Source organism: Ascaphus truei, chromosome 2, assembly GCF_040206685.1.
Source record: "Ascaphus truei isolate aAscTru1 chromosome 2, aAscTru1.hap1, whole genome shotgun sequence".
NCBI classification, from domain to species: domain Eukaryota; kingdom Metazoa; phylum Chordata; class Amphibia; order Anura; family Ascaphidae; genus Ascaphus; species Ascaphus truei.
In genome coordinates this window covers 336,650,495-336,794,673 of record NC_134484.1, presented here as the reverse complement: position 1 = coordinate 336,794,673, position 144,179 = coordinate 336,650,495, and the positions used below count along the sequence as shown (strand labels likewise).

General features: G+C 41.4%; 1 protein-coding gene across 3 annotated transcripts; it reads right to left on the bottom strand.

Annotated features, from left to right (window-relative positions):
• Positions 1-54,054: 54,054 nt before the first annotated feature.
• On the bottom strand, positions 54,055-81,472 carry CCK (cholecystokinin). 3 transcript variants are annotated; one of them, XM_075589101.1, is made up of 3 exons: positions 77,185-77,321; positions 68,527-68,784; positions 54,055-54,615 (listed from the first exon to the last, which is right to left on the bottom strand). In XM_075589101.1, the coding sequence occupies exons 2-3, from the start codon at positions 68,780-68,782 to the stop codon at positions 54,482-54,484; spliced, it is 390 nt and encodes a 129-aa protein (XP_075445216.1). In that variant the 5' UTR covers positions 68,783-68,784; positions 77,185-77,321; the 3' UTR covers positions 54,055-54,481. The 3 variants fall into 3 exon arrangements, with proteins under 3 accessions (XP_075445216.1, XP_075445215.1, XP_075445214.1); XM_075589100.1 differs by lacking the exon at positions 77,185-77,321 and adding an exon at positions 81,406-81,472 and having other exon boundaries at positions 54,067-54,618; XM_075589099.1 differs by having other exon boundaries at positions 54,079-54,618.
• Positions 81,473-144,179: the final 62,707 nt, after the last annotated feature.

Below are 144,179 nucleotides of genomic sequence, written 5' to 3'. Positions count from 1 at the left end.
AAAAATACTGGACACCCACGCCCCTAAAATACATTTAAAATATACCCCAACCTCCCCAATGCATTTAAAATATACCCCAAACTCCCCAATACATTTAAAATATCCCCCATCATCATGATCTCATCTCCCCAGGCTGGCCTCCATCACTATCTTATTCCCTCCCCACAATCATCTCACCCTGCCCCCCCATCATCTTCTCACCCTGCCCCCTATCCTCTCATCCTGGCCCCCCATCATCTCATCCTGCCCCCCCATCCTGTCACCATCTCACCCTGCCCCCACATCCTGTCACCATCTCACCCTGCCCCCCCATCCTGTTACCATCCCACCCTGCCCCCCCATCCTGTCACCATCTCACCCTGCCCCCCCCCATCCTGTCACCATCTCACCCTGCCCCCCCCATCCTGTCACCATCTCACCCTGGCCCCCCACATCCTGTCACCATCTCACCCTGCCCCCCCATCCTGTTACCATCTCACCCTGCCCCCCCATCCTGTCACCATCTCACCCTGCCCCCCCCCATCCTGTCACCATCTCACCCTGCCCCCCCCATCCTGTCACCATCTCACCCTGGCCCCCCCATCCTGTCACCATCTCACCCTGCCCCCCCATCCTGTCACCATCTCACCCTGCCCCCCCCATCCTGTCACCATCTCACCCTGCCCCCCCTATCCTGTCACCATCTTACCCTGCCCCCCCCCCATCCTGTCACCATCTCACCCTGGCCCCCCAATCTGTGTCCTTACCTTATTGCCAGGAAGGACAGTCACACAGATGTCTCTAGGCCGCCGGGGTGTGGGCTCCACCCCTGCTGTCCTCTGATTGGCTCTCCGCTCCTCCAATCAGGGACAGGCTGCACACAGAGACACACGAGTGCTCCTGCCCGGCCACCGTCTCAGTACTCTGCACTGCCTGCCCCCAGTCTCAGTACTACTCTCTGCACTGCCTGCCCCCAGTCTCAGTACTACTCTCTGCACTGCCTGCCCCCAGTCTCAGTACTACTCTCTGCACTGCCTGCCCTCAGTCTCAGTACTATTCTCTGCACTGCCTGCCCTCAGTCTCAGTACTACTCTCTGCACTGCCTGCCCCCAGTCTCAGTACTATTCTCTGCACTGCCTGCCCCCAGTCTCAGTACTACTCTCTGCACTGCCTGCCCCCAGTCTCAGTACTACTCTCTGCACTGCCTGTCCCCAGTCTCAGTACTACTCTCTGCACTGCCTGTCCCCAGTCTCAGTACTTCTCTCTGCACTGCCTGCCCTCAGTCTCAGTATTTCTCTCTGCACTGCCTGCCCTCAGTCTCAGTACTACTCTCTGCACTGCCTGCCCTCAGTCTCAGTACTACTCTCTGCACTGCCTGCCCTCAGTCTCAGTACTACTCTCTGCACTGCCTGCCCTCAGTCTCAGTACTACTCTCTGCACTGCCTGCCCTCAGTCTCAGTACTACTCTCTGCACTGCCTGCCCTCAGTCTCAGTACTACTCTCTGCACTGCCTGCCCCCAGTCTCAGTACTACTCTCTGCCCAGCGTGCCCATATGTTAAGACGGCCCTGGGTCCGAACACTACCTGTTATCCCGCTTCCCTGGATTTAAGCTCACTCCCCACTTTTTAAGTGACAGGTTTTTTTCATGCACCTGTAAGGGAATAATACCTTTTAAAAACAGCTTAAAAAAACTGACTGCATAACAAAGTTAAATATCTAAATCATTATTATACCCAATATATGAAGAAAAAAAAACTATACATAGTAGGTCACCGCTGTACCAGTTTTGAACACTATTCTCATAAGGATGGTGGTACAGTAGTTCATGATTGCAAACTGCATCAATCGGGTATCTTTTACAGGGTTAAGGTGTATAGGGTTAAAGTGTACAGGGTTAAGGTGTATAGGGTTAAAGTGTACAGGGTTAAGGTGTATAGGGTTAAAGTGTATAGGGTTAAGGTGTATAGGGTTAAGGTGTATAGGGTTAAGGTGTATAGGGTTAACTTGATCACTGTGTTTAATGGTGGGATCTTAGATACACCCACAAAAACTTGAAGATGTCTCTTTTATGGGCGGTGATTAGTCACGCCCCTTTCACCGGTATCACTTTGGACACAGTTATAAGGAGCATTGTATGCACTCCATTTTATCTTGATTAAGGTCAGTGTGTTTTACCGAAACGTTGATCTGTGTGGATTAAAATGTGTGTGTTTTTTGTTGTTGTATGAAGACCTCTGGAGTGCCGGGACCTTCTTATTTTTAGGAGGATATGTCCTGTATTATAGGTCTCCTCAGCGGGGAATGATTGCTGTGGACCTGAGGCAGTTACATAAATCTAGTGAGTGCACCTAATTCTTTCTTCTTGTCTAATTAGGTGCCATTTACTAAATGTTTATAATATTTTAATAGAAATGTCCATCTTATAATACCTTTTATATTGCTCTATTTTGATAGTTCTTTATAGATGCAGTTCCTACAAAATATTGTATCCATTTACGTATTAATGGGATGCATCAGATTCTGTTTCACTGTGCTTCAATTCCCATATTTTATCCCTGTCAGGCCTGGCTCGGGGCAGCTTGTTAGCCAGGGAGGTTTACACTTTCTTCACCTTTTGCAATGGTGTAATACATCAAAACAAACTTGCATCAAGCCAAACGAATTCAAAAGCGAATTGCCCTTAATTTTGTCATTCATTTAAGCATGGTATTTACAATAGGACCAGTACTAATAGTGTCTGCTTGGGAGAGTTTACAATGTCATTGATGGTATCTGAGGCGCATGGAGATTTATTTATTTATAAAATATTTTACCAGGAAGTAATACATTGAGAGTTACCTCTCGTTTTCAAGTATGTCCTGGGCACAGAGTAAAACAAAATAATACATGGTTACAAATAGTTACATAAATGAACAGGGTATACATTATATACAAGACATTGCGTGCACAGTTAAAGAAAATATATATTAGGGGCGTATGAAACAGTTACAGACCAGATTAAAGTGTGAGACAGCCTTAGATTTGAAAGAACTTAAACTGATGGTGGATGTGAGAGTCTCTGGTAGGTTGTTCCAGTTTTGGGGTGCACGGTAGGAGAAGGAGGAACGTCCGGATACTTTGTTTAGCCTTGGGACCATGAACAGTCTTTTGGAGTCTGATCTCAGATAAGTGCTGCAAGTTGTAGGGGTGAGGAGCTTGTTCAGATAGCTGGGTAGCTTGCCATGAAGAATTTAAAGGCAAGACAGGAAAGGTGAACTTTGCGCCTAGACTCTAGTGATGACCAATCTAGTTCTTTGAGATGAACTGCCTTAACTGAAGTCTCTAAGAAGACAACAGTTCCCAGACTGACTGATCTATTGGTAGACTCCACCTGAATATTATTGGTGTCAATACTACCTAAACCCACCAAATCCCAGACCTCCATATCTCAAAAGTCATGTATTTCACATATTTGGGGTCTTGAACATTGGCAAAAGACATTGCCTTAACCACACAATCACCTCATCTCAGATTAGCCAATCTGGTGGAAAGGCTCCACAAATAAAGTATAATTGAACTCCCCATTTTAATAGCCAGTGTATTGACATGTGAAATATCCCCAGAATAATTGTTAATAGTGGATCCCCATAATTACATTTTCCACTCCACTTCTACAATAAGGATTTGCGTCTATAAATGCGCCAAGAGAAATGATTGTTTTGACAGTTTTTGTTTTTCTTTCCTTGGAAGTGTGACTGAAATAAGGCAATGCAAGCTTCAGTTCATAAGCTAAAGTCTCCCTCACCTAAAAAGGAGTATGCTGCAGTATATAAAATATTGGGCATTAATATTCCCTGACAGCACAATACACATTTACCCTGTGTCTTACCAGGCACATAGACTCAACAGATTTGCCTTCCTGAGTATGGATAGTATCTACTACTTCTGCCAGTTAAGGCACAGTAAGAATGCAGCTTTGTCTAGTATAGTCAAGGATGGCTATGTATCAACTGGGAACACAGTTGTGTACATGTTGTCTCATCTGCAAAGTTTGTGGAATCATTGCTGAGTGTTAACAATTCTGCTGAAATGTATCCTTAGCATAGTTCTGATCTGCCAGGAGAGGGCAGCCAAGCACCTGCAAACCTGAGACAAAAAAATGGTTTCTCAGAAATATTATAACATGTTGAATATTTAATCATCGCCTGCAAATTTCCTCATGTGAGAACTGTAATATACAGTAAAGGCTGTTGTTCCAATCTATCTAAGTGGATATCAATATCAAAATGGTCATATAGCCCATTCAAGGCTGTCTTTCCTTCAAGTACTATTATTCATTAGCCGCCTCTTCCTAAAAACTTTGTTCAGATGCATTTGTTTAAGTTCACTTCTGCTTCTCAAAGTTCTTCTCATCCTTCCTGACAGTAACTATGGTTTTGTGACAGACACTTTTGCCCAGTCCAAAATGAACCAAACCCAGTAGAAATGTATAATTTGATTCCAGTTCTATGGCATGAACTATTTGCATTTCCCGTTGGCTTGAAGTAAAAATATTAGAGCTGTTAAGGTCCATGACCTCTCCCTACATGAGATCAGTCCACTGCTGTGTGAGAACCGTTTTTCAGGGGAGTTTTTGTCCAGGTACATGGCGGTCACTGTTGCTGAAATAGTGGTCAAATACACCCCAGAGTTGGACTGGAACGCAGACTATGGGTCTGTAAGGTGATGAGACTTTATTGGATGATTGCATTGCGATTTTGGCCAGATCTCATATCCTGAGACTAGCTCTGATTGGGATGCTAGTTTATGAGAGACATGGCATTCTGAGCTCCCGAATGAGCAGCATTTTTGGTGGTTGAATGGCTGGCATGCTACTGATTGTATAATCACACAAATACATCCAGCGTAAGAAGAGGAGACCATGCAGTGACAGTGTGACTTCATGGACACATGCATGAGACTTGCGCAACATGCACAAAAGTTGTCTGAAATACTTTACACCCTGCTTGCCAGACACGGGTGCAGAGGGCGGAAGCGCAACCCCCAAGGGGCTTGCCAGTACCCTGCCACCAAAGGTTAGGGACACTGAGGCAGCCAGCGATGCTGGGGCACAAATGTTGGAAACAATAATAAGGGGTGTAAGGCAGGCAGTGGCACCATTGGCGACACTTTTAGCTACAAGTCAGATAGTAAACACGGGAGTTGCAAGCGATACTCAGGGGGTGACAGCATCAGATATAGTCAGGGGGTCCCAGCCAGGACTGGGATATGCGGAGATAGGGATTGCACAGGAGCCCGCACAGCACGAATCGATGCCGGCAGCATTGCCTAGCCAGAGCTTAGTGGGGAACTCGGGTGCATCCACGTTAACCACAACACTGCCTCCATCTTTGTCCAGCCAGGTCTTAGCTGAGACCGCAGGTACATCTACGTCGGCAGCGAGATTACCTTCATCTTTGCCCACCCAAATCATAGTTGAGAAGACAGACGCAGCCACGTCAGCATCAACACCGGAGGTTAGGAGGTTGTCTGATGTTGTATATAACGATACATACACAAACATTGCTAGGGCATTGGGTACACATTTCCTGAAGGAAGTAAAGGATAAGATTTGGGGGGGGGGAGATACATGGAGATTTTAACATTGCTTCCATACTATAGGGAGGCGTTGGCAAGGTCAACCAAAAAAGGGGAGGCCAAGACAGTTGAGAGACGCCTCTTTCCCTGCACACACCAAAACTGGGCAAAAGCCTTCGGAATCTTGGCAGGCATAATGAGGGAAAAGGAACCACATTTGTGTTCAGCACTCTTTAAGTACCAAGACATAATTGGCGATGAATACCGAAAACACGGGGGCATGGGTTGGTGGAAATATGACGAGGAATTCAGACAGGGTATGGAAGCTAACAGGGGAAAGATATCGTGGAACGTTAAAGATGTACTGTACACCTCTATCTAGAGCATAACAAAACAAAATACTGATAAACAGCACTCACAAATCGGTAACTAATATGTATGCAGTGCAGGGTGCCAAGGACCAAAGAGGACCCAATTCCTCTAACAATTATATACACTAATCCAAACTGTCCAGCACTCACTGTCTATAGAAATCAAAGGTCAAAGATGGAATAATTCCAAAAAACGTAATAATTTTACTGTATACACAAGTGAACCAAACCAAAACCACACACCCCACAACTGCTAAAGCGAAAAATCAATATAATAAAAAATAGGTAGTCCAGAGGAGGGATAAAAGGAGGGGGGGAAACAAAGGGGGAGGGGAAGGAAAAGGGGACAAGACAATACAATGGTGGGTACAACGAGGGGCAACAACATGGTGGCAACGTTTCAGGGACACCCCTTCATCAGGCCCGTTCCCCCTCGCCCCAGAGGGACAGAGGGGTACTTCCCTGTCCCCACGACCCACAGAGACAATATCAAGCCCCAAACAAGAATGAACAACCCCCCACACAAATATAAGGAAAAATAAACTTTGCTAAATTGCAATGGCTATATGTGATTCCCAGAGGAAGTCAGTAATAGAGACAAAAGTCAAACCACAGGTAGTCTGTATGCAAGTTCAAAGATCCTGCTCCTCTCAATCTAGAGCATATTTCTAGAGGAGGGGCGACGCCCTTTCGTGGGGCGAGCCGCAGCAGTAGAGGTGTATGGAGATCTAGCACCCAAACACACACATAGGGTGGGGGTCATACGCTCATTAAACAGGCAGGTGTATGTTGGGCATTTAACGTGTCCAAATGTAAATACGACAACTGCCGCTTTCAGCACACCTGCACCATGTGTGGGGCCAACATACGAGGACAAAATGTCTTAGGAAGAACACGCGTGGATTTAAGGGTGCAGGGGGAAAGGTTGACCAAGAGGGCGGCGTCTCCGATAACCATCGTAACAATGGCACCATGGCTTGCAAGGTACTGTACCACAATAAGGAGACAGCCCGGCTACTTATGGCTGGGTTTTAGGAGGGTTTCAGGATTCCGTTTGAATATCAAGCGGGATCAAATTGCGAACGTAATTTGAAATCGGTCAGGTTAAACAGTGTTTCCATCTACTGGGCTGCATGCTCGATGGCAATACTTTGTCGACTTATGCTTTGCTGTTTTTATTTTGAAACCTTTAGCACATTTCTTGAGTGGGTAGTGCGAAAAAGGTTACAGGCGGCAGGGATCATCCACTACTTGGACGACTTCCTGTTCATTGGCCCCGCAGGTTCAGATTTATGTGCAAGGTGGCTGTTCCAATTTTCAACCATGGCACGTGTATTTTGCGTTCCGTTGGCTGACGAAAAGACGGTGCGTCCCACAACCGTCCTTGGTTTTCTAGACATTGAAATTGACTCAGTGAAGATGGCGTATAGCAGGAAAAAGGATCGATATGACTGCCGCTCCAAACGAAAAAATAGTTGAAGCTCACCAGCTATTTAGAAGTTAAAATCCATTTATTTGGCTACATAAAGAATGGACAAAGATAGGACATAACTCCTCCTCCCACGAGTTTCACGCCCACTATGGTGCTTTTCAAGGAGTGGGGTATAGGCTACCACCTGAGAAGCTGTTCGCTTTGGACAAGCTGCTCAGGGAATTCATATCCCTGAGAAAGTCATCTCTGCTGCGTTTTCAATCACTGCTCGACCACTTGGTTTTTGAGCACGAATCATGTCGGTGGAAAGGGTGTTCACTAGGCGCCTCTCAGCTGCCACAGCTGGGGCAAGGTGCCCTAACCATTTCATTTGGGTCACCATGGAAATCTGCAAGGATTTGGTGGTGTGGCTCGAATTTCTGAAAACATACAACGTTAGGGCCTTGTGGTGAGGGTGCCCAGCCCAGAACGCTGACCTGCAACTTTTCACAGACGCCTCGGAATCAGTAGGCTTTGGGATATATTTTAATGGGACATGGTGCGCAGAACAGTGGGCACTCCACTGGAAAGAGACTCGGCTCATTAGGAACCTAACATTCTGAGAGCTATTCCCTTTGCTTGTCGCCGTGCGTCTGTGGGGTCACCTGTTTGCAAACTGGCAAGTTACTTTCTGTTCAGATAACATGGGGGTAGTTCAGGCGGTTTGCGTTCACCGCCAGCACTGGCCCTTTTGCATAAGTTTGTAGTGTTATGCCTTCACCTTAACATTGCGTTCAGGGCATGGCACGTCCCAGGGGTTACAAATAACCGCTGATTCCTTATCCCGGTTACAGATGACGCAGTTTCGGAAGTTGGCACCAGAGGCAGAGATTTATGGCACCCGGTGTCAAGTAGACATGTGGGATTTGGGGACGGTTCAGTGATAGACCTAGTAAGAGCCTCCTTGGCTCTGGGTACATGGCGCGACTACCAAACTTTAACGAGGGAACTGGGATGACAGACGTCAGAAATAGGGGCTTTATTGTCTTACGTACTAAGCTTGAGAACAAAGGATTTATCGTGCGGGTCCATAGGGAAAAAATTGAGGGGGTATACTTTTTCTTAAAATTGAACGGCAGGGAGGATCCGACTAAGGCATTCATAGTTAAAAGGGTATTAACAGGGCTGACGAGGGGGTCACGAAAAAAGACAGCAGAAGGCCGGTGACGCCATCAATCCTGGAAGGGTTAATACACATGACAGAGCTAGTTTGTTCTTCCAGCTTCGATGCAAAGCTCTTTAAACTCACATTTACTTTGGCCTTCTTTGCTGCATTGCGGGCAGGGGAGGGGGAGGGTTTGCAGCTCAGGGACATAATTTTGGGGGAGGGGTCATTGAGACTGCTCATTCAAAGGTCAAAGATGGATCAGCAGGGGAGAGGAGCCTGAATTTTGTTGCTAGGGTTACCAGGGAGTCGAATCTGCACAGTCAAAGCACTAAGGGAATATCTGGGTTCCAGGCAAAGCAGGGGGGGGAGGGGGCATTGCTACTACACGCGAACAGTGGTCCGTTGTCGAAATTTCAGTACCTGCGAGTTTTCCGCATGTGCCTTAAGCATTAGGGATTAGAGGACACTCAATACGGGACACACTCGTTCCGCATTGGGGTGGCAAAAGAAGCATCACGTGCGGGGCTGTCCGTACCAACGATAAAAAGAATAGGACGCTGGAGACCGAATAGATACCGGTCTTACATTAGGCCAGCGTTAGTAGGGAACGACCCCCCCCCCTCCCTTTAATGCCTTCGCAGGTTCCGCAGACACATGGATCATCAGTGATTCACTTGTGCATTGGGCAGAGAAGCGAGCGCCCGTATGGGGGGAATCTGGGGTTGCGCGCAGAGCAGGCGAAGGTATTCTGGTGGTGAAGGAGGGGGATGCGGTGGGGGCAATTGCTCGCATGGCTGATATCCTTGGCCAGAGATAGGAGAGCACATGAATCATTATCATTCACGCCGGGGGAAACGACCTGGCAGCGGTGCGCTCCATCGAGCTGGTCCAGCATATAAAGCAAGACCTGGCTCACATCCTCTCTATTTGGCCATGAATTCAAATGATTTGGTCAGAAATAATTTGCAGGACTGTGTGGAGGGTTGCGCGGGTCCCGGGCGCAGTCGACTGAACACGCATTAAGATAAACAAGATGGTGTGGAACATTATAACACAATGCGGGGGATGGGTTATCAACCACCCAGATTTCAGTTACAAGATAAGCAGCTTGTTTAGATCGGAGAGCGTACACTTGTCAGAAATTGGTTACGATATGTTTAATAATGAGTTGCAGGAGGGTTTGGAGAGGGTCATTGCGAGTCTGGCAGTACGGGCCTAGTTTAAGGGGAGTTAAATAGACCCGTCGGTGGTGGCACTTGGGGGGTAAGTGCTTGTCCTTGCCAGAAGGGGCTCGGGGCTGATAAAGCCCGGGGGTAGAGGCGAGTGGGTGGGGTCGTCTAGACATAACTTCAGGGAGCCCTCTTGCATCGACGGCCGGCTCAAGGGTGCACGGCGATGGTTGACGGGGTCGCGGGTCAAGGCCCATATTACCCTTCACTTAACCTATTAAGCGAGCATTCTGGCAGGGACTAGCAGTTACGCTATTATTATATCATAAACAAAGCCACAGCCTTTTTATACTTCCAGACCGACTCTGTTGTTATTTGTGTAGCCCTTTTTCTGAACCCTACCAAAGGAACTACTAGTCACTGTATAACACCTGCGGCTCCAGGAGATATGAGCCTCCGCTAGCTGGGAGCCTGGGGTAACACTCATACACTTACTTAGCGCAGCGCCTCCACTTACCCAGGATCCCCGTGATGTGAGATTCCCCTGGGCAAGAAATACATACACATATATGTGATGCAACCAACTTTACTGTATATGATAATGCATGGCAACCTTATCACTCTAACATGCAATTAGCAATAACACTTATCATAATAACTGGTACCGTCCTTATAACAGTAGTGGCTTAGCCACCCTCTTACGGAGTACTGTATCAGTCCCGCTACCGCGTGCTCCACACACCGTGTCTATATATTAATGTCATGGTACTATATGGTATAGGCTCAGTCTTGTAACCACTCGCTCAATGTTCCTACAAAGGGTTTAGCCTAAGGCGGGATCAGCGCCTGATGACCGGTGTTGGTGCACTTGATGATATAGTACCTGCCGAACACTCCGGTGCTCGGATCTGCAACTACTTGGTAAAGGATCCGTCGAGTTCCGGCCTGACATCCAGGATCCACCGTCCGGGAAGACCCCAACAAGATGGCCTCTGCAACCGCAACGAAGAGCAGCGCCCAACCTTCTGCACGGGTACGCAGCGTCAATGGAGTCCCTATCTGACTCCTTGAACTAAAGTGACACTCTCTATACTATAGGCCATCCCTACAGCACAGCAACCTTGGATGGCTTTAGGGAACACTCCTAGGGCCTTCGGGGTAGCTTATCCTATGCAGGTGGGCCACTGACCCCCTGCACCCACACTACCTCTCCCGTACCCACCCGGGTCCCCTCTGGCTAACTTCTCCCTAACCTCTGCAGCAAACACACTGCACACACACAGTCAATCGGCAGCAACCCACTGCACTCACTCGGTACCTGCAGCAACCCACTGCACTCACTCGGTACCTGCAGCAACAACACGCTGCACACACTGTGCCTACTTGTCAGCATTCGTGTCACTACCAGCCGTGACACTGACAAGCCTGCACCCTCACACACCTAAGGGCAGAGTCCCTAACCTAGGGCCCTCCCTCAGTACCTGCCCACTACCCTAACAGGGATTGGGGCCTGCCTGGGACTTGGGGATCCTTACCTGGTGCAGGAGCCACTTGCTCCTTACACCCTTCCTTCCCTTTCCTGCTCCCAGCTCCAACTGCCTGCTCAAAGCCCGCGAAAAGTATCTATATGCTCCTCCAGGGAATCCTGGGCCCTCATTGGCCACTATGAGGCACCTGGTGCCTGCCTCGCTATGCTCCATGGGAGTTGTAGTCCTTTAGTCTTTGCATTGGGGCCGCGTGTGCACTTGCCCTGCGCATGCGCGAGTCTCTAAGGGCCGCCGCAACTCCCTGACTCTATCTGCGCATGCGCGATCCCGCGCACGCTGGTGCAACATGTCATGGCGGCCCCTGCTAGCCGGGTGCGCCGCCGGAGCTTCAGGGACGCCGGGCGCTCCCTGCACTGGCCCCCACCCTCGCGAAGTGCCGGCGGGTCCGTCGCTGCTGCCGGCGGCACCCGCGACCGTTCGGCACTCGCGGAGGGGGGACAAGGAAGACAAAATAAGACCGGGGCTACATTTGTATGTGTTTGTGTAAGTATTGGTGAAGGAAGGGGGCTTCGTTGCAGCCTCCCTGGTGAAGGTTGAAATCTGTCAAAGTGGTCTTACCCGCCAACACCGTTGTCTGTCTCTCATTCTCTTCGCTATATCTTAGCTTGTTATATTCGATCTAATGTTAATGTCTCCGGTATCAGATTCATAAAACAAGATTTCAAAATCCTATTTTACGCAGACAATGTGATTCTAACACAAACTAAACTACTAATTTCCCTCCCCAAGTTTTTCCAAGCTCTAGAGGAATTCAGGACTCTCGGGTTACAAAACAAATAATTGTATATCTGTGGCATTAAACATTAATCTTCTTAATTAAACCTTACCAAAGCTCTTCGGAGCAGAGACTCCTTTTCCTATTGTTTTGTCTGAAGCACTTATTCGCATTGTGTTATAATACTATGTTATGTGTATGGTAAAGTGCTATATAAGTAAAGTTATGCATACATACAACCGTAAAGGGAATACAAACAATTTTGGCTTTAAATAGAACCCAATAGAGATTAAATATCTGGGGGTTCAGTGATCTAATAACTATAGCATGTATAACTATGTACAGTAGCTCTGTGATTTATAGGCCTATATTAAAGGAACATTTGGTCTTACCAAATCTTAAAAATACCATATGGTTGCTCAACTAGGCCAACTGGTAGCATGGCATTTGCCTCTGAACCATAAAAGTTGTCTAGAAATGGAAATTTGTAAATCCCACCTGGGGAAACTTTAACATGTCCTCTGGATTAAATATTTATTCATATCCTGTTCACACCTCTGGGCGTAACCAATGTGATTCCCTATAATTAAAATACCACCTGACATCCTCCCTCTCCATTATATCCACTTTTCTCCAATTCTGTTTTGTCATCAGGGTTGTCTTCAAATCTGTCATTTTATTTGCCGTATTTATAAACCTGATTCAAAGTGTAACATAGTCTTTTCTTAAAGCTGCTATGTGTCCCAACATACCGCTAAAAGTGTGATCTCGCTTCTCTATCAACTACTGATTCCTTCACTGGAGAACGTAGCGTGCAGAATGCGACCTGACCGGAAGGGGAACGGAAGAGAATGACCCTTTTGTTCCATCAACAGTGACGCAGCGATCACGTGATCCCTCTTGAGGAGCAGTTACTGTACGTGATCATGAAGTGCTGAAGAGGCACTCAAAGGGTTAATGTGATGTTACACTTTGTGGATATGGACCTAAATGAGCTAATCTGCAAAACAATTATCCTCTGGTCTTTAACCCTTTTAGTGTCAGGGAAACCTTCGCACCACAGTGTCAAGGACCCTTCGGCACTCACGATCATGTGATCGCTCAATCCCAGAGGAGTCTTCTTCCGCTCCTCTTCCTGTAAGATTGCATTCTGCGCTCTGAATGCAATGTCCCCTAGAAAAATTAGCACTAAGATTGACGTAGTTGCTGCACATTGTGCCCCTAATGTGCCAGATCCCATGACGTAGTAGCTATGTCTGTGGACAACCAAAGGAATAAGGGCCATTAACACTAACTAGTGTTAAATCTGTGAAAATAACAAAAATAGGAACGGATGTTATTTTACCTAAATTAACTCTAGATTTACTAATCTACTGTAAATATATGCAGGAATAACTCCTGTAATTCAATTCATTAGCATATAGATAACGGGAAGTATATGGTTAATAGGTATAATTTCTAATTAGCAGTATGTGTGCTTATATGTACTATGTCTATATGCAAAACACTGCCATGTTAACTCAGATCTACAGTATTTCAAAAAGCTATAGGCTTCATAATTGTCCTTCTCTATCTGTCTATTCAGATATAAGGGATATTTATACTTCTTTGTCATTGATTATTTGGAGATCCTGCAACCACAGTGGTATTTTTTTTAATGTGTGATATTTACTGTTTAATGTGTAAATATAGTGTTTCTAAGGGATGGTACTGCATAAATAATTCTATATCCCTGTCTTCAGGATAATTGCTTCAGATGAATTATTAATAAGATTTTACAACTAATCAACATTTCTCCAGGACCAATACAGTACATCTACTGGAACTATACAAATTTGTCGAGAAACCAACCAAAAGTAATAACATAGCCTTACTTCCCAGCATTAACCATTGCATGGCTCAGTGAAACTTAAATGAATATGAATTTGGCCCATGTTCGCTCATTTGCAGCTAATTTTGCACATCGACACCAATCTTTGTACATCTGTAAAACATAAATAATGCTGTGTTATTTTCTTTAGTGAATGTGGTATTATTTAATGCTCATGTTAACCTCGGTCCTAGGTTAAACCACCTAACACGTGCTATCACCTTGGATGAGTCTTCCCCCAAATTAAGATGACAGTCTTGGGAAAATAAAGGGCTTGGGAGGACTAAGGAGCATCTAGTACACATACTAGAAGAGGTAAATATACAGATTAGCAAAAAGTGGGATCAAAATAAACCCTCATCTTCTGGTATGGCGCGAGGGCAGTAACGACGCATTGCACTGTGCTCCGCTGGTCCGCCGGGGAAAAGAAAGTAACCGCGACATAACCGGAGAAAAAAAAAATCTCTAAAAATTTAGACATATACTCCCCCCACCAAGCGGCATCGGTACATGGAAAAGGTCCTCTCCAGGTCTCCAGCTGCAGGACAAGGGTGAGAGAAGCCATACAAAGAGTACTTTTTGACAAAGGGCTCTTGCCTGAAACGCATCAGCGTTTTGCCTGTTTGTTCCCCACGTTGGTACCATGGATTAAAGATTATTTTTAACCTCATTTTTGCTGGTATCTAGCCCCACTTTTTTTTTACAGCTGTGCTCCGCTTTGTTCCTTGTGGATATTTTCTTTACTGAACGTCTAGCGTGATGCACGCAATTGGATGAACTACCTATTGACTGGAAGTACTCTTTTCTTCTTACTCATGCGAATTTGGAGATTGTGACCACTATATGAGGGCTACTCCAGGGTGACCTCTTCCTAGTGGTATATTATACAGGACTGTCATTCTACCAGACGGCTGTCTGATACCCTATCATGGAATGCTACACTTCATGTCCCACATAGGAGATTATATTGCACACTAGGTCTATGAGTCTCACTAGGCTTTATTATAGTTTATCCATCATCTAACTCAGTACATCGTTCAGGACTTTATTGAGATTTATATACCCTCTGTTTACTGAGCGCCGATTTTTGGAACTTGTTCCTGTTTGCCTATAAGACGGAAATTATATATATTAAGGAACCTCACGACACAAAAAAGCCATCTATTTTCCCAGTAAAAATCACAAAAAAAACCCCATAAGATACTTAGGTATAAATGCTGGAAGCAGATCTTTCCAGACTATACAATAATAACTTTAAACCAATAATTAAAAAAAAATAGTGGGAGAATTAAAGAACTGGATGACCCTACCACTGTCACTCTTATGAAGAGCAAATGTGATCAAAATGATATAATTCGCCAGACTTCTATACCCTATGCAAACCCTCCCTTTGCTACTGAAACACGCAGATGTAAACGAAGTACGCAGAGCAATGACAACATTTCTGTGGGGATCTAAGAGAAGCAGAATAGCCTTTAAAAAATACAGCTACTGTACCAAGATAAATAGGAGGTATTCATTTACCAAACATTAGGAACTATAATATTGCCTGCGTAATAAGACATGTAGGGGACTAGATTAAAGACACTAACCATTTTCCACCCTAGAACTAGAAAAAGCTTTCTCACCAGGTTCCTCCCTGAGAGAACTCATTCACAAAGGGTGGAGTGATATCCCATTAATTCAAAGAAACATCATTCTATTCAAAGACATTATAGTAACGTGGAAAACTGTTAGGAAAAAATGTAAACTATCTTTTACAACCTCATGATATATATCAATTCAAGGCAACTCCAGCTTCACACCTGGGTCCACCCAATCTTCATTCCAAGTACGGAAAGAGAAAGGCATTACATGTCTAGATCATCTGATCAACAAAGATAAACAGGAATTCATGAAATTCCAAGAATTTGACGAAAAATGGGACTTCCCTCTAAATCTGATACATGCCCTTTCACATACACTGTTAATTAGTTACTGCAAAAAGTTGGCAAACTACAAAACAACCTTACACTTAAATAACAAATTCGATAACGATTGTAACTTAAATGAACAAAAAAAAAGCACACTATGTGAACTACATAATATTATAAGAGATCAAGTTATGGAAACCACACACGCTAATACACTTAGGGCCTGGAAAAAGGATTTCCCGGAGAAACAAAGTATTTACCAACTGATTAAAGGCAATCAGAGAATACACAAGATCATACCATCAGAGACCTGGAGGGAAATGCAGTTCAAAATAACACACAGGGCATATATCGCATTCACAAGACAGATAAAAACAAGGACAGAAGACACAATAAAATGTCCAACGTGTAATGTACCTAAAGCTGATCTCAAAGATTGCCTCTGGACCTGTGAATACATTTCCAGATACTGGGACCAAGTACTTGGATACATAAAAGCAAAACTAAAGATATCCTGGGTTAAAGACCCAATTCCTATGATCTTCGCTAACATAGAGAACTGGACATATGGCAAACAAATGAGTAAAACAGTGACAAGGCTCACAGAAATTATACTCTTAGCTGCAAGAAAGACCATTATGCTAAACTGGATACTGACACTCCAACCCACGATGGAGAGCCTACACAATGTACTGTACAAACTAATGACAATAGACAGACTGGAGACGTGCTTGGACAGAAACTGAACGCTGGGGGACTTCCACCAAAGATGGGACTGGTTCCTAGAAGGTACAAATACACAGGCGGCACACTTTATTTGAGTACGGCTCATTCCGCAAGCCATGGTATGTCCCGGCTTGCGAGCCGCACTCCCTCAGCGTGCCGCGCATCACCGATGCGCGGTCACGCGTCATCGGGTGCCTGTGCCGCCTGTACGCGTGCCCAGGGCTCCCCGAGGGAGCCCTGGTGTCGCGCGGATGTGAGGACGGCGGCGGGATGTTCCGGGGGACCCGGCGGACCCGGTGAGGAGAGGGGGAAGCCCCGATCGGCGGGCCTCTCCTCCGAGGCTTCGGCGAGCGCCCGGCACCCTCCGGCGCGCGCCAGGTTACTGCTGCGGCCGAGAACGGGCAAATGCTCGAATAAACTCGGCCGCAGCAGTATGTGGACGGAAGATGGTATAGAACTTAAGGTTTAGAAACAATGATAGGGGAAATAACCAGGTAACCTGATACTAGTCAAAAGCCCAGGGATGACATGGAGGGTTTTTTTTAATTTTACAAATTGTATAAAAATGCTTATTAGATATACAACAGTGAAAATCATAGACTTATTCCTGGGAGGAATTCTGAAACGGAGTGCAAGAAGTAGACCAACACGACTAGCTGAGTTTATAGTTAATATAGAGTAGATTAAAAAAGAGTATCACCGCCAGTTTTGTTGAGAGTACCACATTGATACCAGGTTATGTAACTGAGGTATACGAAGGAAGGAAAATTGAGGAAATGGAAAACGACATACTGGGAGGTCACAGCTCCGCTAGGCTATACAATCGGTACATTTAAGGCTCCTGTTTTTACCCAGGAATGGAGAGTAACCAAATTACTACAAATACAGATAAAATACGAGCCCAAACAGGGAAATGGATAAATGGATAATAACCCAACAACCTATTAAAAGTGGAAGGCGGAGCTGCGTCAATCCCACCCACGTACTTGTGTCAGGACAAATGCGAAACAGTGGGTACAGTATGATATATGCGACTAAACAATGTTCTACACTGTATCTGAAAAGTAACTGTAAGCAAGTTGTATGTTACTCCAATAAAGATACTTGTGAAAAAAATAAACCCTCAAGTCTCAAACTCTGTCACTTGACTGCTTCTAGAATAAATAAACATATTAGTAATTTTTCATTAGGAAAATGGATTAAGTGAATCGGTAAATGCAATCGGAAAAGAAGTGGAAGACACTCCAGTTTCATTTGCATCATCAGGTAGCTGGCTGCGTTAACCACACAGTCAAATGGTTGCGATCCAGGAAGTCCAGTTTCGGCTCTGATCTTTAGACATTCGATAATTTTTACATTTTGTTTGCCACATAAATGGACATTAGGTTTAGTCAACCATTTAAAAACAAACGTTCCTTTCTTTTATGTGGTACTAAAATACCATTTGTGGAAGACTGTACCTGCGCTCTGTGTAACAAAGGAGTCCTTTGGTTGCATCTTTTGATCAAAACATGATTCAAGCCTGCCAACCTGGTCAAGGTAGACTCCCTTTAGCAGATCTTACACTGAATATATGCTATTTCTTATTGTCCTGTGGACACAAAAGAATATGCTTAATTTATTAAACACCTTCAGGGCACTTTCACATATTTCACAAAGTTTAGTCCACAGGACAATAAGGAATTACATATATTCAGTGTAGGTACCTGCTAAATGGAGTCTACCTTGACGAGGTTGTCAGGCTTGAATCATGTTTTGATCAAAAGATACAACCAAAGGACTCCTTTGTTACACAGACTTAGGTTACAAATGTAAACATGTCTCTAGTATATTTTAGCCCAATTGGTCGGAGTGCAGGATCTGTTCTTTGTTTACTAAATGACCCTAATCAACATTTTTCTGCAGGGCTGTAGAGAGGGGGAGGGGAATCTGAGCAAATTGCCCGGCCGGCAGAGGCTGGAAGTCAGTCAAACTTTTGTATTTGACCACCGGGGCCTCCATGTGCTATGGCCTAGGGCTCCCTTCGCCTGCGGGGCCCTCCCCTCGTAACGCTGACCACCATCCCCCCAGTTAGGTAAGCTTTAGCACCTCCTTATTCCACCCTCTCTGCTTCCCTTGGTCCAGCTCCAACACTCTGTCCTTGCTGGGCCCAGGAAAAACTGTTGGTGGTGCTGTTCTTCTGCATATACTGTATGTTTATAGACAATTTTGCCTTTGAATTGTGCAGCTTACGTGGACTGTAGAATTCATGTGTGTACGAAAAGTACTAAATCAGCAAATGTCTGACCAATGAATTGAGATATAAACACATGCACACACACGGGCTTATGGAATAACATAATAGTAATTTTCTCTAGTTGTGGGGCCATATTATCTCTTATAAAGATTTTAAAATGCTAAATTTTACAATTCTTGGAAAGTCTAAAAAATTAAATTCCTAGAAAGCACAGCTATTTTTATATATCAACATTTTGCAACAGTATATTTTGTCATGGAGGTATACTCAGAATGTATGTCTCTCTTAGCTGGCACTGATGCCTGTGTTCCCAAATGAAATAAGTGAAGATTCATCAGTAATCATATTCACTAACCAGGCAAAACTGTCATACATAAAGGGAAACTCTCAGTACCTTTGGGCACAATTTTCCTTTTTACAGAACAATTGATCTCAAACGCCTCACTGCCAAAGCTCTATGGACTCCCTAACCTATCTTTGTAATCTTATTTCTTGTTCATGTTCCGACTACTATTTTACTCACAGGTAAATCACCTGGACTGTTATTTAACTGACTATATAGAGAGGACCCATGGGGTCGAGACACATGCCGCTCCTTGACAAAGAGAGCAATATAGAACAAAAGTCCAGAAAAACAGTTCTACAGAAATTCTGAAGTGTGTGTGTGTGTGTGTGTGTGTGTGTATGTATATATATATATATATATATATATATATATATATATATATCTATATCTATATCTATATAGCTATATATAGATGTGTGTGTGTGTGTGTGTGTGTGTGTGTGAAAATATATAAAGTCCCACATGAGTCCAAGAAATTGAATTATATATTCACGTTGTTCATAAAGACCTTTCAATAATATAACACTGCTGATAGGGAACAACCTCTTATGTTGAGTAGTACTCATGGCATATAAATGATTCTTGACTCCTTTTGGCGTGCTTCCAGCAATGAAATAGCAATTTTGTAGTCCCAGGATAGGGTCAGCAGTGCACAACAGAAAGGACAGGAAAAAATGAGCCCAGCACATCAAAAACGTTTAAAATTAATTTATTAACAAAGGTGCACTGCTGACCCTATCTTGGGACTACAAAATCGCTCCTTGACAAAGGCTGCTGTGACAGCAGGCTTAAGACGCTAGCAGGTCCTAACATTCCTTGAGTTAAAATTCTTATTTACCTCTATAATTATGGGAAGCATGATCAGCATTGGATCTGTCGTAACCCATCAAAATGAAACTGACCTGCCAAATGGAAAGTGGGGAGGGGCGAGCTTAAACCTTGGGGGGGGGGGGAGGTATTGCACTGTGTATTTTTACGTCAGATCCAATGCTGATCATTCTTCCCCTAATTATAGAGGTAAATAAGAATTTCAACTCAGGGAGTGTTAGGACCTGCTAACGGTCATGCCTTGAAGTGGCAGCAGGCTTAAGAAGCTTTGACCAAAGGGTTGAACTGAATGACCCTTTTTCAAGAGAATATAAAGGTATTGCACTGTGTATTTTTGTCACATTGGAAGTAACTTTGGGCATTGGTTTGTTTTTTGTTTTAATCAACCAGGGTTCCCATGGTGATGCAATGCTACTTAAATCAGGGAGGAGACTACACGTGCCATTTGACACAGGGTGAAGCTCCATCCTAGGAGTGAAACGTTTGATGACATCACATGCCAGACGCACAAGCTGAGTCAGTAGAGGAGAGAAAGAGTAGAGACTCTAAAATTTGACCCCAAGATAGCTCATACTGTATTTAGTAATATCGTGGCGAAAATATATGTTATGAACAGAAAAGCTAGAAACATTGCTTTTGAGTAACTTGGCAAACAGCTATTTAGCACTAAATATAGGAATAGTGACACACACCACTGTTTAATAAAGTAAATGAAAGATTCCCTCACTGGTGCTCACCCTCCATCGATACCGGCGTCTCAAAGCTGGATCCAGAATAGTATGAAAGTTTTTGCAATGGAAGAAGCACATTGGAGCCTTGAATGTACAGTAAGTAAACTTACTCTGTATTCAAATCATCATGATTTGAATACAGAGTAAGTTTACTTACATTTAAGGCTCCTGTGGGCTATTTAGCACTGGTCCTGCCATCCGTTAGAAGAGTGGGCTAGGCAGGAATATATATGTCTTGTATGTAATGTATACCCTGTTCACTTACAGTATGTAACTATGCATTTGTAACCATGTATTATTTGTCATCATAACTCTGTTCCCAGGACATACTTGAGAACGAGAGGTAACTCTCAATGTATCACTTCCTGGCAAAACATTTTATAAATAAATAAATATCACCAACCACGATTCCAGGCCAAGGCTAATCACTAACAGCAGATTTCTATTCTTAAGCTATTTGTCTACTAGATACTAAGTAATATTGAAAGTATCTTAAGTGTTTGTTCTGTAAATGCCATCTGTTGCTAGCTGATTGCTGAACACAGCTGACTTCACAGTGCTATTTTGCTTTAATTAGTATGTGTATATACTGTACATACTTTATAATTATTAGCAATTGGAGACTTTCCATCTATAGACACTGATCTCTCTTCAGACTGCAGTATGGTATGAGCTACATGGGAACGTACACTTTTGGCCCCACATGGCATACAGCAATAAAGGAGGATTATTTAAATATCTCTCCTCATCTCAATCACCAGGATATATTGCCTTTGGGTTTGAAAAATCATAAAGAATTACAATAATCCTGTGGTTGATGAGAATTTAGTGGGACCATTTCAGCTCTCTCCACTTAACACATTGTAATTAATTCAGTTGATTCTGTGTGAATATCTTAAGTATGTGGGCATATTTTTAACCTGTAAATAATACTAAAAGTTAAGTCTTATTAATTGATTACAGGGGTGTGTTCTCATTTCATGCCTTGTCATTTTTTTGTTCACATTTTCACAGTTTATTCACAGTTCACACAATTCACAGTTTAGCGGCGTTTGCAGGAAAAAGCAAGTCCCAATTAGTACAGTACATGTGGAGAGATACCTTTGAACATACCTGGGAAATAAGATATTTTAAATATGCAAATAGAATTATTTCCCAGGTATCTGAGGTGTGTTCACAGGTATTTCTCCATGTATTCTCTATGAAATATGTATTTCTCTCTCTCTCTCTCTCTCTCTTGCTGTCTCTCTCTGCTCAGGTGTGTGAGGTAATGACATAGATTGGTGTAGACTCTCATCTATTTCCCAGGGTACTGGTGTTCGTGCTGGCTGGTTCTTTAAGCGGTCTAAGAAGGGTGCCCAGGGACTTTGTATGACAGACAGGTTTCTTTTATTAACACAAGAAAATGCTTCATACATACTTTTCCCTGTGTGCCAGGTAGCTTCCAAGGAAGGTACACATGGCTTCCCTTCCCCACAGTTAAGGGCAACTGCGCTGCTATAGCTTCAGTGATCTGAAGTCACTCCCAGGTACTTTCCAAGACTGTGTATAGGGGTGTACTACTGTCCAGGCTCCCATCTACCTATCATCCTTACACTGACCTAGAAGTCTTCACTGTAGCAGCCTGGTGTGCATATGCTAAGAGTTGGCATTAGGGCAACTTTAGCTGGGACAGTTCCCAGGAACCCTGGGGATCCCTTGTCTTGAACTGTCACACATGTCCTCCTTGAAGGATAGATAGCAGTTATGGCATCTTCATAATATATATGGGGCTCTTTCCAGCTTGGGGACACACTTCCCTAACTGGAAAACAACAAAAAGCGAATGGACATTCCTCATCCAAAATTACACATAAAGGACATACTAGTAACACCATACACTTAACACAGTGAGACTCCTCTCCTCTGGTGTCCTCCAGAAGCCTGGGGTCTGGAAGCCTGAGTGATGTCACTATCCTGCCCTTGAAACTGGGCAAGATACAGACATCCTTAACCAATAGGATCTTTAGCAGGTGCTAGTTCCAGCAAGTTGTATTGTATGTCTTTATTTATTTATTTGGAATACCCTTCCCCTCAATACCCGACTAGCACCCACTCTATCCACCTTTAAGACACACCTTAAGACACTCTTGCTTAAACAAGCATATGAATAGCACTGTGGATAATACTGGACACATGATACATAAAGCTTGCCCCCCTGCAGATGCACTTACCAGAACTCCCTCCTACTGTCTCTGTACGTTCTCCCTACCTACCAATTAGACTGTAAGCTCCTCGGAGCAGGGACTCCTCTTCCTTAATGTTACTTTTATGTCTGAAGCACTTAATCCCATGATCTGTTATTTATATTATCTGTTATTTATTTGATTACCACGTGTATTACTACTGTGAAGCGCTATGTACATTAATGGCACTATATAAATAAAGACATACAATACAATTTATATAGCGCCAAAAGTGTATTCAGCGCTTCACAAAGAATACAGTACGGGGAATTATAATAAGTTCAGCAAAATCAGACAATAGGAAAGGAAATCCCTGCCTGAAGAGCTTACAATCTAAAGTTTTGGAACTAAGGAGGTGATGGTCACCTGTCAGGGACTATTCTGCCAAGATAACTGGTCCGGGCACCTCCGACAATGTGCGTCCACACAGCGCCCCCTCCCCCCCGGCAAGGCAGTTAGTGCTCTCCTGGTTCCACAGCTCTCTTCCGTGATTGCAGATCAACAGTATAGTAGGTTCCTAGCACAGCCGATGGCAATAGCCCTACGCGTTTCGTCGTTAGAGTAACGGCGACTTCATCAGGGAATACGGAATGAGAAACCTAATTGTTTAATTTTTAATTCAATCTCTACCCATAATTGGTAGATCGGAGTGACTATGAGTAAATTGGCATTTGAGAAAGAAACAAACACTTACACAATGAAAATATGCATACAAAATGTAATGTATTTACTAATTGTTCTATTGTCCATTATTCATAGCTCTTTACTAACTTATGCCCACATGTTTTGCATTTATATTTTCATGTATTTGTGTCTTGATATGGAATCCCTATCAGTGGTTATTATTATATATTATTATATATTATTTTCCAATATGTTGTTGGGAATTTCAGGATTTGTGTTTCTCTTGGTCAAGTTTATTATTCATTGTATTTTGCAGATATGTTTTATTTTCAGTTTAAATGTTTTCCCCTGCCTTAGTCCATATACATGTTGTGCCATGAAACAGCATGTTTCCTAACTGAAAATAACAAATGGTGGCAGGACACATCTTAATACACTTTATTATACACACACAAACTTATTAACGATCATGTTATGAGAACCGTGAGAGACACCATCAATGGCCTTTTGAGGCATATAAGGGCTCGTCCCTGGAAGGCCAGACCATTTGGGAACGACTTTGCTGTTTGATTGCACTGTGCTGTAGTTCTAAAGTTATAGAAAAATGTTTTTACGCAAAAAAAAAAAGTTAATTATTTTAAATTGTTTCACATTTTTAATGCTTGTATGCCTGTATAATCATTTATTTCTATTTCTGTTTTGCATGTGCATGTCTGGAGGTGGACGGAGATAAAGTGCAGGAAATTCCTCCCTCCCCCCAATACTGGCAGGTAAGACACTGCTCCTTTATACAGTAGTCCAATATAGTGATATACAGCCTTACAGTAAATGCACTTTAATGCGCTAATTTTATATTTTATTTTTAGAGCTGGCTTTTGCACTAAAAACGGAAGGGGGGGGGGCATGTGTAAAAGTATTGTACTGTGTGTATATTGTAGCAGTCCTCCCCCACCCCTCTCTCAATGACAAAAGAACTAAGAACTACAGAATGCAATGCAGCCGTTACGAAGAAGATAAAGATTGTACATTTGTATTATTCATGATTATTTGTATTTTTCATTCTTCCATGATTATCCAGATAAAATAAAAATTGTCTTTAAATTCACGAGAATCATTGAAACACCCCCACCCCCAAAGAAAATATGGTTGACATTATGGTTTCTTTATATCAGTCCTTCAAAAAGGGATGTCTCTTTTTTTACCTTTTTTTTAACTTTAAATTTAAATTCCAATGAGACACACACGCATGCGCCTAAATGTGAGGACACGCATATGCATTTCAATAAGGTTCCAATGAGACATACACGCATGTGCATTAAATACAAACAGTATGAAAACAAGAGAAAGCCTAGCAAAAGTTGAAAGTATTGAATAATACATATAGAATAAAAGATATACATTTTTATTTTGGGGGTTTCTTATAAGAGTTAATTAAACATGCAAGTGAATTGTAATTATACTGCAAAATGCAACATCAAACAGTAGTGATGATTACAGTACAATGTAAAAAAGTATTGGATATGAAAACAGTAGCATACTGTTTAAGATTTTCTATAAAGCTCACAATTATTTTATCCTAATCAATAAAAATTGCACTGTCACTAAATTGTTGCCTACAGTACTTGGATTTTTAAATCAGATTCACAATGCGCAAGCAACGTTTCAAAAAAGCGATATACTGTGGGTCCATCGGAATCCCTTCTTTTGCCTTTTTCCGCTTGATGTCAAAGTTTCTTTTCTGGGGAAAAATAACATGATGCTATTATTTCCGGTATTGCGCATGCGTCAAGGCGAGTCATTGGGAATTAAAGCAGCAGTTCCAACAACTTCTGATAGGCTTGGGCTCTTGAGCCCCGCCCTCTCCCTAGCTGTCCACCACTTGTATCTAGTGTAGTAACTGCTCAGTCAATCATATTGCTGGACTACAATAATTGTGCAAGAATGTAATTAAATTAAATAACCCAGTGCAAAAGTGATTGATTACAGGAGAACGGACCGATCTGCAGCTTACTGTAACTAATCACTTGGCTCTGTGAATAATGTATTGATGCATATACTGCACGTAAAGTACAGTATTTAAAAAAAAGAATATATTTTTTTTAAATACGGCAGCTTGAACTGCAGCTTTAATCTTAATACTGTACTGTATAATGTAATACCAGGTAGTTACTATAGTAAATTATATTTACCTTCATTATAGACTTTGCCAAACGGGTGGTGAGGTGCCACTGTCACTCCTGTAGTCTTCATTATACACGTAGTTGACAGGTGACAGCGGGCCTGCTACACCTGTAGTTGACAGCTGATGAAGCTGTAAATCTTTTTGGTACATGCAAGCTTGCTGGTACCTGTACGTGAAATCGGGCTCAGGCTGAAAGTTTTGCAGGTATTCTGGCGGGGACGGATAGCAAGGATTGCAGTTTACCAGGTTTTCACTGCCGGTCGGACCGTTATTGTAAGCCGGTGTAGGCGCTCTTGCCAGCGCTGTTACATTGCTGGATTGGGGTTGACGAATCTTATATGGATTCAACCCGGACTTTCTCCTTTTGAAGTTTCCATGATCAAACACACTGGAAAAATCTGGTACCACACACCAATACCCTCTTCTATCTCCGGGTGCAGGGTCAATACGAAAAAAACACGGATCGCTACTTAACTTTCTTCTTATCGCACGCTTCCACACACGAGCGTCAGGTGAAAATTTGTAAAAATCATAGTTCGAAATGAAATATTCATAAATTTCGGTAACAGTCGCCATGTTATCTGCTGCAGCATTAATTGCTGAACAAATTAAAAATGCATCAGTACAGTCAGGTCTTTTTTATGTCTGTGGTGTACTCATTGTGTCCAGTCAGCAATTGGGCAGGAGAAAGAATGTAAAAAAAAAAGACACAAAGCATTGATTTTGAGTGAATGTGGCATGAACGCGGGAATGCATACTGCGTGGAATTCAGCAGATCCAATAACAACGGCTCTGTGATTTTTTAGAATAATGGCCGCTACAGCTGTATACCCCCCAGTGTCTTTTTGTCCTTTCCTCAGCCCCTTTTTTCCTCCCTTCCCTCTCTGACCTTGTGTGTTCCCTTTCCTACCCCACCCAAACCCCCTCTGTACTTACAAATTGTCTAAGGTTTTTTGCAATGCACAAGCTGTAAGGCTATTTTTGATATACAATATATATTACTTTATTCTTTGGCATAACTCCGTTGTTGCGTTCCGTTTATTTTGAGTGCTGGGAATCTCTCCCCCCCCTTTTCTAGATTATTGTGTAGGAGGGTTAGGATCCTTCATTAGTCCTGTGCACCACTAGAACATTTTACTAGTCCTTTCTTGCCCCAATTGAGTGCTGCCTATACCCCATACTTCTAGTGTGCTTATTGTACATATTACTAATGGTGTATAACTTGGCATAATTTGTAGTTCATACACAAAGATCCTAGCAGGTCTGAAAAACAGATCTGGTTTACAAGTACCCTGGATGTTTAGAATAGTTGCACCAACAGTTGCTACCTCCGTTGGTCACTAATGTGTCAATTCATTAAATTGATAATGTATCAGATTAGGATCAACCCTGGATGTTGACAAGTGGTTGGATTGGAGCAGCAGTCTTGGGAGGCTATGATCTATATATATATATACCGTGCCTAGCTATATGTGAACAATAACATTTTCAGCAACAGATACGAATATTTAAATAAAACATCGACGAAAAACAGTGTGGTCTAAATCTATGAATTTAATAATTGGTAAGTATTAAGTCAACACTGCAAGATTAAACACATACTTCTATAAACCTAATGTGGGTATGGAGTAATCCACTGTTATTAGCACAGAGACTCTTAAATATGAGGAGCTCTTAAGATACTTTGAAACTGCGGTTTGCTCTCACTGTTCTTGCAATATCTATTGCCAGCCCATAAGCTTATAAGTAACTGGAGAACACATGAACAAAGTATCAAGTTCTGGTGCACTGTTTGGTATAAACGCAGCCAGCTAATCTGCTAGTGGCAGCTGTAGCAGGCGGTATCTCCTAGGCTGCGCTTATAGTGCGGGTACGGCCAGGGTTGATGTCACCCGTCTCCGTAGCCCAAGCGAAAGTTATAATTTGTGTTTTGGAGACCGTCTCTTGCTACAAAGGGAGTGACGTCAGGCAAGGGGGAAGGCAGAGGGGCGGAGACGAGCAAGGGGGAAGGCAGAGGGGCGGAGACGAGCAAGGGGGAAGGCAGAGGGGCGGAGACGAGCAAGGGGGAAGGCAGAGGGGCGGAGACAAGCAAGGGGGAAGGCTGAATTAGAGAGATGTAATTTCTGTTTGTATGCTGAATTTACTTTAAATTTACCTTAAATTATGGGAGAATTTACTATTTTAAAGTTGTTAATATAGTGTGTTTCACTTGACAGACACACACACACACACACACACACACACACACACACACACACACACACACACACACACACACACACACACACACACACACACACACACACACACACACCCTCTCTCCCTGCACTCACACAAACATGCATCCCTCCTCTCGCTACACACACACAGACACAGACACACACACACACACCCTCTCCCTGCACATCCCACACACATCTCCCCTCTCCCTGCACATCACACACATATCTCCTTTCTCCCTGCACTCACACAATCATACACACGCACACACAATCACACACACACACACACACACACACACACACACACACACACACACACACACACACACACACACACACACACACACACACACACACACACACACACACACACTCACACACAATCATCCACACACACACTCACATACACACAATCACACACACATCCCCCCTCTCCCTGCACTCACACATAGACACATTCTCCATCGCCCGGCATCAGAATCTATTTGATTGGTTTACAAGGAAAAATGATAGGACCAGGAAAACAGCCGCTCCTTGTGCACCACTGAGACTCACCAGCAAAAAATTAACTTAAAAAATCCTTTATTAGACTACATAAAACGGATACTGAATCCACATAACAAAGAAAAACCTCCCATGCATTACGAACAAAACTGTTCTTTCTCAAGAAGTACAAGGTCAGTGGGGGGGGGGGGGGAAGGTACTATTTAAGCCTCAGGCTTAAAGGATTTTTTTAAAGTTAATTTCTGCTGGTGAGTCTCAGTGGTGCATGAGGAGCGGCTGTTTTCCTGGTCCTATAATTTTTCCTTGTACCTCCACGTTCAGACAGACGCCATGGAGGGACGCTGACTACCCACCCGAGTGCAACGTGAAGCCAGGAGATGTAAAGGGACGGTAACAATCGTGAGTATAGGAATACTCCATACCGACCGTATTGAGACAGTGTATTCATGCAGCCGCGCCAGTATACTTTGCTATTAGCTTCGTTGTCGACATATTAAGCGGGTCTGCACTCTGTCCACCCTTCCCCCTCTTCTTACTGGGCTTATCTCCGATTTTCTCCACACTGAATATCTTATTGTTATAACGGCTACCTGCTGCAAGATATCCAGCTGTCCTGTGAGCTTACAAACATTTTTTTTGTACTTCTGATTGGTTTACAGCCTGTCACATGGTGAGACCGTCGCTGTAAAAATCAAATTCTACTGACTACAGAGATTTAGGTCGCTCTGTCTACTATAAGTGCATGAGACGGTTTAAATGCATTTGTTTTGGTGCGATGTCGCATCGCCGTCGCCGGCACTATAAGCGAAGCCTTAGGTTGCGTCTATAGTAGATCCGACGGCGTGAGTGACGTTGCTCGCGCCGAATACAAACAAATCGATGCCAAATTTGCGCATAGACTGCGGATTGTGTGTTCATTCATGACCTGGCCTTTTATTGCGTCGGTCGCGGAGTTCACGACAACACTTACCTGTGTGTTTGTCCATTATTATTTTGTTTAATATACCCTATTAAATGCTACGTTTTAAGATTATACTCTTATCATCTCTCATTGGATTTGAGTGCTAGTAATAGGAGCTCTTTCGCTTGCCCTGCAGCCCAGGCAAGCATTTGTTTATTTGTTTTTATTTGTAAATCCTTCCCTCCTAGCATCACTCCAACTCACAGACTGTAGCACGAGCTTTGTTTCCCCCCACTATATATCAATCATTCCCTCAGTGCCTTTCAGTAGCAAAAAGCTACTTAGAATTCTTTTTCAAAGCCATACCTTTTTCTGTCTCATCGTTTACTACGGGGAGAATATTTTTCCTGTAACCTGTGGCATTTGAACCTAAATTATGAAAATGTATAGAACTTTAGCTTTTTCTTAAAAGACAAGTGACCTGAGTATCTAATTAGCAGTGCATGAAACCTTCAACTTTTGAGCTGTTTTATTTGCCCGGGGCATCATTTAATACAGCCACTAACTAATTTCACATTGTCCCTTAGGCAGCAGAAAGCGGAAACCGTGAATTACAATATGCTATCCTTTTGAATGCTAATACTGTACAATGTAGAATTTGTCTTTGAGATTTCAAAGCCTGTGGTTGTCAAGGGATGCAGTAATGCCTAGTATGTGGGATGTTAGTTAAGGGATTTAGCTATGAAAATATGAATAAGAAAGTCCCTGTTTTTATAGCATAAATATTCAGTGCTGTGCTAGGACAGTTCTTTTATGTGTCATGTACAAACTAATGAACCTCCTGAGGGTTATCACAGTATACAGATAAAATTATGTGGAACAAACTAGAGGCCATTAACTCTGAATTGATGAATGAGAAGTGCAAAACTCTTTAAAAAATCACATCATATGTCAATCAGGTGAGTTAAAAGGGTCTTTATTTGCATACAGTATTCATAAAGCCTTCTGTAAATAACCTCATAGCATTGTTATTCTCATTTAGGGAGAAAAGAAAAGAGAGTTGACATTGTTTAGCTATTCCGTCTGAGAAACATATTAATTGTTGTTCTTTGTGTGGTTCTAGTTAAAAAAACAACACTGATCTCCGAGCTATTTAATGTTGGTTAATTTTCATTTGGTCAGAGTCTTGGGTCTAAAAGTCAGATCTGCATGATAATTGTCGGGCTTTCTGTCAAACCAGGTGACACTTTGCTTCCAAACTCTTAGCCAATTCTGTGCAATTGTTTTTGAGCTGCTTGAGCAAAAAGAAAAATATGTATTTTACATTAAAGTTAGGGAAGCAGTAAACAGGCTACAAAAGAAAGCTTTAAAACTATATTCTACTAAAAAAAAAAATCATATCTCAATATATAGTTGTATGTATATATTTATATAGCACCATTAATGTACATAGCGCTTCACAGCAGTAATACACGTGACATAATCATATAAATAAATAATACATAACACATAAGGGGAAGAAGGGATTTAGACATAAAGGTAATATTTAGGAAAAGGAGTACCTGCCCCGAAGAGCTTACAATCTAGTTGGTAAGTTGGAAGAACATACAGAGACAGTAGGAAGGTGCTTTGATAAGTGCACCTGCAAGGGGCCACGGTCAATGTATGAGGTGTATAGTATCAGCCACGGAGCTACTCATATGCTTCATTAAGGATCTGGGTTTTAAGTTGGGTCTAGTCTAAAGGTGGATAAAGAGGGTGCTAGTCGGGTATTCAGGGGACGGGCATTCCAGAGGTGTTGGGCAGTCGGTGAGAAAGGTTTAAGGTGGGAGGGGGCTTTAGACACAAAAGGGGTATAGAGAAGACACCCTTGAGCAGAATTCAAGAGTCAGGATGATGTATAGTGATAATTAGTGATGAGATGAAAGGAGGGGCAGAAGAGTGTAAAGCCTTAAAAGTGAGGAGGATAATTGAGTGCGATACGTGATTTGATAGGAAGCCAGGAGAGGAATTTCAGCAGGGGAGATGCTGAGACAGCTTTAGGAAAGAGTAAAGTGATTCTGGCAGCAGCGTTTAAGATAGATTGTAGTGGAGACAGGTAAGAGGCAGGAAGGCCGGACAGCAGGAAGTTACAGTAATCGACTCAGGAGAAAAAGAGGGCCTGTGTCAGAGTTTTAGCAGTAGAGCAACAGAGGAAAGGGCGTATTTTGTAATATTGCGGAGGAAAAACAATGGGTTTTTGCTACCTTTTCAATGTGAGATGAGAATGTGAGAGAGGAGTTGAGTGTGACCCCTAAGCAGCGTACTTGTGATACTGGCTGTATGATAGTGCTTCCAACAGTAATGTAGAAGGAGGTAATAGGGCCAGGTTTGGGAGGAAGTATGAGGAGCTCTGTTTTTGACATTTTAAGTTGGCGGAGGGCCATCCAGGATGATATAGCGGAGAGAGAGAGTCAGAAACTTTGGTCTGTACATGAGGTGTAAAGTGAGGGGTTAAAAAGTAAATGTGTGTGTAACAGGGGAGTTATCCCTGTTCAGGTAATGTGCCTCTAATCCAGTAGTGTGGTGGTTAACTGCTGGTAGTCAATTAACAAACACCACCTGCCTGATTACATGGCTTAGAAAAGCCTGTCTTTTGAGACAGGAAGTGAGACTCCTTAGCTCACACCTGAGCTGAACTTGGAGACACTTGTCTTGAGCCCTGCCAGAAGAAACTGCATAGCTGCTTTCAAGACACAGGGGAAACTTCTAAACCTGAATGCTGACAAACCCTGAAGAAAAGGTAGCAACCAGGGACAGAGAAGATTTTCCCTCCAAACCACAAAGAACAGATAAGACTTTTATTTACAAGACTTTTTATATCTGTTCATTTCATGCTATATGTTTGGGGCTGGGAGACATGTTTATCTAAGGGAGTTGTGAACTGCATAGTATTTCACTAGAAATACTCCCAAGTGAATAGAAGCTTTGTTTATCCTTGTTTGGATGGTTTCCTGATGTTAAGGAAAAGGCGCAATAAAAGGCTTATTTAATTTCACTATAATCAGTCTCCCTTGCATACCTCTGTGAGCGTCCGCCTACAGTGTGTCATCAGCATAGAGGTGAGAGTGTGTAAAGAGAAAACAGAAACCATCCAAACAAGAGCCATGGGGTACCCCCACAGATAGATCTATAGAGGAGGAGGAGGAGGTGTTAGCAGAAGAGATACTGAATGTACGTTGGGAGAGGTAAGAGTAGTTACAGACACCGTACCAAGAGTATGGAGAATGTGAAGAAGAAGAGGGTGGTTCACAGTATCAAAGGCTGAAGAGAGGTCAAGTAATATGGGCAGAGTTTAGTGACTTTTGTCTTTGACAGTCATTATTTAATTTAGTGAGGGCTGTTTTAGTGGAGTGAGCAGTGAGGAAGCCAGATTGAAAAGGGTCTGGGAGAGAATAGGTGGTGAGAAAATGGAGCAAGTGAGAGAGTACAAGGCATTCCAGAAGTGTAGAGGCAAAAAGCAGAAGGGAGACAGGATGATAGCTGGCTGTTTTTGAGTTATGGTATAACTATTGCATGTTTGAAAGAGGAGGGAAAGGTACCAGTGTAGAAGGAGGAGTTACAAATGTGTGTGAGCATAGAGATTAGAGTAGGAGCAAGAGATTTTAGCAGATGGGAGAGAATGAGGTCACGAGGGCAAGTGGTAGAGGAAGAAGAGTAGCTCAGCAATGATACATCCTCCACTCTGACAGCGGAAAAAGAGTCATATTAAGGCAGGAGGAGAGTTTGGAAGAGGTGTAGGATGGGAGTAGGATACAGAGGGGATGTCTTGCAATATGGATTCCACCTTTTTCTTGAAATAATCAGCAAAGTCCTGAGGTGAGATGGGGGATGGTCTGAGCATGGAGTCAAAGACAGAGAAGAGTCACCATGGGTTAGACTTGTGCATGTTAATTAGTAAATAAAAGTTGGTTTGTTTAGCCTGGGAGAGGGCAGAGTTGAAACAGGATAGCATACATTTATAGTGAAGGAAGTCTGTGAGAGTATGAGATTTCCTCCAGAGGTGTTCGGAGGAACGAGTGTAGGAACGCAGCATGCGCGTGTAGAAATGTTGCCAGGGTCTGGGGTTAGAAGGGCGAGAATGGCAGAGAGAAAGCGGAGCATGTAGATCAAGAGAGGAGGATGGGGCCGAGTTGTAGTTCCTGACCAGGTTGTCAGGGTCTGGAGCAGAGCTGAGAGAGGAGAGGACGGAGCATAAAGTGAAATTCAAAGCTGGTAGGTTAATAGAGCACAGTTCTCTGCAGAAACGAGGGGTAGATGGAGGTGGAGAAAGGGAGAAGTGAGAGAGAGAGAAAATTCGATGTGATTATGGTCAGAGAGAAGAAAGGGGGAAATGGAGAAATCAGAGAGAAAAGTTTTTTTGTGAAAACCAGGTCTAGGTAGTGGCCATCCTTGTGGGTGCCGTCTGCAGTTCACTGTTTTAATATGTACATTGTCTTTTCCCCTTCTTTTAATTTAATACAGTGCAAATTAAGGGTTTGAATGAATCAAATCAAATCAAATAAAAAAATTCTGATCTGTTAGGATAGACTTCTAAGTACTTTTGGGTGCAGATTTGAATGGAGGTATTTTGTCCTCACTGTGATTAATATGAGCAACCTGGTGTCCATAAGGGGCAGCCTGTAGAGGATTAGCAGAACAGCTAATGAGGTCCATCTGATACCGTGACAAAAGGCTTGGGGATTCCAAAGCTGACCGAGGACTCCATGAGATGCTGTGAATGCTGTTTGTCATCTCTCCTGCACACACTGACTCCACATTTGTTTGTGAGCTTATCTAATTGTAAGCTTTCCCTTCCATAAGTAAATGCTACACTATGAAGTTTACGCTGTTGTATTTTGTTCTCAAGTGTCTGTGGAGGATTTGAGATTCATTCTCTTTTCTAAGAGAGCAGCATCTCCAAACAATTGGGACTAATTGACTTGGACTGGGATTATTATGTATGACTTTCTGTTTGAGGTCTTCATTATTTTTGCAGACCACTGTGACTATTATGTTCTTTTGAATGTTATAGTTGTAATCATTCTATTTTATGGATTATCTATCATCTTGGATCTCTTTGGTCTTGGCGTTTGGGGCTTTTTTGTATTCTGCTAAATGCATATATTATTTCATTAATTCCACCCAGATTTTTTTTTTTTTGGGAAGCCATATTACTCTATCCCCCTTTTTTTCCATTAAAACATATTATAATAAATAAAGGATTGCAGAAGGAATTCATTATCTTGAACTGATTTAGCCTTTGTAATTAGATACAATACTACAGACCTTGGAGCCTTGAAAGCATTTGCTTTGTTTAAATGTTTCAATAGGTATTTATTAAATTTATGGAGAATCATCATTTGATGCTTTCATGCGCTTTTTTGTTTGCAATGTTTCTATCGGTGAAAAGAGCAGCCAGGCTTTGGACCTGTTGACCCCTCATAGCTTAACCATAAGAGAAATATTAACTTGAGAGAGGAAAGTTGCCATTATGTGTTTTGAGAGAAAATCTTTGGATATTTGTCGTTTAATAGAATCTTCAGCTACAAATGCAAAAAGCACCAATAGTGAGCAGTCGAATTCCAGCCATTCAAACCAAGTCAATGCAGTTGATGTGGTCTACATAGAGTTTGCAAAGTGAGTGCAGGGACAATTTTTTTGGTGCGGGGCTGACTATCCATATGTAATCAGTAACATACAGTACTGTACATTACCATAATGTAGAAACACAGGGGGTTGGAGAGCTGCAGCACCCCTCACACCTCCAATTCTAGTCCCCTGAGGTTAATGTATAAGATAAAGAAATTATTCAGGGTTATAATAATAACACCTGGATTGAAAACTGATTGCGTAATTTTCAAACTTTTTTTGAAAGTCTGAGTGAAACATACTGTAGGCAAATCAAAATTGGAAACATTTGCACATCTCAAGTGTTGATCTTGGGAAAAATCTGATAGCCACGACTGGAGTCAGGAAGGAATTCATTTTTCCCCTTTCCCCTTTCGAGACATGATTAGCAAATGTTCCACTGGGGTTTTCTGTTGTTGCTTTCCTCTGTATAAATACAAATGTAACTACTATAGAATGAGTATCTCAGCCACTTAAATGCAACAAAGGGCAAACTTTCTGTTTTTTCACTAAGTAGGAATTGATATATAATATTGCACTGCAGGGACTTGCTAGAGGCACACGAGTTACCCAAGTTGTTAGTATCTCTGCGCTATTGAAGGGGTATTCACCCCATGCTTATTCCCTGGTTGGAGTGACTGCAGCGCTCTGCATTCATTGCGGGAGGTCATATCTGGTGAACTGTGAGACACATCTCTAGCTCCCTTTGGCCTCCGATTCCTTGCCATTCCACAGGGAGATGCATGATACATGGGATTTTGACTCCGCAATACATTGCCATACTACAGTCTGTAAGTCCTCTTATCTTACCTCACAGCTGGCTTTACTGCCAGTTCCAAATGCTTCTGTGGGGCCTATGCAGAAAGCTCTGTTAAAAAAATCGCCGCTTTTTTTATTTAACATTTTTGGTCCGTATTGCTATTACGGTATGCAGAAAGGTCTGAATATACCCGTGATAGCAACAGTTGATAAAATGCCGAGTAGCTAGTGGCGTGATTCTCGTCTGCGTGAAAATGTGGAAATGGCGTGGCATGTAATTAAAACCTTTTTTTTTTCATTGTACGAGAATCTCACAAGACATTCAATCACTTGAGCGGCCTATTTAAATGATGTATTTTTTGTAATCTTTCTCTGTGTTGTTGGGAGTGAGTGAGAGACAGAGCTAGTATTTTTGAGGATTTGTGATTGTTATAGTTGGATTGAATTGTGATAGTGTTGTCTTGTTTATTTAAAATGTATTTAACATTTTTTGGTCTTGTGAGGTTGAAAGTGTTTTTTGAGTGTGTCATTTAATTTCTTTATTTGTTATTTGTGAGTAGTATGGAAGTTATGGAAGGGAGGAGTGGGAATAGGAGTGGGAGTGATGGTGGGGTGACTGGTGGTGTGAGTGGTAGTGGGGAGGTGAGTGTTTTGATGAGTAGGTGTAGGAGTGCACGTGGAAGTCAGGGGAGTGATGGTGGTGTGACTGGTGTGGTGGTGGTGGTGCTGTTGTTGGGGAGAGTGCGATTCTCCTGCAGTCTCTTCCATTGGAAGAAGGGGAGGACAGTCAGCAACAGCAAACACCAGTGGTTGCATCTGGGCATGAGAATCCTCTTGGAAAAAAAAGGAATATTAAATTCAATGATGAGGTAAACAGAGTCCTCGTAACATGTATTTTGGAGAATTATGATTGCCTGTATGGTAATTTAGTAGGTAAGAAATGAATTCGCAATGACTGTCCCAATTAATCTTGTCATGTATTATATCACTTTTCTGAATTCACATAGAACTGACATTAACAGGAATATAATTATGTATATGTACAAACATTTTATATTATAGTGTTACAAACCATATTACAAATAGATGCATTCTACAATAGTATGTAAATATTATAGTTACATCTATATTTATTTTAGACGGATGCCTAAAAAAAGTTTCAATATACATGTGCTTAACATATTCTCTGGCAAACATCATCTCAAATAAATAATAGAAGCAATTAACAATAGTCAATTGGAATAAGCCAAAAGTGTATGTGAAAAATTATTTAAGCAGCTATAGATGGAACCCAATAGCAGGGTATGGAGACAACCTCTCCTGTTGAGACAAACAGTCTCAATCAGTCTACATTGGGAAGGTAGATAGGGCAATCTGTTGCCATGACCGCATAAACTGAACAGTTTGTTGTCTCCCGGGTGCTCGGGTTCGGCACATTGCAGATCGGGTAGACAGATTGTTGGGGGGGGGGGGGCTGGGATTGACCCAGCGATCTTGGTACATATTGGCACCAATGACAAAGTTAGAGAAAGATGGAGGGTCCTAAAAAATGATTTCAGGGATCAAGGCAAAAAGCTTAAGGCAAGGACCTCCAAGGTAGTATTTTCTGAAATACTACCAGTGCCATACGGTACCGCAGGGAAACAGTCAGAGATCAGGGAGGTTAATGCATGACTAAAAAAGGGGTGCAGGAAGGAGGATTTGGTTTTTTTAGAGCACTAGGACTCCTTTTCTGAGAGGTGTCATCTATATTCTAGGGACGGATTGCACCTCAATGAAGAGGGATCTTCTGTGCTAGGGGGAGAATGTTAAAAAGGTTGGAAAAGATTTTAAACTTGGATGGAGGGGGGAGGGGAATGAAACAGATAAATTAAATAGAATAGAGGAGGATACAAGGGTTTATGGAGGAAGAATGGGGGCAAGTGCGAGTTTGACAAGTAGTGAGACACCCATAGTAAATACAGATAATACTAGAAAACTTCTAAAGTCTAAACCAAGTGGGCGCAGAAAGGAAGGAGCAGATGAGATAATAGTACAGCTGAAAAAAAACTTAAATGCATGCTTGCAAATGCAAGAAGCCTGACAGATAAAATGGAGGCGCTTGAATTAATAGCTGCAAAGGAGCAGTATGATATCATTACTGAAACATGGTGGGATGAAATTTATGACTGGACAGTTAATTTAGAGGGTTATTCCCTTTTTCGGAAGGATCGAACAAATAGAAGGAGAGGTGGAGTATGTTTATATGTTAAACCGGATCTAAAACCTATTACAGCTCAACCCCGTTATAGCGTTATCCACTACAACGCGAATTTGCTTATAACGCGGTCTGAGCATGGCTCCCGAATTGAAAGCCTCCATTTTGCAACTTACCTGCATCTCAAATCCTCCATTTTGCCGCCTTACGCTCTCCTCTTCCAGCTGTCCTGTCCACGTGCTCATTTTGATACGGTTTCACACAAGAGGTTGGTGTACAAAATAAAGAAAATTGGACTCAGTAATAATATATGCACCTGGATTGAAAACTGGTTAAAGGACAGACAACAGAGGGTTGTCATAAATGGAACTTTTTCAGGTTGGGCTAAAGTTGTGAGTGGAGTTCCTCAGGGATCGGTACTGGGACCCCTGATTTTTAACTTGTTTATTAATGACCTTGAGGTTGAGATCGAGAGCAAAGTCTCCATCTTTGCTGATGATACTAAATTGTATAAGGTCATAGAATCAGAGCAGGATGTAATTTCTCTTCAGAAGGACTTGGAGAGACTGGAAACGTGGGCAGGTAAATGGCAGATGAGGTTTAATACAGATAAATGTAAGGTTATGCATTTGGGATGCAAGAATAAAAAGGCGACTTACAAATTAAATGGAGATATATTGGGGGAATCCTTGATGGAGAAGGATTTATGAGTGCTTGTAGACAGCAGGCTTAGCAACAGTGCCCAAAATCATGCAGTAGCTGCAAAGGCAAACAAGATCTTATCTTGCATCAAATGGGCAATGGATGGAAGGGAAGTAAACATAATTATGCCCCTTTACAAAGCATAAGTAAGACCACACCTTGAATATGGAGTACAATTTTGGGCTCCACTCCTTAGAAAATACATTATGGAACGAGAGAGAGTGCAGAGAAAAGCCACCAAATTAATAAAGGGGATGGACAATCTAATTTACGAGAAGAGGCTAGCTAAATTAGATTTATTTATATTAGAAAAGAGGCGTCTAAGAGGGGATATGATAACTATATAAACATATATTCGGGGACAGTACAAGGAGCTTTCAAAAGAACTATTCATCCCACGGGCAGTACAAAGAACTCTGGCCCATCCCTTAAGGTTGGAGGAAAGGCGATTTCACCAGCAATAAAGGAAAGGGTTCTTTACAGTAAGGGCAGTTACAATGTGCAATTCATTAACCTTGGAGACTGTGATGTCAGATACAATAGATTTGTTCAAAAAATCTGATTGCCAATTCTTGGAGTCAGGAAGGAATTTATGTTTCCCCTTATGAGATGTCATTGGATGATATAACACTGAGGTTTTTTGTTTCCCTTCCTCTGGATCAATAAGTAGGTATAGATATAGGATAAAGTATCTGTTGTCTAAGATTTTGCATAGTTTGAACTTGATGGACATACGTCTTTTTTCAACCTCACCTACTATGTAACTATATATATCACCAACCTACTCGTGTGAATACTGATCCTGCTCACCAGGAGCACTTGGATTCAATTGACAAAGCAGAAGAACGTTTGTTGCAAAGTCAGTTTGTACGTCATGAGCAATTGATGGTTGTTCATGATCAAATGGTTAGTGAAATTCGACACATCAAAGACATTTTGCTGAAGAATAGTGCCGAATTCACCGTACATAATAATTTCATGCAATCCATAGCTTCCAGTTTGGAGAAACAAAATGAACTTCGGGCCTCTGCACTGGCATCATAATTAGCCTTTCGTGCTTCATCATATGTAAGCTTATTACAGGGAGCACTATTTTCTCCTGAGAGATCTACTGCCCAATGTGAACAAACAATAGAAGTGTCTCCACAAACAGGAATGCCACGTTCGCTCCCAACACAAATGGAATCGTGTCCACAACCAGAAATGGAATCGTCTCAGGAACCAGAAATTGAATCGTCGACACACATGCACAATAAAAAAAAAATTTGAGTTTAGGCAAAATAGATTTTCATGTTGTGAAAAAATACAACATTAATGTTTAAACTTGAATAATGTTACAAATAATACATAATGTTTTTTATACTCAAGTACAATCTGTACAACAATGTAAATGTATACATACTACATTATATATAATCATAATAAAATGTTAATTACAAATCATTATGATTGAATTTAAAAAACATGCAGACATTCAACTTAAAATGTGACATTATTCATAAGAATGTAGAAAAAATGTTAGTACATTTATTACAACGTATTATACACGGAAATTATATAATGTTTATTAACATATAATTACATATGAACATTTGACTCACTATTTCAACAATGGCACCTCTGTGTTACATCAAAGATGTTCTTTCAGATGATGTTAATCTTCATATAATGTTTCTTTAAAACATGCAAATATGTCATAGTTTAGTTTAGAAGAACCATTTAAATGAACCTACAAAAACCCATGAATTTTGGTACATGCAACTGACGTGTAGAATCAATGGTTGCGTGTGATGTAGTGCATGCGTGATGAAAAAAGCTAGTTTGCGTATGTGCATGATTGCATGTAAATTTGATGACGACTGCACATCCGCACATGTCGTAGATTCAAATGTAAGCCAGTGCATGCCCCCCCCCCATCCCCACCAAACAACACGGGCACACTACAATTAGGGACTTTTGTTAAGCCATTGTAGTTAAAGTTTTAATGTTTGGTTAATTATAGTGGTCGAAGAATACCAGTAACTGTGTATGGGCGTGTTCATCAGAATATACGAAACAGTTAGTTGCATATCATTTCTGGCCATGACAAACTGCATACAGTTTGATTGCGACAAATCTAATACAGAGTGCTTTTCCTGGTAATGTACAGGTTAATAAGAGCTTCAATCAGACTTAGAACTATGCAACTAATTTTGACAGATTTATTATAAATCATTCTTCTTGGTAATGTACAGGTTATTAAGAATTTATTTTAGTGTTAGGACCCTTGAGATGTGGTCTGCCTTGGAGGGGCTCAAGGGCTTACAACACTTTGACCAAAGGGTTAAACTAAAAGACCATTTTATTCAAAAGATATCTTTATATACATTTATATATAGGCACTGTACCGTGTACCTGTGTTAATGGATGTAGCACTGAGCTCTGTCTGTGTTTCATGTTCTGTCTCTGGTTTTAAATATATATTGCCATGCTCAGTAGCACGCCTCTTTGACACCTATACGCATATATATATATATATTGTGGTTATTTTGGGGGTTCAATATGAGCTTATTGGGGTTCTGTATGCATGACAAATATCTGTATTGATTCAATTGAAGTAACCTAAATGTGAAACATTGAATGTTGTTTTAAATAAATATTTATTATACGTGCATACCCAATATTTATTTTTACATGCCAATAGTGTAACATATTATTTAATACATATACCGTAGTATAGTTGTATTTAAATGACTGTTGTAAACTGAGTTTACATATAAACACATAACTATAATAGTGTTGTCAGAAATATCACATACATTCCATGCTTCAATAACACAATTTTTTTAAAAATATATTCAAACTGCAAACCCTTCACCCCTCATGCACACATTATTCATATGTTTTGAAATGGTTTGAAATAAGGTGTTAGAGCTTAATATACCATAGGCACATGGGCACGTACACGCAAGATGTGTTCAGCCATCACTATCCTAGGATGATAAAATATGTAAAATTTTTATCAAAATAAGTTCGAATGACAGTATATAATAAGCTTCATACATACATTGTTGCTTACCTGAGAAATAGGTGGCAATCACATTCTGCCATTTCTCCACCTCACTGACTGTCTACTCCTGATCCCCTGCATCATGGTCAGGAGGTTCCTCCTCTAAACCCTCCCGTATGTTGCCTGGAAGATTGTGCTGTAGTGCAATATTGTTCAAAATGCAACAACATATCACTATGTCACAAACCTTCTTCGGCATGTACTGTAGGGCACCGCCAGATCTATCAAGACATCTGAACTGACTTTTCAAAAGTCCAAATGTCTGCTCAATAACCGATCGAGTGGATATATGTGCCATTATATTGTTGCTCTGCAGGGGTTGAAGGATTAGCCAGTGGGGTTAGGAGCCATGGTCGGATCCCATATCCTGAGTCACCTACAATACAATACATTTATGTAAAATATTTGTAAAATTTAGTTATTTCAACACATATGTTGTGTGAATGACCTGAAAAATGCAATATGTTTCAAATAAATATGTATTATTAGACGTGAGGTGATTCAACATATATGATTTGATCATCCAACATGTAGATGTGTGGTCAACACATGATTTCACAAATGAATTTAGTCTATGAATTAGTAGACTGTGTTAACTGACATGATATCATGATATATTTAACATTCAAATATGCGCAATATTCTGAATGACACAACACATGTATTTGATTCACAAGGTCTGTGTGTGTGTGTGTCTCTATATTTGTTTAAATCTGTATTCACATGCACAATAGTATGCGAAACAAAGTGTTAAACATAAAATGTATGTTTGACTATTTCTTCATATACTACATTGTAGCTATGTATCAATTATATGAGTAGTATGTATGAAATACATACACAGCAAACAAAGGAGATATTACCGCTTCATTCTATTATATATACTTATCCTCCAGCCAACCATGTGGAAAATAACCTGTTTCAAAAGCATGGTACACTGATAAGCTTCTCAGGATAGAGGAATCGTGGCTGGAATCCGGGAATCTGGCTACCACATTCAGAATTTTCATGTTGGCATCACATACGACCTGCACATTCATGGAGTGAAAGTGTTTCCTATTACGGAACACATGCTCATCTAAAGTCGGTGGGGTCAAAGCAACATGTGTGCAATTGATTGCACCCATCACGCATGGTAGCCCGGCTATGGTGTAAAAACCATTCCTGAGTTCCAGCCACTCTGACTGCTCTCTAGGAAAATATATATAATTCCTAGTGCGTCTACACAGTGCACTTAAAAATTGGCTAAGGGCCCGCGAGAATGATGACTGTGAGACCCCGCCTACTATGCCCACAGTTGTCTGAAAAGACGCAGAAGCAAGAAAATGTAATGAGCTCAGCATTTTAACAAGGCCATGTATTGCACAACCTCTGCCTGTTATGGAATCTAATTCATCTCTTAACTTTGCGTAAAGAGCTAAGATTGCTGCTGAACTCAATCGATATTGGACAATTATTAATTCCTCATTAAGCCCCTCCAAAAAAGTATGTTTCCGGTGTCCAGGGAGCTTGTGCAGGGTTATAATAATACACCAAATATCTCTGGGTTGAAACGAATGCGACTAAGATATGATAAATATAGTTTATACCTTGCAAAAGGTGAACACACAAGATATACAAATAACACACAGAATATGAACACTTACTTATGGTTTGGGGCAATGAAGCAATCAGGATCTGGATTGGCAGTTCATTCAGCAATACGGTGTACAAATGATGACAAAAACGAAGACACTGTGCATAGGGCTTACACTCGTTTCTATGGGGTTTCAGCCCTATCCCTTATCATTGGGTGCAAGGTATTGGTTCCCAATTACCTCCACCCAATTACCCCTTGCCACCTCACGTGGGAAGCAAGGTAATATCTGCCCACAGGTTTGGGCATTATTCTAATCTGGGGCTCATTTCCCTAGCTCCCCTCCCACAAGACTGGCGTCACCTAGTCTGCCTTTTGGGTCCCTTGACAGGAAAACCTTTGTCTCAAGGTGTGAACCACAACACTTTACCCAAGTACCCATATCCTACTCTTCTTTGTCCTAGAACACTCAATCCAGGGCGGCGAGCCTTTCATACATGAATTTTCCTCAGACATTCTGATGCCATGTGGCAACTAACATTCCTTCTGCGCTAGTAACTTTCACGGGCTTAGAAATATCAGGGATGCCGAGTAACATTTTAATATTAAACATATATTAAAATAATCCATTCTGTGGGTCTGAGCGGGCTGAAATTTGCCAGATCCTCATGCACTCTTGCCATAGCCATAGAGGACTCTTGCCATAGCCTTCCACGACCCCCAGAACCGGAGATACCAAAACCAAGTTAAAATCCCCTATTAACTTTAATGCAGGATTCTCCGCTATAGGCTAAAAGAAATCACTGCATTTCATTCTTCCATTGAAATCAATGGGCTCTGCCGCTATAGGCTTTTAATGGAGCAACTCTGCCATTGAAGTCAATGGGAAAACCTCATTTTTCACATTTACCCATACTCCGTCTGGTTGATCGGAGAGGGCTGGAAATTGCCATGCAGTCATGCCGGAGCAGTGACTACATGCTACCCAAATCCCAGCCCTCTGGTACTTATGGAACCGGAGTTAGGGGTTTTCACTTTATGTGTTTTTGGACTTAGCCGTTTCAAAGCCACGCAGCTTTCCTCCATTAGAATCAATATGGCCGGCGCAGCCATAGGATTCAATGGAACCTCCGCTACCATTGAAGTCAATGGGAAACACACACTTTTTCACAGTTAACCCTACTCTGTTTGGTTGAGGGGAGAGGGCTGGAAATTGCGATGCAGTCATACCGGAGCAGTGACTACATCCTGGCCAAATCCCAGCCCTCTGGTCCCCACGGAACCGGAATTATGGGTTTTCAGTTTACACTGTTTTCCACTTAGTGTTTGAAAGCCACACGGCTTTCTACCCATTACGGTCAATGGTAGGACTCTCGTGGCCGGTGCGACCCTTTCTCGTCGCCCTTCATTGTCGGACCTGGTTGGGGTCGAGTGAGGGGGTTCCTAGGGGCTAGGGGCAAAAAGAATTTGATTTCTGGGTGCCCTAGAACAAAAGTTACCACGCCAATTGGACGTGAACTTGAACGAGACTTGATCAAAGTTTTTTTTAAGACATTGTTTCCGCTTTTGCGGTTCTGCGGTCTGACTGGCTGCCAGCCCGTTCCTGGAGGTCGGAGTCGAGGAATCCCCATTGAAATGCATTACTCCATTCACTTTCAATGGGGAATGCCGCTCCTCCTCTCGGGCGCCACCTGCAGGTCTTCTGTGATATCGGGCCCAAATCGCCGGAATCTCCATAGGATTACATGGGGCTCCAATAGCGACCTATGGAGAGAATGCAAAATGGAGACTGCAAAGGCGGGAAAGGGGACAAAGGGCAATAAACATGTAAATGCAATTAACCCTTTCCCTCCCGACCTGATCCCAGTGTATGTGTTTGGTACGTACACTGCAAAGGCACAAACACCAATAATTGTACCCATATACATTTCTATCAAATAGAACACAGTTTGCCCTGAGGCAGGGGAATAAAAATATAGGAATTCCCTCTAAATGTGGGAATAGGATAACCAAGGGGCGTACCTTTTGGTTGTGAAGCAGGGGAACATATGTATTATAAGTAAATTTCGGGTTAACCCCCCACTTCCCAGACGGTGGAAGGTGGTGCCTAATGGGGGTGACCCCTTTATTACTCGCGTGGCACCCCTCCCCGTCACACCTGGTATAAACATTGCCGTGGCACGACCTGTCTCCTCTCTCCTCTCCTATCCTCTCCTCGTCTCTCCACCCTATCCTCTCCTCCCCCTCTCCGTTCTCCTCTGTCTCCTCCAAAGCCAATCTTCTTCTTCTAATCATATGTCACAACTCAAGCTCAAATCCTGCATCCGCCATGTCTACCTCAAAGTAAGTTTGAAATTAGATGAGTTTAAGTACCTATGTCATGAAGACACGTGATTTGAAATAATTAAATATTTTAATTAACATTAGTAGAACACATACCATACATGTGTGTTACAAATCAATTCATATGTGTTCATTAGCATGGCCTATTATTTAAAAAAAAAAGATAGCATATTAAACATTCCTATACTATACCTTGATTTGACTCTTAAAATAAGTTGCGGTGAATGACATGATCTCACACGTAGCCAACAATCATAGATTGTAGCAGCGGCAATTATCGTTTGCGGATAATTGAAACATATTCTATGCATCATGTTCACATTTAAATAAACATAAACACAAATATACTAAATACACATCTACAAAATCATTACTCATGATATTAAGTTATATACGTTTTTGTTGCAAATAATACACATTAATGTTATTGAACATAGGAATACAAACATTGTTCATCAATGACATAATAAAACAGTTATTACATATGTTTGCCACGCTTGAAATTATTTTTTTTGTATGTAACCAGTGACACTGTATGACAACACTGGCAATATACTTATTTACATATGTTAAAGATGAAGATAAATGAGAATTGTAAACAAACATTTATGATTTTAAGAACCTTTCATATGTGCATGAATACAATATGCACAATGACAAGTGATGAGCTACGTTGCATATCGATCAGTTATCCTTTAATTGTTCGCTTGGTCGGGTTATTTAATTATTGTATTGCACAGCATTGTGGGAAACGTAGTCCATCAATATACTATGACTGGCCAGTTAATAGATACAATTGGTGCAGTGGTACAGAGAGGCCGGGGATCAAGTGGAGATCAGCCGCGATAAGCTGATCAGGGCTACTAGAATACCACGAGTTTGAGAAAGTGGCGATAAGTGTTTGGCGTTGCGCGTTTGGCGTTGCACGTTTGGCGTAAAAAAAATCGGCAAAAAAGACGCCCATTTTTGAGCTTATCGCCAACTTCTCGCTGTTTACGGAATCGCTATAGGCTTTTTTGGCAAGAAGCTGGCGAAAAGTTACTTATCGGATCTTTCTACATAGGCCTCTTTATCGGCAATGTGCTCCAGCCACACTACACTTATTCAGCTGTCAGCACCCTCTGAATCATTACCTGTACAACTAGAGATACTTTTCCATTTATTTTGACTGATCCCTTTGGGTTAGGTGCATATTGTCAGCACCTTAACCCAGGGGTGCGGAAAGTGGGGGGCGTGAGATTTTCTGGGTGGGGCGCGGCTGTTACAGAGGCCCTGCGCTTCTCTTTTTAATTACCTTGGTTCCAGCGACGTGTCTCCATGGCAACTGGCATCAAATGATGCTGCGGGGTCATGTTGCCATGGCAACGTGATTTTACGCCAGAACCGTGGAAGGGGGTCGCCAACCGGAGAGGATTGGAGACGGGGGCGCATTAAGGTATGTTTGTGCGCCCCAGCCCTAACCTATACTGTAGTTCCGTGGTACAATTGACAGTCTCCATATTGTGGCACTCCTAGCCACCTCACATCCATGCGCAACTCTAGCACTCCCACTGTCAGTGCATGCATCATTTGAGACACTGTATCATTCAACATAGAACTGGACTATTAAGCTTACCACATGCAGGTATTTTCTCAATGAATGCAATTCTCTTCATTGTACAGTAGATGATACGCCTCTGTACTCAATTTAATTTATGGTGATTTGTTTGTTAATCAGATTTCTATTAAATGCTATATTTTAATGATTGGGGTGTGTATTGAAGTGATTTTCCTTTGGATAAAGATAATCATGGTCTGGTTGTAATTAATGGCATGTATAGCTGTGATGTATCTTTCGTAACGTTATTTCCCTGTGCTAACCTTAACAGAGTTTAGGGGATCTGTGATGTTAGTCTAAAGGTCCATTAGCATCTTATTTGCATATTTATTACTCTGAAGATTGAAGAAATATATTAATATGCTATTTTAGTGGTTAACTGTAGGTTATCATTATGTTACTCTTTATACGGCACAGGCGTTAGTATTAACGTAATGTTAATTTTGGTTAACGTTAAGTTAAATAGGCAAACCGAGCTTTGTGCATTTGGGCCCATGCACCATTGTTGTTTATAACTATAAATGACTATACATTATTCAATTGTTTCAAACTAACACATTCTAATGCAATTAACAGAGCAATCTAATCATTTCAATATTTGGAAGTGCTGCCTTGTGTTTCATTACATGTTTGTCTATGTTTGGGGTTAATATGCTCTCGATGCATCCGCAAATAACCTCAGCGCTGCCTCTTTATCGACACAGATTCCAACTATTCTCACCATATGCATGAAGCCTCCTGGAAGCACCGCAAATTATTACAAAGGCATTATAGATCATTTTCAAGCAAATTATACTGTGCATATGAAACTCACTGAATTTATAAAGGCATGATTTTGTAGATACTTTAGCCATGTCATTATACTGTATTAATATTTAATAACTATAAAAGGTAACTACCGACTAATTATGTTTTATACAATACAATTGGATATGTATTTGGATAAACAAATAGAGAACTTTTTTTAATTACATTGGTTTCTACTAGCCTGGAAAGTAATATGCAATGCTGTTCCTGTAGGCAAATGAGTGACAGAATCCTAAGAAAAGAGAAAAATGCTTTATCTAAAGTAAATGTATTCAGCTTTAAATACAGAAATGTGGTAGGAAATGAATGTATCCCCTCCCAGTTAGTATTTCAGCCACATTGCTAATAATGTAAATATAGCCCTGGTCCCCTTACCAGCGCGGGTTCCCGGCTATGGTGTGCTTCCCCGCGAACCCCCTCGGGTCAGGGTAGGTGCCGCGTGGTCAGCAAGAGCGGTGCGACGAGATAGCCGGCTGCAGGAGGCGCAGGGAGGCTCCGGCGGCTCTCCACTGGTTGGCACCGCCGGATTGTTGGAGTTGACCGCACGTGTGCAAACGCTCGCGCATGCGTGAACAAGTGCGACGGCCATCTTGTATGTGGCGAAATGGCCGCGCAAGCGCAGCAGAGTGCCGGGAGTTGCGGCGGAATCTTAGAGGTGGCAGACAGAGCACAGGGCAATGTAGAAAGGCAGAAAGGCCCCCCAGAGGTTGCGCATGCGCAGGAAAGTCGTGCGGCGGCCATTAGGATAGCGCAGGCACAGATAGGAAAATGTAGGCAGCCATTAGAGAGGCGCCCATGCGGTCTCCATAGGCAGGAGCCTCCTTGGGAACTACAGTTCCCAGGAGGCATAGCTGCAGGCAGTCAGATGTTTTAGCTTGGCCAATAGGGCTGAGGAATCCTCCTGTTAACGGGAGGATCTAGTTAGGGATATTAGCAGCCTTGCAGGAAGGAAGTCACTCAGGGATGGGAGGCAGACAGGGGAGGAGGTAGTTGTGCAGGGCAGGGACCCATGCATTAGGCCAGAGTACCCTCTCCAGGCCCCAGATAGCCCTGAGTCACCAGTGAGTTGCTGCAGCTAGTGACAGACCCAAGGTAGGGCTGCTGCCACCTTAGCTGAGCAGAATAGCTAGCTGAGACAGTGTTGCTTTGCAGTGTAGCCACAGTAGTTAGCTTTGGCTGCTGCAAGAGAGGCCCCTCATTGCGAAGGGGGGTGTTTGCTATAGTATACACAGTGTATGTTATATCACCGGTGCCAGTTGCACGTGGTGAACTGCCAGAGTCTGGGATCAGACAGAATCTACAGTAAGAGATCTTCTGCCTGCAGGGACTAGGTCAAGGAAATCCCCAGGGCCCAGTTAGTCCCTTGGGACACTGTAGAGAATAACTGTATGGTTGTGACAACCGGGGAGTCACGCCGCCCTCGGCGTGCTCCCCACTCACCTGCAGCTCCGCCGGGTCCTCCCGCGGCACGCAGGCAGCCTCCCTCCACGACGCCGATCGCAGCTCCACGTGGGCGCGCGCGCCAGTGCTCCTCTTCTGATGTCGGCCCTGCAGGCATGCCCGGTCACAAGCGCTGGTACACGGAGGCACGGCCACATATAGGCGCATCAGCCTCTTAAAGGCACAGCACCTCAAACCATTGCTGCAATCAAATGCAGCCTAACTACTGGGCTTTATTGCTCCTCCCCTGGGAGTCATTCTGGACCTATCCCTGCCTCAGCCTGGTCCTTCCACACACCCCCACCTTGCTGCCTTGCCATTGGACCCTCTCTCCTACATATACCCTACAGTTTCACTAACACGTCGGCTGAGCATAGAACCAGTTGTTCTCATTACTCTCTGCCTGCCTTGTCTTGTCTTGTTTTGCAGTCTTCCTCGTGTACCGAACTGGCTTCCTCCACGACTCTCCGCACCTCTGGCACCCCGAACTTGGCATACGGCAATACGACTCTCCGCAACTCTGGCACCCCAAACTTGGCATACGGCAATACGACTCTCCGCACCTCTGGCACCCCGAACTTGGCATACGGCAATACGACTCTCCGCACCTCTGGCACCCCGAACTCGGCAAACGGTAAAACGATTACGTCTCTCTCTCTAACCCCGGACTTGGCTAACAGCACCCACTACCATCCGTACCTCTCCTGCCCCGACTCGGACTCCCAGACCATTCTACTCTCAAGACGTGCCCTCATGGCTTGGGTGGCGTTATATCGTTTCCCACCTCAGCACCGCGGGCCTCGTTTGTGGTGAGCTCGACCTGACAATGGTATAGGGAACTGCCTTAAGACAGGGACTCCTTCACTATACTCATAGAGAGAGAGAGAGAGATGCTACAGGACAGTGCCTGACTGTCAGTACAGCATGTAGCTGAAAGAGTATCTGACTCCATAGCAGAGACTTTTCTTAAAGGATCGTCCGGCTGGGGATCCCTCCCCGGAGGAGTCAGAGGGTGTAATCATTCCTGCAAGGAGCAGCGCATCGCGCCGTGGGATCAAGTTGCTGAGTTGCTGATTACTAAGGATTATCCTGATCAGGGAGGTAGTATATTAAGTGCACCACCGGGCCCCAAAACAGGGAAGCGCTATCCCTCACACTCACCTTATTGTTTGTGGACACTCAAGGGATAAGTGCCCAAGCACATTGCTACTCAAAGGACTAAGGGTGATGTAATGATGGACATGTGGGCTAATGGGATGGTATGCATTCAGGGTGATGCAATGTTATCCATATGATGTAATGATGTATTGATGTTATGCAATGAGAGTTTCACTGAAGTTATCGTTCATGCTCAGTAAATACTGTTTATTCCCATTGTGTGTATTTACTGTATGGTTGTTCTGGTGAGGGCACACTCCCACCAAGTTGGGATCACCCATTATGGAGGCGCTGCACCATGTGTAAGTATACCCCAGGCTCTCAGTGGCGGAGGTTCAGGCCTCTTGTTAGCCTCACGGGTGACAGCAGCATCTGTAGTTATAATACCCCAGGGGTACACCCGTGCGGCCGTTTCAGCGCGACTTTTAAAACCGCGGGCAGATGCAGTGTTGATGCGGCATATTCAGGTATATTTAGGCGCCGCGGGCGGTTTCATTGTATTAGCGCTATTAGCACTGTCTCGCCATGATGCGGCATGAACGCGGCAAAGTGCGTGACATTCGGAAAACATCCCCGAAAAAATTTGGGGATGTAGGAGAATAAAAGGGGCCGCAACAGTATGCAGGCCCAGAGCTACCAGGAATAAGCAGCAGGACAGGGCGGATTATCTAATTACCGCATGGAGAACTGGATTTGAACTATTCCAGTTAACCATTATCCACCATTTCTATATCATGGACTAAGTACTCTAATGCGTATAGAATAATATTTGTGTTGTTCGTTGACCATTTGACCTTTTTTTCAGGCTGTACTCAGTCTAAATCCCTGTATTTACCATGAACATATTTTGTGTTTTTTTAAAACACTTTATTTAAAATATTTATTAATATTTACCACTTGATTTTTTCACTTCACATACTTGTGTACACTTAGACCACTTAAAACATTGCTAATAATAGTAGTAATAGTAGTAATAGTAATAATATAATCACTATGTGGAGTTTTATGTTGATCCCTCAAAAAATTGTGATGGAAGTAAAAATTGTGAGCCCCACAAAATTAGTCCTGGTAACATGTAGAAAATTGTAGGCATGTACAGTAAACAGAGAGAAATGAACCACAACAACATGTAGGAGTAGTTGTAGGAGTAGTGAATATTTGTAGCTGAACTCTGCAAAATTTTCACTGGGATTCCCTTAGAGCAGAGGTTCCCAATTCTAGTCCCCGAGGAACACTAACAGCGCAGGTTTTAAGGCTCTCATTAGCACAGGTGGCCCAATCATTTTTGACTGACCAACCTGTGCTCAAGCAGGGGTATATGTTAAACCTCCACTGTTAGTGTTTCTTGAGAACCGGATTTGGGAATCACTGCCCTCGAAAATTCCTGGAGGAGAATTTCAGAAGGGATACGCTGTATTTGGCTTGGGAAGAACAGCATCTACTGGATATGACTCTGGAGGTTGGATTAAATTCTAAAGACCTTGATACTGTATGCTATACATGTTTAACTTTGGAACTATGCAGTTTAAAATGTTTTCATCATATATAATAGTCTAATGGCTTATTCAGCCCCGTTGGTTGGTTCGTAAATCAAATTGGTTTAACTTTTCCAACTAGGTATCTATTTACTGTATACAGCAGTTGTGTGTGCTCTTTGGACAAAAGTGGAGTTTTGGTTTAATTTAAAAGGATTTACTAGAGAGGATATGTAGGCCTGGGTAGTCTGCTTGGGTAAGGCCAAAAGAGAACCCACCTTTAAAGAAAGTTAAATGAATGGTCAGGACTGGAGAGGGTGGTGGCTGCACACAAATGGGCTGTAAACAGAGGGAGATGGACTTATATAGGCAGAGTGTGAGAGGTCTCTGAGCACTCTACAATGCCGGGCTTTAGCTCTGTAAAGATACTCTAACAAGAGTCACCAATGCATTTATCAGCCATACCTAAGAAGCACTTTTGGCTCAGGAGTTGGTTAGACACCGCTCTGCTTGTTCCATCTTTGCAGCTCTTTAGAGTGCTTAATTTTCCTATTTTAAATTTGCTAACACTATTCCTTAAGAAGCTGAGACAGACAGTCATCAATTATGTATACATTTTCCAAAATGCATAGTAATTGCAATCCTTCACATTGATAAAATGCTCCCTTTAAAAGCAAACTCATCCCCATGCAGGAGTACCATACCTACTGTACCATATCCATATTAGCACAAATTGAATGCAATTGTGATTCAAGTTGGTCTAGTTGTTGGATCACACTGGTGTTCAATAGAATTAAACTGTTAGGGTGTTATGTAAGAAGATTTTTGGCAAACTGCTTTTTTCTCCTTACCGCAAAGCTAAAAGCTAAAGCTAAAAAAAAAAACTTTCACATGCAGTTCCGGATAATCATGCAGAGGGGCTCATTATATGATTGGACACTACATTATAATGTTCAAGTCAGAGAAAACATAGTTACTCAGTGGAAAATTGTTTGAGAAAAACAATTTTTTTGTTTTTTCTTATTTCATATACCTGCGCTCCCCAAACATCCCCAAACATCTGGACTATTGCACATTTGGGATTGAGAAAAACAATCCTGAAAGGGTTTGAGCTGCAAATTACGATTATATATTATATATATATTATATATATTTATTCACAGAAAAATCACTAATATCACGGGATATTATTCTTATTATAAGAGTATATTTGGTCAAAGTGCCTATAAGATAACATTTCCTTTCCCCTTGATAATTATTTGTGGCCTGGCTAACCAATCCCCAAACATTTTTACATAGAGATTCACAAAGTGTCGATGCGGGGTATTACAGACGGATCCAGCGTTATCTGCGCCAAGTCACTAATAGTTAATACTCCATCGCATTGCAATATTCTGTATTGACACTTAGTGAATCTTCCCCTAAAGTCCCTCATTTGTCAGGATAAGGTAAAAAAATGATTTTGGTTTAACATGCACGTTGTGATGGACCTGAGAATTAATTTGTATGTTATGCAAGTATCAGGATTTTCATAAACTACAGTATCTCTGTGTGGTGGCTTTTATGTGTACTCAATCACTTTTTTCTCATGTTCATGTATAATTCCCCCAAAATATTTCTATTATTTGGACCAAACACTACATAAAAAGCCACAGATACTGTGCCATCACTGATATTGACACTACGGAAACACCGATGAATTAACTCTATTTGGTCTATGTACACTACAGATGTAGCAAGACTTTAAGTCTTCGGTGGCACGGCCGCTCACCTTTAGTGTTCGCGGCACTGAAGGATTAATGCTGTGGGGGGTCCCCTCCAGAAGCATGGACCCGCTGCAGCGCGATCAAGGCAGACCATGTCCCCAGTACCACGGACGTTTGCTTCGTCTGCGGGGTTTTTACAGGAAGTCTTACTTCAGTACATCTGCACTTACATGTATCTAAGATGCACTGTGCTATGGCATGTACTCTATGGTGTAAAGTCATTATGCGAATGATATATCTTATTTGCAACAAACAAAAGCCACCATAACCAGAGCTTTTGCATGGTTATGTTTTGATAGAGAAGTGAACAAAACTCAAACTTTTGCCTGGAACTAGGATTTGAAGACTGAACTACAACTAACAAGGTATTTTTCATCTTTTATTGGAGAAGCGTTTCCTGACAATGAGTGGAAAACATAGGTAGCATTTATATTTAGTAGAACATGGGCAGTTTTTCATCTACAGTTTATTGTGTAACACCCAGCAACGTGTGTTGACAAGAGGTGATAAATGAAATCATTTTAATGTAGTATATCAACAGTATATGATAAGAACCCCCAACAAAGAGAGAATGTTTTCTGGAAAATTCTGCATATGTATATTGCATTGTGTAGTTTTACAAACAAATTTACAAGTACATAATAAATATATATTTAGAACACTGATTTGTGAAAGACAACAAATTAATTTATTTCATCTGTACAGAAATGGGTGTATATTTTCTCTAGGGTTCAATGTTTTAAGAGGAGTACTCATATTCTTCAGCGCTGCGACGTCCAAAATCCATCCAACCCATGTAGTCTCTGTCATTTATCCGATGGGTAGGGTCAATGACAGGTCGGTTCGGAAGAACAGCATATCTCCCAGAAGGACCTGCTAAAAGAAAAAAGGACGCATATTGAAATGGGAAGTGCACACAGTCACACAACATATGTAGCTAGTATAATTAGTCGTTATATTTTTGGAAGAAAAAAACATTCATGTATTTGAAAAGATTCAAACTAAAAATACTGCAGACAATCAAAATTAGCATACACAAAGAACTCATAAATGGTTAAAAAAACAACAACATCATTATATAGACAAGTAAGCAACCAAAGAAAAAGACAATAACAATTACCACATTCATAGTCCCGTCTTACAGACCAGTTGGGCAATACAGTAACTTTGAACAAACTGGACTCTATGGGGCCTATTCTAGTAGTTCCGAATTGTGACAAATCGCTTCTAAAGTACACTTTAGAAGCAAATGTGTATGTTTTGCTATTCTGTAAGCCCTTTTCGCATGTCCAAACCATGTGAAAAAAGCTTTCCTAGAAGTGTTTTCATTCTGGCTGTGCAAATTAAGACGGAATAACCAAAATCGCATTTTCTTGCAAAATCAATGTAGTCTAGTAGCTTCGGAAACTGCAAAAGGCTAAATAACTTCATAACAACTTGCAGTGTGAATGGAAGGGTTGTGGGTTCCAATCCTGTTGAGTCTGACACTGGTGCACCCTTCTTCACAAGGGTCTTTAGACTGATTGGTCTTAGGGATATATTTTAAGATGTGACTCCTTTAAATATACTTTGCATAGATATTAGCATATCTCCCAAGGTACCTCTGGTATTTTCATTTTTCAGCACAGGCATCTCTCCCTAATTTATTTGGAGGGAGGTTTGCGGGGCTATATATAAACAACTGAAGATGCTATTAAGTTAGGAGGTCGCCCTCCACATGCAAAAGCCCTATTTCAGGCTTTGGAGGGAGTACAAATCAGGCGTTTTATAGAAGCAGTTTAGAAAATGCGATTTGCAATAGAGAATATAATTTTTTCACACATTTCATTCTGCTTCTTGTGAACATGCCAAAATGTGTTATTTGGCAAGACACATGCGGAGCTACAAGAATAAACCCCTATGTATTAAGGAAAAAGTGGTGAAATTCTGAAGCAAAAACTATTTGAACTGGATGCATCAAGGAAAAATATCCAGTTGAGAGCAATGCCATTTTTTTTAAATCTTTGCTGCATCTGGTGCAATAGTGGGAGCAAACGTTCATGAAATTTGTTTATTTTTTTTTGTTTATTAAACAATTTTCTACATGTTTTCTCCTAACTTTATATTTCAAATAACCTTTGTAATTACATTTATTTATTTGCTACAGAAGATTGGCAGTTTCCAATAAGCATTGGAAAGAAAGATAGAAGGAACTCTGTACATTGCCATGAAACCACTCTGAGTCTGAATTGAAACTTAAACCACATTATCTTATAGATGGACCACCCAATCAGAGAACTACATTTAAAATAATGCACTGCTACTGTATGTCAAATGTATAGATAGCAGACTGATGTGTAAGACATCATAAAGGATACAGCTGTAGCAAATTAGAAAATCTTAACACACAGTGTTATTCAGATATTTATTATTGACCACAGGTTTGACCCCTAAGACTCCTGATTTCGAGTTTGGAATTTAAATGATCCCTTTTCCTCCTATTTTGATGTGCCTGGATTTTCCGATTTTCTGATTTTTGCTCTCTCCCAAAAATGTTCAACCTGACAATGACAACAACAAAAAAATACTGTATCAAATCTGATGAGCCTATTGGGTTTCATTTTGTTTTACCCAAATGTCATATCCTACACTAATTATTTCCAGATTTTAAACACTGCACCAAAAGAAAAACACGAATTAGTTATCATCTAAAATTAACTATTCTTTTAATGAGGCCCTGGTTGAAGCTCAATGAAACATGTCTGTGAAGTTTAAAGCAGCATTACATTGGCAGTAGATAAATGCAGTAATATAAAGCAAAGCAGAGCAGAACCATTGAGCACTTCTGGAATGTGTTAAGTTTCTTGTAATTTCATTATATGGAATATACATATAAGGAAAACATATTTACTACATGCTGTAAGCTCTCCTTCAACTAACACGAGTTAGGAACCCCCTACTATACAAAAGGACCATCTTGTTGGTTACCACGCTGGGTAATAGAAGGCTGTGTGTTAGCAGAACTCAAACATTTCTACAGCTCTGCGGGTTTTGGTTATTTTAATGGGATGCTATTTTCCTAATTAAAAAAAAAATATTAATATGTACACAAAGAGCAATACAAACAAACATTTACAATGACATGATTGAAATATCTGTTGTGTCAGGGGACAGCGATGTTTGATTTGCAATGTAATTTATAGCACTGGCTAAACTGCCCTATGAATTATTGCTGGTCCTTGTGGCATTGCTTTTTTCTCCTTCACCATGTGTTTTCTAGTACAGAAAGTTAAAGAAGAACAAGTTTATACTCTTCCAGAAGCCAGAGGGGTTCATAAAAAATAGTGGCATTCTGACTCCAGAGCACAAAATAGTACGATCTCTGTGATTTTATTTTATATAACGCCAGTGGGGAGAAGAAAAATTGTATGCTACATTAAAAAATAAATAAATAAAAAGTGTAATCTGCCCTCAAGTTTTCATTTTGTCTACGAAAAAGGTGCTGTGAAAGACAATGAAAGTGTCCAGAAACGGTGCTCACGTCCAGGTGTGAGATTTGCATTGTCCCATTCTTTTCTTAAAACAGTTCGTCTTTGTCAATGTGCTGATAATGATGTAACATGGTTACATAGTAGATGAGGTTCAACCTATGCTAAATTTAGACGACACGTGTTTATGGTAGAAATGTGCAAATGTCTTTACATTTTGGCCGTTATTTTTCTAACACTGAGTTTCTGTGAAATTTCACGAGAGTTCCCATTGTTCAGAGTTTCACCAGTTTTGCTGTAATTACAACGGATCATGAATAGAATTTTGACTGTTTCACAGAAATGTACCACGTGACCTTTCTTATTGAATGTATTTTTAGCGATGCTTGCCGATTCGCAAAAATCCTAGGCATATATCTTTTGGTTTGCCAACTATTAATACATCAGTACTATTATACATCAAAAGACAAAAATATCCAATGCTACATCCAATGTGACAAAATACATAGTTAAATACTGCAATGTTAGTATTCCCATGAGTAAGGGACATTTAGTTAAACCCTTTGGTCAAAACGTTATAAGTCTGCAGCCACGTCACGGCATGACCAGCATGCAGGTCCTAACACTACCTATGAAAATTCTCATTTACCTCTGCTGGAGGGAGAATGGTTTATATAGACCTGTCCTGTACAGGTACATGGAAAACCTGCTACTTAAAAAGTGGGGTGGGGTGTTTATTAATACTATTATACATCACAAACATCCTTTGAGCAGGATTTCCATTCTGCCAATGTATCATTTCAGATGTGATGATGCTGTTCATAGGTGGTAATACTACATTGTATTATTATTGCAATATTACTTGCTAATTTTCATAAACAACCAACATGCTTTCTTTGTTTTCTCAGGGTATTGTGGATACAGTATGAACACAGTCGGTTGTCTTAATGCTGAATTTGCCTTTGAGGTTTTCTTCTTAAATGTGCCTGCATTCAAATGGGGTTTCAATTGGAGATATGAAAGTCGCTTAGCTTCAAACCCGAGGTAAAAGTGGAGGAAAAATAAGCACCAGATCTATCAATGTAAAAATAATTTGACCTGCAATGTGAATCCTTCTGTTTAATATGTATGGTGCCGTTTCATGCTCCATTTTTGCCCTAATTGTGCAGCCTAGAGGAGACAGATGCATATCCCCAGTCTATGACTTTATTATTATTTATTTTGCAGGCTGCAGATGTGCAAGTCTATACATATGTACAGTGGTTGACAAATCACCAAAAAATCTACTCGCCACACAAAAAAATCTACTCGCCACCTAGTACCAAACGTGTGCTGCTTGGGCCAATATTTACTCGCCCGGGGGTTAAATCCACTCGCCCGGGGCGAGCAAATGTATAGGTTTGTCGAACACTGCATATGTATATAGCTAAATGTTGAAATGTATAACACTCACATGGGGCTTTATGTATCAAGGTAAAAGTGGTGCAATTCAAGGGCAAAAAAGTTGAACCAGATCTATCAAATAAACAAAATCCTATTGCCCTAGAATTCCCCCACTTTTTTCTTGATATATATAGGCCCCATAGTATATGAACATCCATTTTCAATAGTGACCAATGTGTAATATCACTTACTTTGTAGCTGTGTCACTAGAACTGAATGAGATGAACTCACTAACTGTGTCGTAAGTTTTAATTAGGACTTCTTAAGATTCCCTAATAGTTTAGAAGGATAGTGTTAAATATATATATCTAATTGGTTATTTTATAAAACATATATAATATGTAACTTGTATATCTACCCTGGCCTGAAACTAGAATAATTCATTTTGCAATAAATTCCCCACAATGCCATTCTGTTGCCTACAAGACAAATGAATTAACAATGAAAAGACTGTAATGAAAAGAGATTAATATTTTTAACGCCTTGCCTTTACACAAGGGGCCCCACAAAATAAATAGATGGTTAATGATGTGTTCATTTATTCATGTATTTCTTTTGTGTAGTCTACAATTATTTAACTAAGCTATAAAAATCAGCAAAATACAATCAATATGTCTATAAGTTGTAAGAAATTATGCCCATAACTGCAAAAGCAGAGAACATTTATTAAAATACTCTTTTTATTGTTGGAAAATATCCTTGTCATGGTCTGATTACTGTTACAGTATGTGCATTGTTGTCTATGCACAAACATCCAAGATAGTGTGTTTTTATGGTTAGGAACGTGTAATTAATTCATTTAATATGTGTATTCCTTAGAGTCAAACTATCGTGGTAATATGTCGTTAGCCTTTTCTCATTAGCAGGAAAGTTGAGAGTTGTTTCAACGCAGTGGGATGAATAAGAGGAGCAATTACATGACAATACTTAGGTTGGGATTACCGAAACACTCCAGCATTAATGCTATTGACTTTAATTGCCTTTAACACCGGGTTGGGTTGCAATATCATACATTGGCGCTTAGTTGATCTCCCCCATGTAACATTTGTGTTTCTCTTGCTGCCTTTTTCCTCCATTTTTTTTCATGTTAGCACCAGGATTTTCATTTGAATCGGGCCTACTGATACTTTGATCTATTTTATTTATAAAATATTTTACCAGAAAAAAATACATTGAGAGTCGCCTCTCGTTTTTAAGTACTGTATGTCTCGGGCATCTTGATCTAAGAACTTGTGTCTACTTGCACCTTACTACAGTACTTGAATTTAGAAATACAGTAGCCCTATGGACAGAAAGGACAAGTATATTTCATTTAAAGTGCATTAATACTACTGCATTCATATTATTTCTGATAACTCCACTACATAAGGGGACGTCGGCTCTCTATATTGCACTAGTGTATGGAAACCTAAATGGCTGAATTCTGTTTTAATGCAATAGGAATTATCTGCACCTTTTTAAAGAATCATTTATGGACTTTACTAGATCATTTGTGTATCAGAGAGAAAATGGAGAACAGCAACGTCATTCATGTGAAGCAGGAAATGTCAGCATATCAATGACTAATTGTATATCAATTTTAACATTGATAGGTTAAAATTGTGTATGGTTTTTATAGCAGAGCATCCGATTTGCCTCTTTTGAATCAACCTACAGTTTACTGATGTTATACATGTATTACGCTTCTGATATGGTAGTATCAGGACATACCACTTATTGTGGTGCTCTGTATAGTGCATTAATATGTTGCTTTATCTCACTTGACCTGATGTGTGAATACAGGGGCTGAAAAGTTAAAATCACTTATCACCACTCAGTCCCTCATGATATATATGAGGACTCCTACTTGGGGATTATGTATTTTTTATACAATGGTCAGTATCATATATCCCATTATATATTAATAATGTAGGGGTGCAATCTTTGTTAGAGCTAGAATGATCCCATAGCAATTTACATGTTTATAGGTATTAGCCATTTGTAATTGATGCATTAAAAAAAATCAAACCCCTATCGGAATTTTTCTTTTATTTAAACAGGGAGTTTTATTTAACATGGTTTCTTAAAACTTATCAGAGTTTTCCCTTTCTTCACCTGCCCTATCGACCAAAGGCAAAGGGCCCTCATTTTTCCTCTGATAGGTCCTCTCACAATGCAGAACACTTGATTAAATGCTTAATTGATTGATGAATTAAAGTGTAATGTATTTAAAAAGTCTGTTAGTGAAGCTTTATGCCACATTTACATGAATGGATTTGAACAATCAGCTAACATGGCATTAACGATTAATCCAAGTGCTGCCGGAAATATTACCTCCATTCAAATAAATGGGCCCAAAATCTTCTTCAAGCTTCAAAGCATATTAAATAAAGGGCCAAAAAGATCTTCCAGAACATGTACAAAGTGCAGAAATGCTCTATGTAAAGTGACTTCATGTTTCTGCCCTTGACTAATATATTATGGGCCAGGTCATAGTAATTGCCGGCTTAGAGAAAAAAATACCACGTGCACGCAAAGTTATTTCTTAAATGAAATATATCTAGAATGTTGAAATTGTCTTTGTAGTGCAATAAAAAAAAGTACTACAGTAGAGGCAACGTTTATTCTAACATTTGCCGTAAACTAGCCGGGTTACATTCTGGGTATGTGCTGGGTATGTTCTGGGCTAGTTTGAGGCACGTTTAAGGCATTTCTGCATTGACTAACGACCCATAGGATTAACACAGCAGGGATCCCTGGCAGTCCAATTCAGTTTGAATGGGACTGCCAGGGACCCCCGCTGTTAATCTGATAGGCCATTAATCAATGCAGAAATGCTGGGGCTAGTTTATATATCCTTCATTATGTTGCTCAAAATTTGCCTTTCTCAAATTTTAAGGAACTTAACACAATTATTGAGGGGAAAAAATGACAAAATGTTTGTTTGGTGCGCTACAGTGGATTACGAGTTAGAGGTGTCTGAAAATCACAACCTTGAAAAAATGCTTGGATGAGCCATAGCTATTTATGTAATAAGTGATGGGTGGCAAGTAAATTAATGAATAATTACGTTTTCAAGCCCCTTGTGAATACTTGTAACCACACAAGTTGAAAAGTGCAGCCGCAAGTAACAGATCATTATATGTTCCAGGTGTGTGCTACATAGGTCTACTTGCTATACAGGTTATGGGGAAGTGTACGTTTGTTGCAGATTATGGCACCATTTGATAGGCCAACAATGATCTCCATAAAGTATGTGTACACAAGTGTGACGGTAGAGGGTAGCCAGCCTGCATAATAAAGGTGAAGTTCAGTTTGCTACCCCTAAAACCGTGGTTCCCCCGGCAGCTTATCAGCACCTATAAGATGGGGACAATGGGTATGTGTTGACCTCTTATGTGTTATAGGTAGAAAACTGGGACTTCAGGAACGGAACCCTAATAGTGGATACTGGTGGCAAAAAGGGTTAACATATCTGTAAAATGTCTTGGGACAAAGTTACCGGTTGTCCCATAATTTTACCCACAAATCACGTCTGATTTGCGGGTACGCGTATGCCTTTTCATAACGGTATGATTCCCTATTAATATTTCCCAGCCAGCAAGTTCTTGGAACTTGGTTTTAATACTTGGCTACTAGGACAAGTTTACCCACCCCAATTCCCGAGCACAAGTTATAGAAAATTCAATTAGCCAGGAGGCCCGCATAGAGATGGTGGATCAAAGGTAAGGATGGGAGTAGTGAGGTGTTGGGCCATCTGGTTGAGCGGGGAAGGGCGGATAACAAGGTCCAGAGACAAGGCTCCCCGCGGGGGAGACTCTTTGTTCTCTTAGGCACTGTGGAGCCTACCCAGCGGGAGGTATGGAGCTGGCAAGGGGAAGCTGTTGCTGGTAGGCACGGTTCCCATTGGCCTGTTCGAATTTCCTGCTCACCAACTACCTGAGCCCCTCGGTACGCCCCCTCCACTGATGGGTGCAGCAAGCTTAGCCTCCAGCTTGTGACTATGATCCATACTCTGATTGGCCGCCCGTCCCTGTTCCATGTTAGACATACTGTAGGACACTGAGGTCTATGTAAAGGGACTGCACGATCAAGGCTTGTATGAGTACGAGGCTTGTGAGACTATTCCTAGGCTTTGTCCGGTGAAGAAGAGGCGGGCTTTTCAAAGATGCTTTGCTCGCAATAGCAAAGCACTCAGCATTGAGGTGCCGGAAAAGCCTAGCCAAGCTGAGAACAAGTTCTAGAGACGCGGCCAAGTTCTACTATCAAACGAAGACACAGCAAGTGGGGTAAGCCAGGTGTCTATCCCATAAATAGTACCGTGGTGTTCCTGGACGTGACATGAACACAGGCGCCCTGCTCCTAGCGAGTGGTTGACAAATCACCAAAAAATCTACTCGCCACACAAAAAAATCTACTCGCCACCTAGTACCAAACATGTGCTGCTTGGGCCAATATTTACTCGCCCGGGGGTTAAATCCACTCGCCCGGGGCGAGCAAATATATACACACACACACCAGTCCAACAAGAACATTTCTTATCTGTTTCTGTTGTTGCTCTAGGGAAAGGCCTCTCTGTTCTCCTGGGTCATCATCCTTGTGTTCTATGACACTTTCTGTGTCCAGGTATAGAGGTCTGTCCCCTTGTTTTGCTGTCAGCATACAGTCCTTTTTTGTGCATCAAGACAACATATTTTCCTCGGGTCAGCCCAGGTTTGGGCTAAGGAAATCTCTGCAGTCCTTCTCATTATGTCAGCCCAAATGTGAGCTAAGGAACCTCTCTCCTGTTTCTCACATCCGGCTTATAAAGAAGTCATAATCAGCCAGGTGGAGTCTGGTTGATTGCCTGTGTGCAATTAACCAGCACACTGCTGGATTTAGAGGCAGTTTCTCTCAAACAGTGACAAGTCCCTATTACATACCGCCCCTGTTTGTGGGAAGCTCGGGCTTACCATGGCCAAAGCCCATGCTTCCACTGTCACTAGATATATCCCTGTGGCTCAAATGAGAGTGGATGGAGAACGACAACCCTCAGTCCCGCTGGGATTGGAGCACTTTCTCCAGGTCAGTAATGTCTCCTCAATAAGGTGCTTGAGCTCTGCACTCTTCAGTTGCTCGAGGAGGACATTTCCCAAGAACAGTCTTTCTTCTGACCGCTTTGTCATGTATTTTCCTCTATGTCAGGCAATCCTTTCTTCCCCGAGTTTAGGGTGACCACCTGCATCGAGTTCTGTAGCCATATTCACGGGTGTTTCAAGCTGGGCGGAATTTTTATCCATACCGATTGACTCCCGTGGCGTCTCAGTTTGGTAGTCACCTTGTGTTGTACCCGTAGAGGTGTGAACACCGAAACAGTTCTGCCTCAATCTAGCCAAAGACTGTATCTTTCTAGCGGCTATCTTCATTGTGAGGAATATGGCTTGGGCCCTGGGGCCATAGTAGCATGACAGTATTGGTATTGTGCTTCTCAGTCATAATTCGGTTCTTCTTTCCTGACTTGTGTGGAAAGCCGATCGTAGTAACCAGATGGCATTGTGGGTGCGCTTATAGCAATGTACAGCTTGTTGGGTTGTGATGTAGAACCTATATCTGGATTGAATCACACCAGCAGCTTCTTCCATTTTTGTGTAGTATCTTTGCAGCAGACACTTCCTAACATTTGACTGGAGTAAGATTACACACAGCTTCAAATGTTCCTAACTCTTTCTTTGACGTTGCATTCTCCATATGGATTGGAGAAGGCAGGCTGCTTTATTCTGGCTATTTAGCCAATGAGTTTTCATTCTTCTGTAGGCAGCCTGTGTGTGGTGAGCGCTGCAGAGCGTTTGTGCAGATTTTTTGCTCTTTCCAACCTTGTTTGGACAAGAGCTTTGTAGTACTTCTGAATTACTCTGCTGCTTTTCTCCCTTTTTAAGAAGTTTAGCTTATCAACGAGAGAATGTTTCTGGAGCTTGCTCTGAGTGTGCATCAACGCATTCTTCATTATATTTTGGAGCTGTATGGATTTCTTTGCTCGGCCGCAGCTGCTTGCCTCAGTTTCTGGACCTTCTTGTGCTCCCTCTTGTACCGAGTCACCTGGCTTCTAAGCTTGGCCTCTAGCAATGCTCTGGTGATGCTCAGGGTAGCCTTCAGTTTATCATGCTGCTTTGCGGGGATTCATTGGGCAATCAGACGTTCCTGCAGCACTTGTACTTCTTTAGCATTGTGTTTTCACTTTTTACAGTCTCAGTAATATTCAGGGCCTCCTTGTAGTTCTCTTTCCATTTACACACTTCTGTGTTGAGACTCCCGGTCTCCCGGCATGAGACTTCTACCTCTAGGTTGAGGGTGATAAGCCCCTTCTGAGAGACTTTAAGATCCATATTAAGACTGCAGACAGATTTTTGAGAGACGTCCAGCTCCTCAGGGAGACTGTAAAGTTCCTTTTTAGAGACTTCCACCTCAGTCCGGATACTGCTAACCTCCTGGTGTGAGGCATTCAGTTCTATGCGGAGAGAATGAACCTCATTCTGAGAGACTTCCAACTCACTATGGCAATCGCAAACCTCTTGCCGAAAGACTGTAATCTCTTTCAGTGCCTCCTCATACTTCTGTTTCAGATTTGCAATCATTCAGTCAGACTTGCCCTGCTTTTCATCCATGGTGGTAATAGTAGTGTTCGCAGTATCTAGATCCGTCCGTAGATCCTCCAATTCGGTCTTGGCCGCAGAGAAAATTGTGAGCACAGTCTACTGTAGCTCAGCATTATTTTCTCTCTCCATTTTCAATTCTTCACAGAGCAGATCACAGTTATGCCTGGTAGCTTGCAGTGCATCTTCAGGGCTGGTCAAGTGATCGTCACTCACGGGTTCCGGCTCCGCTTCCCTGGTATGGTTGGTTGAGGGTTCCTCACTATTAGCACCGGACAGACACTTAACAGGTTACATAACTTCAGCCTTGAGCCCTCTAGGTATTCTGTCATCCGTGTAATGAAGCCTCCATTTTCTCTAGGCTGCAGGGCATCTCGGATCCCCTTTTTCTCCGCGGTATCTGCAGACATATCTGTTCCTTCCACGGTAAGTGAAGACCGCTTTTCTTTTTCTGCCTTTTTGTTTTGATGACTCCGTCACATCAAAGATACTGGGGTCTCTGTCTTTTTTGGAACTTCAGCAGCTTCACTGTATCCGGCAGGCTTTTCTTGCATTTGCGTTAGGTGGCAGGAATATTCGGGGTCATAGAGACGTGTTTCTTTGGTGCGTACTGAGTTTAGGCACCTCCACCATTCTTGGGGTGTTTTGTGGGTGTGACTCGGTTCAGGTTCCCCATAAGAGATATCTTTATCCTTATCCATATCCTCATAGGACCGGAAGGGCCACTCTTCCATTGGGTAGCGTACATTATAGGAACACCACATCTTTTCCTCCATTTTGGTGCTATCAGGTGTATTTTTCTTCCTGACCTCGGGAGGCGCTATTGCAGCTGTTTTCACTGTATTTGCTAGAACCCCAGCTGGTAGTCCTACAGGCGGGCAGACTTTGCTTGCAGACTTCATAGCTCTCACAGGCGTCTCTGTAGACTTTTTCTTTTTCTTCTTTGCTTTGGTACAAACGAGCCGACGAGTATTCTAAAGCTTGCCTTAAACTTGTCTTAAACTAGCCAGGTAACATGCTGGGTACATGCTGGGAACATTTCAGTAACATTTCTGCAGAGGCTAATGGCCCATCGGATTAACACAGCAGGGGTTCCTGGCAGTCCCATTCAGTTTGACCCCCGCTGTTAATCCGATGGGCCATTAGTCTGTCTGCAGAAATGTGTGAAATGTTGCAGCATGTACCCAGCATATACCCAGCATGCACCTGTGTCTTTTTGGAGATTTCTCCAGGTCTGTTTTAGAATAATCGTCGGCACTACAGTAGGTTCTGAAACATCAGCAGTACTGTGCACACATTCTTTCTCATCAGTGATACTGGATGTGCCCTTCCAAGTAAAACTTCTGTATCTTCCTTGTGATCACAGCACATTGTTGGCTGCAGCAGTTCCTTGGTACTTAAAAAAAATATTCCTCTGGCTGCTGCCCTTTTTCTGGGGTCACATAGGGATCATCCTCATCATCCGAATAAGGCCTGAAGAGACACTGCTCCATGTAGCTGGGCTCTTTACACCGGGAACACATTTTCTTCCCCATTCTTGCAGAGTCTGTATTTGACTTCAGCAGGGCGGCCATATTAAATTCCCAGGGCTTATTTTTTCTTTTCTTTCACAAGTGATGGGGTAGACTCTGGTCACAGCATCAGTCCCTTGAGTGAGTCACTGTCTGTCGCCGTCCTCCCAGTCAAACTGTGGCATTGTGGCTTTCTCCAGTGCAGTTGTAGCTTTCCTGTCTGGATTTGCAGCCCTTTAAATCTGGTCACTTCTGCACATGATTTTTTGTTTTGTTGTTGCAGGAACTGTATGCAGGCAAAAACACAAAAAATTCATAGGCAGTCTCTGGAGCCCCTTTGAACTTCAAAGGCCACCTCTCACCCCCAACTTCTGACACCATATGTAAGAGATATGTGCAGAGGTACATTTAATGGAGACCGATTAGGGTGAAATTATATCTTGGCTTTATTGCGCCTTTTCCTTTAACAAGGCAAAACATCCAAAAACAAACAAAATAAAGGCCTACTCCACTTTGAAGAATAACTAAACCTTTACTCTAGCTCTTTCTAACTGGGTAGGTAGCTAAGCTGGTTACCATCCTATATATATATATTTTATATATATATATATATATATATATATATATATATATATATATATATATATAGTGGTAACCACCCTATATATATTATATATATATATATAGGGTGGTAACCAGCTTAGCTACCTACCCAGTTAGAAAGAGCTAACTTTATAATATTATACATACATACACACACACACACACACAACAGTCCAACAAGAAAGTTTCTTATCTTTTTCTGTTGTTGTAGCTGTAGGGGAAGGCCTCTCTCTTCTCCTGGGTCAGCATCCTTGTGTACTATGGCACTCCCTGTGTCCAGGTAAAGGTCTTGTCCCCTTGTCTTGCTGTCAGCCTACAGTCCTTTTGTGCATCAATACAGTACATCATATTTTCCTCAGGGGAGCCCTGTTGTGGGCTAAGTAAATCTCTGCAGCCCATCTTCTCCTTATGTCAGCCCAAATGTGAGCTAAGGAATCTCTCTCCTGTTTCTCACATCAGGCTTTTATAGAAGTCCTAATCAGCCAGGTTGAGACTGGTTGATTGCCTGTGTGCAATTAACCAGCACAGTGCTGGATTTAGAGGTAGTTTCTCTCCACAGCCAGTCCCTGTTACAGCTGGTATGGTCATTGTGTCCACATCTTACATATGCTGCTGTCCAGATGTACTGAGTGTTTGTTCAGTTGAGTCACACTCTGCATATTCATTGGCTTGTGTAAATTGAGAACTGCTTTTGATTGGTTGGTTGGGGTGGCTTGGTTTGTGCATTAGTACATTTATGACTGCCTTTAGATACAGACCACTTTTTTTGTTTGCTAATTTTTTTTATGTGGATTGGCTTTGAACACTGAAACTTTTTGCTAAATCCGACATATTTGTGATATTTCCTAATAGTCATATGTTATCTTATTCCTGTATCCATCTTTCCAAGTATCTCTGTAGTAAATCTTCCTTACACAGAGCTGGTTTAATTTAGACTGTAGTTCTGGCAACACCAAGTGTGTGTGGAGCAGAATCATAGCTGTACATACTCTGAAATTACCACAGTACAATGTACTGTATAATGTTATATATTTACTCAAAGAGACCAATCATGCCAAATATGTAATTTTATATAAGGCACATGTACTATATATGCATGATGTAACTAGCATGGATCAGCATGAAACACTGACTTGAAAGGCCAAATCTTACCTTTTCTGGTTTGCTGGAGATATTTGGCCAACATAGCTCCAATGTTAGCCTTTTGGTCACCATTTCCATCAAGGCGTTGAAAGGGCTTTATCTGGCCAGTAGAGGACGCACGAAGATGTCGTGGGTGCTGTAAGAGGCTCTGCTGCTCCATTTCAGGGGCCCTTGGCTCTTCATTCATGGATCCTGTGGTCTGCTGTCCTATTGAGCTCGTAGAGAGCACAGCAAGTAACACACAGATGCATATCCCACTGTACATAGCTAAAAGAAAGAGAGACAGCACTTTGTCAAAATGCATCTACAGTATATAGACTCTCAGAGCAAGCTAAAAAAAAATGATAGATTTATGTAAATTTGGTTCTTGGACCTTGGTTTTTCATGTACAAACCCATAGTATCATTTTGGGAGAGTTTTGCTAAGCAAGGAGGACACTTACCTTAAGTATGTCAATTGTTCAAGCAAAAATTGTTATGCTTAGCACTTTGGAATACTGAGAAACCAAGCTCTTAAAAAAACAATTGCGTTTCTTAATTAAGTGCTGTAATTTATTCTTTGAAGCACACTGAATGGAAAGAAAGGCCTGTTTAGTACTTGATGATCTGAAAACATAAGTACGTAGCTTTGTCTGTCTGTGTATACAGTAGCAAGTGGTTTTCAAAAGATGGTCCCTGGATCACTAGGGGTCTCCAAAGACCTTAGTGGTGTTCCTCAAAGCCTTTCAACATGTACTGTACTGTACGTCTGAAATCTCTCCCTTGCAGTTTATGCATTTTCTATCACTAATAAAGGTGATTTTTTAATAACATGTCCAGTATATATAAAGTTACATGTTGTTATACAGTAGATAAATTGATGCGCTAAGTGTATGTATGGTGGTCCTCAAAATTATTATAAAAAGTAAAGTGGTCTGTAATATGGAAATAGTATGTTGATCTGTATATTATCATTCGTAGATTAAATGTGCTTCTACTGTATGTAGAGTATGCTCTCCATGAAATCAAAGGCATGGTTGTTGTGAATCCATGATATGAATTGGATGTTTTCTGCCCAACTTTCCTTCAGTGCTGAGCCCACTCTAAATATTAGAGATGCTACATGGCAGGGAACTGCTTATTAACATTATCTGAGGTTCCAGAATATCACAATCTGCATTTACCATTTAATGTACAACACTGGTTTTCTTACCAACTGTACCTCCATTTCAAGTTGTGGAGTATCATTCAAATACCCATAACATTACAGTCATACACTACAGAGCGATCAGTCTAACTATTTCTTTTACATTTCCAAACAGAAGTATAACTATTTTTTATTTATAAGCTTATGAAAAAGAGATTCATTTTTGATGGGCCATGGTATGGACGACCCCGCTGAGTGATCAGACTGCCTAAAGGCAGTGATCGCGTCTATATGGTGTGCGGGCGCATGCGGAAGCTGGAGGGGGCACGCGTTGCGCAAGAAATCAGTTAAAACTGATTTCTTGGCACGATGGGCTGGTCACGTGAGCGGTTCGCCCAATGAGGGCGAACCAGCTCCGTGACATCACTGGCACGCCCCTAGACACGCCCACGGATGGTGCGCATACCATGGCCAGGGAAAGCACTCGCTTTCCCTCAGCCTCAGCGCGCCTCCGCATAGGCGAAGTGTCTATGGACGCAGCCTTACTGTTTTTAGAGCAGATAAAAGTTCTAGCTGTGTTGATTCTGGGGTAGTTTGTTTGCTCTAAATTTTTATGGACCATCAAGTTTCTTTAAAGATACACCAATAAGGGACCTATACTGTTTTGTTTATCTCTACACACTATAATTTATGAATGAAAAAATATCACCTTGGTCCAATAGAAGGAATCACAACCTACAACAAACCTGTTTTGTTCTTAAAAGAAAATTAAAAATTACATGAAGTCGAAAGAGCTTTTACTCAGTGGTTAGAATTTCTTAAATCGTTCACTGTACCACTACGTTTTGTACTGTAAGTCACTTTAAATAGTATGCTGTATATTCTGCTTTCTACATTGTGTTTTATTGTGGGGAAGGCAAAGCTACAGTATGCTGCACTGTATGTCACATTTCTATTCAAAATAATCCTTTTGTGCCTATTACACTGATTACAATTAAAAATCTGTGTGTGCTGTGCACGCGCATAGTAAGTGAAACTTATTTGTGTGTTGTCAGCAACATATAAAGTAACAATAATATTATTACTGCTTAGAGCATGAGTAAATTTGATTGGCAGGGTCATGTTTATTGGGCGGTGTTCGGCGGGCGGTGTTCGGCGCATCACTGGGGTGTGTGTGTGTCAGAGTGTGCGTATGTCAGTGTGCGTGTATGTGTGTCAGTCAGTGTGTGTGTGTGTGTGTGTCAGTCAGTGTGTGTGTGTATGAGTGTCAGTCAGTGTGTGTGTGTCAGTCAGTGTGTGTGTGTGTGTGTGTATGTGTGTATGTGTGTCAGTCAGTGTGTGTGTGTATGTGTGTCAGTCAGTGTGTGTGTATATGTCAGTGAATGTGTGTACGTGTATGTGGCAGTGTATGTGTGTGTCTGTCAGTGTATGTGTGTCTCTCTTTCTGTGTCCTGCCCCTCTCTCCTGACTCCCCCCACCCCCGGCAGAGCTGCGGACCCGCAGGGGCTCTGTCTGAGTCTCCTGACTCTCACTCTCTCCCCCCCGGGAGACGTGGCCGCACACATACACACAGCCGGGGAGACAAACGCTGGGGTTGCGTGCACGCAGGACCCCGGACTCGGTGGCTGGGACTCGGTGGCTGGGACTCGGTGGCTGGGACTCGGTGGCTGGGACTCGGTGGCTGCTGCTTGGCTGTACAGGTTGTCCTCGGGTGTGAGGAAGGTGTCAGCCGTGTCCAATGGGGACGGGATGCGGGGCCTGGCCATGTTCATATCGGATATCAGGAACTGTGAGTACCCAGGCAATTAATGCGTGCCAGGGGGTAATTCATGCGTGTCAGGGGGTAATTAATGCGTGCCAGGGTGAAATTGTTGTGTAAAGGAAACCTGATATCAATGGCATAGGGCAATAGATGGGAGCATTCAAGACAGTGTAATGGGAAGGGGGCAATTGCTGTGTGTGAAAGGGCAGATACAGAATACGAGGGGGGGAGAGAAGGCAAATGCGGCATATTACTGAGAATCATTAATCAGGGGGGCAATTATTGTGTGTGAGGTGCATGTTGAGGGGTCAGAAACTATAAAGGGGCAAATTGAGGATGCTGGTAGGGAAGTAATGCGGGCGAAGGGGCAATTTGTGTGACGGGGGGCAATGGTTGCAATTAGCTGACACGTGTATAGTGGTTACTAATGTATAAGGGGAATTTATTTTGTACAGGCCGGGCATATGTGAGGGGCAGATACTGTGCTTAAGGGGGCCCCCCCTCTGGCAGTTCTGCGTGGGAAGCGGCACGCTCAAACCCCCCGCTTCCCGCGTTACCGGAGCAGGAGCTGTGAGAGGCGACAGGGCACATCGCTGGCATATGCTGACAGCGCAGCGGGCGTGTGGGGGGAATTGGCAGCCATTAGGAGCGGCGCCGGCGGTGATATTGTCCCAGTTACCCTCCATGATCCCAGGGCTCCTCTCCTCCTCCGGCCCCGGCGGCGCTCAGTCAGCGGGACACAGGGAAGGGGAAGTGGAGGTAGAGAAGAGGGAGGAGAGAGGCTGAGCAGCGACTCCTCCTCTCACAGTCGGAGGACTTGCGGGGCTTCCGCCATCTTACTACATCCACACCCACAGCACCGGAAGCTCTGCGCCAGCCATCTTGGTATACCCATGGCAGCGGACGTGTGGGGGTAACGGCGGCCGTTAGGAGCGGCGCCGGCGGCGACATGCCACAACAGGTGTGTGGGGGGAGCGGCGGCCGTTAGGAGCAGCACCGGTGGCACAGCAGGCGTGTGGGGAGGGGGGGGGGAGCCGTGACGTCACTTCCGTTTCACATTTTGTCTCCATCTCTCCAGTTTTGCCCCATCAGAATAGGTGCCACTAAAGAAGTTTCACTTCAAAAAATACTTGTCTGAAAGTTGTATTGTATTGTTAATGAGTATAAAGAAGAATATAAAACATCTGACATTGTAAAGATAATGGAGAGCATATTGTGTTTCCATAATTAATTCAACATTGATGACATACTGTACAGTATAACATTATTCAACTGAACAGAAAAACAATGAAATTAAAGAATTTAAGATTAGCAAAATAAAGTAGGGAGATTTCACATAATTACTGAATCTGATTTACTATGACAATTTTATATATATATATATAAATATATTTATTTATTTATTTATTTATAAAATATTTTACCAGGAAGTAATACATTGAGAGTTACCTCTCGTTTTCAAGTATGTCCTGGGCACAGAGTTAAGACAAATAATACATGGTTACAAATACAGTTACATAAATGAACAAGGTATACATTTATATACAAGACATTGCATGCACAGTTAAAGAAAATATATATTATGAGCGTATGAAACAGTTACAGACCAGATTAAAGTGTGAGACAGCCTTAGATTTGAAAGAACTTAAGCTGGTGGTGGATATGAGAGTCTCTGGTAGGTTGTTCCAGTTTTGGGGTGCACGGAAGGAGAAGGAGGAACGTCCGGATACTTTGTTGAGTCTTGGGACCATGAATAGTCTTTTGGAGTCTGATCTCAGGTGATAGGTACTGCATGTGGTAGGGGTGAGGAGCTTGTTCAGGTAGCTGGGTAGCTTGCCCAGAAAGTATTTGAGGGTGAGACAGGAAAGGTGAACTTTGCGCCTAGACTCTAGTGATGACCAATCTAGTTCTTTGAGCATTTCGCAGTGATGTGTGTTGTAGTTGCATTGGAGAACAAAACGACAAATTGAATTGTAGAGGGTGTCAAGTTTGCTAAGGTGGGTTTGAGGAGCCGAGCCATATACTATGTCTCCATAGTCAATAATTGGCATTAGCATCTGCTGTGCAATACGCTTTCTGACCAGGAGACTTAGGGAGGATTTGTTCCTGTAAAGTACCCCTAGTTTGGCATAGGTCTTGGTTGTCAGGGTATCAATGTGCATCCCGAATGTTAAGTGGGAGTCAAACCATAAGCCCAGGTATTTAAAACTAGTGACAGGTGTTAGGGTGGTTTTAGCGTTGGTTCTAATCAGGAGCTCAGTCACTGGAAGCTTTACAAATTTAGTCTTGGTCCCAAATACCATTGTTACAGTCTTGTCAGTGTTTAAAAACAGTTTGTTTTGGGAAATCCAGTTTTCGAGTCTCAAAAAGTCAGACTGAAGTATGTGTTGAAGGTCAGAGAGGCTATGGCTGTGTGCATACAGGATTGTGTCATCTGCATACATGTGTATTGAGGCTTCCTTACAAGCTGTGGGAAGATCATTAATGAACACTGAGAAGAGTAGGGGCCCCAGAACAGAGCCTTGCGGGACACCACAGGTGATATCCAGGGGGTTGGAGTTAGAGCCTGAGATTGGGATCTTCCTGATAGGTAGAACTGAAACCAGTTTAAAGCATGCTTCCCTATTCCAGAGCTCTGGAGTTTGTTAAGCAGGATAACATGATCAACTGTGTCAAAAGCCTTTGCAAAATCTAGGAATACTGCACCAGTGAGTTGTCCCCGTTCCATTCCACACTGGATTTCATTGCAAACTTTTAGCAGGGTAGTTACGGTGGAGTGTTTGGGACGAAACCCAGACTGGAATTGGCTAGGGAAATTTGTCTTGGTGTAGAAATCGCTTAATTGGGAGTGGACACATTTTTCCATAACTTTGGATAGAATTGGGAGAAGTGAGATTGGCCTGTAGTTTGAGACAGTGTTTTTGTCCCCACTTTTGAAGATTGGGACAACTCTGGCAGTTTTCCAGGTCTTAGGGATATGGCCTGCAGACAGGATAGAGTTGACTATGGACGCAATTGGTTTGGCAATGGCTGGGGCACCAAGTCGTAGGAACCTAGATTGTAGTAAGTCGGGTCCACATTGGCTGCTTAGTTTTAGTTTGAGGAGCGCTTGTGTAATCTCCTCTTCAGATACTGGGCTAAATTGAAAATTGTGGGCAGTGTTGGGAGGGGGTGGGACTATAGGGGTACTCCCAGGATGAGATTCAGGTTTGGGGTTTGTGCTGCGTTTCGCTAATAAGTTAGTGGCACACCCCACAAAGTAATCATTGAATGCATTTGCAATGTCAGTGGGGTTTGTCAGAGTAATATCCCCCTTAGTGATATTACTTGGGTTTGATTACAAAAAATTAATGACAGAAACAAGTGGGAAGAGGAATTAGTCAGTTAGTCTTTTGTGTCGAATGAATAAAATGCATAAACGTTTCTATCACCTATTTTATGAGTAATCTGTTCTTACAGTAACTTGATGTGTTCTTCTGTATAGAGCTATCCAATAAGGATGATGAATTAATAACTGGGAAAGTAACTTTTCTTTGAGGAGCATGTTCTATTCTGATAGTGATAACACTTTATAAGAAAAAGCATACAAGCAGCAATTCCATTGCAAGCCCAACAACCAGCATAGAACAAAAGGTCATACATCAAATCTCCTTTCAATTACTAAAGTTACCTTACAGGTTGATTTAAACGTTCATCTAATGTCTTTTTAAAAAAAAAAGCCCTTTTAAAAATGAGGCTTTAATTTTTCCACTGAACACAAAATCTAAATTGACCCACATTTTGTCATTCATCAAAATACCTATCTAAAATACATCTGCACTTTTAATAACCCATCCATTCCAATCCATTAGTCAACAAGCTGTATTGATTATACATATTATACTGTATATGTATATGGTTGAAATTTGCACAAATTAAAAAAAATGCTTACTTTTTTTTGTTTTTGTCTTTCTTTCCAAAAATACATTTTAATTGGAAGACAAACGATAGCCATATTATGTACATAGTGACATGCAGTAAATATTACATATAGGAAAATACTGTATTTGGGTGGACTTGTTAAACATGTCACTCCCTCCTCAGTGCCCTGCCCATGCAATAGTTTGCTGCCTATTTTGATACTAAAGACCTTCTCCAGCTGTCAAAATTCTGTAATACATATGAAGTCCTCCAACACATTTATACTTAAAGGATCAATGCAACGTTCACTTACAATACAATAATGTACACCTAAATTTCACAATGTGTTAAAATATTTGTCTCCTGATTATATGTAATGAGCTCTATTGAGTGAACATTTTTTTTAGTTAATAGTGTAAACTGATTTATATTACAATTGTACTGGGGGAGGGGGGAGGGGGGGATGGAGATGAAAATCCCTTTGCAGGTAGTGTTACCTTTTAATAGACCAGTATGTGACTTTTTCAGACAAGAGGAAAACACTTGAGCTTTGAAGACCCCACAAGTCTAATATATGCGGCTTATAAATCAATTTCAGTAAACACTCTTCTGCATGGTGACATAACACAAAGCATTTATATGTGCCAAAGGGCTTAGAAAATTAAACCATCATTCCAGGTTACATAATGTTTTAAAATATGTTTAGATATGTATGCAGCATTTGATTACCTTTAAAGAAAAGTAATTACCTACGCTGCCGATTGATCCGTGAAGATCAGGCTCCCTGTGTTCACAATATGGATGACTATGAATCTATCCTGCAGTCAGTGAAACAATGTCAATATAACCTTACTGTATATTAGGAAGGGTAACACATTGTGACTGAGCTGAGAGCGGTAACAATGAAACAATGAACAGACTCCTGCTGGAAACACGGCAAGAGATCTGTTTGTGACTATTTGCTGCCACATCTCTTGTACTGATGGGGAGAGGGCAGGGCTCAAAAAGAGGTGTGCCAGAGCCTGCTATAGCAACCAAAGGATGCTCAGTACATTAAAACTCATTAAAATGGCATTAACAGTTGGAAAGGGTAAAAAAAAATGCAGTAAGTATTATCTAATACTACAGAACTGATTTATATATAGATATATGAGAATAGGATTGTGTCTATACAGTAGCTGCTTTGATTCTTTCTAAAGCATGAAACAGCAATGTGTGTATCAGTATCCCCTGAGGGTACGTATATCAACTACCAAACCGAATCCCTCTGACAATTAGTTGAATTTGTTTTTAACAATGCAATAGTATAACATATACCCCATAAAAGCTAAACCCCTCTTCTCTACAGAACGAATTGTGTTGTGCCATAAAGCAGAAGATTAGAACAATTAAATAACAGAAAATATTATTTTCACAAGTAGAGTTATAACATTTAGATTGTATGGCATATTGATGTTAATTACAGTATACATCTTCAGTGCATGATCAGCATGAGTCCTGGGCTTTAATATTTCATCTTAAAGAGTACAGAGGATCTGAGTTATGGATACATCACGTTTAAAATCACAAAAGAGAAGGAGATAATCCCTGGAATGTACCAAGATATAACACTTGCATGTATAAGAAATGTAATCTCACACAGCATTTCATTATATTAAAATGGTAAAACATGCAAAACATTGACAGGTGAACATCTTATATTAGTTATTATTATTAACATATTATTATATTACATATTATTAACATATATGTTTCTGTATATATATATTTGTGTGTGTGTGTGTGTATATATATACACACACACACACATATATATGTACATACATACATACATACACATTAATGCAACAAACAGGAATAGTTAAACTGAAACTGCTTACCTTTCAGAAATGAACTGCTTTCCAAAAGTGAAGCAGAAGAGCAGTGTTCAGGACAGACAAGTTACTGTACTCCTGATAGCTGTACTGCCTCTTATATACTCTTCCAATACTGTCATCTGTTTGTACAGGACTGACGCAAACAAGGGATCACTACATGCTCAACTGGATGCTATCAGGTCATAACAAATTAATTTCCCTCCAGGGGAAATTGAATCCAAAGCTACAGTATCCCCTGAAATTGGCATACAGAACCATCTTTACCATAGCCCTCCTATTTTATTGCCTCTTAGTCCTTGGAATAGGATGGGTTTGGTTTCTGCATTCTAATGCCAAATACACAGAGAGAAGAGATGGCAGGGGTTATCTTCTTCTTATTATTATTATTATTCATATCAGGACTGATTTATACAACTGTCACTTTAATTTAGGATTCGTTACATTGCTGGAAAGGAAACGTACTGTAGGGAAGTCTTGTTTCATTCTATTTCATGCAGTACTTTTTTAAGCCCCAATTTATATCAAAAATAATAATATTATAACACACACACACACACACACACACACACACACACACACACACACACACACACACACACACACACACACACACACACACACACACACACACACACACACACACACACACACACACACACACACACACACACACACACACACACAGTAAATGATGCATTTCTTGAATACATACAATGTGGCTTCTGCTCCAGGTTATCCTGATTGTATCAAGGGTATCTTTTGCGCAAGTTGTAAGGTAAAGCAACGCACAATACAGTACCGTACACCGACCTGTCACTGAGATCAAGAGCTGTGCAGATGATCCCTCTCGCTCTTTCCTTCTGCCCTTTAGTTTGTTCAGAAATGAAATGCTGAGAAAACAGCACTAGTAATAACCCCCAAATCTCCCACAATGTAAGTTAGTGGGTAAAATAAACTGTAACATGTCAAATCGATTATGTCTTGCATATAGTATGTGAGCCACGTGGAATAATTGTGAGCCAACTTTATATTGTATTACACATGGGAACATTATTTGAGGTAACTGTGTGTGTCACTTTAGCAATTGGAACGGGCATCGTTTGATTACTGTGTAAACACTTTAGTTAGGTAGTAACAGAGTAAGCTCTGGTACAATAATAATAATATTAATAGTATTATAAAAACAACCTTACAAACATACCGGCACAGTAATTCTTACTGTATGTGAAAAACTTCGCATATCTTCTGCAATACTCACAAAAGGTTGCTAAAGAGGTCTTGCAAAAATAATGTGGAACTATAGCGACCTAGATTGTCTTTTCAATTCTTTCCCTTCATCTTTTGTTAGTCAATACTCTCCTTTTTATGGGAAATAAGTGCAGTGATTAAATGTGAGTCGAAATATTGTGGTAGGGTATTAATATTGTACAGGTCTCCAATATTCCTCTCTCCCTCTGAAAATAGTTCGGAAGCCAAAGTCTTTCTCCAGGTGATGTGAAATTGATAGAATGGAGAAGGGAACCTAAGCCAGTTTACATGTGCAGTATTTACCCTGTACTGCTGAAGGATGAGCTTATATATATAGTATATATGTGTGAGAGAGAACGTTAGAATAACTGAGATAATTTGATGTTAAATCCTTTTTCCAAATACATATATTTTGTAGCACATTACATTTATATTATATATTTAGTAAATTGTTTGAAGATGATGTCTGATGATCTGAAACACCATTTGTGTATCAGAACATACACATGATATATGAATATACTGATGGAGGTATAAGTAAACTGCAATTTTGACAAATGTCTTGGAAGCCCCTCCGGGCTCTAATAATGGGCGACTGAGTTCACAATGAATCATCATCTCCTGTGCTTCTAAATCCCACAAGTGCAATGTACTGTATGCATTGGTAGACTTGCCTCCACTGACTCCAGGAAGTATTTCAGTTTTCTAAGACTGTTTGTGAGTTTGGGACTAGAACCCCTAAAATGAAACAATGCTGCTTACCTTTTCAGATATTAATAGTGCATTTCTGACCAACACAATGCCATTTATTTATATGGCATCAATTTACTTCATTATTTTTTATATATTGAGGTAGATGAAAGGCAGTGACATACACAAGATGATTATAGAGTATTGTGTACATTATTGTAGACACGTGATTCGACTGTACAGGTTTTATGATTTTTTTAAAATTATTGTAATAACAATTTTTTAATTTCAAATGTTCGAGGAAGATATTCTACCTTCGTATTCTCATAGCATAAATATACCATAAATAATAGACAATGGTGTCCATAGAGCTTTGCTCGCTTTTTACAGGCACTGTGCTCCATTGCATATGAACACATCGCCTATGGAGTTTAAACCAGTGATTTCACATGGAAACTGCACAGAACTGGAGGAGGAATGGAAGTTAGAACCAATGACTGAGTTGTCACGTGCTGCTTTTGATCCAGGTGGTGCATTGTATATTTCCCTTTTTAAGGACATGGTTAACTAAATAACCTGCAGTCACATATAACCAGTTTATTGGTTATATTTGCTAAGGCCCCTAGGATTTTTTATTGTGAAATTTACTTTTAACAAATGGCTAACTACTGAATCCAACAAAATCATTGTTCTACTACTCAATTAGCATGGGTTGTTAACTGGATTACTGACACTTAACTCTTATTAGATAAGAGTGTTCTTAACATATGTTATTCATAGAAGGAATGAGGACAGGTGTACTCTTGTTGCATATGTAGAAGGTGGCACTAACCATTTTAAATAAAAGAATAATCTTAAAAATTGAAATCACAAAAATAAGTGGTTAACAGGAGGACACACAAGCGAGCTGTTTTTACAGTTGCTATAGGGGCTGTCCATGGGACACCAGTTGTGTAGATCTAGGATGGTTGAATTACATAATTTCATTATTTCAGTGACCCCACATGTACAAAAATACATTGGTTACGTTTTACCTGATGAAAAGTTATGCACATAAAATACTTCCATTCAACTGTGCACATAAAGTACAGTATGCAGAACATATTCTCACTGGTTTGGTCTGTAATACCACAAATGTGTAACTGATTTTGGTCATTTTAAAGTTTTCTAATAGTTATTATTACTCTTAGCATCGTGTTCTTGTTATTACTACTACTACTACTAATAATAATAATAACTACTACTACTATTACTACTACTATTAATAATAATAATAATAATAATGTTATTATTATTCAAATATTAATACACGTGTAACAGTACTTATTATCCATTCGGTTCATATTACTTATGCTGCTTTCAACGTCAAACTCAAACAGTCTATTTGTCTGCTGAAGCCACAGACCGTTCATTATACATTACTGAGATAAGGGAAATAATGTAACTTTTTGTTGCTGGAAATCTATATACTAATGCACCTCAGTAGAGTTTTTTTTAAATCGCTGTTCACCAGGATCACAGACCAATAAACTCAGTCATTGTTAGCTGTTGGATTCCCAGCAGAGGCAGATTACAACCCTTCTCCAAACATGACATTACCATTTACACCGCTCTGCAAGATCTATAATGTTGACATAGTAAGCAGCAGTTTTGCTGAGACATAATCCAAATAAATCCGATTCCGTCTCACCTCTACCCAAATCAATCCCCAGCTACGTATCCATGTCTATTTCCCCACATCGATCTCCGACATCGTTGTCATTGGCAGGTGTTTTTTTTATCTGTCTTCTATCCATTAGCATAGGATCATAATACGGTCTAAACCACCAGACAAGCACAGCTCAATAAAGACAAACAAACCAGGCTGGTGATGAGGGATCCGCTCAAAGTTTTATTTTGCTTTTAGTGGATATCATTATCAATACTGGAAGCCCTACCTGCATAGCCCCAGTCTAGACTCCGGATATTGCTGTCCTAGGTAACCCTTTCAGGCCAGAACATGTGCGATTCTCTCACCAGTCTGGAGACGTGAAAGCTTCACAATGTAAACATCCTTCGCAGAAAGAGGAGATCGACACACAATGCTCTGAGAACGTGAGCTGTCCATGGTGCTGATGCAAATGTGATGTGAGCAAGTTTACTTACAGTGTGAGCGTTCTCATGCACCCAACTCTTATCATGGAGTGTGTGGGACAATGAATTCCATCAGCCCTTTGTTCCATTACCGACAAGTATCTCAGATGAATGAACACTTCTCAGATCACCCTGTAATAATATATGCCTTACCTGAGTTCTTTCTCTTCTCCTCTATATGTAATATGGAAGATACAGTGCCTTGGGGTATCACACTGATCAGATCCCACTCTGAATTACCAGCTTCAGAGGAGGGTTATTTATAAGGCATTTAATTTTTTTTTTAAATGACGTAGGCTTCTTTAAAAAAATAAACCCCTAAACTTTAAAGAAAGTAGTGCGTCAGACCGTCTCACTCACTAGTAAATCAAATGGACTGATAATGGGATGTTATTTTTTATTTTTATGAAGAGAGATGAAGTCCACCTTTGATCTTTTAAAGATGAGCTATTAATTAGGTATTTAAAGGGACACTTGGAGTTGCACAACATCCCACTTTCATTTAAATAATTTCTCCCTAAGATTCGAATCTCCTTTTTAATTGTTATTTATTTTAAAAGTTATGTTCTTTATTAAAAACATGAGATCATAATTGTATGTAGGAGTTTGGTATTCACAAATTTTTTTATGTAAAGGTACTTTTCGACCTAGATTAAATTACCACACACATTCTTTCCCTAAAATAATTATATTTCTTGATAACCTTTCACTCATACATACAGGTATTTCTTGATACTAAACCTTTTCCAGGGTACTTATGCTAAAACAAGTATCTATATCTGGATACAATTTTGAATAAGTGTGTTGTTTGATCTTGCCATTATGCTTTACCCCTACACTGCCAATGGGACATGTAATGCATTGCAAAGCAAAACATTACTTGCAGTCCCCTATGGCAGTAACAAAGTTAAACTGTCTTAGAAAAGCTGCATCCTCTATCTTGCCTTCTTTAGCTTCCGGAGGTTGAAGTACTGTACTGGCTCTAAGGCGTAGAGGGCGCCACTGTGTAGAGTGGCGTTCATCCTGTGTTGGCTGCATGGGTAACGGGCCTCAGATGCCACTATCAAGATAACGGCACATCTAACAAACTGACCAACCATTACTTTTTGTAAAATATATTTGCTACTTCAGAGGTGTGTCTGAATGTTGGTAATATTAAAGCAGCAAAACATGTGAAACTTATACAGTACAGTATGGTTTTTTTCTATTTTTTTTAAAAATAAACCAGTTCTACAGTATTGCATTTTTAAAACGTACTACATTTTTTATTTGTATTATTCAACTCTTAATACCATTGTAATTAGTTTTAAAGTGCTTTGATTTCTGTAGCATGTTTTACCCCACCTCCCAAACAGCACAAGATATTGCAACACTTTACTGTTTGTGAAAATGTGTTGCCAATATTCCCAGCAGTTTGAGCTGTAAATGGTAACCATAGATAATGTTAGCTTAGTATATAAGGATACATTGTAGCTGCTGAGTTACATTGATTGAAGCAGCCATTATGTTAGGCACACAATCAGGATTTTTATAGATTTATAACAGGAGCACCAAACGATTGACAGCTTAGGTAAGAACGTAGAGTGTACATTGTCACATACATTACATATAAAAATAAGAAAAAACCAGGAAAAAAGGTAGTATTGCTGCTTTAAATCTGCAGACCAAGTAATATCCTACATCTGTTTTTTTTAAATAAATCAGTTCTGTTCTATGAGAAAATACTTTTAGCATTTTTTTTAAAAACAACTCTGAATCACATTTTGAATGTATTATAATGTAACAAGCCTTATAGGTTTCTACAGCAACCATTTACAAAGTCACAGATACTGAGTCAATACTTGATGACGAAAATTCAGGGGCCCAAATTTCATCCAGGAACATGAAAATAAACAACAATAGTGCAACACTGTGCGTCTATCTGAAACACGTTTAGATTAATCTTTGAATGTTAGACTCACGTGTTCCACGTGAAATCAGGCAGTTCGGTTGTATAGTGTAAGGATCCGCGCTTCAAGCGCCTCCTTACCTTTGCTCTGTGCCGCCCAGGCTCCCCGGCAGCGTGCCTCACTCCTTGCGGCCCCCTCCACGGCTGCTCCCACACTTCCGGGTCACGTGCGTCACCCCTACAGGCGCGCGCGGACCCAGGCTGGAATTTTCTGGCGCCGGCATCTGACTCCGTCTCCGCTGATGCGGTGCGCGCATCACGCGCTTCCCTGCTCCATCAGTCCTGCCCCCAGGCCCTTCTCTCCTATCAGGCCCTTCCCCGGGCCACTCCTCCGCTCCTCCCTTGCTCTGACAGGCCCCAGCTGCCCAGGCACCTCTCCCCTATCAGGTCCTTCCTCGGGCTGCTCCTCCGTCCCTCCCCTTGCTCCGATAGGCCACAGCCTCCTAGACACTTCTCCCCTATCAGGCCCTCCCTCGGGTCACTCCTCCATTCCTCCCCTTTCTCTGATAGGTCCCAGCCCCCTATTTAGTCTCCCGTCACCATTTCCTCTTTGCTCTGCATAGCTTCTGTACCTTGGTGCTGTCTGCTGTTGCCTGTCCCCTTTTGTCTTTCAGTTCCTGTTCCTGTCTTTAAGAGGACATGTGCAGAGGTATGCAATGGAGACTTTTTAAGGTGAAATTAAATAAGGTTTTTATTGCGCCTGTTTCTTTAACACAAGAAAATCATCCAAACGTATGCAAATAAGGGGTCAAACAAAGCTTCTGTTCCACTTGGGAGTATTTCTAGTTAAACCTATGCAGTCAACAACTCCCTTTAGATTAGCATGTCTCCCAGCCCCAAACATATATCTTGATATGTGCAGATATACAAAAAGTCTTAGAAAGTAAAGTCTTATCTGTTTCTTGTAGGGGAAGGCTTCATTGTTCTCCAGGTTTTAGAAGTCCTTTCCCCTGTGTCTTGCTAGCAGCGTGCAGTCTCTGGCAGGCTCAAAACGTCTGTTCCTATGGTCAGTCACACAACTTGTGAGACTCAGGAAAAATCTCACTTCCTGTCTCAAAGGCAGGTTTTTCTAACAAACCTAATCAGCCAGGTGGTGTTGGTTAATTGACTATCAGCAGTTAACCACCACACTGCTGGATTAGAGGCACATTTCCTGAACAGGGATAAATCCCCTGTTACACTGTCCCTGGATATTCTGCTGACCTCCCTGGATTTTGACCTTTGGCTTTGGACTTCGTTTACGCTGCTCTCTGGTACCCCTTGGAATTGGCGTTGGACTTTCTACCTTGCAGACTTCTATATCCCCTGGAGACGGCTTACGGACAATCTACTATGCTGCTCTCTCCACTCCACGACCCAGGCTTATGGACACGCTGCTCTCTCCATTCCATGACCATTGGCTTACGGACTTTACCTTCCACCGCTGGAGTTGGCAAATATTGTACCCTTTCTATTTTTGTTACCCGGACCATCTACGCTACTTCAACACTCCGGCCGTGCCCCCATTTACTGTTATGTGTGTGGTATTACTCCTTTCCACCTCAGTCCCGGGGTCTCGTCTGGCTTGTGGGCAGGCCGAGCATTACATATAGAGTAACCAACTCAGAAATCATCCAGGTAAGTGCTTCACACCGCCAGAAATGATTTCCCAAATGATCCACAGGGAAAAAAGAGAGGGAGGGGAATCCCACATACAAGAAAAACAAAGCAAATATAGTTTAAATTGCTTTAATTATTAAAAAAAACACAAAGTGATGCACTTGCATAAGTGTCTTTGAGGTGAGCATTCAGACCACCCTGGGTCACAACACAGGAGCTGGACAGACAGCATTCCCAAACAGCCTTTGATCCTGCTGCACGGCAGATAAGCAGTCACTTGGCTGAATACTTGGAACCTATTCTAGGCTGAAGTCCACCAATGGTGAGTGAATGCCCCCCAAAGTCTGTGTACTGCAAGACACTGCCCTACGTATTTTGTCTATGTTAGACTTCCTCAGGGGCAGGGATTATCCCCCGAGGAAGTCTAACATAGAAGAAACGTGGAGTAGCATTGGATTTTGACACATATGCTGTATATATGATGTGAGGGTGGGTTTTGGGTTATGGAGCTTTCTGGGTTAATGCAACTATTGTTGTTTGGAGGTGTGGCCCTCCTCCCAAGGGTTTAAAGCTCACCCCTCCCCACTTTCCAATTAGCAGTTTTTAGCATGTTCCTGTGAATCAAAGACCCAGTATGGTCTTTCTCCCTCCAGCAAAAAAGAGAGGTACACGAGAATTTTAAAAGGTAGTGTTAGGAGCTGCAATTGGTCATGCCGTGAAGTGGCTGTAGTCCTTTGGCCAAAGGGTTTAACTAAATGACCCTTACTCATGAGCAGAGAAGCACTGAAGTATTGTACTATATGTTGTGCCATTTTGTGTGTTGCGCTGGCCTTTCTGTTGTTGTTTATATAAAACATATATATTCCAGCAAAAAGTACCCTTTAGGTATCATACAATTGATATATAAAGGTATGAGTAGGTAGGACAAACGCTTGCCTGGAAAACCTCACAAATCATAGTAGAAAAGGTTTAGTACATCTAGTGTCCAGAAATAACAGCGTATATAAATTGATCATACCGTTCTTCAGCCAACTAGGGAGATAAATGATGCTGTGTAATCACAGGAGAACTCACTTCATTAGTGCAGCATCCAAACTTCAACCCCATGAGTCCTAGGATTCTCGGTGTGCAGTGCGTTTGAATTGGTTGCAAGAAAATGAAGGAGAAAAAATAGAGCACTACAAGCAGAAAAATTGAAAGAATCCAGAGAAGTGCGTTCCCATAAAAATCAATGAATTTATTGGGTCATGTTAAAAAACGGAAGTATAAACCCCACTTATGCGTTTCGCGCCATTGCGCTTAATCAAGGTACACATAAAAATGTACCAGGGTCTATTTAAAGCTGTAGTTCTTGCTGGCGATTTTTTTAAGTGTTTTTTTTCAACTTCAATATCTCATCTATGCAATCCTAACTTACCTAGTGAATAGCAAAGCTGCCGATCAATCTGTTCTCCTGTGATTGATCGGCGAAAATTTATGCGACTGGGCGATGTAATGCTCTCAGTTCCCTCTGTTTCCTGTCTGTTTCCTCATTCATTGGAAGGCATATAAATATTCATATGCGTTCCAATGAAGCGTGCGCGCTCCCGGTCCGCAGCAGGAGGAGAAGCAGCCACTCACTTCTCATCTCATGCTGTAAATTATGTCTGTCTGTCTCGCTCTCTCTGTGTGTGCCTGTCTTGCTCTCTGTGTGTGTGTCTGTCTTGCTCTCTTTGTGTGTGTCTGTCTCTGTTTCCAAAAATGGGGGGGGGGGGGGCGGAACTCTCATGTGGCTGCTCACCGTGCGGTGTCCCCCCTCTGCTCTGGGTCTGGCTGCCCTGGGCGTTAGGTGCGCCCGACAGGGGTGTGTGTGCTCCTTTCCCCCTTGGCACTCCCTTCCCCCTCGGCGCTCCCTTCCCCCTCGGCGCACCCTTCCCCCTCGGCGCTCCCTTCCTCCTCGGCGCTCCCTTCATCCTCGGCTCACCCTTACCCCTGGTTGCCCTTGCGGGTGGTGGTCGCGGCTGACTGGCCACTGGGGTGGGCGGTAGGGGGAAGTGGGCAGCCTCCTGCTCGGATCGCCGGCCTTTCCTCCCCCCAACACCCCTCCTCCCCCCACCGGCACTAACATCCAAAGCTGCGCCTCTTCCTGTGTGTGTGTTGTTCCAGTTCCATACTGGATCTCATTGTAAACTTTTAGGAGGGTAGTTACTGTGGCGTGTTTGGGGCAAAAGTCAGATTGGAATTGGCTATGGAAATTTGTCTTTGTATGAGATGCAACCCAGCAATAACAATGGGGCATTGCTATGTGTTTTTTTGATATGTAATTTATTGAGAGGTGATACTGTTTACCCACACAAGCTGTAACACATTTTTGTAACATGCTAGGCGTGATTGCCAAAGGTGATGTTTAAAGAAAAAAAAATATGATTCTCCGAATATTTTTTATTCATACAGATAACTTTAGAAATTGTCATACTGTTCAACCAAAAGGTTCAAAGTAAAAAAAAACAAAACAAAACAAAAAAACTATCAGCACTCTTATTTTTTGTTAAACAAATACACAATTTATCTTTGGACATAACATAACAAATAAACAAACACTGTGTTATAGAAGTGAATATCACAGGTTTGCATACTAAATCTGCAGGAATCCATGAGGACTTGATCACAGTGCTGGAAATTGGATTTTTGAACTGCGGTTATAGCTAAATCCATTGATGTTATTAACCTCCTGTAACAGGGGACTTATCCCTGTTCAGTAATGTGCCTTTAATCTAGCAGTGTGGTACTTAATTACTAAACACCACCTGCCTGATTAGATTGCTTACAAAAGCCTGCCTTTGAGACAGGAAGTGTCTCTCTCCTTAGCTCTGACTGAGAGCTGACCTTTGGAGCTGACCGGTCTTGAGCTCTGCACAGCAGAGCTGATTTCAAGATACAGGGAAAACTACTACCCCTGAAGCTGAACCAGGAAGTGAGAAGATTTTCCCTCCAAGAAACAGATAAGACTTTTATTCTTAAGAGACTGCTTATATCTGCTTATTTTCATGCTATATATTTTGGGGCTGCGAGACATGCTTAACTAATGGAGATGTGAACTAATTGCATAGGATTTCACTAGAAATACTCCCAAGTGAATGGAAGCTTTGTTCCCCCCCCCCCCCCCCTGTGTTTGGATAATTTCCTGATGAAAAGGAACAGGCACAATAAAGCCTATTATAATTTCACATTATAAAGCCTCCTAATTGTGTACCTCTGTGAACGTCCGTCTACACCTCCCTTTCCCCTTCCCCCCAAAAAAACTCATGGGTCGATCGCCACCTTTCATAATTTCAAATGTAAAACATTCAAAGTAAATCAATCTCACAAAGAACAATGATAATAAATACAAATCTGTTATCTGTTGTTATCAGCACAAAATCAAATGGCTTCAGTTTACAAAGAGGTATAAGCATTTTTCAATAGAACATTAAAAAATGAATATTACTGAAACTGAAATACATTATAAAATGTCGCACAAACTTTTACATTAGGAATGATCATATCACACCTCTTCTTTTTTACGACATGCAGTTTCTTCAGCACGGTGCCTTACCAGAAGAAGCCGAGACTTAACATAAACTTCTGGATTGAAGAGAAAAAGAGGTGGCCCAACCAATTTCATAAAAAGTATGTTTCGTACAGTAGGTGTTCCACATTAAGATTTGCATGTTGTGGTAACATGGACTAATTTATTCCACTGAATCTTAAAGTGTTTTAAAACACACATTTTTGAGGGTAATCTTAATGAACACGAATCTAAAGTTTCAATTAACCAAAAGTCAAGGGTCACTGACCTCTTTGTAAGGGTTCCTGGGAGTTCAACACATATTTTCCTGCTATAAACTTCAATTCCCATGAAGCCTGTCAGTGATGTCAGAGTGCCCTTATGTGGCTTGATGTGCAATATAAGGGCACTGGCATCACTGAGCTGACTACAAATGCCAGAAGACCTTGCTGGTTGCAGTTTCAGACCTTGCTGGGACAGAGCTGATGCAAGGAGCCTGAGGAAAGCTTAGCTAGTGATTATCACAGCAGGGGGTTCCCATTCAAAGCAGGGACCCTTGCTGTGATAATGTTAGCTGTAGCCAACTGTACTGCCCAGTCGCTGCTGCTTGCGGTTGGGATACGGTTGGCTACATCTGTATGAAACATTGTAAACTACTTGGTCAATAGGTGGTGCTAGTAGGACTATATGAATAAAAAATAAATATATCTAAAAAGAAAAAAGGTACATATATAGTTTGAATTCACCAATTTTGTTATTTCATATACATTTTTTGTTGTTCAATCTCTGGAGCTACGAGGGTGCCATTGTCAGCCCTGCTTGAACACTAAGAGGCCTATGCAGAGAGCAGCGAGAAGGCTAATATCGCCAGTAATTTGCCAAATTTGCTTACAGCAATTCAGAACATGGCGAAAAACTGACGAGCTGAGTAAAACCCGCTAGTTTTGTATGTGTTCTTAAAAAACTCGCCGTGCGGGTGGCGAGAAGCCATATCTCGCCAGTTTTAAAATCCGCCGTATTCTAGTGGCCCCGATCAGCATCTCGGCGCTGATCGGGGCTATAAAATGGAGAGATTTTCTCCAAATCGCTCCGCCAACAGAAGTTGGCAAAAATCTGGTGCTGAGCGGCGATAGGTGACATAAAAAAAAAATCTGGCCCTTTTCCTGCCTCGGATTGATGCAGGGGGGCTCCAGAGCTGATACCCAGGAGTATCAGCACCGAAGCCCCCCCCCATGCATCCGAAGCAGGAATAATGCATTAACAGCCCAATTCATTACCTTAGCGGCCAACCGCTAAGGCAATGAAGGGGTTAACCATCCATTACCATGCTTTCTGTGGGGAGCGGCAGTGGATTAAGGGGGTATTTGGAATTTGGGGGGTGTTTATGGTTTCCGGGGGTGTTGCGGGTCAACTTAACCCCTTCATTACCATAGTAGTTAATACAGCAACGGTCATGAAGAGGTTAAGGCCGCAAGCGACCCACCCGCAACCCATAAACAACCACTGTGGGGGCGATTACACACTGCACCCATTCCTGCTAACCACAATATATATATATATATATATATATATATATATATATAATCAAAGGCTCCTTACCAGGCAGACCAGAGAATCCAGGGAATCCAAAGCAGGCACAGCAAGGAAGAGACAGCACACTTGTTAGCAAAAAGAATTGTATTAGTGAAGCAGGCACAAAACACCAACGTTTCGGTCCTAAAAACAGGACCTTTATCAAGGGAGTGCTTGATAAAGGTCAAGCACTCCCTTGATAAAGGTCCTGTTTTTAGGACCGAAACGTTGGTGTTTTGTGCCTGCTTCACTAATACAATTCTTTTTGCTAACAAGTGTGCTGTCTCTTCCTTGCTGTGCCTGCTTTGGATTCCCTGGATTCTCTGGTCTGCCTGGTAAGGAGCCTTTGATTATATTCATTCATATGGGACTAAGCACCTGTCTTCATCTGTATTTGTGTGCCATCTGCTCTGTTACCTATATATATATATATATATATATATATAAAGATCAAACAGTCAGCACTCTGATGTAAAACAAAAGGCAGTTGCTAGTCCCATAGGGATCCACATAACATACAAACCAGCCCAAAGACCAGTAAGGAGACAGCAACCAACGTGGTATAATCCAAAGAAGTCTGTATTGAAATAAACAGGTACACGAAAGCCAACGTTTCGGTCTCTCAGGGAGACCTTCCGCACGGCCCTGAGGAAGGTCTCCCTGAGAGACCGAAACGTTGGCTTTCGTGTACCTGTTTATTTCAATACAGACTTCTTTGGATTATACCACGTTGGTTGCTGTCTCCTTACTGGTCTTTGGGCTGGTTTGTATGTTATATATATATATACAGTGTTCGACAAACCTATACATTTGCTCGCCCCAGGCGAGTGGATTTAACCCCCGGGCGAGTAAATATTGGCCCAAGCAGCACACGTTTGGTACTAGGTGGCGAGTAGATTTTTTTGTGTTTGCCGAGTAGATTTTTTGGTGCTTTGTCAACCACTGTATATATATATATATATATATATATATATATGTATATATATATATATATATATATATATATATATATATATATATATATATATATATATATATATATATATATATATATATATATATGTATATATATATTAGAGAAAAAGAGAAAAGAAGCGCCCGATCCTTGTATAAAATCAGATAAACAAAGTTTTAATATCTCATGGACAAGACAAATGCACACTTACAATTTGTCTGATAAAATAAAGCATGTTATGGGACCTGCCCATGCACCAACTGAGGACTCCTCGGTCTCTTCTTTGTGTGTGAGTGTTAGTATTGCCTCCAAAAAGGATGTTGCTGTCAGCTGCTGTCTCCAGGGGAGTAATCCTTAGTGTTTGGGAGCATTCAATCTCCACATGCGGCCGCCATTAGCATTTCTTCTCACACTTGATATAATAATAATAATAATAATCTTCAGGCAAGTCCTTGCCTCCTCACGATGGTGCTGGGAGCTGCCCTGTCACCGTATAAAAGCCTGCCTATAAAAGCCTATGTCGTCTCATTTTCCAGCTTGACGCCGTGGGGAGAGGACCTCCCCTCAGAAGAAGATGGACCTGCGTCTCAGAAGAAGAAGCCAGAAGACCCCGAAGATCCCGCAGACGGTGAAGAAGACCCCAAAAAGAAGACCACAGACGGTATGGATTATAAAGACAAGTAAGAAGACACCACATTGGATTACAAAGGTTTATTATTTTATGGGTTGCTGGTTCCTGTCTTTGGATGTGTTGCAGACATAGCGGTTTTCCCTCAAGTCGGTCATTGGTCATCTAATGGTAAGTAAAGTCAAGAAATGTATTTTATTTAAGTTGTAATGTTGTTTTTTGTTTTTTTCTAACAAGTCAGATGTATTTTTTTAATGTTCTATTCATGCCCATGTATGTATATATATCCCTCTTGAGCTATATACATACATGTTTATTAAAGGGTTGTTTTTCAAATGTTTATTGCATTTTTTCATGTCTTCTACAAGTCTTTTCCCTGTTTGCTTACTATTTTGTGTGTGCAGTGTAATGTAGAATTACTTCTTTCATTTTAGATGATTATGATTGCATGGGTATATGTTGGGACCCTGCCTTAATTGTTTAATGTGGCTTATTTGGTGCATTTAGATTGTTTATGATCGTGTTACTTAGGAATAAATTTGTTTTTGCACTGGTTTTGTGTTTGTCTAGCAATCTTCAATAGGGATTTTTGTTTAGATTTGCTTGTAATGTATTTCGGATGACATTAATTGTGTGTTAATTTATTATTGTCGATTTGCTTTGTTTATATAGAATGTTTACTTTCAAGCGTGTATTTGTTTTAGAGCATTGATTGCAAGTGTGTACATGATGTAAATATTATTTGCTTCATGTACACATTGTTCAATAGTAAGTTTTATACCAATTTACTCTTTACTGCTTTGGATAGGTGCTTGCTTTATTCTCTTATGAGATGTGTTTTTATTTTCATTTGGCTTTGTTTTTAATTTGGCAGTGATGTTGTCAATTGCAGATCGGATGTTTTAAATAGCTACATGCATATCCTTTCTCATTTCTTTGTAGGTTGCTTAATCAAAATTATATTTTACATACATTTATAAAGATATATGTATATATATATATATATATATATGTATATATATGTATATACATATATAAATGATGAAGCCACTCTACAAATGAATGGGTGCAGGGTGGCTTAACCCATTCATTACTTTACAGCTTATTAACCGTTATTGGTATTAAAGGGTTAAGTAACACCACAATATATTTGCTATATGTTGTGGGTGGGTTATGTATAGTTTATTAAAAATTGTTATGTTTCTTGCGGGTGTGTGTATTGTTTTGAATGTGGGTATTGGGGGTAGGTGGTATTGTCCCCAAGGGACGGAGGGTAGGCCTCCCGGTGTGTTGGGGGTAATGGTGGTTATGCCTCACAGGGGTGGGTAGTGGGGTGTATTAATGTTAAAGTATTTATGTGTTTTGTAATAATTTTTTTGGGCCACAGACTTGATACTGCAGGCAACACCCGACGGCCACCGCCAGGCTATAGTACCATTCCTGTGCCTAAAAAAATTACTATGGTTTATGTATAAAAGGGGGGTTTAGGTGTTGTTGGGGGCACAGAGCCTGATTGTGCTGTGTATTGCAATGTTTATTGGGGGCCATTGTCCCCAATAAACATGCTACTGTGACTTAACCCCTTCATTGCCTTAACGGATAGCCGCTAAGGTAATGAAGCACCATTACTGTATTTTTATTATTAGTATACATGTGCAGAGGGTCTCCGGACATGGACCGTGTTGGTTTTATGTCCGGGGAACCCCTGCTTCCCGAGATACAGGCACCTTTATGAGGTGCCAGTATCTCCTATGAATGGAAATGTCCCGCGTCACGTGATCGGGCTATCTCAATGCATAGGAGATACTGGCACCTCATAACGGGGCCTATATCTCGGGAAGCAAGGGGTCCCCGGACATAAAACCAACGCGGGTCATCTCCGGAGACCCCCTGCACATCTATAATAGTAATCAAATTGTTATGTCCACATTTTTTTTTCCAGCCGAGATTTATGCAGAGAGAGGCGGATCTCGCTCTCTGCTGACAGATCTCGCCAGCGGAGCCCTTCTCGCCAGGGCTCGCCATCTCTCTGCTGGATTCCTCTCCAAGATATGCGCACCTTCCTGCATACTGCAAGGGGAATCCGCCAAAAACATGGCGAGTTTAAAGTATGGCGAATGGCCATTCTCGTAGTTCTCTGCATAGGCCCCCAAATGTGTTTTGTTACATTTAACACCATAGGGGGAGATTTACAGTACTAAGGTTTGGTAGGAGTTACAGTATTGCACCTCCAATCTTGCTTGAAAATCAATAGCGGTTAGTGCAGGATTGCGGTGCGATACGAGCTATAATAGATCGCTGCTTTAAGGATCTTACACGAGTGTCATTTTTTTTAGTGCAGTGACACTGCTATTGTATTGTGTAGACCTGGAGAAGATACAGTTACCCGTACCAAGCAAAATTGGGAGTATTTATTAATTAATCTATCGTGCATAACTGGGCCATACATTAATGCCTGGTGTATCAATGAAGAAAAGTAGTAGAAAACAACGTATATTTGTATTTGATAAATCTGTGGCTATTTTCTGCCCCAGTAGTTCACTAGGTTTGGCCCAGTGAATATTTTATGCATTACTCCTAAAGGATTAAGCAGCTTACTACATTGTTGGCACTGTATACTGTGTAGCGTGTTAATATTGTATATATGTTCTATTCTTAAAATGTGTACATTTTCATTGCTATATAACAATGGTAAACGGAAGCGACAACAGGAGTATGTTGGTGGAATAGTAATTATAGTAATGTTTATTATTATTTTGTTTATATACCATAGCCATTTTTCATGTATGCAACTCTTTTTTGAATTAACTACGTAGATGTCAAAATGACTTGCAATAAATATTATTTACAGGTATGAGAACATCCGATGTAAGTGTAAAAATTGGGATGAATGCCTGTCAAGAAGATGGAATAGTCCACATCAGTGGTTTTCAAACTTTAAACCCCTTGGGTTCTATGGAACAAAATCTGTTGTGGTGTATATTTTAGTTTTTGAGAAACCCTAATTATTATTAAATGCATATTTAATACAAAAACATGTTACATTTAATGTTAGGTAAATACATTAAAGGTAGTAGAAATCTTTAAAAACTATATTACAGTGATTATATTTTCATATTCAGCAGAAACAGTATTTTGTTTTTAAAAGTTCCCAAATTTTTAAATGGGCAGTCCAAACAGGTTTTTTTTAATCAACTTGTTAATGTAATTGTCTTGCTTATAAAGATTCAATTACTCTCGATGTAAGGCGTTGTTTATATATGTGTCATATGCAAAAGGAATATATATTTATTTTTATTGTGTTCTGCAAAATGTATTCTTAGCAGATAATTATTGTCATACTGTATGCATTTATCTGATTGGTTAATGAGGCTCAATGATCACTTTACAAACAAATGTATCTGTAGATCCTCAGATTTGTAAACAGTGTTATCACAAAAGAGATTATATACAGACTGTCCAACCTTTGAAATCATTTGGTAACTAAGGAAATGTCAACAGTTTAAAAAATATTTAAAAATACTTATACTTGGTTATTTTCTGGCAGATCTACAGTGACGAGAAAAAGTTTGAACCCCAATGATAATTAAGAACATTACACAATTTTTCCATGATAACCTTCTTGAATCAAAACCAGTCTTTTCTTAAAAATCCAATAGGTTGATATTAACCAATTCCATGTCTTTTGAAACAAAATGATGTATGAATTAGACAAACATCAATGAGTAATTAAGAGTCGGGGGATGTGCAAAAGTAAGTGAAACCCTGATTTTATCAGCTACATGAAGGGGGATAATTAGAATCAGGTTTTAAATAATTAGGTAGATCTTGAGCGGTGAGTTGGGAGGCCCCACCGTCTATAAAGATCAAAAGCTTTGTGAGTTTGGTCTTCACCATACAGGTGTGTGGAAACACGTCATGCCACGATTAAAAGAAACCTGTGAACCTAAGAAAAGTAGTTGTTGATGCTCATCAGTCTAGAACAGGTTATAAAAACATTTATAAGGATTTGGCGCTTCACCAATTCACTGTCACACAGATGGAGAAATGTCAAGACCACGGTCACTCTTACCGGGTGTGGTAATTTTACCAGAATTTCTCTAAAAACAAACTGACAAATAATCCAGGAACTCACAAAGAATCCCAGAGTAACATCCAAGGATCTGCCAGCCACTCATGCCTTGGCTAATTTGAGTGTTCATGACTCAACTATTAGAACAAGACTGAACACGAATGGTGTTCATGGAAGGATAGCCAGGAGGAAATCACAGCTCTCTAAAAAGAAGATTGCCGCCCATCTTAAATTCACCACAGAGCACATAGATTATCCTCAAGATTTCTGAAACAATTTTCTCTGGACAGACGAGTCAAAAGTAGAACTTTTTGGGCTCAATGAGAAACATTGTTTGGCAAAAAACAAACACAGAAGAACCTCATCCCCACCGTCAAGCATTGTGGTGGGAGTGTGATGGTTTGGGGCTGCTTTGCTGCCTCTGGCCGTCTTGCTATCATTGACACAACCATGAATTCTGCATTATATCAGAAGATTCTAGAGGAGAATGTCAGACCATCCTCTGTGAGCTGATGTGAAAGTGGGTCATACAGCAAGACAATGATCCTAAACAAACCAGCAAATCTACAAACGAATGGCTGCAGAAGAAGGAATTCCGTGTTTTAGACTGGCCTAGTCAAAGTCCGGACCTAAACCCCATGAAAATGTTGTAGCAGGACCTAAAGCCACTGTATGTGCTTTAAACCCACTCCAATTTTCCACATCTTTACAACATCTCCTCTCTCATCTCTTTCATGCTATGACCTGGCAACTTTTTTTTATAAAGCTGCACATTTTCATCAAGCTCAGACAAGATAGCTCCTGGCACCAAATGTCACCCCCAACAATTTAAGCCATGACACAATTTAACCATGGAACACAAACTTTGCCCGCTACCTCCAGAACTGCTCACACGCTGCATAACGTTTCTGGAGGAAATAACGCTCTAAAGTCAATTTCCTTCCTTATAGATGCATACTTTCCTCCAACAATACTGCTCTTTCCCATGCCTAGTACACCTACTTTTGTTCTCTCCTACTAACTCTGTCCTCTAACCCTCAATGCCTATTTGCGACCTTGAACTCCCTTCTCTGGTCAGCTAAACCAGCACCGCCTTCGACCATCATGGCCCAAGTCCTTTCTAACTACTTCACAGATAAAATCAAGACTATAAGGCTAAGGCCCCGCTCCCTCCATCAGCGCTCCCACACTGCAGACAGGCGGGGCGCTGACATACACAGACCGCGATATGCGGTCTGTAGGGAGCGGGAGCCGGAGCGGGAGATGGGCGGGAGTGGGAGGTTTGAGCGGGAGGGGGGCATGGCTTGAGCGGAGGGACCCGCTACTCTCCCCCCCCCTCCCTCCCTCCACGGGCTCGGGCTGGAGCTGCTGACGGAAGTAATCACAAGCAACACACACACACTCATACACACACGCAGGCACTCATACACACACGCAGGCACTCTCACTCATACACAGGCGCAGGCTCATACATAGAAAAGGAGCCCACCTGATGTAACTGGCTTGGAGATACTGTACATCCTGCCTGAGAGTGAAGTCTATTGGGAGGAGGGGGAAGAGATTATTCTGCAGAGACTTCTCCCCACACACCTGGGGGCTGCATGAGATGGAGGCGTTGCACCTGTGAGTACGATTCGGGCAAGACCCCAGAAGCCTGTCCTGTCATTCCCCTACAACATCATGCGGGAGACCCAGGGCCCCCTTTTACCAGCAGGTTTGCACCACACTAAACCATGTAACCAGAGCAATATTCCCCAAGGTAGGCCCTATGTGAGATGGGGTGGGGGAAACAGGGTTACATTTGGAGGCGATGCTGACATCTATCAGGACAGGCTGTCAGCGAAGCAAAACTAGAAGATTAAGATGTATGCTTCCAGAGCAAGTGTTGAAGAAGGAGGGAGTCTAGGTGTAGTCAGGGGGCAAGTTGACCTCACAAAGCATGACCTAAGACTGGCCTAAAGAGGTGCATAGAGCTTGCAACTGGGCTATAGCTGTTCTAGTCCCCTGAGGTGAGCGATCGTAGGATGCCTAAAGGAAGTAAACTGGTAACAGATTTCAGCAATTTCTGGAGAGGGTATGCGATACTGGCATGCCAATAGGAGGTGATGCCGAGTGCTGCGGGGGAGAAGACCCCCAAAAGCACTACTAGCCAGTAGCCAGACTAGCACCGTAGAGCACTTGTACTGGACTGTCATCGTGTGCAGTGTACATGAGAAGGTGTTTTGCCTAGCCTGGGGTATGCTAAATTATCACTCGTTAGAGGCTGAAATGGATTACAATGTTCACATGTGAGCAAGTCCCCTTCTAAACAGTGAGGGTTGCGCTATAGTGAAAACTGTGGGTTCACCTAAGATGGTGGCTACTATGCCTGATAGTGCACCGCGTGGTGTGAAGAATCTAAAATGGCGGCACCTGCCGAGTATGGATGGTGCATGTGCTGCGTGCATTCAGGCTGCAAGAAGGCTGAGTGCAAAGATTTGGCCGGTTTGGTGTGAAAGCCAACGTCTTGCCTGAAGAAGGGAAGTGGTGGGAAAGCAGAAGCCGCGCCCCCCTGTACTGTGACTGGATCAGTGAGGAGTCCACGTCATAATGTGATACCAAGTGACCCTCCTCTATTCTCCACCAGAGGGAGGGGTCACAGTGAGAGCCAATCACGAAGTGCTACTCAGACAAAAGAATGAGCCGGATGTGAGCTGCCGCACCTTCAGTCTTGTAGAGCTGGCGATCAAGACAGAGCACATTGTCGAGCTCCAATGCTCTCTACTATTCCTACAGCTAGCAGTATGGCAATGTGCCATGTTACCACTTACCAACTCCCGGGAGGCTTTTTGGTGGTGGAGGGGGGAGGTACCTCAGGTGTGTGGGCCTGAGCCAAGTACCACTGCCCGTTGTCCGCAGGGTGGGATCTACTATTTGTGGCTGGTAGATCCATTTCCTACTGTCTTTGCCAAGCCGGGCGGCCCTCAAGCAACATTGACGGAGGTGGACAACCTTGAGGTGGATGTCAGTCCGGGCCCATGCGCCCTATCTGGTGTCCCAGAGTCGGTTCCAGCAGCAGAGACTGTGCTGCCGGAACTCGCTGAAGAGAAGGTGACTACCCAAGGGAGAGGGGGATCGCTGTTGATGGTGGTGCCGGAACAAGACCGTTACGTGCCCAATGTCTCCATCCAAAGTGCGGAACCACTCTGTCGCTCCCCTGCGGAGATGTCCCTGCCTGCCTCGTTGGACGACGAGTGTGCAAGTGTATCATCGGTGGTGACGTGCCGACCGGCGGACCACTTCAGCGGTGCTGCCAAGAAAGATTCACTAACCCGTGATGTGGAGCAGATGAGTCTGGAGATTCCCAGACAGCAGTCGCTGGTGCGGCCTGAGCCACGTAGAAGTCCCACGGCCGTGGCGACTCCCAGTGAGGCGGAGACGGGACTCAAGACTGCTCTAGAGGACAAGAGGACTATGGCGAGAAAGCGGAGAGGCGAGAAACCACCTACTTACACCCGACAGACCACAACGGAGGAGATCGGAGGAAAGGCCCAGTCTGAGGCCTACTCACGTAGCCGTGACCACGCCGAACTTCCGGTGCAGCGACCAGCCGATTACGTACTTCCGGTGCGGGACCTGTACCGGGACTCCGCGACGTTGGCAGATGACGATGTCACATCCGGTTGCACCAGCAGAGTGAACTAGAAGTATGCGGCTCCCATTCCCATCAGTTCCGGCCTGTCCAAGAAGGAGAAGCAGTATATGGAAGCGGTACTGGGCCGAGGAAAGAAGAGGTCGGTAGAATCAAAGTCTCTCAAGACACCCACCGGTCGCGGCATAGCCCGGCTTTGAGACTTTGTCAAAGACTGTGCTGTTTCTCCGCCACCTGTCCCTAGCGCCAATGCCCTTGCGCCAATGCCACCAAAAAGTGCTAAGCTTTAGCACGCCTTATCGTATCTCCTGATCAAGTGAATAAGATTGAAGCTTAGCACCTCTTAGTCAATTTGGGCTAAAGTTTCTCATTTTTTCCAATGAGATAGTATTGTATCCGGCAGTATTTGCAGAAATGTATGTTTGGATGGTGGGTTGGAGAAGACTTAATGGGATCATACTGTAACAGAGGCAACGGGCATGTGGCTTATACCCTGCCCCAGGCTACAGAGCAAAATACATAAATACAGAAAATTAAAAATATATACACGTATTAATAATACACATACAACTCTAATTGCAAACACTAATCCTATTTCCCTATCAATAATACTGAATCAAAAGTATATACTTGCGTCACCAACGATTTGCAGATGACAGATATTTTCTACACCAAATCCAAGAAATGTTCTAGAATATTTCCCATGTGCTATAGATGTCATTACAATATACTGTATATGTGGGCATTGCCCAGTGTTTCGTTTTTGCATTTAATATGCACATTGATAGCGGTTAAACTGTTAATTCTATTCACAAATGTATTTTACTTAGAAATCACCCATCCTGAAAGTCAGGATGTTTAAACCTTCCAAACACGCATGATCCAAAATACAGTAGAAGTAACAGACACAAAATCCCACAGGACATTGATTTTCAAGTTCTCTGCCATTCTGGTAAGCTCATGAGATCCCACAGTCACATGTATTTTCCATGTTTATTTTCTTGCTACAGAAGCACGTGTATTCCAATGAATTAAGAGTTTCTGTATTTCAAATCCCTACTTGTTTCTAGGTTTATGCTTTGAGCTGAAACCTTTGATGTTGAAACATATATTTATCAGAATTGCAGTTGGTTGTGTAATGAGAACTGGGAGAGATCAGAAAAGGCTTAGATCTCTCTCCCTAAGTGTGGGGTTAAGAATAGATCTGAACATTGTATTTGTTTTTGAAGGCAATATACATTGCAGCCGCACAGTATTTCTTCCTAGTCCCAATTTTTTCCTTTCCCCCCATTTTTTTCAACTACAGTAGCTATACTCGTTAGATTCATATACATTGGGGATATCCAATTTATGACTTGGTAAGACTTTCTGATACTCTGTTTGCTTTTGAAACACCATGAAATACTAGTGGCCTTATAATTTCATTTATTTATTTAGAAAACACAGCAAAGCACAATGTATAGTTGACAATGAAAGTAAGACACACAACCCCTGCAAGCTTGGAACCCAAACCATATATGTTTGTGTCAAAACGAGTGCTACTGGGTTTGTGACCTAATGTACAGTATGCAGTGCAACAAAAGACAAATAGCCCCAGTGCTACAACCAATATGACAAATTATATAAGTTAAATACTTATCTGTCTTTCTTCTAATAAGTATGGTAATTTAGTAATATTCTTTGACCAACGTATTTTTAAGCCTGAATGAAAAACAAAAACAAAAATATAATGCTCACTAAGTCAAATGGTGTGATAGTAATGTGGTTGTGCCTAAGCCGTCAAGATTGACGGTGGGTGCAACTGATGAGCTGAATATACTAGAATTAACTACAGCTGAGAAGTGAAGACATGTTTATTGCCACCACTTAGCAACTAGAAGCTCATTTTGGAAGTGCACTCCTAGGCATTAAAACTTAACATTTAATAGGTAAATAGAATAAAATAAGTTCTTAACATAAAGTGATAATATTAACTACATATAATGTACTATGGCGGGAGGGAGTGAGGAGATGATAGATAGCCAAGGTATATAGTAAAGTATGCTGATGCCTAATAGTACTTAGCAAAAGCAGTGATACCACTTTGGCTTTAATTGGGGAGTGGGTTACTCAGCTGTAAAAGCTCAGAAATGCTTGCCCTGTATGTGAGTATTGTGCGTCATGTGGCGTAGCGTACCGAGCACCCAACCTGTATTGATAAATAGCCCAAACCAGTGTCCTACTCCTAAGTTTAATATTTAAGCTGTTAGATATAATCACTGTATGTGCAACTCAATGACAGGTTGGTGGTACGTGGATTGATTCTGCGCCCAATGACGTTTGACAATCACTCTACATAGATAGTATAACAGGACAGCTATTAGTGATAAAAAGCCAGAAAAAACTGATACTGAACACTCTGCTAATTATTAAAGCAGTAAATGAATTATTACTGTGGTTATTAAACAAGCCGTCAATATATAATCAATACTGTGAGCACTTGTACTCAGCAAAATACCTGTGCAAAAAACCTTCTACCAATTCATAGAACAATTCATGCATGAATAGGTGTCTGTGCATAGCAGATGCTGGCAGGCTAGCAGTAATGATGTTAAATATCAGATAGATCGCAACAATTTGCAGTAACAATGATGTCTGTTAGCTACAAGGTAAGGTGACACATTGAATCACAGTACAGAGACAGGCTTCAGCAAAGAACCACTGAGTGAACAGGACCTGGTTAAGCCTGGATATGAGCGCGTTAAAATGAGCACCAGCAGAGAGCACAGACATAAAGTAGCATGGGTTCATAAGCCTCATAGACGCCTACATGCATGAGCCACTGCCCCATATGCTGGTGACTCTTTTAAACCCTTTTTTAGACCTTATAGTATTGTTTGAAATTAGTGTGTACATCTTTACTAACCGCTGTTCTAACATACAGTTCCCTACTGATCGGTATAAGCGTTGCGCAAGCCTTTCATTGGCCCGCGGGTTGCTATGGCAACCTATGACGCTATATAACACGCTTCCGCAATCAGCTGGTTATCACTCGCCCCTGAAGAATCTCCGTCAAGGAGGGAAACGCGTAGGGCGTTTTTGGCGTGGTGACGTCAGCGCGAGGGATCTGAGAGAGACTGGTAGTATTGTTACTTTATGTCTGTGCTCTCTGCTGGTGCTCATTTTAACGCGCTCGTATCCAGGCTTAACCAGGTCCTGTTCACTCAGTGGTTCTTTGCTGAAGCCTGTCTCTGTACTGTGATTCAATGTGTCACCTTACCTTGTAGCTAACAGACATCATTGTTACTGCAAATTGTTGCGATCTATCTGATATTTAACATCATTACTGCTAGCCTGCCAGCATCTGCTATGCACAGACACCTATTCATGCATGAATTGTTCTATGAATTGGTAGAAGGTTTTTTGCACAGGTATTTTGCTGAGTACAAGTGCTCACAGTATTGATTATATATTGACGGCTTGTTTAATAACCACAGTAATAATTCATTTACTGCTTTAATAATTAGCAGAGTGTTCAGTATCAGTTTTTTCTGGCTTTTTATCACTAATAGCTGTCCTGTTATACTATCTATGTAGAGTGATTGTCAAACGTCATTGGGCGCAGAATCAATCCACGTACCACCAACCTGTCATTGAGTTGCACATACAGTGATTATATCTAACAGCTTAAATATTAAACTTAGGAGTAGGACACTGATTTGGGCTATTTATCAATACAGGTTGGGTGCTCGTTACGCTACGCCACATGACGCACAATACTCACATACAGGGCAAGCATTTCTGAGCTTTTACAGCTGAGTAACCCACTCCCCAATTAAAGCCAAAGTGGTATCACTGCTTTTGCTAAGTACTATTAGGCATCAGCATACTTTACTATATACCTTGGCTATCTATCATCTCCTCACTCCCTCCCGCCATAGTACATTATATGTAGTTAATATTATCACTTTATGTTAAGAACTTATTTTATTCTATTTACCTATTAAATGTTAAGTTTTAATGCCTAGGAGTGCACTTCCAAAATGAGCTTCTAGTTGCTAAGTGGTGGCAATAAACATGTCTTCACTTCTCAGCTGTAGTTAATTCTATTTTTAAGCCTGTATGCCCTTTTTACAGGTCCTCACACTATCTGCAAATGTTCTCTTTACCTCTCTGGTGGAGGAAGAATTCTTAATAGACTGATCATTTACAGGTGCATTACAAGACCTGCTATTTAAACATGAGCGGGGCGAGCTTAAAACCATTATATTATTGCTCAATATCCAGTGCTAAAGGATGGTGTACTGTGGTGGCATGTTATGTATCAGAGATATGTAATATGACATTATGTTATTTTACTCTACAGCATATATATATTATACATATATAACGGGTTTTCTGGACTGGCCTGACCCACCCAATCTCATATTGGCCCCTGTGGTCTAACCAGTCCCCATTACAGTGTGATGTCTGGTGGTGCACCTGTTGGCAACAGGACTCCTGAGTCTCCCGCATGATGTTGTATTGGGGATCGCCAACCCACACAGGCAGCTGAGGTAGTGTGCTTGAGTCCTACCTATATCCAGTGCAGCGCCTCCACCTCATCAGGATCCCAGCGTCCGCTTGTGGATGGTCCTGGTGAGGAACTCCTCTGTGGTGCAGCCCCCTGCATAATCACTCCACACTTACACATGAGGGTTTCTTTTATCAGAGTCATCTTTATTGGTACGGTGGGCCAGCTGCCCTCCACAATGGGTGTAATTAGCCCTCCATTGTTCACCGTACTTCCCTTTGAAAGGTATTGTCCTCCTAATGTAGGGATTCCCTATCCCCGTAGGGATGTCTATTCTGTGCCAGGTCCCTGGTCACAGTCTCATTAGTCCTGTAGTGTACAAACTCTGAACTCTTCCAACTACTTAGCAACAATCTCTGAACTATCAATCCCCAGAAGAACTAACTTTTGATCAGTGCTGTGCCTTATGTATCCTCTGGGGGCTGACACAACTCTGACATCACTAACCATGGAGTCAGAGCCTGTGGCCACTCCCATCCATACATAGGGCACCTCACCAGGGTGTGAGGGCAAACCTCCATGATTACTGCTGGCATGCCCATAACTTACCAGGCCTTACTGTCAGCAGGAGAGATGACTGCAGCCATTTTACAGCATGGTTACACATATATATATATACACACACACACACACACACACACACACACACACACACACACACACACACACACACACACACACACACACACACACACACACTTATTTCTGGTGTCTTTGCTGTTAGGCAATTGACTTGTAACCCTGGTAACCCTTACTGTAGGAACTATTTGACTTTTCTCTGTTTCTAGCACATAACACTGTGGCACTTGCCCAGTGGTAGCGCTAATAATTCCAGTAATTTATTAGGGAGTGGTACTTTTCAAAGCACTCCAAGGCACAGACCAGGTTCAGATGGCCATTTAGGGGCAATAATATCTGGAATCTCTCTAATTCCTTATTTTGTAGCAAATGTAGAAAAACATGAACTCTATTTGGGGTCCCCTGGTTAAGATTGTGGGTATGTAGGTATATATTATTACCAAAATGCAGAAATGATGGTGAGGGTAAATTGGAGTTATCTAAAAAATGTATTATGATAATAAAAGGGGTCTGAATGTGAGCTACAATATAAAAAACAAGATATCGAGTAAGAAAATTAAAAAACAAATGTGCATGTGATACAACAAAAAAAGTCCAAATTCTGAGGTATAAAAACCACAGAATCCTTCGGAGGCACAGGCTGCGTTCTTCATGGGGGGCTGCTTTCTTCAAAAGGAGAAAGCTCACGCTCCTAGTGTGATAACGTTGGGATATTTAATAAAACTTTTTGTGAATCTGCATACAATCACTCTCACAAACGCCGTTAGGTCTCAGGCAATTCTGAGTAAAAACTCAAGCTCCGTCTCAGCCGTCCTGTTTGTAGCGAAATCCACCGCACTCCAGCTCTCCAACGTGGAGATGCCCTCAGTTCCTTTCAGAAATCGGAAGTGACGATGGTAACTGGAGAGGAATCTTGAGGTAGTGTGATGTTTAATCTATCAGCTTCTTTATAAGAAAATTAAAAGTAGCTATGTGTTCTAGAGGTGGATTTTTGGAATAGCAGGGTCTTTGACTTTTCAGGGAGCTGTAAATTGTAAAAAAAAAAAAAGTATATATATTTGTTTTAATAAACAAATGTTATCCAAGGAATAATAATAATAATAATAATAATAATAATAATAATATGTTCTTGAATATGATGATTTCTTTTATCAAAACATGAGAGCATGTGGAGCTGGCAGGATTGCTGTAGTTTGTATTGGATTACGTTTGTACTGAATAGTGTAAATCAGCATTTAAGTCAAGGTTTATTGTTTACCTCTTTTCCCAATGTACTTTTCTTTAGTTGGTTTCCCCAGAAAATACATTTTTAAAAACTAAAAAAGAGTGATCAAGACAATTCAGTATATACATTTTTGGAGTCCAAGGGATAAAAACAACTCACGGTGTATGAGATGGAGAATCTGTGAATCCTAGGTACTGCAGGCTAGGAAGTAGTGAGAAAGAAAGTGGTAAAGACTGACAGGTCTATGTATCTAACCCTAAAAAGTAACTCAAATTGATTTTTTTAAATTTTACTGCAAGTACTTGCTGAACGCGGTGTCTAAGTAACAATATACTTTTCTTTCCTAGTTTTGTAGCCAGGATATTTTATTAAATAACCTCATCGTGTCCTTCAGCACTACTGGGAATAGAATGGTTCCAACTCAATTCATGAGATATCACACTGAATGCATTATGGAAAATGAAATACATGGGTTTCCTGATTAGGAGGAAAGTGTGAAAGTGTTTGAAATACTGTCAATTTCTAATGAGAGCTTATTTTAGACTTTTGATATCCTCAACTGAACACAATGCTTTATAGATGCTGCAATACAATTATGAAACATTATATAATGTAATAAACCAGTTATTCTTAACCATTTGCCAACAAAGAAGGGTGAGCAGCCGTGTTAGTTCTTTCTTCTTTGTAGTAACAAAGGAGATAGAGGGAGTAAGTGGTATGATACCTTTAATTGGACCAACAAGTAGTTGAAATGTTTCAAGCTTTCAAACCTCTCAGGGTCCTTCAACCAGATGATGAACTCTAAGAGGTTCAAAGCTTGTAACATTTCAACTATTGTTGGTCCAATAAAAGGTATCATACCACCTACTCCCTCTCCCGCCTTTGTTAACCATTTGCCATAAACGTGTAGACAAGGAGACTGTGAGTATTGTGTGCATTGTTAAGGTAACCAGTAGATATTCTTTTCTATACTTTTATGTTACCAAAGATCTAAAGCAATCTGCACTTTTTACGTTTTTGTTTTAGCATTGTTTGAACTGGGGATGTGTTTTCCCATTGCAGCACCTTGATTATCTTACTCCTGGGACCCAACCAGTTCAGGTTCTATTATCTTCTGACATAGCAGCAGGGGAGCTTAAAATGGCATCTGAGATGAAACGGCCACTGAGCCAGTCAATAACTATGACCTATGAGATAACTATTCATGATTGGCTCAGAGACAGAAAACTGCTCATCCACCACATTGGAAGAGACCAAATACCCTCTTTAAAATAACTGAATTGCTCCAGATCTATGTGTACAGTAAGCTACGACACCCCTAGCAAAGATTCCTTGGTTTAGACCACACCCAGAGGGTTAAACAGAAGGAATTGCTGATTTAGGCTAGGATTCATCAACCCACGATCAGGGGTATCGCACCCTAAACTGATGTAAACTGCGATTGACTTGAATGGTCGTTAACGCCGAATCACGGTGCAATACATGGCATTGCAGCTAAGTAATTCCTAGCTTAATTGTGTTAAATCCAAGTACAGGGTAAATTAGGTTTTATTAATGTTTTCCAAACAATCCAACTACAGTTTTTTTTGGTGTAAAAGTATGCCAAGGATCAAACCCACGTCAATAAAGCATTCTAATTGGGAAAATAAAGTATTTGATTATTGTGTGGAAAGAAGGTATATTAGTGATCCTTGGCATCTGTTTCTAAAATAAAATAAAAAACTTTTAATATCATTTTGTGGTGGTGTATGGGTGCTATTGATTAATGTTCTTTAGTGAATGACCCCGAGGGTGTTTGTACTGTAGTTCAAATGCCTTTAAGTTCAAGTTGAGCATAACAACTCAAGATGCAAGTTTGCATTAGGTTTGTGATAAATAGCCCCTTGCATTGTTCAATCAATAACTAGCCAAGAAATGAAGATCTTTCTTGACTTTGTGAAAGTAGTCATGAGACAGATTCCTTCTTCCGTCTTATCTTTATCTGTTAATTGAAAGCTCTTCCCGGAATAAGCTTTATCATTTTTTAGAAATGCCTTATTTCTCATTCTTTTATTTCCCAGGCGTGCATTGAGTGGTACAGTATTTAAAAATAAAAGGAGTAATGAATACATAAAGAAAGAATACCCATTAAATAGTGCATGACAGTTTAATCTGTAAAGCATGTGTCAGAATTTGTCAGGGAAAACATGGGGGGGGGGAGACTTGGAGGAGGGGGACACTAAAACGTCTGTGTAGCCAACACAATATACATATGAAAATAACAAGTGACAGTCATCCCCTGTAAAGTAGTTCCCTGCTTACAATGTCGTTGTGACAGGTTAAATGAAGATTTATTGCGGAGGGCAGCAGAAACAAACAGTTCTACATGAAACTTCCATCAAGTTCCAATAACAAATAAAGGTATGTTTAAATAACCAAATAGTGGCAGCAAAACTTGATCAGCCGGAAGCTGATTTAAAGACATCACAGACATCATAACATACAAAATGGAATGAATAAATAGACAAAACAAGATATATATATATATATATATATATATATATATAAAAGAAAAAAAGGAAAAGAAGCGCAAGCTCCATAGCATAATACTGTATATTTGGGATTTTTTAAAATCAAAACTAGAGATGTCCACAGTCCGTAGGACCTGCACTCACATGAAAGTTGAAGTTTAAAAACATGTGAGAGACAATCTCTAAAGTTTGGGACGTACTGTACCAAGCATCCCCCCAATGTCAGATTTTTGGAGGAGATAGATTTAAAGCACTTTGTGTACGTGAATCTTTTTGGATTTAAACTCTTGGCACCTTGTCCCCTCTGGGCCTCAATGAATGTATAGATACAAGGACACTAGTCTGATGCCGAATTACGGCACCATACTGGTGTGCGGTGTCTTTGCATCAATCTGCCATTTTCTGTGGTCCTCGTGTCTGTACGCTTATAGTTTAGGTTCCATCTATCACCATTTAAAGCTTAGTTCTTTTAATAATGATCTAAGGTTTAGTATTATTGGTACCAATTATTGTTCATCACTCCAGTCATTGCAGCTTGCACTGTAATCTTTTCACAGTGTCCTTTCTCTTAGAATACGGTTACTGCAATCTAATATCATATTGCCGTTTAGATCTTATACAAAAACATCTCTTAATTTTATTTTTATAAACATGTCATTTTTAATTTTTTAGAAATGTTTGTGTCCTGATTGCAATTTATTTGATGTTATATTATTGGTATCTTTCATCTCTTGGTAGCAATTTGTACAAAGAATAGTAATTATCATATAAGAGAGATCGTTATTTAATAAAAAAAATGATGTACTGCGTGAATACACACGTTCTGCTGCTGGAGAAGGAAGTGCCATCTACACAGCCACGCTTCTCACCCGGAAGATGCACCGATCTGAGGCAGGAACCCACGGATGAGACTATCTGGTTCCACAACTGCCCAGGTATATGGTTTTTAACCGTAATCTTCACCCAGTAACGTCACCTTAGAGATTGCCTCGTACAGGCTTTTAAACTTCTATTCTCTTGTGAGTGCATGTCCTACGGACCGTGGTCATCTCTAGTTTTGATAATAAACTCCCAGATATACACTATTATGCTATGGAGCTTGCACTTCTTTTTCTTTTCTTTTAGGTATTCTATGATGTGGCAAAATCACCTTTGAAGCAGCAGCCCACTCCATACAGATCAATGATCACCTGGATTTGGACTTTAACTTTTTCACTTGAAATTTCACTGGTTTGAATTTTTCAATATTTTTCGCAAATTACTTTATTACACATATTGTGTGGATATATGTACAGTTCTTTTTGTGTATATGTAGCCATGACTGGCTTGGCTACCAGTCTGCCCTCCCTGACATGCAAACCCTGGTAAGAGCAGGCAGTGTCAGGACCAATTATGGGATTTCCCCACACAGGCAGTTTTTTAGAGTGACAGGGGAGGAGGTGGGACTAGGTCTGTGTTCTGCCCAATCCTGGGTTTATACTTGGTACCTTCCCCCTACTATACTTAAGGAGTTGCACCACCCACATTTAGTAGTGTCTACTATTGAGAAAGACAGGTGTCCCACAGGTAGCCTGAAAACTGGCCTTCCTTGTTACTCTTCCCTTGGGTAAGAGTGAGTGACTACCTTTCCCCAGTCCCTGCTAGAGGGGCAGGGAAGCGCAAGGACTTCTGCGGGGGCCTGTAACAGGGACTTTTCACTGTTGAGAAAAACTGTCTCTAAATCCAGCAGTGTGCTGGTTAATTGCACAGGCAATCAACCAGACTTCACCTGGCTGATTACAACTGTGTTAAAAAAAGCCTGGTATGAGAAACATAAAGAATATTTTCTTAGACCACAACTAGGGCTGACTAGAGGAACAGATGTCTTGAGCTGCAGAAGGACTGTATGCTGATAGCAAGACAAGGAGACCAGACCTCAATACCTGGACACAGACTTTGCCATAGCACACAAGGGTGCAGACCCAGGAGAGCAGAGAGGCCTTCCTCTACAGCTACAACAAACAGATAAGACACTTTCTTCTTGGACTGTTTGGGGGTGGTAACTAGCTTAGCTACCCACCCAGTTAGAGAGGGACGGAGTAAAGGTGTAAATATTCTCCAAAGCGTAGTAGGCCTTTATTTTGTTTATTTTGAATGTTTTTGTCGTGTTAAAGGAATAGGCACAATAAAGCCTTATTTTAGTTTCACCTAAAAATGGTCTCCATTGCGTACCCATGCACACATCTCTTACATATGGTGTCAAAAGTTGGGATGAGTGGTGGCTCTTGAAATTTAAAGGGTCCCCGGAGACTGTCTGTGAATTTTTTTTGTGCTTTTGCCTGCTGAAGTTTCTGCAAACAGACTGAGCAACAAACAAAAAATCACGTGCAGCAGTGACCAGAATTAAAGGACTACACATCCAGGCAGAAAAACTACACTGCAATGGAGAAAGTCACTATGCCACAGTTGGACTGGGAGGACTGTGACAGACGGTGACCCAAACAAGGTACTGATGCTATGACCAGAGTCTACCCCACCACTTGTGTGAAATGGAATTTAAAATGGCCGCCCAGCTGAAGTCAAATACAGACTCTGCAAGAATGGGGTTGAAAATGTGTTCCTGGTGTAAAGAGCCCAGCTACATGGAGCAGTGTCCCTTCAGACCTTATTCTGATGATGAGGAGGATGCCTATGTGGCCCTTGGAAAAGGACAGCAACCAGAGGAATAATCTTTTCAATGAGCCAAGAAACTGCATCAGCAAGCAATACGCTGTGGACACAAGGAAGGTACAGAGGTTTTTCTTGGCAGTGCACATCCGGTATCACTAATGAGAAGGAATGTGTGCACAGCGCTACTGATGTTTCAGAATCTGCAAAAGTAAAGAAGAAGAAAATGTCTACAGAGACGCCTGTGAGAGCTGCGACCTCTGCCAACAAAGTCTGCCCACCTGTAGGACTACCACAATTTGGGGTTCTAGCGAATACAGAGAAAACAGCTGCAATAGCGCCTCCTGAGGTCAGGAAGGAAAATACACCTGGTACCGCCAAAATGGAGGACAAGATGTGGCATTTCCAAACAGGGAAAATCTATAGAATCAACACTAAGAAACACTATAGGGAACCACATGATTCTTCTACATCAGGCCTGCACAACATACGGTCCGCGGGCCGTATGTGGCCCGCCTGGCCTCTCTGTGCGGCCCGTGATGACTCCGGCCGGGCGTCAGTTAATTAAATAAAAAATAAAAAAAGTTAAAAAAATGGCGGCGATTCATCCCCCCCCCTCCACCACCACCCCCCCCTCCACGCCCCCTCCTCCCCTCCTCCACCCCTGGGCTGGTGGGGGGTGGGTGTGAAAAATGGGCTGGTGGGGGGTGGGTGTGAATAACGGGCTGGTGCAGAGGTGGGGGGGTAGGCTGCTGACGTGAGGGGGGGGATGCTGACATATGAGGGGGGGTGGGCTGCTGACATGTGAGGGGGGGTGGGCTGCTGACATGTGAGGGGGGTGGGCTGCTGACATGTGAGGGGGGTGGGCTGCTGACATGTGAGGGGGGGTGGGCTGCTGACATGTGAGGGGGGGTGGGCTGCTGACATGTGAGGGGGGGGGGCTGCTGACATGTGAGGGGGGGGGGGTGGGCTGCTGGCATGTGAGGGGGGGTTTGGCTGCTGGCATGTGATGGGGGGTGGGCTGCTGGCATGTGAGGGGGGGCTGCTGACAGGTGAGGTGCAGGGGGGGAAGTGATGTGAGGTGCAGGGGGGGAGAGAGTGATGTGAGTTGCAGGGGGAGGGTATGATGATGTGTTGCAGGGGGGGGAGAGAGTGTCATATTGAGGGGAGGGGGAAAGAGTGTCATATTGAGAGGAGGGGGAGAGAGTGTCATATTGAGGGGAGGGGGAGAGAGTGTCATTTAGGGGAGGGGGAGAGTGTCATATTGAGTAGAGGGAGAGAGAGAGTGTCATATTGAGGAGAGGGAGAGAGAGTGTCATATTGAGGGGAGGGGGAGAGAGTGTCATATTGAGGGGAGGGGGAGAGAGTGTCATATTGAGGGGAGGGGGAGAGAGTGTCATATTGAGGGGAGGGGGAGAGTGTGTCATTGAGGGGAGGGGGAGAGTGTCATATTGAGGGGAGGGGGAGAGTGTGTCATATTGAGGGGAGGGGGAGAGTGTGTCATAATGAAGGGAGGGCGAGAGTGTCATATTGAGGGGAGGGGGAGAGTGTGTCATATTGAGGGGAGGTGGAGAGTGTGTCATATTGAGGGGAGGGGGAGAGTGTGTCATATTGAGGGGAGGGGGAAAGAGTGTCATATTGAGGGGAGGGGGAGTGTGTCATATTGAGGGGAGGGGGAGAGTGTGTCATATTGAGGGGATTGGGAGAGAGTGTCATATTGAGGGGAGTGGGAAAGAGTGTCATATTGAGAGGAGGGGGAGAGAGTGTCATATTGAGGGGAGGGGGAGAGTGTGTCATTTAGGGGAGGGGGAGAGTTTCATATTGAGGGGAGGGAGAGAGTGTCATTTTGAGGGGAGGGAGAGAGAGAGTGTCATATTGAGGGGAGGGAGAGAGAGAGTTCATATTGAGAGGAGACAGAGTGTCATATTGAGGGGAGAGAGAGAGTGTCATATTGAGGGGAGGGGGAGAGAGTGTCATATTGAGGGGAGGGGGAGAGTGTCATATTGAGGGGAGGGGGAGAGTGTCATATTGAGGGGAGAGGGAGAGAGTCATATTGAGAGGAGGGGGAGAGGGTGTGATTTAGAGGAGGGGGAGAGAGTGTCATATTGAGGGGAGGGAGAGAGAGTGTCATATTGAGGGGAGGGGGAGAGAGTATCATATTGAGGGGAGGGGGAGAGTGTCATATTGAGGGAAGGGGGAGAGTGTGTCATATTGAGGAGAGGGGGAGAGAGTCATATTGAGGGGGAGAGAGTCACTTCATCCCCTTTCTAAGCGAAAGTTAGAATATAGAAGTATTCTTGAAATTGGTTACAAATGACTTAGAAAAGCTAACCAACAGGGGAGGTCAGGACAATATGACAGTATTTGAAAAAAGAGCCTTCAAAAAACTGTCTGAGCAGAAAAACATAATAATAAAACCTTCAGACAAAGGAGGCAACATGGTCCTGCTTAATGAAAGCGACTATGTGAAGGAAAACCTGAGACTTCTCAATGATAGAACCTGTTATGAAATCCTGCCACGAGATCGGACTATAATGTATCTTAAAGAATTACAAATAATTCTGAATAAAGGTTTATCCCATAAAGTGATCACTGAGGAGTATCAATACATACTGGTGAAAAGATCAAAGATTGCCACATTTTATAGCATACCTAAATTACACAAGAATGAAAAAACCGAGCCAGGAAGGCCCATAGTGTCGGGAATTGACTCTCTCGCAGAGCATGCAAGTATTTATCTGGATAAAGTCCTGAGAGATTTTGTGACCAGTCTCCCGTCCTACACAAGGGATACTACAGAAATCCTAAAAAAACTCGATGGTATTCAAGTCCATCCGCAAACATTTCTGGCATCCCTAGATGTGGAATCTCTATATACTAGCATACAACATCCAATAGGCCTAGCCTCAGTATACTATTTTCTACAAACTAGTGGTTTGGATGTGGTTAACCATAATGAATTCATTATGGATCTTCTCCAATATGTTTTGTCACACAATTACTTCCTTTTCCAAGATAAATATTACCATCAATTACAAGGGACGGCCATGGGCACCACATGTGCACCCACATATGCGAACATCTACTTAGGGTGGTGGGAAGAGGTCCATGTATTCTGCCAAGCAATGTCACTCCACACCCAGCACATAGAGCTATGGTCATGCTACATAGATGATGTGCTGGTGTTGTGGAGTGGCACCATTTTGGAGTTTCACGCATTTGTGGCAGTACTAAATGGGAACACCTTTAATCTAAAACTGACAAGTGAAATTAATCCTGACCGAATTGTATTTCTGGATCTGGTTATTTCTAAGGATATGAATGGACTCATTCAAACCACGGTCCATACAAAAAAGACCGCAACGAATAACCTCCTCCTTGCCAGCAGTCACTACCCTAAACCACTAATACAGGGAATTCCCACTGGTCAATTTTTAAGAGTCAGACGTAATTGTTCAACAATGGAAAGCTTTGAAGAACAAGCGTTAATAATGTGTCACAAGTTTAAACAAAGGGGCTACAGCCGGAACAGTATAGAGTAGGCATATAAAAGGGCCAAGAACACTGATCGCAATAGCTTGTTATATGACAAAAAAGATCAAAATGTTGGTAATAATCCGAGTAATAGGAACATACAACAAGCAATGGCGAGAAAAAAGATCAATACTGAACACACACTGACATATTTTGCTAAATGATAAAGATCTACAAGAGTCACTCACAAATAGCCCATCAATAACATACAGACGTCCTCAAAACCTGGCAGACACATTGATACATAGCCATTTCCAGGGGACAAAAAGAGACACTTGGCTCAATTCTAAACCAGTGGGAACATTCCGCTGCGGTGCCTGCAAGGCATGCCCTTTGATCAATCCATCTAAAAGTTTCCATAATTGGAACAATTCAAAAACTTATCAAGTCAACAGATTTACCAACTGTAAATTGACAGGGGTCATATATTTGGCGACATGCCGATGTGGAGCTAAATATGTCGGCAAAACTATAAGGGAGTTCAGGAGAAGAATCCTTGAACATGTCAGCACTAAAAAAAATCTATATGACACCCCTGTAGCTAGACATACAAATACCATGCACGGGGCAATATATCATATCTCTCTTTCCAGGGCATCAATCAGATTTCTCTGGGAATCAGACAGGGAGACCTGGACAATGCCCTCCTCAAATCAGAGGCAAAATGGATTTATACTGTATGTTGGGGACCTTGGCACCATGGAGGGGTTAAGTGCACCCGCAACCCCCCCGCAAGCCCTAAACAACCACCAAGGACTAAATACCCCCTTCACCCACCCCCCGCTTCCCACAATAACCCTGGCACGGCTGGTTAACCCCTTCATTACCTTAGCGGTTAGCCGCTAAGGTAATGAAGTGGGCTTTAAATGCATTTTTCCTGCCTCGGATGCATGCCAGGGGGCTCCGGTGCTGATACTAATGATATCAGCTCCAGAGACCTCCGGCATCAATCCCAGGCAGGAAAAAGGCCTGATTTTTTCTAAGTGCCGTTCCGCCGCTCCTCCGCAGCCTCTCCCCAGCAACTTGTCAACTTTTTGGGGCGAGACGGATTGCCGTGAAATTCGCAATTCTAGAGTGGCGAATAGCGGCGCAAAGCTACTCGCCACTACTAGAATTGAGCGGGTTCGAAAACATGGCTAGTTGCGGCGCAAAGTGCCTTTTCGATTAGCAAGTGACATATGGAAGGGGATGTGGAACAAGTCACCTAGATCCCTGAGAAAGTCACCTAGAGTGACGAAACAAATTGGATGTCATCACGTAGCAGCACAGCAATGCAGTGACGCGGGCACGTTTTGTGTGAAGCAACCAGGAAGCAACTAGGATCACTTGTTCCTTTACATCTGGGGATAGAGGCACCTGTCTTCATATATATATCCGGTACCGCTGCAAGGACTCAGATGCAGGAAGCCTCATCTCAAACTGAGGTCTGACACGTGGGAAGTGATTTTGTGCCACAGGAGGGAATTGATTTTTCAGCATCAGAACAACACCAGTTTAACCGGATCGCACGCTGAGGAGGTCTATTCCGTGCTTCAACAGATGTAACAGGTCTGTCACCAGCACACCCACATCACCATTGAGAAGGGACATTCTCTAGTGGGTGTTTACTGTTCCTACTGGGCTATCATCAGCCATATGGACTGTCATTGACATTCACCACTGCTGGCCTTTTTTGACCATGATATCTTGCTTGCTTGCTCCACATCCCCTTCCATATGTCACTTGCTAATTGCTACTATCTGCTTGTACTAGACATATTATTGCTTTTTAATCACACCAGTTTACTACTAGTCCTTTTGACTACTCTGGTCATTTAATAAAATTCACACATATTTATTTTTCAACCATACGGAACTGGCGCTTATTTTTCTCCTGTTTTCTATTTATAATTGGTCAGGCTTGACCACCCAGAAGCTTCGCCTATTCCATACAGACTGACCCTATGCTATTGATTAATTGATGCTCACATTATGCACTTGCTACACTTATTTAATCCTTTTTTTACACTACACATATATAGAATTAATTTGCACATTTTAACACTACCATTCACTCACTAGCGCTACTAATTGTTTCTGTGTTTATATATATGTTTTAAGTTATGGTGGGTGAAAAAGACAACAAGAAACCTCCACCGTATTGCATATTGCATAACATGTCTGTGAATGGTTTCTCTGGCTTTGCATCTGATTCCCAGGCTGTGCTTTAAAGCTGTGTCAACAGCGAGCATTATATGGGCTCCATGTAACAATGGTTTTTCCGACAAAAGGTGACACATTGTGTGCTCATTTGCATGTCATTTCCCAGAATCCCTTGCTGCAGTGGAAGCACTGTATGCTGGGGATAATGGTGAAAGTGGTGATCCAAAGAGGATCAAAATGGGTCCCTCTTGATATAGCACTCAATGCCGGATAGAAATGGGTGGATTAGGAACCTGCTGTCTGTAAACATTTATTCCAATTTAAACATAATGTTCAACTGCAGCAGTAATATAATCCTGGCAAGAAAGGTGTTCGTGTCATGAAATCTTAGGTATCCAAATATACCAGTATATGCTTGTCATTATTAGGTGGATGAACTGTATCACACTAGGTAATTTCTGCAACAAAAATAACAGGTCACAATTGCCTAGATATACATACCGCAAGAAACACCTAGATATCAATGTTCTTTCAAACGGTACTAATGTGCCAGTCTGAGGGACAAGCAAGAGACAAATATCAAAACCAAAAACAGAAAGTTAAATCACAGCTTGATCACGGCGGATCAAAGTCAGCACGGAAACTCCGTGATGGATACAAGCCTGACTCTTTTTGGTGCACAGGATTACAGGATGTTGCCACTTCTGATGACGTCAGCTAGTGACGTGTATTCCCGACGATCGTCAGCCACGCTTCTTCAGGGAGGGAGGACTCATAACACGTACACCTTTCTTGCCAGGATTATATTACTGCTCCAGTTGAACATTATGTTTTAAATTGGAATAGATGTTTACAGACAGCAGGTTCCTAATCCAATGATACATAGACATGTCTCACAGTGAAAACTGACTGTCTGAGCCACTTCAATATGTTTTTTTTTTAATGTTTGAACCATGGTTTTTGAAGCAAAAAGTGGCACTGTGTGCTCATTTGCATGTCATTTCCCAGAATCCCTTGCTGCAGTGGAAGTGCTGTGTGCTGGGTGATAATGGTGAAAGGCGGGGTTGCAGACCTGCCTAAGACATGCAAATGAGCATACAGTATATTTGCATTTGCTATATATATATATATATATATATATATATATATATATATATATATATATAATATATATCTATCAAAAACAAACAGCAATGAAGTAGCGCCTCTATTATATCCTGACCAAAGCTAATAGATTTCGGAACCAAAATTATTATACACAAAATGTAATCACATATCCTATATGTTCTGGCACACCATGTTCTCTTTCTGTCCTTGCTTCAAATCCATCTGCTGCTGCTCCTCTGGCTCCCCACTAGAATCGACAAGCCTGGTACTCTTATTAATGTTCTATTATGTTATACTTGATATGTTGAATGTACGTATGTGCTGTGAAGGCCACCAGGGAAAATTTATTAACCTTTTTTTTTTTTTTTTTTCTGATTCCTGTTTCTATTATTGGACTGAAAATATTTAAGTGTAGGGGTTGTGACAATTATTATTAATAATTATTATTGTTTGAAATATACTGTTACAATGTCTATTTAGATATACATATTGTTCTTCTTCTCCAGATCCTAAAAATCTTAATCAACTCAGAGTCAAAGTGCCAGTTTTAAATATATAACTGGTGTCGTTTAGTCCTTGGTATAGTAATTTGAGTCCAATATATATATTTAACAGGTTGGTTATTACAATCATTATTAATATATTTGTTATATATACATTTTTTATTATTAATTTTTACTATTTTTTCCTCTTTCAATTTATTATTTACAATATCAATGGTTTATGTAATTAAAGGTTGATTATGTATTTGAGAATAATTTACTATTGACATGTGATTCTAATTAGTTCCACTCAAATTGCAGTCTTCATTTGTGTTCCAAATCTGGATTCCTACTCTAGTAACTCAGTGGGGTCCTCATAACACTGTATAATTGTTAGACAAATTGTTAAATTGTAAATCTATGTGTATAATTAATTAATCAATTTGTGCAAATATCTCCCTATAAATACCGTGGAGAGGCGTTTAGTGGGTAGCCCCTGATGAAGTCATCATCGATGACGAAACTCGTAGGGCGTGGTTTGATTGTTGCCGCCATTTGCCCATGAACTTTGCTGCTATCAGACGTGAGAATTAAGCTCCTGTGTGTCTCACACGGCCCCGACATCAATACAGAGGATTTCCAAACACTGGTTTCCGGAGGGACCCTTTTTGCCGAGCACCGAATAGGAGCAATTCTGTTTCCGGCTATACGAAGGAGGGTCACGAGAGGACGCCGCTGCCTCGAGCCGGACTGAGAGGACCGTGTTGCTGGCACATGAGAGCCAATCTCATATATGCTTTTAATTGCAGTACTTTTGTGAGTGGGCATTTGTTTGATTTTATGTTCCTTGAATACAGATTTTTATTACGTTAATGCACTAGGTGTGCGCCTGTTTTTTCTCTTTTTTTTCACAGATTTGGTCAGGGATTGGTGATCCCTTTGAAACGGGCTGCAGTAACCTGGATGCTATTGACATTGGAACAGGACTTTGTTTTTTCAAGGGTTTTTTTCATTTTTCATTTATTTTTTATTTATTTATTTTTATACATCTATACATATCTTTTTCAATACATTTTTATTGTTTATTTTTTATTAATTCATCATTATTAAATAGTATTGATATAATAATTTAGAATTAATTTACTTATATCACTTTTGAGATCACAGGTTTTTATCATTGTGTATCAGCCATTATCACACCGCCCCACTAAACGCACTCATGGTTAGTTATATCAGTTCTTTAATCTATTAGCTTTGGTCAGGATATAATAGAGGCGCTACTTCATTGCTGTTTGTTTTTGTTTTATAATTATCACTTAGAACAGGCCTGCACAACTCCAGTCCTCGAGGGCCGCAAACAGGCCAGGTTTTCAGGATATCCCTACTTTTGCACAACTGCCTCAATTAATGTCTCAGTCATACTGAGCCACTAATTAAGCCTGCTGTGCTGAAGTAGGGAAATCCTGAAAACCTGGCCTGTTTGCGGCCCTCGAGGACTGGAGTTGTGCAGGCCTAACTTAGAAGTTAGCAGCCATATATATTTCTGAGAAATTATCTGTATATTATTTAGATAATCATTATATTATCTGTTTTACTTATACAGTATACTATTGGGAAATTGTTTCTTGTTATAAATCCCTTTATACTATAGTTACTAAAATGATGCAAAGCTGTGAAGAACGTTTAGCTAGGAGGAAGACATTTGCAAATATTATAGATGAGGACCCCATTGTAGTTCTAGAGAAAAATGTTGATTTAAAGAACAATTTTCAGGAACTGGAGAATTTTACAAAAGATGAGATGAAAAACTGGCTGGATCTGCTCTCTCTCCAAAATTATTTGGATATTAAATTAGTTCCAAGAGGTTTGAGAATAACAAAAAAAACAACATTTGAGACAAATGAGACATTTCCAGCCGGTTGGAATGCTACCATGGAGGCCTGCTCTGTCTCCCTCATCAAACTTTTGGTATCTTACAGACAGGAGAGACTGGAGGTATTGGGGAGGGAGATAGCCCAGGTACAGAAGGTTATTAAACCATTTGAAGGTACGGAAGAATTCATCTCACTGGATGAAATGGTACATAAGAGGGTGGTTGCATTTGAAAAAGAAATAATTGAGAGGAAAACAACTAAACTTAAACGTGACAAAGACGATTATGCTAATAATAGAGTTAACAATTTAATGAAAATGTGACAAAGTCACAAAGTCACCCAGAGAAAGTACATTTGTGGTGCACACCACATTAATATGTATTTATATTTTATAAAGTGATGATATACTGTGAAAAAACATAAGTGACAAAAAATAAAAAATAAATTTACAATTAAAAATCCCACGTGGTGCTAACGGATTGGTCACAAGATAGGTCAATCAATAAACTCAACGGCTATAATTAATATCAACAGCCATAAATTAGTGGAGTTTTACCCAGATGATCTGATAAATCTGGAACGCTGAGACCAATACATATGTATAATTACACAATTTATCCAACTTCTTGACAAAATCTAGTAACCGTGTATATGTTCACAGAGGGTAAGCAGCAGACCGCAGCATCTAACACATATATCAAAGTGAGTCAATGGGGAGTCCCTGTTACTAGCCTAACATATGAATGCCGTTACTAGTAACAGCCCAGCTCTAATATCGCTGGCAAATGGTACTCGGGAAAACCTATTTCTAGTGATACAATTGATACGTATAGTGCATGTAGCACTCAAGTAGCAACCCAAACACTCATAGAAGTAGCCACATAATACTTAGCTACAGTGCTGTCAGTCTCAGCCTTCAGCCCTCCAGGAACGATACCGCAGTTGAATGAGTCTCAGCAGTGTGGTGAAATAATAAGTGCAAAATAGCGCTCGTGCAAACAAAATACAGTGATATACAGTACAATAAAACCTGTGATACAAAGAATGATGAAGGTAGTCCTTGAGCTGCCTGAAAGGTTGATCTGGTATCTCCCAACCAGATGAGAAGTCTGCAGAGAAGAAACCTCCTATGGCGCTGAGGAAAGAATGGAAGTAGAATCTTGTGCAAAAGTCTTTATCTTGTGCTGTGAACCTCAGAAAAGGAAGACAAAGAAAGACAAAAAACACTACAATAGTGTATTACCCAGGGACATAATATGGTAGGTGTAATAAGAGCATTTATTCTAAAAAAACAATGAGTTTAAAACAATTAATATAAAACAATTAATCAAACAAATGTGTAGGCATTAAAAACTTCCAAGCGCTTGTGCTTAGAGAAGATAAATTGCTCCGCCGTGGTAAAATTGAAATCCTACTCACCGGACATGAGTAGGACATGCGCAATGGTTTAGGGTCTTTATCTTCAGAAGACACCGCTCGCCGTGGGGTGCAACCGCCTGTAGATGCGGGAGGATCGCCTGCAATACTCGTGGACTCCTTGCCGACAGAGTTCGATCGATCGCCTCCTCCCCTGACGTCACCACCTGATAGCACTGCTACGGTGTCCCTGAATGGCCAAAAACCTTTCCAATGCGTTTCGAAACTCCTATTGATGGGTTTCTTCGTCAGGGATGGTTGCTGCATGGGACTGTGCTTCTTTATATACCCCAGATAGTCCAATTAGGATAATTCTATTGATTGTCTTTTGGGAACACCCTAATGAAAGTCCTCTATTAAAGTGTAATTAGTGGAAAAAGATGACATAGAGTTGCATTGAACAATAACAGATGACATAGAATAGTGAATCGCTTTGTATAATGACAGATGAAACACAATATATTGCACAAATATTATTAAATGCTATTTAAAAAAAAAATATATATATATATACATATTATTACAACAATCATATGTTAATAAACTCTTTACATATTGATTCCATCCATATATAAACATATGGTCACATGTCTGAGATGGTGCTCAATTCCAAATCGGATAATTAAGGAAAATTGAATAAAATAGAAAAGGAAATTGTATTGGTTAAAAATCATTCCTTAAGATAAATACATCATGTGTTCCTAATGTCAATATGGATAGAACTATAATTAACAACATAGCAAGATGATTTACAACATAGCAAAATGACACACAAATTTGTATATAACAGACAATATTGGTTCTTAAACTAACTATATAATTAATTATATAATTAATTATATCAACTTTATAGTTTAGACTAACACCAGAAACTTGATGGTCAACAAGCACTTGTGTAGATGTAGAGAACTGTTTTTAGAGAGACACATTTCAAGGAGTGGAAAAATCAATCAGCAATTACAACTTTATTTAAATGAATATACTATCAAATGTCAATGTATATTATTGTGAATCCTAAATGGAAAAGTTTATTTAATATAAATGTTAGTATTAATGTATTTTAAGTGATAAACTAAATTGTTTTATTAATAAGATACAGTGACTAATTATAATATTTCATAGTGATAAACATAATAATTTTTTTAATATAAATTTTTAATATAGATTTTTCTAAGTGTTATCATAATAAACTAAATATATAATATAATATAATGTAAGTGTGATCAATTGAGACTGATATTGTATTACTATTACTGGGCAGGCTGCTACATGATGGCTGATGTTGTCGGCAGACAAAGAAAGGGACATCTAGCTAGTCGTGATGCGATTAGACCTCTATTTGAGGAAAGCTGACAAGTCAAATTCAACATTTAGACCTTGGGGGCTAAGCGTCTTTAGTTCAAAAATCCAATAGGATTCCCTTCTAGAGATAATATTTATTTTATCTCCCCCCCTGTAAGGTTAAAACTGTCTTCTGGAATTGATAAGGTTAAAAAGAATACGCTGGCCTTGCTATTTTCACGGGAGGCTATCGTAAATAGCTGCAGACCAACTGTTCAATGCCTGTCAAAATATTGTTAAAACAGAGGATAGGGCTGCCTTATAAGTCACCATTGTATATGTCTCTTGCTCAGCAGTTAAATGTTTTAAGCTCTACAGAAAAGGCATTATGTGAAGGATACATGTAAATTTAGATGTGTACCCATATTTGTAACAGATGACAACTGTATTTTTGTCCCTGCCTTGTGTATATAAGTCTGCTTGTGAACCATTAAAATTTAGTTGTAAGAACTCAGCCAAGGCGCCTCCCTGAATTCTTACAGCTCCGAGCTCGTATGCTACGCTAATTGAAATAATCTCATATCTGTTGCGTTTCAGTAGCTCCCGGGAGAAAAGGTTTTGCTTGCCCTAGAAGGACCTGATCTGTAGAGATCTAACACCCCCTCCTACAGAATATAGGACATTCTATGGCATGACACTTCAATCCAACGGGACTTTGTGCATGTTTTATTTTGAAATGGAGAGAAACGTTATGAGCCTCAAAACCTCTCTTGATGTTGTATATGTGCTCCCCAAGTCTTCTTTGCAGTGTTCTACCCGTGCGGCCCACATATTGTAGGCCACACGGGCATTCCAACAGATATAAAACAACAAAACAGGTAGCGCTAATCAAAAGGATATAACGTAGTGTATAATACCCTATGTTTTGATGGTTAATCATACATAAGGGGCTGCCTAGGATACAAAAAAACTGACCCCCTGGTCAGAACTGAAGTGTGGAGAAAAGATAGTATCTATGGGCGCCTATAATAACAACTACTACGAAAAGGATATATGAAAACCAAGCCTGTTGGCTGAAGGAACGTGGCTCCTCACGATGTGCTTTAAAGAAAATAAAAAAGCACAACACATAGCATAATACTGTGGATTATATGACAAACAACACTTAGGACAACATATAACAGCTGAGAATGTTTTTATTGTGTAATTTCACCAGTCTATTTCTCAGCTGTTATATGTTGTCCTAAGTGTTGTTTGTCATATAATCCACAGTATTATGCTACTGCTGCGGCCGAGTTTATTCGAGCATTTGCCCGTTCTCGGCCACAGCAGTTACCTGGCGCGCGCCGGAGGGTGCCGGGCGCGCGCCGAAGCAGCGGAGGAGAGGCCCGCCGATCGCGGCTTCCCCCTCTCCTCTCCGGGTCCGCCGGGTCCCCCGGAACCCCCTGCCGCCGTCCCCGATATCGCGGGACACCTGGGCTCCCTCGGGGAGCCCTGGACGCGCGTGCAGGGGGCGCAGGCACCCGATGACGCGTGACCGCGCATCGGTGACGCGCGGCACGCCGAGGGGATGCCACTTGCAAGCCTGGAAATCTCCCGGCTTGCGGAACTGGCCACACTTCAATAAAGTGTGTCGCCAGTGTATGTGTTGTGCTTTTTTCTTTTCTTTAAAGCACATCGTGAGGAGCCACGTTCCTTCAGCCAACAGGCTCGGTTTTCATATATCCTTTTCGTAGTAGTTGTTATTATAGGCGCCCATAGATACTATCTTTTCTCCACATTCCAACAGATATATAACAAATTGGCTGTGACAGTTGATTAATGTTCTGATGGGATATTCTTTATGTGTGATGTTGGAAAAGAACTTTTGGGTTTTGATACTGTGTTGACATGCTGTGCACTTTGCACATGGGAAGTATCCCTTGATTATGTCTCTTGTTTTCTGTGTATTTCTACTGAAAGGACAACTGGGTGACAGTTTTATTTTTAAATTATTTGCTTTCCTAAAATATATTTCTGTTTTTTCTTTCAGATATCCTTTCAAGATGTCATCTTGTCTTAGAAGACCCCAGTATTTGTCAAATGTTTTTATTATCTGTGGTGCCAGTGAACTGTATTTAGTAATAAATGCGACAGTGTCTGTCTTGTTGTTTGTTATTTCTTTTGGTTTATATTCCAATAAATCAGACCTTGTCATTGCTTTTACTGTCTCAATGGCATTATCTAACTGATATTTGTTGTAATTGCGGTCAACAAACTCAATTGATCACAATAACATTATATTATATTATATATTTAGTTTATTATGATAACACTTATAAAAATCTATATTAAAAATTTATATTAAAAAAATTATTATGTTTATCACTATGAAATATTATAATTAGTCACTGTACCTTATTAATAAAATAATTTAGTTTATCACTTAAAATACATTAATACTAACATTTATATTAAATAAACTTTTCCATTTAGGATTCACAATAATATACATTGACATTTGATAGTATATTCATTTAAATAAAGTTGTAATTGCTGATTGATTTTTCCATTCCTTGAAATGTGTCTCTCTAAAAACAGTTCTCTACATCTACACAAGTGCTTGTTGACCATCAAGTTTCTGGTGTTAGTCTAAACTATATAGTTGATATAATTAATTATATAATTAATTATATAGTTAGTTTAAGAACCAATATTGTCTGTTATACACAAATTTGTGTGTCATTTTGCTATGTTGTAAATCATCTTGCTATGTTGTTAATTATAGTTCTATCCATATTGACATTAGGATCACATGATGTATTTATCTTAAGGAATGATTTTTAACCAATACAATTTCCTTTTCTATTTTATTCAATTTTCCTTAATTATCCGATTTGGAATTGAGCACCATCTCAGACATGTGACCCTATGTTTATATATGGATGGAATCAATATGTAAAGAGTTTATTAACATATGATTGTTGTAATAATATGTATATATATATATATATATATATATATATATATATATATATATTTTTTTTAAATAGCATTTAATAATATTTATGCAATATATTGTGTTTCATCTGTCATTCTACAAAGCGATTCACTATTCTATGTCATCTGTTATTGTTCAATGCAACTCTATGTCATCTTTTTCCACTAATTACACTTTAATAGAGGACTTTCATTAGGGTGTTCCCAAAAGACAATCAATATAATTATCCTAATTGGACTATCTGGGGTATATAAAGAAGCACAGTCCCATGCAGCAACCATCCCTGACGAAGAAACCCATCAATAGGAGTTTCGAAACGCGTTGGAAAGGTTTTTGGCCATTCAGGGATACCGTAGCAGTGCTATCCAGGTGGTGACGTCAGCGGAGGAGGCGATCGATCGAACTCTGTCGGCAAGGAGTCCACGAGTATTGCAAGCGATCCTCCCACATCTTCAGGCGGTTGCACCCCACGGCGAGCGGTGTCTTCTGAAGATAAAGACCCTAAACCATTGCGCTTGTCCTACTCATGTCCGGTGAGTAGGATTTCAATTTTACCACGGCGGAGCAGTTTATCTTCTCTAAGCACAAGCGCTTGGAAGTTTTTAATGCCTACACATTTGTTTGATTAATTGTTTTATATTAATTGTTTTAAACTCATTGTTTTTTAAATAAATGCTCTTATTACACCTACCATATTATGTCCCTGGGTAATACACTATTGTAGTGTTTTTTGTCTTTCTTTGTCTTCCTTTTCTGAGGTTCACAGCACAAGATAAAGACTTTTGCACAAGATTCTACTTCCATTCTTTCCTCAGCGCCATAGGAGGTTTCTTCTCTGCAGAGTCTCAGCAGTGACTGAATCAGATGCACCACGTGTCGTGACGTCACCACGTCACTGTGCCCATGCCCTACACGTTTCTCTCCAGGCGGAGCTTCGTCAGGGGAAGGTGGACTATCCAGATTTTGTCAAGAAGTTGGATAAATTGTGTAATTATACTTATGTATTGGTCTCAGCGTTCCAGATTTATCAGATCATCTGGGTAAAACTCCACTAATTTAGGGCTGTTGATATTAATTATAGCCGTTGAGTTTATTGATTGACCTATCTTGTGACCAATCAGTTAGCACCACGTGGGATTTTTAATTGTAAATGTATTTTTTATTTTTTGTCACTTATGTTTTTTTCACAGTATATCATCACTTTATAAAATAAAATACATATTAATGGGGTGTGCACCACAAATGTACTTTCTGTGGGTGACTTTGTCACATTTTCATTCAATTGTTAATATTATTAACTTCAAGTACATAGGCAGCACCCATTTGTGTCACAATTATGACACAAGTAAATTTAAAATAATTTTGATATTGTTGACTAAGTGAGCGGTGTGTTTCCTCTCTTGTGTTGTGCTAATAATAGAGTAAGGAACTGGAGAAGGAAGAAAGATTTTCACCAACACCATAGATATGGTAGATCCAATTCTGGCTATAGGGATGAGAACAGAGACATTAAACATCATAAAAAACCTATATCAAATGAGAAAGAGAAAAAGGAAATTATTACATTGATAAAAGAGGCTAGGATGGATAAGAAAGAGAATTCGAAAGCTCCACCCATTACTCCCTCTGCAAATTGCTCTACCTCCAATCATTACTCTGTATTGAGAGATGATTGTGAGGGTAATGCGGAAACCCAAGAGCAAGGTGCGGAGGGACTAAGGGAAGGTGCAAGATCAAAAATTACCCCTAAGGGTTCTAATCACACAAGTACTGTTTCACCAAATAGAACCAATAAATCCACCTCTTTTTTTAGAGCATAGAGAAAAGGAGAAGAAATATCCACTTTGGGAGAAACAGTCTCAACAACAACCCCGAAGAAAACGAGATTCAGGGGAGTCAGAGGAGGAGCAAAGAAGCAAGGACAGAAGAAAATGAGAATGATGGAAGCCAAGCCAACCAATTATGGTATTTATAATCTTTCATCACATACACTCACTTCATATCACATATCACTTTTAGCCAAAGGATTATCGTTTTCTCCAAATAGTATCCCCAATAGGTTGGATTTATTTGTGGATTTAAACCGGTATATCCGTAAGCTGACCCAAATGCGGCATTATTCTCTAAAAGGGGAACAAAATCAGGAATTAAATTTCAATACTCAAGAAATTGAATGTATCAATGCCCTTACCTCTTTTTTGGTTGAATCGGATAATACTGATATTATCTGTAGTAGTACACAGAAATCAGATATGCTAGACACACTGATGGATCCTCTTAAGAAAAGAACAGCAGTTAAAGGTTTTGAAATAAGGGAAAACTCCTTGTTAGAATTTACAACTCATGAAGAAATACCTAATACATTGACAGATCTTAACCTAGCTTTGAATATAACAGACCCTGAGAGTTCATTGAAGTATAGATCATCTCCATTCGTTCCAAAATCGGTATATTTTCCCTATCAATCAAAAGGGAACTTTATCGATACAATCTACACAGTAGTTCTCAGGGACTTTGAGCGGTTGTGCCAAAATAATGTGGAATTAAAACAAAAAAATCTAACTAAGGAAGAAAATATAGCTCTGATAAATATAAAAAATAACTATGAGCTTATTGTTCGACAAGCAGACAAAGGTGGGGCCATTGTCCTACAGGACCGTGTGGACTATCTATGTGAAGCCCATCGTCTTTTGCATGATGCCACATCTTATGATGTTCTGAAAGAGGACCCAGTCGTGAGTTATCAATTGGAATTTCGGAATCTCCTCCAGGATGCATTCACTAAAGGGATTATTACTAAATTAGAGCACAAGTTTTTATTTATTAAACACCCTAGAACAACTATATTTTACCATATTCCAAAATTGCACAAAGACACAGTAAATCCACCAGGGAGGCCTATAATATCGGGGGTGGGGTCGATGACATTGAATGTGTCCCAATACGTTGACTATTATTTACAAACGTATGTCCCAAATTTACGTTCATATATACGGGACACTTTGCATGTCATTGATTCCACCTCCGGTATTACTTGGAAAGGTACCTTTCACTGGGCAACATGCAACGTCTCTTCACTGTACACATGTATAGATCACACGAAAGGTATCCAGGCTATTAATCACTATCTTGAATTAGACTTAAATTTGCACCCTTCACAGAGGTTATTTCTTTTAGCATGCATTAAATTCATTCTAAAGCACAATTATTTCTTGTTTGAAGACACTTATTATTTACAAATCTGTGGAATGGCTATGGGACCAGATTCGCCCCCAGTTATGCTAATCTCTACATGGGACTGTGGGAGAGTGCCCATGTTTGGGAAAATGCTCGTCTGGGGGGGAGTCTGGTGTTCTATGGCCGTTTCATAGATGATATCATTAATATTTGGGATGGTGAGAGGGAGATCCTGGAGGAGATTCTAATATCTTTCAATGATAACCAGATGAGTCTAAAATTCACTTACACTATACATCCAGATACCATTATTTTTTTGGACCTGGAATTATTCATTAGTGGTGAACAACAAATCCAGACAAAGACACACTTTAAATCTGTGTCGACCAATAGTTATTTACAATATGGCAGTAACCACTATAAAAAATGGCTAAACAATGTACCAAAAAGTCAATTTCACAGGATTCGGCGCAACTGCTCAATGGATACTGACTTTAAGCTACAGGGCGAAGATCTATCAAATACATTTCAGGAGAAGGGCTATGATATGTCTATTGTTAAAAAAGCATTTTTAGAGGCCAGCCTTTTAAATCGGGACACATTATTAGAACAATCTAAAGTTAAATCTGAATTGTTGCGTAAAACCAGGAATAGGGATAATAAAGGGGGAATTATACCAAAATTCATTACTCAATTTAATCAATCCGCCCATCAAATTAGAAATATTCTAAATTGCCATTGGAATATTATATGCAACGATCCTGTAATTGGTCATCTATTACCTGAATATGCCCCTACAGTATTCAGAAAAGCAAGGAGCATCAAAACCTTGTTAGCTCCAAGCAAATTAAAAACTAAGAGAATAGTCAATTCCGATTCAGCCAAGAAAGTGGGAAACTTTGGATGCGGGAGAGGCCGCTGTCTTACTTGCAGACATATAACAAAAACAAATACATTTTCATCATATTCAAATGGCACCTCATATGAAATAACAGATTACATCAATTGCCTAAGTGAATATGTTGTTTATCTTATTTCGTGTGAATGCGGCCTACAATATGTGGGCCGCACATCAAGGACTCTAAGTACATGGTTCTTGGAGCACAGAAGAAACGTTATTCATGGGTGCCAAACACACAGCCTCTCCCGCCATTTTTGTACTAACCATAATAAGGATCCAAAATCTCTTTCTGTTATGGGCATTGAAATCATTCCCCCTTCCTATATGGGAGGGGATCGTTTCCAAAGACTATGTACAAGAGAAACGTATTGGATGTATATTTTGGATACCACACATCCAAAGGGACACAATGATCATATTGACATACATACCATAGTTTGGTCACTCAAATACTTGGGGGTTCATCCGGAGGTCTGGGTTGAATGCTTTTGCATTCCCTCCGGGCTATGGTCATATGCCTGGTCATTGACGGTCACCTTACTTATATATATACACACACTATGTATTTATGCACTTTCAAATTAATTCTAATATTGTAAATTGATACAAATGGTCAGTTTATAGGGTATACAGCAATAACCATTGTTGTATCCGGTTTTTATTCACAAATGGTCATATTAATATTTCACTTAGCACACATTATATTCACACATTACACAAGCAACACATAGTATAAATACTTATTTAGGTTATTATTATTAAATATAGTTAGATTATTATAATATATATTAAACATACATTCATATAGATATTAATTTATGTGACACATACATTACACTCACACACATAGAGACAATAGGAAAAAACCTGGCGCTTACCTTAAGCTTAATATATGAGGTGTGCTTACAATGTGGCAGTAAGTTAGACCACGGCTCTATGACAGATACTTTGAGCCAGCATGGAGTTCCCCTCTGCTGCAACCCCAGGGAAGGGTTAATCCGGAACCCTTTTAAAGATATAGAGACATACAAGCAATGGGGGAGCGTGGGATTAGAAAAACATTTGACAATAAAAAACAATAAAATACAATAAAATTAATGTGGTTACAACAATATTGCTGGGGGTTGGTGAAAATATTAAATACACTTACACGGCCATGTGCAAGCGGACACGGTAATGTGGTTTCTTTAAGCAATTCCAGTCACTCCCAACAACAGGTAATGGTGGTTTAGAGGGTTTTGAAATAAATATATAAATATATCTGTACTCACACGGCCATGTGTGAGTCCTTGCAGGAAATTGGTAACTTTGGGGTTAAATTAACCCATCTGCATCTCCCCCCAGTGTAGACTCTTCTTTGTTTGCAACCAACGTGGGATTCTAACTCCAGTCTTGGGCATCAGATGGGGACTCTCCCCAGTGGTGGTAGTAGGGGGGGGGAGTAGGTAGAGAAAGTGAGGCACGTTGTCAGTGGGGTTTAAAACACATTTATTAGTTTTAAAAGCAATTGGTACAACAAGACTCACATACATACATAGTGGTTGGACCCCTGGCCTCCTCGTGCAGTCCAGGATACAGTTTAAGCAGCCGTTATTGCCAATCACGCGTCCGTGATGCAGGAGGAAAAAAAAAACAAAAAAACTTTTTCTCCTTATCTGAAATGGCTGCCTGGTTGATCCGGCTACGGGAGCCACGTTGGGCCAAATTCAGCAGGAACTTTAGAGCTACGCATTTCGTTGAATCATCATGAGCCTGAGGAAGTCGATGATTCGACGAAACGCGTAGCTCTAAAGTTCCTGCTGAATTTGGCCCAACGTGGCTCCCGTAGCCGGATCAACCAGGCAGCCATTGCAGATAAGGAGAAAAAGTTTTTTTTTTTCCCTCCTGCATCACGGACGCGTGATTGGCAATAACGGCTGCTTAAACTGTATCCTGGACTGCACGAGGAGGCCAGGGGTCCAACCACTATGTATGTATGTGAGTCTTGTTGTACCAATTGCTTTTAAAACTAATAAATGTGTTTTAAACCCCACTGACAACGTGCCTCACTTTCTCTACCTACTCCCCCCCCCTACTACCACCACTGGGGAGAGTCCCCATCTGATGCCCAAGACTGGAGTTAGAATCCCACGTTGGTTGCAAACAAAGAAGAGTCTACACTGGGGGGAGATGCAGATGGGTTAATTTAACCCCAAAGTTACCAATTTCCTGCAAGGACTCACACATGGCCGTGTGAGTACAGATATATTTATATATTTATTTCAAAACCCTCTAAACCACCATTACCTGTTGTTGGGAGTGACTGGAATTGCTTAAAGAAACCACATTACCGTGTCCGCTTGCACATGGCCGTGTAAGTGTATTTAATATTTTCACCAACCCCCAGCAATATTGTTGTAACCACATTAATTTTATTGTATTTTATTGTTTTTTATTGTCAAATGTTTTTCTAATCCCACGCTCCCCCATTGCTTGTATGACTCACACACATAGGTCACATTTTAATCATATCACCATTTTCATTTTTATTTTTCACATATTTTATTTTTCACATATTTTCACACATTATATAGTTAGGTTTATATGATGTAGTTATTATACACAAAATTTAATCACATATCCTATATGTTCTGGCACACCATGTTCTCTTTCTGTCCTTGCTTCAAATCCATCTGCTGCTGCTCCTCTGGCTCCCCACTAGAATCGACAAGCCTGGTACTCTTATTAATGTTCTATTATGTTATACTTGGTATGTTGAATGTACGTATGTGCTGTGAAGGCCAACAGGGAAAATGTATTAAACTTTTTTTTTTTTTTTCCGATTCCTGTTTCTATTATTGGACTGAAAATATTTAAGTGTAGGGGTTGTGACAATTATTATCAATAATTATTGTTTGAAATATACTGTTACAATGTCTATTTAGATATACATATTGTTCTTCTTCTCCAGATCCTAAAAATCTTAATCAACTCAGAGTCAAAGTGCCAGTTTTAAATATATAACTGGTGTCGTTTAGTCCTTGGTATAGTAATTTGAGTCCAATATATATATTTAACAGGTTGGTTATTAGAAAAGAAATCTGCATGCAGTTGGAAGCTGCAGATTGTAAACTCTGCTCAAGCTGAGGAGGGAATCTAATCCAAACAATTGCTAGGGGAGGGTGGTGCTCACAGGGAGTGTATATAAAGAAAGAAAGAATCCCTTTAGTGTGGCACTAGAGAGGTTCACCCTAATTAAAACTTAAATTTTATTATACCTGATTAAAATAAATTGTTTGGAATAACCACATACAAAAAACAAACATACAATGATATTAGAAGACGGAGAGGTGTGATAGGGTGTTTAGTGGAGGTATAATTATATATAAATACCTCTCTAATTAATACTTAGTGGACCCTATAGTAAGGGTGATCGCTATACTGGATATGTATAGGTATATATCAGACCCCTAGCCAAAAGCAATGGAAGGAGGTAAAGGCAGATGAATATGCTTAGCTGTTGGATGTGAGACTGAGTATATTGCTGGCTGAGTTGAAGCAGCCACTACTCACTGCACATGGTGTCATTAAATATACTGTTGTAAGCTTTATTGTGACAGGTCTAGTATGAGGCCAGCCACATTCATTCACTGCAGATATATAGTAGATCAACCCTAGGGTCTGAGTGCTCTTGCTGCCCACGAACGCAGTCTACGAAGCACTCAGACAGTATATCACACACACCTCACCGATGAGCCGACGTCACGTGATGGTGACGTCAGACGTACCCTACGTACGTTTCACCGTAACCGGCTTCATCGGGGCTATTTAGATATACATATTGTTCTTCTTCTCCAGATCCTAAAAATCTTAATCAACTCAGAGTCAAAGTGCCAGTTTTAAATATATAACTGGTGTCGTTTAGTCCTTGGTATAGTAATTTGAGTCCAATATATATATTTAACAGGTTGGTTATTACAATCATTATTAATATATTTGTTATATATACATTTTTTATTATTAATTTTTACTATTTTTTCCTCTTTCAATTTATTATTTACAATATCAATGGTTTATGTAATTAAAGGTTGATTATGTATTTGAGAATAATTTACTATTGACATGTGATTCTAATTAGTTCCACTCAAATTGCAGTCTTCATTTGTGTTCCAAATCTGGATTGCTAATCTAGTAACTCAGTGGGGTCCTCATAACACTGTATAATTGTTAGACAAATTGTTAAATTGTAAATCTATGTGTATAATTAATTAATCAATTTGTGCAAATATCTCCCTATAAATACCGTGAAGGGGCGTTTAGTGGGTAGCCCCTGATGAAGTCATCATCGATGATGAAACGCGTAGGGTGTGGTTTGATTGTTGCTGCCATTTGCCCATGAACTTTGCTGCTATCAGACGTGAGAATTAAGCTCCTGTGTGTCTCACACGGCCCCGACATCAATACAGAGGATTTCCAAACACTGGTTTCCGGAGGGACCCTTTTCGCTGAGCACCGAATAGGAGCAATTCTGTCCCGGCGCCTGTTTTTTCTCTTATATATATATATACATATATATATATCAAACACAGGGGGTGCCCAGTGCTACATCCAAAAGACAAAACATACATGGTAATAATTACAAGAAATTATGCTTCAGTGTAAATAATAATGCTAATGCTATTAATATTAAAATATGTTTTTTTAGTTAGAAATTTTGGCCAAAACATCATAAGCTTGCACACCAAATCGTCAAGGTAAACCATAATAAGTGCAAGTCCTACACTACACTGCATTAGTTCCCTATACCTCTGTGTGAGGGGGAAGAACCATAATAGATTCATTACCTGCAGCAAGAGGAGAAAATCCACAATTAAAAAGGGGGAGGTGACGTGAGCTCTGGGGGAGGTGCCACAACCTCCATACAACTGATTCCAGTCAGAAATTAAATTAACATAGACACCCAGCAAGCTCAAACGCCCACACCCACCTAATCTTGACTATATGTAATGCCACATAGAGTGCAACTGGGCTTTTGTGGCACACAAATACAGCAAACACAGGGGGTGCCCAGTGCTACATCCAAAAGACAAAACATACATGGTAATAATTACAAGAAATGATGCTTCAGTGTAAATAATAATGCTAATGCTATTAATATTAAAATATGTTTTTTTAGTTAGAAATTTTGGCCAAAACATCATAAGCTTGCACACCAAATCGTCAAGGTAAACCATAATAAGTGCAAGTCCTACACTACACTGCATTAGTTCCCTATACCTCTGTGTGAGGGGGAAGAACCATAATAGATTCATTACCTGCAGCAAGAGGAGAAGATCCACAATTAAAAGGGGGGAGGTGACGTGAGCTCTGGGGGAGGTGCAACAACCTATAAATATATATTGTGACAAACGCCCCGCTTTTGTAGCGCTGACGTCTGTCTGGGTTCTTCCTGACACAGTCTACTAGGGTTAATTATACAACCAACAGGATCATGCAAAGTATTACGTTGCTTTACTCAGGCTTCTGCCTGCTTTATTTTCATCCAAATGAGGGACTGCAGCTTTAACATGTGTAGGCAAGAGGCACTCAGACATTAACCTTCAGCGGTTTACTCATATCAGTGTTATAGCATTTCACACAGTGTCATTTTTAAGAAATAAAAACCAAATCATATAAAGAAATCCTATCCCATTCAGGGATCTAACTACACCGCAGCATCAGCCTCTCTAACTGCTGCTGGGCCAACTAACCTGGTTCCCCAGTTTAAAGGAATGCCCTCTCATTTAGGGTCACTAGATAAAGCATAGTCTTTTAGATACAGCAATAAAGATTTGTTTGTCTTATCTGTTCGTGGTGGGAACTCGGTCCCAAGTGTCAAGGCAAATCCTCTGGTACTGTGATACTTGAAGGGGCTGTCCATCCCGAACTGGATGCAGGGGAGCAGCGAAAGCCCCAGTCTCCAGGCTCCAAGAAGAGAGACTGAAATGCAAACCTCTCTGCTCTAAATACCTGTGCTAGTGATTAGGAGAGCAGGTGAGGGAGAACTAGACACATAGTAATCTGTGGTCTGGATTTTCCATCCACCAGCCTGAGTTAATGTGAAGCTGTGGAATGGATCATTTTAAACTATTCCTGCACTTTCACAAAACCAGACAGTTTCTATTACCTCCCTGGGTTTTTCTTTTCTACTCTAGAATATGAGCCTCATTATATATTTACCAACCAAAAGGGCCATCAACCCTGTATAGGAATTTGTAGTTTAGTTACATTTTCAACACAGTGAACAAACATAACATTGCAATATTTACAAAATGCTTATTCTAGAGGCCTAATATAACATAATTACACTAGCTTATTTGCAAAGTTAAGTGTCCGTGACATAGTCCACACGTGTAAAAAAAAAATCGGTCAGTTCCGCAAACTTTTTTTTTTCTTTGACTTCCAGTCCATTACATCCTCTGACTTTATTTCAACACCTGCTGCAGCCTGCAAATGACTGGACTGTTTCTTCAGCCACTGATGAGACACTCGGACCGGATTCTCCTTGGCTCCACACTGTGGTCCAGAGTGGCGAGATCTGGAACTATTCAGGCGCAGCGTTGACCTTAGTCGCTTTTTCTTTTCCATCTTTGAACCTTCTAGGCTCTTCTTACTGAGATGTCTCCTCTCATCAGAAATCTTTGATTTCCCTTTTAGGGCCATTACCAGGCCTTTGGGTTTTGGAGACCTAATTGCCTCTGTATAAACGTAGTTCATATTAACAATGTCATCAGGATTTTTCATCGTTTGTGTTTTCAGGAACTGCCACCCACTTGGCTAAAACATCTTCTGTGGTGGCCTGGGTGTGTTCACTGGTTTGATAATCATCTGGACAACATACATGAAATTGAGGATCTGGATTTTTGAATCCCAGATCAGGGAGTATATTCTCAGGAGGGTGCCTATCTGTTTCTGGAATAACAGCAGCATAATCAAAGTCAATTTTTCTCCTTCCTCTTTGTCATCAGTGAGGGCATTGAGTTTACTTTCCCTGGTCTCCTTTTGTGACCGTGTCTCTTTTAGCCTTGGAATCTTTCTCCAACTTCATTTTTATAGCAAATCGTAATATTGCAACAGCATTGAAAATACACGTATAGGAACGTACAGCTTGCTTGGTTAGGAGGTAGGATTGATATCCCGACTGAACCACTCTAGCAGCTTCTAATTTGACTTCTTTGGAGTTGAGTCGGATTCCATGTCTGTCATCTGTTTCAGCGCAAGGTTTAACTCTGTTTCCTTTTCTCTATTCTTGACCTGCAGCTGCAGGTGTTCCTCCCGGGACTTGTCAAGCTCCAGCAGCAGCCGGGTACCCTCATTTGCCGTGTGGTCCAGCTGCTTGTGGATATCGGCTATCTCGCTTTCATAGCGCAATGTCAGGCAGACCACCTGACGGACGGACACCTCCTCCCTTTCGGCGCACTGTACTGCACCGACACACTTTATTCGAGCAAATACCCGGTATGTACCTGGCAGATACCTGGAATGCGCCACTCCTCACCTCTGACAAGCCCCGTTGCATTTGCCTTCCCAGCCTGGGTTCATGCCTGGCTGATGGGCGGCTAATCTGTTAAATGATAATGATTAGGATTTAATAGGCTGCAATGCTTCGCGTGTCTACCAGATGGCATAAATTCATGAATTGTAATGCAGTATATATATATATACTGTGCAGTATTGCAGCCAGCGGGAATAAAATGCTTCAATCCCTGCTTGGAAAATAACTCAATGCACTCGGGCAGAAAACAGTCAAAAACCTCAATACACCCGGGTATACCCGAATTCGTGGGACTAGCCAAGCTCGAATAAAGTGTGTCGCCAGTGTATCTCGTGCTCAGCCATCTGCTTCTGCAGCTCTTCCTGCATTTCTAACTTTTCCTGGATCAATTGCTTCTCCACTTTTCCTGCTTGGTGAAGCTTCTTATCATCTTCACTGATCTGGTCAGTCAAGTCTGATTTTTTCTGTGTCAGAATTACATTCTCTCTCTTTACAGTCTCTAAATTACTCAGGGCATTCTCACAGGTTTCTTTCAATATTCCCAGCTCTGTGTTCAGCCCGTGGCCCTCCAGGCATAAGGGTTGCCCCTCTGTGCTGAGCGCGTGAACCTCTTGTAGAGCCTTCCCGTATTTCTGTTTTAGGATAGCAATCGATTTGTCAGACTTAATCTGTTTTTCATCCATGGTGGCAATTACGGTGTTGGCCTTTTCCAGACTAGTCGTCACCTCTTCCAACTCACTCCGTAAGAGAGACTCTGTTTTCTTCAAAGCTTCGTACTCTTGTAAAGCTGGGAGTATACACCTCTGTAACTCGGCATTCACTTCTCGCTCCTTCTTGTTAGATTCTTGCTCCTTCTTCCAACATTCTCGCTCCTTCACCAATCCCTGCCACAGGACTTCATAATCATGGCGGGCAGCTTGGAGTGCAGAAACCAAAGCCTCTTTATCCTGGATCAAGGATTCATCTTCCCTTTGCTCCTCCTATCCCTTTGCTCCTCCTGTTCCCGTGACAATTCTGCCGGTCACTCCGGTCTGCAGCACATCTCGGCGCCTTTCTAATGCATGTCCAGACAGCGCAGGTTCAAGTGGCTCGGTCACTTCCCCTGTGACGAGGAACAGTTTTCTTTTTCTTCTTCTTTCTCTTTGCTTTATTAGCTCCAGAGATATCAGTGGTACTGGGCACACACTCACTGGTAGCTTCCACATCTTGCTTGCACTCACAGGGCGTTGCTTGCTTTTGCAGCTGTTTGTCTTAGAAAATTTGGGGGCACCCCCTAAAGGGGCCTATATCTCGGGGAGCAGGGGGTCCCCAGACCTAAAACCAAAACGTTTCTGCTCCGGAGACCCTCTGCACATCTACAGTATAAATAAAACACACACCCCAATAAAGAATCGTTCTTTACCTTTGCGGCTATGTGCTATGGTAATGAAGCAGCATTTCTGTATTTTTAATAATATTGTACAGTGAGCAGGGGGTTCCCTGAGCCAGAAATTAATGCTCAGGGGACCCCCTGCTCCTGCACAATGTTATTAAAAATACAGAAATGCTGCTTCATTACCATAGCTGATAGCCACTAAGGCAATGAAGGGTTAAGGCAGAATAAACAATAAATACATTAAATACATATTTTTAATGTGTGTGTTAAACCTCCCTGCCTTCACTGTAATCTATGTAAAAAACCCTCCCCCTATTGTGTGTGTTAAACCTCCCTGCCTTCACTGTAATCTATGTAAAAAACCCTCCCCCTATTGTGTCTGCTAAACTTCCCTGCTTTGACTAATCTGTGTAAGCCCCCCTCCCCCTAATGTGACGGTTAAATCTCCCTGGCCTGTGTTTCTGTGAGTGCAGTGTACTGTATGTAAATGTGGGGAGGGGGAGGGGAATCCCGTGTAAATAACCACACCCACACCCACTACCCACTACCCACCTGCACATGGCCCCTCCGCTGCTGCAAAACAGAGACAAAAATTAAAACATACAAAGTAATGTCCCCTAACCCCTTAATCACCATAGCGGTTATTAACCGCTACAGTCATTAAGGGGTTAACCCACCCTCACCCACCACTCGGGATGCCTACATACCATCCCACACTAACCCCCCCCGTGAGGCCTAACCACCCTCACCCAGTACCCACAAGGGAGGCCTACCCACATACCATTGGGGAAACACCCCCCCCCACCCCTAGTACCCACAATAAAAACAATACAGTGACCCACAATAAACATCATTCTATTTATTAAATACATTACCCACCCCCTGTGCCCCCCCATAAATACATGATTTATTCTTTTACATTCAGGGTTCATAACGCAGCCCCACGCGAGTCCCCGTTGGGCTGGCGGGGCACCTGGACAGACCTACAGGGTACCAGCAGCCCTTTCTAAACAGGTTCTGGAGGCCTGCTGGTGGGTCCCGCCAGCACCATGGCCCCCAGGTGGTCTCCTTTGGTCACCGTGGGCCACAATTGGGTCCCCATGGTAGGCCCGCGGATGTCTGGGAGCCCTGGGTCAGACCCACAGATGTCTGCGGGGCCTCAGGTGGTTCCCACGGGGCTCTGGGGAACTCACGAGTGCTCACTACGGGTCCGCGGTGCCCCCACAGAAGTGGGACCACACATCATCATCCCCGCACCTACGGGTCGGCGGTGCACCCACAGATGTGAGGCACCGCTTCATCCCCGCATGTGTCACCCGTGGAACCACCAGCCTGATACCCGTGGGATACCCGAGGCGATCCACAGGTAGTCTCCAGAGATCCCACACAGAACCACGGAACAAACCCTGAATGTAAAAAAAATAAACCTGGCCTATACATTCAATACATACACCCTCCCCCCCAACACCTACAGTACAATAATGTGCAAAATAACTATTATCCAGATATGGATAATAGATTAATTGCCCATTATTAAAAACATTAACTAGCATATTAAAATAAATAAAGTACTACTGACCTCATCAATACGAAGTGTCCGTCGCCAGCAACATCCTTGTCTTGCCCACAAAATACATAGCAAATACAAAGCCAATACATTGCAATTACATTCAGATATCAATTAACCCCCTAAACACCTTATCAGATAATAACCGCAAAGGTAATTAAGGGGTTAAGCCACACTGGCCCGATACCCACCCTTCACCCATGAATTTGTACAGTGGCTTCATCATGCAACTATATATACAGTATATATAGCAACTATATATACAGAGTAGGGATGGAGTTCCCACGCTCTGATTGGCTCTAGTACCATGTGACAGGTTTTCATTGACGTCACATCCTTTCTCCCCCAAGCCTCTGTCACATGGTATACTAGAGCCAATCAGAGTAGGGATGGAGTTACCACGCTCTGATTGGCTACGTACCATGTGTGGACCGCCATGTGTCTTTTAATGACGTCATCTTAAAGGCAATTGAAGCAAAACCATTCAGATTGGCTGTGCTTTCATTGCCTTTAAGTGATGTCATCATTTTTATTTTTATCGGCCAAAACACATGGTTTTCACGGCCCAATCAGGACCGTGGGAACCATGACGAAAATGTGACGTCATAGGCCTTTAAAAGCCTATGTCGTCTCATTTTGAAGCCAGACGCCGCGGAGGACGGACCTCCGGAGAAGAAAGAAGACAACGGCATGGCCGAGGACGGGAAGAAGACCCCGCCCGGAAGAAGATAGAAGAAAAAAGAATACAGATGAAGATGGATTACAAATAGAAGACCCGTGGATTGATTTGGATTTTTAGTTTAATGTTTATTTTTTTATGGTTTATTATTTTATGGGTTCCTGTGCCTGGTGGATTGGTTTGTGAGTAAGCTGCGCAACGGGAGTCGGTGGGGCCAAGTAATGGTAAGTGAACTAAAGAAATGTATTTTATTTAACTTGTTAATTTTTTTAAAAGGTTTTTTAACATGTGTATTTTTTTTTTTGTGGTATATCATTTCTTGCCACTGTATGTATGTATGTATATATGTCTAGAGAGATATATACATACAGGGTAAGAAATTATGTTGTTTTAAAAGCTTGATTTGATGTGTTTTAAATTAATTTGTCTATGCTGCTATGCTTTATTGTGAGTTTAAAGTATTTTAAAATTAGATAGATGTAATCCTTGGTATTGTATTGTGTGTTTGAGGGAGGTCAGGGATAGCCTTGGTTTTAAAGTTTGTATTCTGGTTGGTACTTATATTTTTTGACATGCTAAATTGTTCTGCTCCAGACGTGAATTAGTTCATTGTTTCATTGTTCGGGATGGACTGTCAATTGTTTAGGGATGTAAATAATGATTGCTAATTGATTTTTGTTTACTTGATTGGTTCAAATAGTTAACTTGTTTGGAAGTGTTTGTATTTTGCTTGCAATGATATTGCTAACATTCATTTGCAGAATGTATATGGTGCATAGATTTTATGCATCATTTATACAATGTAAATGCAATCTATTGATTGGAATGTGAGGTGTTTCATTGGCATTTGATGATTTAGATTGTGAGATCAGTTAGGATTATTAAAGGAAATTGATTTTATTGTAGTGTGTCTGTATGGAGAAGTGTTATTTGTAGGACAGTATGGTTTTGATAACCCTTCTACATTTATTTGTATATTGGTTCATCATGTGTGTGTATATACTGTATATATATCTCTCTCTCTCTCTCTGTATATATATATATATATATATATATATATATATATATATATATATATATATATATATATATATATATATATAGTTGCATGATGAAGCCACTGTACAAAATCATGGGTGAAGGGTGGGTATCGGGCCAGTGTGGCTTAACCCCTTAATCACCTTTGCGGTTATTATCTGATAAGGTGTTTAAGGGGTTAATTGATATCTGAATGTACTTGCAATGTATTGGCTTTGTTTTGGCTATGTATTTTGTGGGCAAGACAAGGATGTTGCTGGCGACAGACACTTCGTATTGATGAGGTCAGTAGTACTTTATTTATTTTAATATGCTAGTTAATGTTTTTAATAATGGGCAATTAATCTATTACCCATATCTGGATAATAGTTATTTTGCACATTATTGTACTGTAGGTGTTGGGGGGGTGGGGATGTATTGAATGTATAGGCCAGGTTTATTATTTTTAGATTCAGGGTTTGTTCCGTGGTTCTGCGTGGGACCTCTGGAGACTACCTGTGGATCGCCTCGGGTATCCCACGGGTATCAGGCTGGTGGTTCCACGGGTGACACATGCGGGGATGAAGCGGTGGCCTCACATCTGTGGGGGCACCGCCGACCCGTAGTCTGCGGGGATGAAGCTGTGTGGTCCCACTTCTGTGGGGGCACCGCCGACCTGTAGGTGCGGGGATGATGATGTGTGGTCCCACTTCTGTGGGGGCACCGCGGACCCGTAGTGAGCAATCGTGAGTTCCCCAGACCCCCATGGGAACCACCCGAGGCCCTGCAGACACCTGTGGGTCTGACCCGGGGCTCCCAGACATCCGTGGGCCTACCATGGGGACCCAATTGTGGCCCACGGTGACCCAAGGAGACCACCTGGGGGACATGGTGCTGGCGGGACCCACCAGCAGGCCTCCAGAACCTGTTTAAAAAGGGCTGCTGGTACCCTGTAGGTCTGTCCAGGTGCCCCGCCAGCCCACCAGGGACTCGCGTGGGGCTGCGTTATGAACCCTGTATGTAAAAGAATAAATCATGTATTTATGGGGGGGCACAGGGGGTGGGTAATGTATTTAATAAATAGAATGATGTTTATTGTGGGTCACTGTATTATTTTTATTGTGGGTACTGGGGTGGGGGGGTGGTGTTTCCCCAATGGTATGTGGGTAGGCCTCCCTTGTGGGTACTGGGTGAGGGTGGTTAGGCCTCACGGGGGGGGGGGGTTAGTGTGGGAGGGTATGTAGGCATCCCGAGTGGTGGGTGAGGGTGGGTTAACCCCTTATTGACTGTAGCGGTTAATAACCGCTATGGTGATTAAGGGGTTAGGGGACATTACTTTGTATGTTTTAATTTTTGTCTCTGTTTTGCAGCAGCGGAGGGGCCATGTGCAGGTGGGTAGTGGGTAGTGGGTGTGGGTGTGGTTATTTACAAGGGATCCCCCTCCCCCTCCCCACATTTACATACAGTACACTGCACTCACAGAAACACAGGCAGGGAGATTTAACTGACACATTAGGGTAAGGGGGGCTTACACAGATTAGTCAAAGCAGGGAAGCTTAGCAGACACAATAGGGGGAGGGTTTTTTTTACATAGATTACAGTGAAGGCAGGGAAGTTTAACACACACATTAAAAATATGTATTTAATGTATTTATTGTTTATTCTGCCTTAACCCTTCATTGCCTTAGCGGCTATCAGCTATGGTAATGAAGCAGCATTTCTGTATTTTTAATAATATTGTGCAGGAGCAGGGGGTCCCCTGAGTTTTGATTTCTTGCTTAGGGAACCCCCTGCTCACTGTACAATATTATTAAAAATACAGAAATGCTGCTTCATTACCATAGCACATAGCCGCAAAGGTAAAGAACGATTCTTTATTGATGTGTGTGTTTTATTTATACTGTTAATGTGCAGAGGGTCTCCGGAGCAGAAACGTTTTGGTTTTAGGTCCGGGGACCCCCTGCTCCCCGAGATACAGGCCCCTTTAGGGGGTGCCGGTATCCCTCTGCTTGATTTACAGGCCGCGGTCACGTGATCGGGACCTTTAAATGCAGAGGGATACGGCACCTCATAAAGGGGGCTGTATCTCGGGAAGCAGGGGGTCCCCGGACCTGAAACCAACGCGGTTCAGCTCCGGAGACCCCCTGCACATGTACACTATGAATACAAATGTATTTCAAATGTATTTATTTATATTCATTATTTATTTAGATTTATTTATTTATTTTTTGGGCGGCTGCTGTGTGTGAGTTTTTTTTATTGTGGGTAGCGGGGGTCGGTGAAGGGGGTATTAGCCCCAACGGTGGTTGTGTAGGGCTTGCGGGGGGGTAGCGGGAGGGGTTAACCCCTTCATGACCGTAGCGGTATTAACTGCTACGGTTGTGAAGGGGTTAAGTGCACCCGCAACCCCCCCGCAAGTCCTAAACTCACACCAAGGGCC

Bases quoted from the DNA above. Each gene is read 5' to 3' on its own strand.
- CCK (XM_075589100.1), bottom strand. From the start codon at position 68,782: ATGTACAGTGGGATATGCATCTGTGTGTTACTTGCTGTGCTCTCTACG. The intron at 54,619-68,526 runs GTAAGATTTGGC...TTTTTCTTTTAG, and splicing joins TCTCCAGCAAACCAGAAAAG to CAGGTCCTTCTGGGAGATAT.